The sequence below is a fragment of the Ambystoma mexicanum genome, chromosome 9, assembly GCF_040938575.1.
Source record: "Ambystoma mexicanum isolate Mex_15411 chromosome 9, UKY_AmexF1_1, whole genome shotgun sequence".
Classification (NCBI taxonomy): Eukaryota; Metazoa; Chordata; class Amphibia; order Caudata; family Ambystomatidae; genus Ambystoma; species Ambystoma mexicanum.
In genome coordinates, this window is record NC_090931.1 from 705,992,277 (window position 1) to 706,136,455 (window position 144,179).

The 144,179-nt window shown below is 44.9% G+C and overlaps 3 protein-coding genes across 4 annotated transcripts; all 3 read right to left on the reverse strand.

Annotated features, from left to right (window-relative positions):
• Positions 1–38,555: 38,555 nt before the first annotated feature.
• LOC138487371 (gamma-crystallin-3-like) lies at positions 38,556–57,249 on the reverse strand. The gene is made up of 3 exons (XM_069613946.1): positions 57,110–57,249; positions 51,940–52,174; positions 38,556–38,828 (listed from the first exon to the last, which is right to left on the reverse strand). Exons 1-3 carry the CDS (start codon positions 57,247–57,249, stop codon positions 38,556–38,558), a joined length of 648 nt encoding a protein of 215 aa, XP_069470047.1.
• A 4,430-nt stretch (positions 57,250–61,679) lies between these two features.
• On the reverse strand, positions 61,680–66,758 carry LOC138489692 (gamma-crystallin M2-like). Its single transcript, XM_069617338.1, has 3 exons — positions 66,750–66,758; positions 65,838–66,080; positions 61,680–61,952 (listed from the first exon to the last, which is right to left on the reverse strand). Exons 1-3 carry the CDS (start codon positions 66,756–66,758, stop codon positions 61,680–61,682), a joined length of 525 nt encoding a protein of 174 aa, XP_069473439.1.
• A 19,270-nt stretch (positions 66,759–86,028) lies between these two features.
• Positions 86,029–104,132, reverse strand: LOC138489693 (gamma-crystallin M2-like). 2 transcript variants are annotated; one of them, XM_069617340.1, is made up of 4 exons: positions 104,117–104,132; positions 101,823–101,836; positions 100,948–101,190; positions 86,029–86,301 (listed from the first exon to the last, which is right to left on the reverse strand). In XM_069617340.1, exons 2-4 carry the CDS (start codon positions 101,829–101,831, stop codon positions 86,029–86,031), a joined length of 525 nt encoding a protein of 174 aa, XP_069473441.1. In that variant the 5' UTR covers positions 101,832–101,836; positions 104,117–104,132. The 2 variants fall into 2 exon arrangements, with proteins under 2 accessions (XP_069473441.1, XP_069473440.1); XM_069617339.1 differs by lacking the exon at positions 104,117–104,132 and having other exon boundaries at positions 101,823–101,831.
• Between the last annotated feature and the right edge of the window lie 40,047 nt (positions 104,133–144,179).

Below are 144,179 nucleotides of genomic sequence, written 5' to 3' on the forward strand. Positions count from 1 at the left end.
TCCCACACAGCACGTGATGACAGAGCACACGTGGAAAGACTGCACGTCAGAGTGTCATTGCGTGTAATTGGACAGCACGTCAGAGTCTCATTGCGTGTAATTGGACAAAAGTGCGCGTACACGCGATTGGCCTATGTACGTGTATATCAGGTGTGCGCGGACACTTACACACGCAAGTACGTCGGCGCACCTGTATCCCGGTGTGCGCGGCAATTTCCACACGCTATTGGACTGGGTACTGGATTTCAGGGGTGCGCGGGTCACACGCTCGCCTACAACACGCGCAACGCATTAATTTGCGCGCTAACAAAATAACAAGCTCAGACCCAGGATGAACATACTGTTCCTAGCAGCAGTGGGCGTGGCCTACCAAAGGAGGAGGAGGAGGATAGTCAGGGCTAGAATATTCACACCCAGAACCAGCCTTTTCGGGATGCCTGATGACCAGGTGCATGGGAGGTACAGGTTTCCACCACACATCATACTGGACCTGGTGAGTGAGTGGGAGGATGACCTCACATCACCCACCCTGTGCTCCCAAGCACTCAGCCCCCTGGAGAAGGTCCTCAATGTACTGCACTTCTTAGCCACTGGATCATTTCAGCGGACAAGTGCCATTGTGGGTGGTGTATCACAGGCCACCCAGTCACGCTGCCTACACCAGGTCTTGACCATCATCACTGCACGCCCATCAGTCCGCAGGCACATATACCTGCCCAGAACCCCTGCAGAAAGGCATGCTGCCGGCCTGGATTTTTACGCTGTGGCACGATTCCCCAAAGTGCTAGGTGCCATCGACTGCACCCATGTGGCTCTACGTCCCCACAGGGCATCTGAGCACATCTATAGGAACCGCAAGCACTGGCATTCCAACAACGTGCAGGTAGTATGTAATGCCAAGGGAATCATCACCTCAGTATATGCCAACTATCCCGGGTCAACCCACGACAGCTTCATTTACCGAATGTCCACCCTAAGCCGGGACCTAGAAGCTGGCCGGCATGGCGATACATGGCTGCTTGGTGAGTATGAATGCCACTGCACATGCATGCATGTCAGATACTGAGCAAGGTCACAACCCCACCAATGATACCAATCACCACCTCCACAGGGGACAGTGCTTACCCTCTCAGCCCCCACATGATGACGCCAATTCGGAACCCCACCACGCCACCCCAGGTAAGATATAACGCAGCCCACATTACAACCCGGGGCATAGTGGAGCACACATTCGGAGTGCTGAAGTCACGCTTTCGCTCCCTTGACCGTTCTGGCGGGCAGCTGTTGTACGCTCCCCCAGTAGTGTGCAGGATCATAGTGGCAGCATGTGTCCTGCACAACGTTGCAACACGCCGGGGCCTGGCCGTGGACATGGTGGTGCCCCCCCATCCCCAACCACATGCACAGCCGCTGCGCATGGGAGGGGAAAGGGCACGGGGGGAGGCAGCCCATACACAGCTAGTGGCTAATTACTTCACATAGAAATCACACCCCTGTGGAGTGCACACTGCCCTGGCACATTCCATCTGACAATCAATGATGACTCAACCTGACACTGATCCTGAATGTCTGGAGAAAGAACCGTGAAAACCATATCAGCCTGAGATTGTTCACCTGGAAGTGTCACAATGTGTGCATCCCTACCCACACTGACACCACCAATGCAGTTTTGTGAAGTTACACATTCAAGCAGCTAAAATGAATACCCACTTGCAAAATGCAACAAGAGGACAGTGCCATGTCAGCCAACCCAACCCCAGCACCGCCACACGACACACCGTGCCATGTCATGCTATTTGCAGGTAAACAAAGTAATCCCCACAACATGACACTAGTGTCACAATGTACAGTGTCCCTATTAGAAACTTGCAACACCTGAAATGCTCACAGTAATGCCGGACCAACAACAAACTTGAGCACGTACTACCATTAACATGACATCACTAATGTTTAATATTAGTAGTCTCACCACCTGGAAATGCCTGCACTCCCACCACTACCAACTGTGCAGTGTTGGCGCCATGTAGAGTTGTAGGTGCACTGCTGCCAACATGGACCACATCTCCAGACTAGAGGTCCTTGTGTAGACATGAGGAAGGGACCTGCAAATTGGGAGGTAGACACAGAAGATGAGTTACACATCAATGCAACATGCAGTGTACAACACAACAGCAATATGCACTAGGAATGTATACACAGTATTGACTACAGACTGCCCACACAGCTCATGGGAGTCCAACGTCACTGTGTAATTCACTGTCACTTGGGCACACCCTTTGCAAGCCCATGGAAACGGGAAGCAGGAGGGGTGTGTGTGACTCAAACCCAAGCATCTGAACCAAATACATTGCAAGCCTGCATGTGCCCAGCCACAATGCAGCGTATGCCCACAGGAACCACGGAAGCCAACAAATCGTCCCAAAAAAATTGGGAATAAAAGAAATAAAAATGAAAATAAAAAAAAAAAAAAAAAAAAATGGCCATTGAAGGGCCCGGGGGGGTTGGGGAGGCCACCCAGGAGGTCCGAGGACAGGATGCACACCAGAACCCACCTGCGTGGATCCTGGGATAAAAAAACACCTCCATGGGCTCATGGCCCACACGGCTACCCTATTGTGGGAGTATCACTGCTGTCGCTATTATCACCCTGTGCAGCTGCATCCGGAGGTGGTTGCACTATGGGAGGCAGCCCACGCAAGGCCCTAGTCTGCTCCTCCATGGCTGCAAGCATGCGGGTGTGGTAGGTCTGGTTCTGGAGGATGTGTGTGCTGAGGTCCCCATGCAACAACTCACGGGATGCCCGGACCTCCGCCCTCGTTGCCTGCATCTCAGCTGAGAGCGTACGGGTGAGACGCTCCAGCTGCTGTTCTGTCCTTTGGTGTGTTGAAGCCTCAAGCTCAACAAGAGTCATCCTGAGGTGAAGGAGCTCCTGCCTCAGGGCTTTCCTGTGGCCCTGGGACCCAATGGAGATGGCCTCCTGCAGAGTCACCAGTGCCGCCCGCCTGTCCCTGTTGGACCCCAACATGTCCTCCCTGTGTGACTGGCAGATGGAGTCGGTTGCCTGCTCTAGTCGCTCCATCAGCCTTTCAGGGGGGACAATGGAAGTGGCCACCCTATCCATGGCCTGAGACATCATCTCGGATGATGCTGCCTGTTGGGTTGCCATACCGTAAATGGATTGCTCCCATGCAGTATTGCCAGGTGGCGTACGGCCACCACGTCGGCGGGCACCACACCTGTCTGGGGCAAGGCGAACTGCGCCTTGCTGTGCCGGCACTGCCTGAGGCTGCAGGACTGCATTCCCCCTCTGATCTGCTGGCCCAGGAACAGGATCAGATGTCGCGGAGTGTGACCCTGCATCCGTAACCACCAAAGGCGTAGCTGCCAACACTGACATCCCCATTGAGGGTTCTGACCCTGGTGCAGGTGGGTGAGACAGAACAGAATCCCTCCCTGGAACACTCACCTGCGACGGCACGTAGGTCTCATCCGAATCAACACCCGAGTACAGCTCGGGGGAGGTGCAGCCAGAGACACCCCTTGAGAGCAGGACCTGCAGCACTTGTGGGTTCTCACCCACCACCACACCACGTCCCTCACTGGTGGTTGGTCGGCCCTCTGACCCCTCCTCGGTCTGCACCATCTCCACAACCCCAGCAGTATCAGGTGCGTCTTCCCCTGCAAAGACATAAAAACAAAGAAATGGAAACAGGCATTAGCACCATGGCACACAATGAGGGCTGAGAAGCAAGAGAACCAGTACTTGTTTGACACATGTCCCACATGACTAAAACCCTCCCATGCATGCACCCTCACTGCGTATGAAGGGCAGGCAAATGGCACACACTTATGACACCAAGATGGAAGATGAACATATTTTCTGCATGCTGCCTGGCAGTGGCATCACACATTGGCCTGTGATTGGCAGGTGAAACACACATGCCATCACACAGATGGCATGTACCATTGCTATTGAGTGAAGATGGAGAGGAGGACAGCACCTATTCATTCAGTCCAGTTCCCGCATGTAATAGCTTTTCTAAATCAAACAGGTCAGATTCTTCACCTGGAGCTGGCAGTCCGAAATGGTGCAATTGCACAGGGACATGTTTGAACAAATGATATCCAGGTAACAAAGTCACTCCACTTTACCATAGCCATGTCAGACATGTGACTAGAGGACTGCGACATGCCTAGTAAAAGTGGTGGAATGCAAACAATCTGACTAAATGAACAGTGGAAAATTAAGCAACAATGTTGTGGCAAGGTGACACTTCAAGGGCAACTGGCGTGCAGTTGGGCTAGATGTCTACTGTTGGCAGAAGGGATACTGCTATGTCCAAATGCAGCTGCGCAGGATGTATTGCATGAAGCACATGGCTGACCCATACGACTCAGGCGCACACACTCTCACCTGTCACACAAACAGAAGCCCTCACACACACCATGCACATGGATGACACACACATGCATGTGCCCTCACCGGACAATGCCTCGTAATCAGCCAAATCTCCCACGCCTTGGATCTGTTCCTCCGTGACGTAGGTCCCAGCGACTGACTCATGTGGAGTGAGTTCCATGTCTACTACTGGAGACCCACCTCCAGTCACTAGAGTTGCGGCATGACTTGAGGCCAGCTTACTCTTTGCCCTGCGCTTTAGGTCATTCCAGCGCTTATAGCAATCATTGGCTGTGCGCCTCACAATTCCAAGGGCACTTACGATGTCCGCAACAGTCTGCCAGTGTGCCTGGCGTTGTGCAGGTGTGGTCTTGGATCCTGCAACAATGACCATCTCGTTGTCATGTGCGGACACATACTCGACAAGTGCATTCAGTTCGTCATCCGTGAAGCGGGGCTTCCTGGACGGGCCGGACTGTGTAGCCGTGTCTGGGGCATCAGCCTGTGCCAGACGAGCACTCTTCCTCTTCCGCTTGGAAGGTGGTGGTGATCCTGAGTGTCCTGCGCCGCTCTGGACACTAGGGGCAGGAGCCCTGGTGGACTCTGTATCAGGAGTGTGGGATTGCACACTCAGCATGGGAGTTGGTGCAGGCATTGGCTCTAATGTTATGGTGTCAGGGGGAATGTCAGCAGCATGGACTAGGACCGACACTGTCCGGGCTGGGTGTGTGAGGGCTAGGGTGGATGGAGCCGCAGCTGCCCCTGCAGCCTCTCCGCCCTGCCTACTTGGTGCAGCAGATGACCTTGCTGCCCCAGATGCAAGTGGCATGGTGACATCAACGTGCACCAGCGCACGTGTCATAGGCCTGCTGACCTGGAAGTCAGCCATGGAGTCAGCCAGGTCTGGTGCCACAATGGGCTGGTCCAACAAGGGCTGAGCATGGATGGTGTCAGCGACATCAGCCTCAACGGGAGGGGAGGGTGGGGGGATTATGGGTGCCCTTGACTGGTCCTCCACACATGGGGGGACAGGCTCACCCTGCAAGTAACGACCACGTCCCCTACCGGATCCACCACGGCCACCACTTGTGGCTCTTCCACCTTTGCCACCCTTACGGAATCCTCGCCTCCCAGCCATGGCACTGATGTTAATGTGCGTATGGGAGTGGCTGTAAAATATTGTCCTGGGCAATTGGGGGTCAAGGGGGTTGGGTACCAGATGGTAATTGTACCCTAGTGCTCTTGCAAGGCTGATTGTAACCCCTGGGGAAAGATGACGGGTCACGCTACGCACAGGAGCCCCAAAAAAGGGAGATGACGTGCACGCAACCCCTCCTAGACCACGTGTGCAGAAAGAAAAACCTGCACTACGCTGTGGCACCCAGTAACACAAGAATGAACGTATGCGTGTCACACGCAGCCTAGAATGACCTCTGAAGGGGTAGGCTACACACGGGGCAAGCACAGATGTTAGATACGTGCGTGACTCACCGTCTGCCAGGTAAAAGAGCGTGAAAAAGGAGCGCGTTTGGTTGGCAACACCCCCGCCAAAAGAAGATTTGTACGCTGTCTGAGGAGACAGGACAACAGTAGAAGGGAACACTGTTTGAGGGAACAGGCCCAGGTAAACCAGTAAAAGAGGAAAAAGAGAAAAATCTGTCAGAGGTAACAGGGAATACGAACTTGAAACGCTGTGAAGTAAATCGCGTGTGAACCGACAAGAATTACAGAATTCACCCACTCGCTCTCCACGAAAAGCACGTACAAGGAAATGGTGTTCTACGTGTACCTTTTATACAGGCCCACACGTCCAGCGTCACTTACGCGGCGTGTACGCGCTAGGGCCATTTCCACCAATTACACGCTTTGTCACTTATGCGTGTAGGGCCATTTCCACCAATTACACGCTTTGTGACTTATGCGTGTAGGGCCATTTCCACCAATTACACGCTTTGTCACTTCTGCGTGTAGGGCCATTTCCACCAATCACACGCGATGACACTCTGACGTGCAGTCTTTCCACGTGTGCTCTGTCATCACGTGCTGTGTGGGAAACACCCGTGCGGGTCACGTCACAGACGCGCTTACGCGCTGAGGGCCTTTGGTCCAATAGAATCGCGTATGCGTGCTGACGCGCTTACGCGCTAAGGGCCTTTCCTCGGTTTTCACGCTGACGTGCAGGATTTTCACGTGCCAAATCACTCCGTACCAAGCTGGCCACGCGTAAGCACACGGAAGACCACGCTCCTGCCCAGAAGGCCGAACTACTGCCCCCCAGAGCCCCGAGCACGCTCCCACCTGCCATCTGCTGCTGCCTGACTGCCTGCTGCCCACGTGCACTGCCATTTGCTGCCTGCACATCAGCCAGGGGTGCTGTTGCTGTGACCACCCCTGCTGGAACCGAAGACTCCCGACTGGAATTCCATCGCTCCACAGCCCAGCCCCAGGACCCAGTTGCCCACCCACTCCTGCCTCTGGGGTTGTCATGTCGGGGCAAACACCATCTGTGACCACTGACAACCCCCGGCCAGAGAGGCAGAGGGGCACCAGCTTCAGTGCCACCGAAGTTGGTGTCCTGGTGGAGCAAGTCCTGGGGCAGTATGATGCCCTCTTCGGAAGTTCCCGCGCCGACAAGGAAGGACGGACTCGGATCTGGACTGACATCGTGACTGCCATCAACGCGGAGGGGGTGGCAGTCCGGGACTTACAACATGTCAGGAAGCGCTGTGAGGACTTCAGGTCCAGGACCCTGAACAAGGCCCGGCGCCTCTTGAAGGCAGCGGATGCCAAGGGGCGCCGGGGCCACTTGTCGGAAGAACAGATGGGGGTCCTGGAACGCATATCCCCAACGCTCCACGTCCAGGTCCTAGAGAAGCAGACCCGTCTGGAGTCGAGCGGTGAGTGTACATGCATCCTGATTGTGAGCAGTGCGTGTGGTGATTATTCGGCATTGTGCCGATTGCACATCTGTTTGTATGGGGTCGAGTATGGGTGGGGGTGTACAGGGCCGTGGGGCTGACACATGCGAGGGCTGTAATGTGTGAGACATGGATGGTGCTTGTGTGTGTGGGCTTGCATGGCAAATGCAGTTGTGCGTGCACACATGTTTGGATGAATGTGTATGTAAGTAGACATGTCCGTGATGTCAGGCATGTATGTTGTTTTTGGCTGCATGTATGAGCACTGTGTACATGTGCATGTGTGTGTATTTGACAAGGGTGCAACAGTGATGCAACATGGATGCATGTGACAGCGGTATGTGGAAGCGTGATTGGCAGATGTGACATGGATGCCCGTCTGAACAGTGCGACACTTGGCAGAGGTGTAGACATGCATGCAAGTGTGGTGGTGTGTGTACATGTCTGGTGCACTTCCTGTGTTGCATGTGATGTCTGGCTCCCCTTTGGCTGCTGATGCTGTTGTATGTGTATGGATGGTGGTGGCAGTTGCGATATGGCTGTGGTATGGCTCATGTGTGCGAGTTGCAATGACATGTGTGTTGGGGATTGTGATGACATGTCTGAGGTTTGCCAATGCCACTCATGTGCAACTGTCATGCGTGTATGTGTCCATTGTACAGTGCCCTGATGCCTGTGTTTTGTTTCTCCCTGTCTGCAGCGTCAACTGATGAAGAGGGCGGAGAAGGTGCTGTGGAGCACAGCGGCGGGGATCCGACCGCCAGCCGGAGACGCAAGGCCCGGCTCCCCTCCCGTGTTGTCATCTCGTCAGGGAGTGAGGAGTCCGGTGCCGCGTTCCAGGCCGCAGCTGCCGGGGGGAGGTCCAAGAGGCGGAGGTTGCAGTTGGACTCCTCGGCAGCAGAAGGGGCAGCTGGGACCCCACAGGGCCCAACAGGGGAAGATGGCACGGAGTCATCCAGGTTGGTGGGGGGTTTGGTGGAGGAGGGGGCCGCGCAAGCACCAGAGACGAGGTCTGGAGGTGGGGATCCCACTGGTGCTAGTGGTGCAGTGCAGGACCAGGGACAGGAGGCAGCACAGGCGGCCGCGGAGGTGCCTGTGTGCAATCCTGTCCCCGATCCTGTCCCTGCATCATCTTGCACCAGCAGGGATGCCTACGTCCAGACCCGTTTTCAGGCAGGGGATGAGCTGACGTCAACTGGCCTTCCTCTGCCTGCGGACGTGGCCATCCAGGTCCGGGTTGAGCCTGTCCTTGCTGGTGTGGTGTTGCGTCAACGGGCCATGCGAGGTGACCTGCAGTCTTTTCATGGAGAGACTGCACGTCATCTCGAATGGCTCGTTGACCACGTCAGCCTGCTGGGACAGGTCACCCAGGCCGGATTCCGCTGTCTGATGGGGCTTGCTTTGACCCCCTCCTCAACTGGACCCCCTACGCGCCAGTCGTCCTCTGTGCCATCTTCCCACCCATCAGTCACCTGGGTGCCCTGTGGAGCTGCCTCTGACGGTGCGGCCAGGCTGGTGGAGGAGGCATCCCTGCCACAGTCGGGAGTCGGAGGTCCAGCAGGGGTGGCCACATCAACAAGTGCACCCCAGCCGGCGGAGGATGTGCAGGCAGCAGGAGGCAGTGCACGGGCAGAGGCAGAGCAGCAGCAGCAGCAACATGGTGGGAGACATGAAGGCTCGGGGCCTTCGACATCGGAGGGGCAGGCATCGGCCGGAGGGCAGGGGGACCCAGGACAGAGAGTGTCTTCCGTGTGGCAGCGGTTGGGCCACGCCATAGGTGCGGAGCGGCGGCGGGCGGAAGAGGTGCTGCTCACAATGGTCAGGGCGGAGAACTCCATGCGGAGGGCCCTGAGGCGGGCCGAGTGCCTCGAGGCAATCCGCAGGGGGTTGGAGGAGGACACGGCGTCGTCCCTGCGGACCCTCGGGCCATGGAACTGGACCGCCTCCGGGACATCGAACAGGAGTTCGATGATGCCCTGGCCCGGGTCCCCACAGAGTGAGCCGCTGGACTTGCCCGCCGCATTTGTATATAGTTCTTTAGTTTTAGGTTTCCTTTCTTTCTTATTATGATTTGGAGTCGACGGACACTGCTCCACTTTTTGTATATAGTTGATTTTTAGGTAGGTTTTTTAGTAGGTTTCCTTTGTTCAGTTGGGCTCATGGACCCTTGGTATTTTTGTACATAGTTCTTTATTGCATGGAGATTTTTTTACATTTGACTTTGGACTAAATTTTTTTTGGATTCGGATTTCCAGTTTTGTGTTTTTATACGGACATGCAGGTTTTTTTTCTCATTCACATTGTAGTTTGTTTTCTTTCTTTAGCATTCTTTATTTTTTTCAATACAATTTTGTTTCCATACTTCACTGTGTGGTATCATCTCATTGGTTTCATGCTTGTCATGTTGTGTGTTTTCCCATTCAATTGCAACCATTGTGTGTGACGGACATGGGTTCATTAGCTTAATGAACATTGGGGGTGTAACATGTGATTTCCATTTCCATGTGGGTGAATGGGTTACTTGGTAGGGCTTTTTGGCTGTGGAGGCTGACCATTACGCACATGATTGGGGATTGTGAGGACCTGGTGGGGGCTGCCCATGGTGGCAGGGGGGTGGGGGTGGTGGGAAACATGAGTGGGGGCCTGGTGGAGGCTGCCCCTGCACTGCTGGGGGGTGGGGGTGGTGGGAGACATGAGTGGGGGCCTGGTGGAGGCTGCCCCTGCACTGCCGGGGGGTGGGGGTGGTGGGAGACATGAGTGGGGGCCTGGTGGAGGCTGCCCCTGCACTGCCGGGGGGTGGGGGTGGTGGGAGACATGAGTGGGGGCCTGGTGGAGGCTGCCCCTGCACTGCCGGGGGGTGGGGGTGCAGGGGGACATGAGTGGGGGCCTGGTGGAGGGTGACCCTGGATGCTAGGGGGTGGGGGTGGTGGGAGACATGAGTGGTTGCCTGGTGGAGGGTGACCCTGGATGCTGGGGGGTGGGGGTGCAGGGGGACATGAGTGGGGGCCTGGTGGAGGGTGGCCAAGGTGGCAGGGGGGTGGGGGTGGTGGGAGACATGAGTGGGGGCCTGGTGGAGGCTGCCCCTGCAATGCTGGGGGTGGGGGTGGTGGGAGACATTAGTGGGGGCCTGGTGGAGGCTGCCCCTGCACTGCTGGGGGGTGGGGGTGGTGGGAGACATGAGTGGGGGCCTGGTGGAGGGTGACCCTGCACTGCTGGGGGGTGGGGGTAGTGGGAGACATGAGTGGGGGCCTGGTGGAGGCTGCCCCTGCACTGCTGGGGGGTGGGGGTGGTGGGAGACATGAGTGGGGGCCTGGTGGAGGCTGCCCCTGCACTGCCGGGGGGTGGGGGTGCAGGGGGACATGAGTGGGGGCCTGGTGGAGGGTGACCCTGGATGCTGGGGGGTGGGGGTGGTGGGAGACATGAGTGGGGGCCTGGTGGAGGCTGCCCCTGCACTGCTGGGGGGTGGGGGTGGTGGGAGACATGAGTGGGGCCTGGTGGAGGCTGCCCCTGCACTGCTGGGGGGTGGGGGTGGTGGGAGACATGAGTGGGGGCCTGGTGGAGGCTGCCCCTGCACTGCCGGGGGGTGGGGGTGGTGGGAGACATGAGTGGGGATCTGGTGGAGGCTGCCCCTGCACTGCCGGGGGGTGGGGGTGCAGGGGGACATGAGTGGGGGCCTGGTGGAGGGTGACCCTGGATGCTGGGGGGTGGGGGTGGTGGGAGACATGAGTGGGGGCCTGGTGGAGGCTGCCCCTGCACTGCTGGGGGGTGGGGGTGGTGGGAGACATGAGTGGGGGCCTGGTGGAGGCTGCCCCTGCACTGCTGGGGGGAGGGGGGGGTGGGAGACATGAGTGGGGGCCTGGTGGAGGCTGCCCCTGCACTGCTGGGGGGTGGGGGTGGTGGGAGACATGAGTGGGGGCCTGGTGGAGGATGCCCATGGTGGCAGGGGGGTGGGGGTGGTGGGAGACATGAGTGGGGGCCTGGTGGAGGGTGACCCTGTATGCTGGGGGGTGGGGGTGGTGGGAGACATGAGTGGGTGCCTGGTGGAGGGTGACCCTGGATGCTGGGGGGTGGGGGTGGTGGGAGACATGAGTGGGGGCCTGGTGGAGGATGCCCATGGTGGCAGGGGGGTGGGGGTGGTGGTAGACATGCATTGTTGATCAGTAGTGCAAGGTGACATGTGGGCTGCCTGCAGGGTCCATGGAGGTTGTGGAGCGTACACCTGGGAGGGCCCACACGGCCAATTCACGTGTGGTACTCCCCAGAACCCCTGAAATACACCTACCCTGCTGAAATCATGTGTGGAACTTCCCGCGCACCCCTGAAATACACATACCTTGCTGAAATCGCGTGTGGAAATTCCCGCGCACCCCTGAAATACACGTACCCTGCTCGCACTGGCCCAATTGCGTGTGGAACTTCCCGCGCACCCCTGAAATACACATACCTTGCTCGCACTGGGCCAATCGGGTGTGGAACTTCCCGCGCACCCCTGAAATACACGTACCCTGCTGAAATCGCGTGTGGAACTTCCCGTGCACCCCTGAAATACACATACCTTGCTGAAATCGCGTGTGGAACTTCCCGCGCACCCCTGAAATACACGTACCCTGCTCGCACTGGGCCAATCGCGTGTGGAACTTCCCGCGCACCCCTGAAATACACATACCTTGCTCGCACGGGGCCAATCGCGTGTGGAACTTCCCGCGCACCCCTGAAATACACGTACCCTGCTGAAATCGCGTGTGGAACTTCCCGCGCACCCCTGAAATACACATACCTTGCTGAAATCGCGTGTGGAACTTCCCGCGCACCCCTGAAATACACGTACCCTGCTGGAATCGCGTGTGGAAATTCCCGCGCACCCCTGAAATACACGTACCCTGATGAAATCGCGTGTGGATTTTCCCGCGCACCCCTGAAATACACGTACCTTGCTGAAATCGCGTGTGGAACTTCCCGCGCACCCCTGAAATACACGTACCCTGCTCGCACTGGGCCAATCGCGTGTGCAACTTCCCGCGCACCCCTGAAATACACATACCTTGCTCGCACTGGGCCAATCGCGTGTGGAACTTCCCGCGCACCCCTGAAATACACGTACCCTGCTGAAATCGCGTGTGGAACTTCCCGTGCACCCCTGAAATACACATACCTTGCTGAAATCGCGTGTGGAACTTCCCGCGCACCCCTGAAATACACGTACCCTGCTCGCACTGGGCCAATCGTGTGTGGAACTTCCCGCGCACCCCTGAAATACACATACCTTGCTCGCACTGGGCCAATCGCGTGTGGAACTTCCCGCGCACCCCTGAAATACACGTACCCTGCTGAAATCGCGTGTGGAACTTCCCGCGCACCCCTGAAATACACATACCTTGCTGAAATCGCGTGTGGAACTTCCCGCGCACCCCTGAAATACACGTACCCTGCTCGCACTGGGCCAATCGTGTGTGGAACTTCCCGCACACCCCTGAAATACACGTACCCTGATGAAATCGCGTGTGGAACTTCCCGCGCACCCCTGAAATACACGTACCCTGCTGAAATCGCGTGTGGAAATTCCCGCGCACCCCTGAAATACACGTACCCTGATGAAATCGCGTGTGGAACTTCCCGCGCACCCCTGAAATATACGTACCCTGCTGAAATCGCGTGTGGAACTTCCCGCACACCCCTGAAATCCACGTACCCGGCCAAATCGCGTGTGAGACTTCCCGCGCACCCCGGTATACACGCACACGTATTTTTTGTCAGCGGGTGTCCGTGTTTGTGGGTACCCCTTTGCACGTCATTTGTCCTGGAGGGCCACAGTATAGGACATTCATCATGGCAGTATATAGGTGCTATTTGTTGGCGCACCTTTTGGCGCACATTTCTTACAGCCGCAGAGACGCTATCGCCTGCTTTCTTGTGGCGGTCGTGTTTGTGCCTGTGCGCTGGTTTGAGCGTGCGCTTTTTTGCCCTATTCTATTCCATGAATACGTGTTGTAGGCGAGCGTGTGGGCGTTCCGCGCACTTGTGCCCTGTACTTCCCCCGTGACGCCCACGTTTTGGCAAGTTGTTCCCCATTCCGAGTGTTACATCCGTGTTCCGCCTACTTTTGTTGCGTGCGCCGCGCTATGTGCGAATTTCGCTGTGGCCTGTGCGATTTTCGCTGTGACCTGGCGCACGCTGTTAGATGGCCTGTGCGCCAACGTGCGCCGCGCACTTTTTTATCGCACATCCGCTGGTTTTCTCGCGCACGGACTTCCATGAATCGATGTGCGCTGCTTTTCGTGCGATTTTCGCACTTGCACTGCGATTTTCGCTATTCCACTGCGATTCGCACGTTTTTGCCCACTTGCGCCGCGCTAATTATTCCATGAATCGGCCTCTTAGTGTTTGTGGGATTTGCAATGCTTTGGCCTTCTATGCCTAGAGAGGTGGTGATCTCAGTGTTGGCGATGGGGACTTTGGAAACCTTCCCATGGCGCAGAACTAAGCAGTGCTGAAAAAGGTAGGTGCCAACAAAGCTATCCTATGAATCACCATGGCAATTTGGTGAACACGTCACATGCTAAATGATTAATTCATCAGAAACGAATACACTTGTCTGCAACAGCCAAACAGCAGACTCAGAGCTCATAGACACAGGTGCACACTATACAATATGATTACATGTATTATGTTTATTAAAAAATTAACACTGACTTCTTCGCATCAGGGTGGTATGTTGCTCCCCCACCCCCAAGGTGGGGGCCTTTGGGTGTGTGTCCTTTTTGGCCACCCATAAAGTTGTCTCTGGTGCAGGCAATTGCACACGTTACTTACTTTGCTTTGCAATGTGTCTCACTTTATCTGCTAGAATCCCTCAAGTTCCCTCGCCCAGGATATCAGCTTTGCACCTCAACTTCCTGCTCACCGCTCACACCACAGTCTCACCCATCCCGCCAAACAAATGGCGAGCACCTCTAGTCAGCTATTATTCGCCAGCTTGCAAACAGTGAAATCAGTTATTGTTAAATTGAATTACTAAACTCCTTAGGTATCAAACCCCCAAAAATATTTGTCATGATTAATTAGGACCCCCTTGATTTCTGATCCTACTTAAAGCACTGTACAGTATCATTGAGCTACAGTCGCTTCAGTGCTGCATGTTTGTTGATGCAATATAATTTGGAAAATAAAGTAACAGTGTCTATTTCTTGATTACATTACACACTAACTTTTTGGAGGGGTAGCAGCAGATCATGAAATTAGTCAACAGTTCAATTACATGTACAGTACTCAGGACAGTACAAGTAGAAGAAAAAGGTGGGCTACAAAATGAGTGCAGGGGTGGCGAGTGTGTCAATCATTTAAAAAGCGTGGTTTTCAGCTGCTTTCTGAATGATTGGATGTTGCTTTCAAGCCTAAGATTACGAGGTAACTCGTTGCAAAGGGAGATAGCCTTGGTGGGAAACGCTCTACCTAGGCCTGTGGCTTTTACTCTGAGGTGGCAGGACTCAAGTAGTCCCTGCTTTTCAGATCTTAGGCTTCGGCTTGGCTCATACCATTTGAATTCCTTCTTCAGATATGCTGGGGCTGCTCCATTTAGGCAACGGTGAACCAGTGTCAGGGATTTAAAGATGATACGCTCCTCTATTGCTAGCCAGTGGAGGTCGTGGCTGTCTTTTGTTATATGGTCATGTTTGGACTTTCCTGCAATGGATCTGACTGCGTTATTTTGAATTATTTGACATTGCTTTATGCAGTTGCTGCTGGCACCTAACACTATGGCATTTCCGTAGTCCAGTCGTGACAAGATGGTAGCTCTGGCTATTGTGGCGCTGTTTTTAGTATTAAGGAATGGCCTAATACGGCATAGGAGCCTCTGAAAGTATTGACAATTCTGTTTTAGGTATGATGTTTGTGCCTCAGCACCTAGTGAGGATTGCAAGTAAATGCCTAGCGTTTTAACTTTATTAGACACTATGATGGTGAAAACCTTTATGAGGAAGGAGGAGTAAGCTGGGCCTAGAATTCTTAGAGCTTTAGTTGTGCCAAATGTCATGAGCTCAGTACTATTTAGACACATACAATGTGATTTGATCCTATTTTTGATAGTATTATAAATGTCTGAAAGTCTGTTGTTGTCGATAATATGGTCCCTACACAGTTCTAATATTAGCTGCGTGTCATATGCAAAGTTGGTGAAAAAGATCCCAAGCTGTGAGAGAAGAGTACAGAGACAGCGAATGTATAGGTTAAAGGATAGTTCCGGGACTTTTTTTTTATTGTCCCTACGGGTCGGCCATGTGTTTGTAAGCATAAATCGGTAGATCGTAGGAAACTTTCCTATGGACCTTACCCGACTTTTCGCCCATTATCGCACTCGAAATCAGCCTCCATTTTGTGATAATCCTATCATTTCGCCGCATCGACCTGGCTCACCTGCCTTTGCGGCACTAAATCAAATCCCCCGCCCCTGAGCCTGACATCAGCAGACGCGTACTGCCCATTTCAAGCACGTCTCGTGTCAACAATCGCTGCGCCTCAGCTATTGACGTGTTGCCATGGAAATGGCAGGACGCCTCTTTCCCCAATAAGTATAAACAGACCGTTTCACAACATACAGCAGCAGATTTTCGATTCCATTACTCTCTCTGTGTTACTTTGAGTATTCTGTGACTCGTTTCAGTGCTCTGGTCAGCTACCTTCGCCGCTTGTAGCCCGTGTGAACACCTGTACCATCTCTGTAAATTATTTTACTATCTTTACCGCACAATGGCCACAATAATGCCGTATATGTACGAGCCCGAGTACACCGAGGAGGAACTACTGGAAAGGCAAGCACGCGAAAACGATGGGGATTCGGACGGCAGTTGGGAGGACCAGTCAACGGATGAAGAGCCTGGACCATGTCGCATGGATGGCGTCTCCACCTGGTGCACGTGCAATCGGTGCGAGCTAATGCCAACTGAGGAGGAGAACTGCTGCTGCCGTGAAAATTCCGGGTGCTTGGCCTACATTTCGGAAAGCGAGCAAAGTCTGCAGGAAGGCGAGCAAAGTCCGCAATGCATCACCGAGCTGCCAGAGTTCAGGGAAGCCTGCCTCTCACGGACAGTGTTGAGGATGATGATGGTGCTTATGCACGAACTTCGTGGCACTGTTCGTCCGCGTAATCCGAGTAACGAGTAAGTATACTCTGTTTGTGATGTCAGTGATGCCACCACTATTTCATGGTCGTCTCCCACATATAAAATTACATTTACATATCATTCGAACGCATGTAAATTGGTTCCATATAGTGCATTTTCTAGATATAATTTTTTTCTAAGAAAAATGACATGTGTTACCTGAATCGACATTGATAAGAAAGTTTGGTCAGTTTAATACAGTTTGCATCTTTTTTTTTCACAGGTGGTACAGGCTGGTGGCCTATCGTTGCTTCACTTGGTGGCTTCACGGGAGGCTCGGACACCGCGTTCGGAGAGTAATACCTGCCTGTGCGGTACTTGCCATTAGACAACATTTCCCCAGTGACAGTGGACAATACCGCGGATTTTCCCTCGATGTGCTGCAACCTCAACTTTACAATGTGTAATGTTTATTATTTATGTTTAATTAAAATCTAAAATAAAGCCCAACATATATTTTAACAATGGTTGTTTTGATTTTTTAAATGAATCTAGTGTGTCTCCGTTGAATAGCCTTCCAGTGCCTTGTCTTGTCACACCACATGTCTCCGGCCAGCATCCTCCCTCACGCTGGCCGCACACCTTCAATCCACATAACCGTTGAACCCATATATGCAGCAGTCATACATATATTATTTTGTGGGTTGGCATCAAGCGTTGGCAATAAAAAGCTGTTGGATTTTATTGATACAAAACATGGTTATAGGTAAATAATAAATATGGTTGATCATAATAAATCCTCTTTTTGGGCACCGGGTACAGAGATGACCGCCATATATTCTCCTGGGAGGGTGAGGTATTTATAAACTCACCCCCCTGCCTTCCATGTAGTAGATCCTGCAGCCATCCTCTTACATTCAGTTAGATGGCCTCTCCTTGGTGAGGCCCTGCGGCAAACGGGTCTTGTCTGCACGACCACCGCCCCGATCCACCCCCCGCCCTATCAAAGGCAGTTCGCACCAGGGTACTTGCGCTGCTGGCAAGTGGAGCTGTCAGGGAGCGATAAAGGCCAAGAGGTGCCAAAGACCATGTACACTTCAAAGTGGTCTATAGAGCATGGGTTGTTGTTCCCATGTCTACCTCCAGACCCCGTGTCTCCTGCCAAGCATCCCCCTCACGATGGACGCCCCCCTGCAATCCACATAAGTGTGTCTCCATTCACAAGTCTTCCTGTGTCTTGTCTGCACGACCACCGCCCCGATCCACCCCCCGCCCTATCAAAGGCAGTTCGCACCGGGGTACTTGCGCTGCTGGCAAGTGGAGCTGTCAGGGAGCGATAAAGGCCAAGAGGTGCCAAAGACCATGTACACTTCAAAGTGGTCTATAGAGCATGGGTTGTTGTTCCCATGTCTACCTCCAGACCCCGTGTCTCCTGCCAAGCATCCCCCTCACGATGGACGCCCCCCTGCAATCCACATAAGTGTGTCTCCATTCACAAGTCTTCCTGTGTCTTGTCTGCACGACCACCGCCCCGATCCACCCCCCGCCCTATCAAAGGCAGTTCGCACCGGGGTACTTGCGCTGCTGGCAAGTGGAGCTGTCAGGGAGCGATAAAGGCCAAGAGGTGCCAAAGACCATGTACACTTCAAAGTGGTCTATAGAGCATGGGTTGTTGTTCCCATGTCTACCTCCAGACCCCGTGTCTCCTGCCAAGCATCCCCCTCACGATGGACGCCCCCCTGCAATCCACATAAGTGTGTCTCCATTCACAAGTCTTCCTGTGTCTTAACCCACGGTTTCACATTCCGAATTGTGGCGCTGTATTGTGAGATGCTCTAAGACCCTGTGTACAGCAAAGGACCATCGCGTTCCTCAATACGAACTTTTTGGAACGTGAGCAAATAAAAATGTAAATCGCTGAATATTCTCTAAACATTTGATGTCAAATAAATGTACTTTACCACATTTACAATCTTGCGGTTTGATTTCAAAGTACAGTTTCATATTCCGAATTGTGGCGCGCTGTATTGTGAGCTGATCTGTGTTGATTTCCGGGGTCTGTGTGGAGTCGCGTAGAAGACGCCTGGGCGCGTTTGCCTACGCAACTCAGTCACGTCACGGATAGAGGCGGGGAATATGAATGTTTTGATAAAGTCTGTTTCAGGGGCGGGGGATTTGATTTAGTGCCGCAAAGGCAGGTGAGCCAGGTCGATGCGGCGAAATGAATGGATTATCACAAAATGGAGGCTGATTTCGAGTGCGATAATGGGCGAAAAGTCGGGTAAGGTCCATAGGAAAGTTTCCTACGATCTACCGATTTATGCTTACAAACACATGGCCGACCCGTAGGGACAATAAAAAAAAAGTCCCGGAACTATCCTTTAAGGAGCAATGGAAAAAAACTAGCTCCCTAAGGCACTACGCAGTCCACAGGTTTTGAAGTGGTGGAATGTCCTCTCCAGGTGATTTTTTGGAGTTTCTATCCTCCAGGAAAGATGATACCCAATATCCAATGCTTCCTCGGGGCAATTGCCAACTGTGGTTAGGGCCTCTCGGAGCTTCCCATGATCTAGTAAATCGAAAGCTGACGAGAGGTCCAAAAGGATTAGCAAGCCTGCTTTTTCTTTGTCCAAGATTCCTAGCATTTTGGTTTGTAGATCTAATAATGCGGATTCTGTGCTGTGAGCACTTCTGAACCCTGACTGTTGTGAGTGAAGGAGATTATGCTTGTCGACGTATTTTTGTAGTAGATGTGTAGCTATTTTATCAAGGAATGTTAATAAAAAGTTGCAGTTTGTGATTGGTCTGAGATTGGCCGGATCCTGTTGGTCGAGACCTGGTTTTTTCACCAGCGGGGTAACTGTGACTGTCTTTATTCCAACAGGGACTTTCCGATCTCTGAATGAGGCATTTGCCATACGGCATAGAGGAGCGAAGATCTCTGCGTTGTCTAGTATGAGTTTAGGGGGCAAAATATTTTCAGAGCAAGAGGTGCAATGTATGGATGAGAGAGTATCTAACATGTCTTCTATAGAGACCGGCGAGAAGAACAACTTAAGTGCATTAGGTTCTGAGTTTCCTTTGTTAGTGTGGCTCAGGGATGGTGTTTTTGTTACTTTGCAGTTTATTATGGTGTCTCTAGCTTTTTTAATCTTGTTTGAGAAGGCAGTTTGGACTTTTTCGCAATCAACCATGGTTGGCTGGAATGGCGGGGAGAGAGTGGGTGTTTTTTCGATGGATTTTAAGATTTGGAACAATTTACCGGTTGAATTTGTGGCGCTGGTAATTTGTTCATTATAGTAGTTCTTTTTTACTTCTGTTAGTTTGGCTCTGTACAAAAGGTCACATTTTTCCAATTTTCTTTATTTGATTCTGAAGGGGTTTTGTGCCACTGTCTCTCAAGTTTCCGTTTAGCTGATTTGAGTGTGCCTAATTCAACTATATACCAACTTTGGTGGTTTGGGCAAGCCTGTTTGTTTTTGAGTGGTGCCTGCTTATCTAATGGCTCCTGAAAATGGTTGCTATAGATAGAGGTGATTAAATCACAGGGGTCGTCATCTGTGGTATTGGCCATGATATGTGTAATCCCTTCCAATAGGATAGCTGGTGTAATTTTCGTTAGATTCCTACTTTGGACGGTTTTGGGCGAGTTGTCAAAGTAATTGGTCTTAAATGTTAGGGAAAGTGTGGCTTCAATTTTGTAGTGGTCTGTCCAAATACAAAAATGTTAGTCACTGTTAGTTCTACATTGTTAGTAATGATCCAGTCTAGTTGGTTACCAGTTTTGATGGTAGGGCCTTTGTTTCCTATAGAATAGCTGATGTTTTGTAGGTTCTTTTCAAGGCTTATGGCTTCTTTATCGATGGGATTTCCTCGCCATCTATTTAGATCACCCAAAAGTACTGTTCCAGTGTTGGTTCCTTTTAAACTATTTAGAATGTGACAGAGTTCGTCATTGATATCTGATATTAGCGAAGGGGGTCTGTAAATGACAATAAAGTTCATACAATGGTTTTGAGAAGGAGTTAGTTTTAGGTGGAGAACCTCACAACCCCAGCATTGGATTGTGGAAGTGAAGAGTTTAAGGTTCTGTTTTGCAATTATGGCTTCCCCCCCTCCCTTTCCTGTTTCTCTATTTTTGAAGTAGATGATATAATCAGGAGGGATTGCGATGTCAATGGTTGGGCCTGTTGGTTCATATAACCAGGTCTCGGTGAGGAAGAGGATGTCTAATTTGTCCTTAAGAATGTAATCATGTATATCTTGGGTGTGTTTGTTCAGTGACATTGTATTTAGTAATGCTATTTTATTGTTGTCTGCCACTGGAGAAGGGGGCACCTTTAGGTTTGTGACTGACTCTGTTCCGCCTAAATTAGGATGGTGGGTGTAGTTTTCAATGTTGAAAGACCATCTTTTGTTTAAGCTGTGATGTCGTCGCACCTTGTGCTTTATCTAAAGTAGACAGCCTAGATGGAGTGTCCTTGGTTGTTAGAAATTGTTTGACTAGTTGCTCATTTTCTAATTGGCTAGCTTTAGAGAGCAACTGGATTAAGTTAGAGTATCCCATTTCATACCCGTTTAGTCTTCCCGATATGGTGTAGAAAATGGGCAGAGTGGGGGGCCGACAGCCGATGTCCGCCATGGACAGGCGTAGCCCGGCTTTATCCCAGAAGCAGCTCAGGTACCAATGGTACATGTTTGTTGCTCCACTATTTTGCTCAAGGATGGTAGGGAGGACCTTCTTGATGCTGTCTATAGTCTCGGGGAGGATAGCTCAGGGACAACCTGCAAGACAATACGGAGCAACACAAGTTTGATTCCCGTGTCTGCGCTTAGAAACCGCTGGCTATTAGGTGCGTTAAAAATAACCTATGATATCGTTTCATGGACTGGTGCTAGTATCTTGACTCAAAACATCTTTTTTCTCATCAATCATTTCTGCCATATTTGTGGATTTATGGCCATGTTTCAGGTACCTCTTGAGTTGGGCCCAGACCTTTTCAACAGGGATTATCTCCAAAGATTTAGGCAGGATTTTCACCCAGTCGATTAACAGTTCAGCAAAAAATGCATCTGCTGCAGGACTCATACACTCATTATCCTGTATCACACGTAAGTGCGGGAATTGACAGGGCAATGGTATCGGTCACACGGCAAGAGGCATTGCTATGTATTAATGTCTTTTATAAAGGCAATGTCCATTATCCCCTCAAAAACATCACTGGCCCTGCTCCCTTGAGGGAGATTTCAACCCAAACATGTATCTTCACAGGGTGCGTTTGCATAAAGATTACCGGAGTAATGGCATTTCATCCTGAATGCAATTCAGTTACACCTCTCAAGGGCAAATGTAGTCTCTTCTGCAAAAATGGACATTCTTGAAGCTTTCCCTGATCTCCATCATGGTCTTAACGTGGGCAACACAATTTTGTTTCTTGGCATCGCGGATAATTCGGGCAACATCCTATAGATGGCGAATAAATCATGTCAAGTTTTGATTAATGTAATAGTACAAATAGAATTGGCCGTGACTAGCACAACAATGAATAGCAAAGTAACTATACATCCCAACATGCAAGGCATTCAGAGCACAAACCTCACTTTGGGTACATGTCTGGCAGAGACTACATGTCCCAGCATTTTCTGTTATGGCATGTTAACTGTCTTTCCTAAAGCACTAAGGGCACGTATTAGTGAGAAGATGCAAAAACATAGCATCAAGCCTTATTAAAGTGTATGCCATGAGAGTGTAGATATACATATATATATATATATATATATATATATATATATATATATATATATATATATATATATATATATATATATATATAACAGAATAGCAATGCCTTTAAATTATTTCTGAAAATGTATTACTCTGAATTACAATGAAGAGCATAGGGAAGCATGCACAGCATTAAGAACACCCAACTGACAGTGGTCTCATATATTGGCAAACATGCATGACCCAATATGTTATGTTATATCATGTTAGCTGGCTTTTCTAAAGCTCCAAAGATCTGTAATTATTAGAGAGCTGGAGAGTGAGCAGATGGTAAAACAACACCAGAGTGTATTACAGAAAGAGCAGAATAGCATGGTCCTTCAATGTTTTGTAAAAATGTATACATCGAACTTACAATGAAGAGTGTAAAGAAGTGACAGGACATCCCAGCACACACGTGTTAAGAGCCCAGACCTGGCAGTGGGCGCATATCATATCTGGAAGATACTACACGACCCAGCATGTTATGTTATGTTATGTTATGCTAAGTGTCTTAAGAACCTATGGGTACTAACTAGGTCGTTAGAGAGTGAGCAGGTCCTAACACATAACATGAAGGTTTATTACACTATGAGCCGTGAGAAACCAACACCTAACAATATAGCCAGGCCTTTAAATGCTTTACACTGCTGTATAAATCAGAAATAGAACGAGAGTGTAGGAGGGTGAATTCCAGAACTGAGCACTGAGCACTGCGCAAAATACCGACCACCACCAGGCGACCCATTGAAAAAGGGAACAGTGAGTAGATGGGTATTAGACAATCTAAGATTGCTCCTTTGTGAAAAGTACAGTAAGCAAAAAGCAATCGCTGCAGACTCTCTAAGTGGCAAAAAAACACAGAACTGTTCACCATGCCATGTTCTTTCTCGAGAGGGGTGCCTGCTACCTTTTTTGTATTTTTGCAGGGAACTTGTGGTTGGTCACCCTAGGTTACCTGGGGGAACCCAGACGTGGACCCCTTGGTCACTGTGCTCAGACAGGCACAGCTCCACCTCACTGGCGAGGCCCAACAAGGCTGAAACACGTGTCTGGGGTTGCTGTTGGTACTCTTAGTCAAAGGAGGTTTGCCTGGCCTTTTGGTGCTGGACTGTACTTGTGGGCGGGACAAAGACTGATATGCAAATGATATTCCTCCTTTGTGAAAAGTACAGAGAGCAAAAAGTGATAGCTGCAGAATCTAAAAGTGGGGAAAAAAACACAGAACAGGTTATCAAAAGAGGCAGATGGGCAGTATGTAGAAATCGCTATGAACTTTTGCGTGCTGTCACCGCACCCTACTCCCAGTACAGACCCTGGGCTCTCCCCACCCTACTCCCACCACTATCCCAGTGCTGCCGCCCATCCTGCTCCCACTACAGTCCCATAACACAAGCATATACACATCCATACACATTTAAATAAAAATGAAATCGCCATAAACGTACCTTCTGAAGGGGCCTGCGCGTGGTTGCTAAAATGCCCCGCTCCAGGTTGCTCTGCCTGTATGTGCGAGGAGGCGCACGAGCACCCCCTCGCACATACATACATGCAGTGCCCCAGCCAGCATTTGCAATGAGCTATGAAAGGCTGGCGAAGCAAAACACCCCCAGCATGGCATGGCTCAGTGATCATGTGCAGCTGGGGAAATGAGCTGTCAAAGGCAAACAGTGTTTCCCTTTGACAGATCAGCCAGCCCAGGAGCACTCCCTCAGCTGGAAAAAGCAGCTGAGGGGGTGCTCAGTGTTTCACTGGGCTGGCTCCTCCATAATGGGTGAGGTGGCCAGTGGGTGGACGCCCCCTCACCCATTATGGATGAGCCGGCAGGCTTGGACTGGCCTTTGGAGCAATAGGGCGATGACGTACCAAAAATGCAAAATGCTAGTGTAGGCCAGTCAAAATGGGCCACTTTTTTGGCCAATGTGGGCCAGTTCGAGCAGTTACTTCACTATGCAGCTAGTAGTTTTGACCATTGTTGCTGAATAAATATTCTTTAAAGATCACAATTTGCTTACATTTGAACAAAAAACAACCCCTTGGGTACTATTCAAACAGTCTGTGACTAAAGGAGTGAATATCCATTTGCAACTGCTGGCCATTTTTTCATTGGTGCCTAAGACCGTTTTATGGTCCAGTCTGACCATGTGAGCTGCCCCTTCCCAATTCCCCTAATCTAAAAAAGATATATATATATTTTTTTTACACATTTCATGCTGGGCTCTGGCGCCCCCCTGGGATGCGGCCTTGCCCCCATGGGGGGGCACGCCCCACAGTTTGAAGACCTCTGCTCTAAACATACACATTGCCGCAATTCCCTACATCTCTTTTTCCATTTATGTGCCCACATGTGCCATAAACTGAGGGACCAGGAAGCGGCATTGTGTCACGCGCCTTGCTCGTTTGCCATGCTGGCGCTTGTGGCAGCGATGGCGTATGGTCAGACATTGATTCTTTCCTTCCTGTTTCCCTGTTACCGGTCTAGTCTTTCTGCTCTGCCGGGTTACTGTTTCTTAAACCCGCCCCTTCCTCTTTCCCGGCACGTTGCAACCCCTTGCTTTGCTTCTGGTGCTGACACTGCCGGCTGTTTTCATTCCTTTGCCTTCCAGTAAATTTTGCCCGTTTTCTCTCTTTTCTTCAGGTCTCGTCCCGGTTCGCTTGCATTGTGTTTTGCCTTTTTCAGGCTCGCCCGCTTGCTCCTTCTACCGGTACCTTCCGGCTCTCTTTCCCTTCACGGGCTCACCCGCTTTTTCCTTCTCCCAGTCCTTCCCGGCTCCCTTTCCCTTCACGGGCTAGCCCGCTCTCTCTCTCCATTTCCATTCCGGCTTGTTCCCCCATCTCAGGCTCCCCTTCTTTCTCTTTCTCCGGGTCCCTTCTGGTTCCTTCCTTTCACAGGTCTCATTCCACTCTTTCTTCCACGGGTCTCTTCCCGTTACTTTGTTACGTCTGCTCCGGTGTCCCATTGCTCCTCCCTCCTTACGGAGGTCTCATACTGAAGAGACCAGTACTCTCACACTTACCTACATTTCTTCGTGGGATACCTACCAGATTACCCACTACCAGCAACTCTTTCTATCACCAACCACTGATCCACATGCTAGTGTAGGCCAGTCAAAATGGGCCACTTTTTTGGCCAATGTGGGCCAGTTCGAGGAGTTACTTCACTATGCAGCTAGTAGTTTTGACCATTGTTGCTGAATAAATATTCTTTAAAGATCACAATTTGTTTACATTTGAACAAAAAACAACCCCTTGGGTACTATTCAAACAGTCTGTGACTAAAGGAGTGAATATCCATTTGCAACTGCTGGCCATTTTTTCATTGGTGCCTAAGACCGTTTTATGGTCCAGTCTGACCATGTGAGCTGCCCCTTCCCAATTCCTCTAATCTAAAAAAAGATATATATATATTTTTTTTACACATTTCATGCTGGGCTCTGGCGCCCCCCTGGGATGCGGCCTTGCCCCCATGGGGGGGCGCGCCCCACAGTTTGAAGACCTCTGCTCTAAACATACACATTGCCACAATTCCCTACATCTCTTTTTCCATTTATGTGCCCACATGTGCCATAAACTGAGGGACCAGGAAGCAGCATTGAGTCACGCGCCTTGCTCATTTGCCATGCTGGCGCTTGTGGCAGCGATGGCGTATGGTCAGACATTGATTCTTTCCTTCCTGTTTCCCTGATACCGGTCTAGTCTTTCTGCTCTGCTGGGTTACTGTTTCTTAAACCCGCCCCTTCCTCTTTCCCGGCACGTTGCAACCCCTTGCTTTGCTTCTGGTGCTGACACTGCCGGCTGTTTTCATTCCTTTGCCTTCCAGTAAATTTTGCCCGTTTTCTCTCTTTTCTTCGGGTCTCGTCCCGGTTCGCTTGCATTGTTTTTTGCCTTTTTCGGGCTCTCCCGCTTGCTCCTTCTACCGGTACCTTCCGGCTCTCTTTCCCTTCACAGGCTCACCCGCTTTTTCCTTCTCCCAGTCCTTCCCGGCTCCCTTTCCCTTCACGGGCTAGCCCGCTCTCTCTCTCCATTTCCATTCCGGCTTGTACCCCCATCTCAGGCTCCCCTTCTTTCTCTTTCTACGGGTCCCTTCTGGTTCCCTCCTTTCACGGGTCTCATTCCACTCTTTCTTCCACGGGTCTCTTCCCGTTACTTTGTTACGTCTGCTCCGGTGTCCCATTGCTCCTCCCTCCTTACGGAGGTCTCATACTGAAGAGACGAGTACTCTCACACTTACCTACATTTCTTCGTGGGATACCTACCAGATTACCCACTACCAGCAACTCTTTCTATCACCAACCACTGATCCACATCAGCCTGGACTTTCACTACGAGAGGTTTTTTTAAGCTTACGCTTTTTTCCTCTCTCCGGTCCTTCTGGAAGGGGGTCACCTGAGTCCCTGTTCCACTAGGGAGACAGAGTGGCTTCCATACGGGACAGGCCATATCTCTTCACAAAAAAAAGAAGACACAGAAGAAGAAAGGACACAAAAGAAAGACATCCTCTGAAGAATCAGGTGAGGAGGATCGGGGTTTGGATAGGGTTGGTACGACAAGACCTGACAGATTGCAACGCCAAGACACTTCTAACATGGCAGCACCTGAGCAAGTTCAAGAACTCTTAATGGCTGTGCAAGGCCTTTCGCAGGAAGTTCAGAATCTTAAGGCAGAGAATGCAGCCCTTAGACAAAGGGTGGACAACCAAGAGAGAATCCAGACTTAATTACCTCCTCTGCCTTTAACTTCAGGAAAATATGATGGTTCACCACATAAAGTCAAGGAATTTATGAAAGCCTTCATAATTCATTTCACATTTAGACCACAGACCTTTTGCACTGACAAAGCCTGCATAGGGTTCCTGATATCGAATCTTACAGGCAATGCCTTGGCCTGGGCCACTCCCTTGGTCACCAGTGCGAGTCCATTACTGCAGGACTACAATGGATTCACTGCCCAGTTCAAGGAGACCTTTGAGAGGAAGGAGACCGTTCAAGTGGCCAGTGAACAGTTACTTGATATCCGGCAAGGAAGTAACGACCTATTGTCATACATCTCTTCATTTAAAAGAATAGCAGCAGAAACTGGTTGGCCAGGGTCCGCACAGTACACTCTCTTCCGGCGTGGACTGAGAGAAGAACTTAAGGTTGAACTAGCCCGCCTACCCCGACCAGCTACTCTCACTGATCTCTGGTCTACCGTTTTGCAGCTAGATTTCCGCATTGCTGAAAGACGTTCAGAAAGGTGGAAGGGTCGCAACTTTCCTATCCTTCAGGACCTCCCTACCCCGTCATCTTCCTCACCTTCACATCCCAAGGAAGAACCCATGCAGATCAGCACGACTAGGGGTCCCCTTACGAGCAAAGAGAGAAAAAGGAGAAAAGACAACAACCTTTGTTTGTACTGCAGATTAAATCAACACTTATTAAGAGACTGCCCCGAAGTCCCGCCTAGGCGGTCGGGAAATGCTCGCCCTCGGAACTACTAGGAACTAGTTGCCGAGAAGAAAGACCTAGTCCCTATGTCTCGATGTCGATAGCATCTGTTACCCCATCAGAGGACAATCGCCTTATGGTTGTTGCCGTACAGCTTACCCTCCCTCAAGAGACTGTGGATGTTCTTGCTTTAATTGACTGTGGGGCTGCTGGGTGTTTTATGGACACCATTTGGGTGAACAAATTTGGAATTGAGCGCCAAGAGAAAGAGGTCGACCAGAAGGTGGAAGGAGTCGATGGCAAACCACTCAGTTCTGGTCTCATTACTCACACCTCCCCTCCTCTTCAGATGAAGATCCTCCAACACACTGAGACCATTCAATTCGACCTCATTAGAGCAGCGCATTTCCCTCTCATCTTGGGTATCTCTGGCTTCGCAGACATAACCCTGCGATAAACTGGGAAAAGAATCAGGTAGCCTTTTCCTCTCTGTTTTGTCTCAGAACTTGCATGTCTGAATCCCATTTCTCTAAGGTTCAGGCCTCTAAGGACATATCTACACATTCCGTAGGCAGACATTTTTTACCCACTGAACTTCAGCAATACAAGGAAGTTTTTGTTGACAAGGTCCCGCAGGAACTCCCACCACATTGTCCAGAAGACTGCGCAATTGAGATCCTTCCTGATTCCATTGTTCCATTTGGGCGCATGTTTTCCTTGTCTCAAAAGGAGAAAGAAGTGCTAAAAGAGTACCTTGATGCCAACCTTCAGAATGGACTCATCCAACCTTCTCGCTCGCCTGCTGGGGCTTCATTATTTTTTGTCCCAAAGAAAGACACCAGCGAGTTATGGCCGTGTATTGATTATAGGGGCCTGAATCAAAAAACCATTAGGGACCGGCATCCCATGACCCTTATCAAGGATGTTCTGGAGGCGGTCCATGGAGCCGTGGTCTTTTCTAAGCTTGATCTGCGATGAGCTTATCATCTCTTGCGCATACGCACGGGAGATGAATGGAAGACCGCCTTTAGGACTCCTTACAGACATTTTGAATACCAGGTGATGCCATTTGGGCTGGTTAATGCCCCTTCCGTATTCCAGCGATTTATGGATCGCATTTTTTCTGATCTCCAATTCCATTGTACCATTGTCTACTTGGATGATATTCTGGTTTACTCGTCCTCTGCTCAACAACACGTTATAGATCTCCATAAAGTTTTGCAAAGACTGAAAGAAAACCATCTGTTGGTGAACCCTGACAAGTGCATATTCCATGTTTCTAGTGTACCCTATTTGGGATTTATTTTATCTAAGGAGGGCATTCAGATGGATCCCCGCAAGGTTGACGGGGAGTTGTCCTACACTGGCCCATTCCAACATCTATCAAGGACATCCAGAGGTTTCTGGGTCTAGCTAACTTTTACCGAAGATTAATTTCTGGCTTCTCTGAGTTGGTCTTACCGATCACTAGACTTTTGAAGAAGTCCTCTGCACGTTTCTTTTGGTCCGACGAGGCCAACCACGCTTTTCAACATCTGAAAACTGCCTTCTGGAAAGGGCGATGTCGTCCGGGTTCCATCCACAAACAAACGGGCAGACTGAAAGGACCAACGCTTCCATAGAACAATATCTACGTTGTTTTGTTAACACTCAGCAAGACAATTGGGTAGCCCTTCTACCTACGGCTGAATTTGCCTATAATAATGCCAAGCACAGTGCCACCAAACTCAGTCCATTCTACTGCAACTATGGCTTTCATCCCAGCTTTATTCCTGACCTCCACTTACCAGCATCCAACATACCTTCGGTAGATGACTGCCTGTCCTCCATATCGGAGGCCCATAAGATTGCCTGTGATTGTTTGCAAACCAGCCAGACACGGCACTGCCAGCAGAAGAACCCCCATCGCCTACCATCACCAAAGTGGACCAGAGGAACCAAGGTGTGGTTGTCCACTAGATATTTACCTCGGTGGCTGCATCCTTCAAAATAGACTCCAAGATATCTTGGTCCTTATGTGATTCTTGAGCGCCTCAACCCAGTTTCCTATCGCTTCAACTGCCAAAGTACATGCAGCGCATTCACCCGGTGTTTCATTCCTCTCAGTTGAAGGAATACCAAGAGGATCCCTATTGGCGTGGCTTGCCTAGAGTATCCAGGCTAACTAATGAGACACCGGAAGAATTTGAAGTGGCTAAGATCAGGGACTCCAGATACAAAAAAGGAAGGTTGGAGTACTTGATACACTGGAGGGGTTATCCTTCCACGGACGATTCTTGGGAACCAGTTTCACATGTCCATGCTCCCAAGTTAGTCCAAAGATTTCATCGGTTGAATCCCGGCAAACCCAGAGGTTGCTCGCTTAGGAGAGGGCATACTGTCACGCGCCTTGCTCGTTTGCCGTGCTGGTGCTTGTGGCAATGATGGCGTATGGTCAGACATTGATTCTTTCCTTCCTGTTTCCCTGTTACCGGTCTAGTCTTTCTGCTCTGCCGGGTTACGGTTTCTTAAACCTGCCCCTTCCTCTTTCCCGGCACTTTGCAACCCCTTGCTTTGCTCTGGTGCTGACGCTGCCGGCTGTTTTCATTCCTTTGCCTTCCAGTAAATTTTGCCTGTTATCTCTCTTTTCTTCGGGTCTCGTCCCGGTTCGCTTGCATTGTTTTTTTCCTTTTTCGGGCTCGCCCGCTTGCTCCTTCTACCGGTACCTTCCGGCTCTCTTTCCCTTCACGGGCTCACCTGCTTTCTCCTTCTCCCGGTCCTTCCCGGCTCCCTTTTCCTTCACGGGCTCGCCCGCTCTCTCTCTCTCCATTTCCATTCCGGCTTGTTCCCCCCTATCAGGCTCCCCCTTCTTTCTCTTTCTATGGGTCCCTTCTGGTTCCCTCCTTTCACGGGTCTCGCTCCGCTCTTTCTTCTTCCACGGGTCTCTTCCCGTTACTTTGTTACATCTGCTCTGGTTTATCATTGCTCCTCCCTCCTTACCGAGGTCTCATACTGAAGAGACCAGTACTCTCACACTTACATTTCTTCATGGGATACCTACCAGATTACCCACTACCAGCAACTCTTTCTATCACCAACCACGGATCCACATCAGCCTGGACTTTCACTACGAGAGATTTTTTTAAGCTTACGCTTTTTTCCTCTCTCCGGTCCTTCCGGAAGGGGGTCACCTGAATCCCTGTTCCACTAGGGAGACAGAGTGGCTTCCATACGGGACAGGCCATATCTCTTCACAAAAAAAAGAAGACACAGAAGAAGAAAGGACACAAAAGAAAGTCATCCTCTGAAGAATCAGGTGTGGAGGATCAGGGTTTGGAAAGGGTTGGTACGACAAGACTTGACACATTGGGACAAAAGAGGTGGAGACAGGGTTGAGGTCAGGGGTTGGGGAAAATGTTGGCATTAATGAGGGAGTATTGGGTGGCAGGTGTTATTGGACAGAGTTGTGGGATGGAACAGAGCAGTGCTGGCAGGGTCCGGCGACTGCAAGGGTGTGTTCTTTTAAGATGAGGGAAATTGGGGGCAGGCATGTGGGTGAGAGAATTGTTGCTGTGGAGTCCACCACATTAGAGGTGGGAGTGGAAGGGGAGTGGGCACAACAATGGTGTCTTGCCTCTACTTGAAAGCTGGGACCAGAAAGCTGAGCTTCGGCAAACCCAGCCTGAGAAAGAACACCATGGGTCCTTTGCCATAGGTTGTCGGACAGATTTACTAGCACCTAAGTGGCCCTTCTGTGGAATGCAGAAAATCTACCCAATCTTTCTCCATATCTACTTTTTACTAGGTTGGCTTTCCCATAGGAAGAGCAGTTTTTGGTTGGCTTAGAACTTTGGCAGCTGAGCCTGTAACACTGTTTTCACTGCCTGACATCCCAGTGCCACTGGGATATAAGCGGTGGCGGAAAAGTAATTCTCCCTTCTTGTGAAGTCCGGGACACTGAAGCACCGGCACTGTTGCTAACAGTGACGGTGCTTCAGTGAAAACACTGCTAGTACGGGCCTGAACTCCCAGCAGGTTTGGTCTGCTGGGAGTACTGTGCCCCTGGTGGTTGACTCATAGTTTGGCGGCCCGGAAAGGGTGCTGGTACATTGCTACTGGCACCCTTATTTCCGGACCGCCAAACCTATTATGAAGCCCATTGCTATCTTGAAAGCAGGTTACTCAGGTAAGTTATTTGTTTGTGCAGCTGTTAATGGTGCCATTATTAAAGCTTATTTTCTTCCCTCAAGTAGTTCAGCGCATCAAAGATATACAAGATATATTTATGCCTAACAGAAACATGGCTGCAAGAGCCAGTTGGACCAACTATTGATATTGCAATACCTACAAACTACAACATATATCTAAAAAATAGAGAAACTGGAAAGGGCGGAGGAGTGGCGATTATGGCAAAAAACTCACTCGAACTCTTTGCTACCCCTATTCAGTGCTCAGGATGTGAGGTCATTCACTTCAAACTGACTCCTACGCAAAACAATTGCATTAACATTATCACTATATATAGACCCCCATCCCTAACATCGGAGTTCAATGACGAGATTGTGTCCATATTAAACAACCTCAAATCAACCAACACAGAGACTATACTTCTGGGCGACATAAACAGATGGAGGGGAAACCAACATGACCAACAATCCATAAGCCTAGAAGAGGACCTTGAGAATAGCGACTTCACCATTATTAACAAAGGCCCTACGGCAACCACAGGGAACCAGCTGGACTGGATTGTCACAAATAGCCATAAAGTAACCATGCTTGGAACTTATCCATGCATCTGGTCGGACCACTTTAAAATTGAAATCTCACTATTACTGAACTTTAAAAAGGAAAAACCAGCTAATGTACCGAAATCAGTCCTTGGCAGGATCTGAAAAAAATCACGAGCATTATGCTTTCAGAGGAAATGCAGAAAATCATGGCCACCACTAATGATGAAGACCCGAGTGAACATATAATATCAACAAACAATCAAGGCATGACAAAACTGTTAGATCTCCATGCCCCCCTAAAAGAAAAGAAAGTCAGACCAAATCCCAATCACCAAAAATGGTTCACTGCTGAAGCAATTGAGCTCAGAAAAGACAAAAGGAACCTTGACAGGAAATGGCTAAAAGAACCCACTGAAATAAACAAAACAAATTGGAAGATTGCAGACCACATATACAAATCTAAACTCATAGATTTGAAGAAAAACTACTATAATGACATCATTAGCACTGCAGTCAACTCCACCAGAAAGCTTTTCCAGATCCTCAAATCCATAGACAAACCCACAACACTTACTCCACCCTTCCAACCCACTGAAACAGATTGCGAGAAAGTCCAAATTGCATTCCAAAATAAAATTTCCAAAGCTAGAGAAACCATCATTAACTGCCTGACCACAAACACCTCACTTAAAACCCACTCCACAGAAAATAAAAACGAGATAGAAACCTCAAAATTCCAATTCAGACCCATCACACTCGATGTAATGAAGAAAACACTTACCACCATGAGGTGTACCTCATGCTCGGAAAATGTTTTACCGCCTAAACTCATTCTAGAAAACCCTGACATCTTTGCCCCTTTCTTCACAAGAATGGTAAACGCTTCTTTTAGGGACCAAACTGTACCCAACATTATCAAAACGGTCAGGGTCACTCCTCTACCAAAAAAACCTGACCTCAACCAACAGGACCCGGCCAATCTCAGACCCATTACTAACTGCAATTTTCTGCTGAAAATTTTGGATAAAATAGCCACAGAACAACTTCAAAGCTATGTAGATGAAAACAACTTATTGCATCCACATCAGTCCGGATTTAGATCCAGCCACAGTACCGAGTCTGCGCTGTTAGACCTTCAGACAGAAATGCTGTCTATTTTGGACAAAGGCAAATCAGGCCTGCTAATATTATTGGACCTCTCGGCAGCATTTGATTTGCTTGATCATGCTAAACTCCGAGAGGCCCTTGAATACTCAGGCAACTGCTTGCCAGGAGCAATTGAATGGATAGCCTCATTCTTGCAAAACAGGCAATCCAGGATTGTCTGGGGAGACAAAACATCTAACACCAAACCAGTCGATTGTGGTGTCCCCCAAGGGGCCAGCTTTTCTCCTTTGCTTTTCAATCTCTACATGTGCTGCCTTTGCACCATGCTAACCCAGTTGGGTATTTTTTTTACCAACTTTGCCGACGATACCCAACTAGTGTTTGAACTCAGTGGGGATTACAAAATGGATAGCGACAAACTCTCATCCCTATACAACACCATAGAATGCTGGATGAAAGAAAATTGGATGTGCTTGAACGGCTCCAAGACCGAGCTTATGATATTCGGCTCCACACAGGCCAGAAAGAATTTGAGCCCATCCTATTCATCATTCCTCATCAAAAATACCCAAATTCCAACATCAGAAAAAGTGAAGACCTTAGGAGTGTATCTTCAAGCATCATTAGGCGCTGAAGCACACATCGCCTACCTAAAGAAAAACTGTCAGTACCACCAAATACTTTTGAGAAAAATCAGACCATTGCTAGATCAAAAAAACAGCACGATCATCGCTAGAGCCATTATACTGTCCAGATTGGATTATGGAAATTCCCTACTACTAGGAGCCAACAGCAAATGTGTGCAAAGATGCCAAGTAATCCAAAATAATGCCATCAGAACGATCACAGGAAAAACTCGGAGAGAACATATCACCGGAGAAAGGAAGGCTCTCCATTGCTTGGCTATGAACGAGAGAATTTCCTTCAAGTCTCTCACCATGGTTCATCGCTGCCTATATGGCAAAGCCCCGGTCTACCTCAAGAAACAATTCAAGTGGTACGAGCCACCTAAGCGACTTAGATCCTCCAACACAGGTAAATTGCAAATCACTAAAACAAAAAAGCAGCACGGCCTTGGCAAGGCCTTCCCGACCTTAAGTATCGAAAAATGGAAAGAACTCCCCACCTCATTGAAGCTTGAACCCAATTACATTCTCTTCAGGAAAAAATTGAAAACATTACTCTTTAATTGAATTCTGGAAGTAGCTCTCACCAAGTATGAAGCAACACTGGTCACTCCACACCTTGTCCCGTCTTAACCTGCTGTCGTCCTGTCTCTTCGTAAGTGCTCTGATGCCCGCAGGCTTCAGCGCTATACAAATAAATAAATATATAAATAAATAAATACTCATCTACAGGATGCAAGTATTCTTGATGCCGAATGTGTCCACTATATCAATTACACTTTAGTGTCGAGGGGATAGCAAGATCAATGTTAGTACTTGTGCTGTCCTTAACACACTCATTCATAACAGTAAGGACATAATATGTGCTTCTTGATTTTTAATCGACAATTCATTGCCTATCTGGCTCTAAACTGGAGGTGTACATCCAGCAGTGATAACTTCAGAGAGGTATTATACATGTCTTGCTATTGAGAGAAGGGAGTTTATAAGTAACCGTCTCACGTCCAAAATTGAGTTTCTTCATCTGCTTGGCCAGTGTATTATGTTCACTCACATCAGTAGTCTGATTTTTCCCCACCCCCTTCTTCGGAACGATGCTTCAATCATGATTGTGAGATCACATATTCCTAGACATCTGCCCTGGCTATTGTTCGTTTTACAACTGTTCGAATTAAAATTGACCTTTTCACAATTGACCGAATTGTGAAGGTCAATTGTAACATATATGCGGGGGGAAACACCCCGCAACCCCCCACCCAACGCCAAACCCCCCAAAACCCCTTTATATATACATATATATATATTCACTGAAAAAACGTTGTTAAAGGGAAGTTATGATTAAGTTGCACTAATAAAAACCTTAGAAATCCAATGAAAAAACTTTGTTAAAGGGACGTTATGGTTAAGTTGCACTAATAAAAACCTATGAAATTCAATGAAAAAACTTTGTTAAAGGGACGTTATGGTAAAGTTGCACTAATAAAAACCTATGAAATTCAGTAAAAAACGTTGTTAAAAGAACGTTATGGTTACAAGTAAAATCGAAAAACCCCTGAAATTCCCCAGTTATGGTAAGCTAAGCTAACCATAACTCGCGCCACCACCGTACACTGCCTAGACTAACACCCAGGACATCAAAGATGACATCAGCAAGTAGTAATCTGTCTTCCTCCACCTCATCTTCCTCAACAAATACTGTAACCACATGGTCTGAGGTCTGTGGGCATTGGTGCGTTATAAATAAATAAATAAATAAATAAATAAATAAATAAATAAGGAGGGCTACAGACCATTATTGTCCATTGCAGCCCCTGAAATGGGGGATAAAGGCCATTAGCACCCCCAAAGTGGGAACCCAGGGTGCTAAAACATAGATTTTTCTTCCTAAAGCGGGATGCCTGCAGCGTCCCATTGTAAGAAGGAAGGATTATCCTTTTCCAAGACAGCCAACATGGAAAGAGAAGGCGGGGCTCCATACCCAGTCCCTCTTCCCTTGCCATGGCAGCCCGCAAAACCCTATGAACATATTACCACAAGCACTTTTTTTCCCTTTCAAACCTATCCTATCCTACCTTCGAATATCTTTACCACATAGCCAGTCCCAGGTAGACATAGCCACTTTAAGACCATTTTTTGTTCCTAGCAGTCATGGCCAGTAGCCAGATTGTCCGTGCAATAACCTTATGCCATGACCCAGACAATCTGGCTACTGCCCATGGCCACAGGCTATACCTCAGTCACCAAAGATATATGACTATTTTTTGTACCTACATTATTACACTTGTCAAAAAATAAGACACAGGCACATTTGCAAAGCCATGCTTTAATGTCCTTGCCAATGCTCCTCACGAATTTGCTCGAAATCTGCCCATGTTTTATTTTTTCAAAAGTGTCAAAATGTATATACATACAATATTCAAATAACTTAGCCCACACTCGACAAAATCCATTCAGTCTTTACACAAACATTGAAGGTATGGTCTATAATCTTTCTCAAAACTTTTGTCCACATTCGTCAAATAGCAACAAAGTTATAAGCCATGAAAAAATGTTGAGACCCCGCTCTAATTTCACCCCCTCTTGAGAAAATACCACCAAACTTTAGAAAACCATTTATATCTATATCCAAAATCGTTTTGCCAAATGTTGTGCAGATTCGTCAAATGACACCAAATTTCTATGCCTTTACAATATTTTGGGACCCACCTCTAATTTTGCCCCCTCTTGACAGAATCCCAAAGAAATTTGGCAAAACCATTCAAGATTAGTTCTAGAATAAAATTGCAAAATTACATGCAGTTTCATTGAGTGGCGCAAAAGTTATAAGCCATCCAAAAACTGCTTTTCCCCAACCATGTAATGCAGAAATAGGTACAGATGTCCTAGGACATCTGAAGTGTCTGCGAACACCACAGGACTGTCCCAGGACATCCAGAATGTTTGCGGACCTTGGGGGGGTGAAACAACCCGTTTGTTGGCTTCTTATGGCCATATCCAATCGAATCCTCATCCCCCCACCTCCCCAGAGATTGTTTGTCGAGTTTGACAAGTGAAATGCTGCTTTTTTAAAAAATGTTTTCACCGCGCTGTTCGCGGACCCCAAAAAGGTCAGCGAATCCAAGATGGCGGGCGTTTCAAGAAAACAGACGCATTTCACGTTTTCTCACCATCCAATCAGCGGACGCGTCCCGGTGTTCGTGGACTACGCAAAAGTCTGCAAATTTTTCTGGCCAATCGGAGGCCAGTCCACAGACACCACAGCCAATCAGAGGCCAGTCCGCGGACCGAACAGGGAAGTGAGTCCACGGAGTGGACATAGATATCACAAATTTCTTTAATTTACATTTTGGTCATTTAAAAAGAAACTACTGGATGGATTTACACCAAATAAAAAAAGCACGCTTTCGGTACCAAGCCGCTGCTCCTGCCGCAAATTTGGTGTAAATCCATCCTGCGGGTTGGGCTGTAGGCGTGAGCAAAGTTTTTTCCCATTATGTCTATGGGAAAAAAAATCAATTTTGGGACCCCCCCTATAACTTTGCCCCCCCTGGACCAAACCTCACCAAACTTTGCAAATAAAATCAGAGTGGGCCATATACTTTTTTTGCAAAGTGTGGTGAGGATTCGTTCAGGGAGAGCGAAGTTATAAGCCGCCCAAAAAGTGCTCTTCCTATGGAATTATCAACTTAACCATTACTACATGGCCACTACCATGGTCATGTAATATATATATATAAATATATATATATATGTATATATATATATATATATACACGGTCAATTGTGAAAAGGTCAATTGTGACCCTTTAAATTCGGTCAATTGTTCTTCGAAACAATTGTAAACAAACAATTTGGGTACTACCGTATTGAATGCTGTTTCTTGTAATGACGGATCACTCACTGAATCATCCTGTTCCATGAATCTGATACTCCCTCTTCACATCCCATATCCCTGGTCCCATATTTCCAGTGTGCAATGCACTGTCAATATTTTGCTTTCCTGGGAGATTTCCTTGTGTTTGTTTTAAGTCACAGTAAGAGTGACAAAGGGACATTCTCTTATAAGATTGTCCCTTAAACTAAAAGAACAAGAATCTAAATATACAGAGGCATAAAAATGTAGTAATAGAGTAATTCAGCTATTAGATTACACATTATTGGTACGTGGCTTCATTTTAGCTTTCCGATGTTGGAATTTAAAAGGGTCTTAAAAATGTTACTGTTTCAGTTTCAGACTCATTTTATATTTAACGGTGTTAAAACAAAAGGGCATTGGAAAGTGCCCACTCATATCATACAATCCCCCTAATTCAAACAATACCCATACTTTCTTAACGTACGCTGATATAACTCTCTAAATTTACAGCATTACATTATCAGTTAATTTCTGCAATCAAATATTCATACATGGTGGCATCTTGACATTGAAGAATTTGAAAAAAGCATGTTTGTGATAAATACTTTATTGAGAAGTTCTTCATAAGTTACATTGGCATCATTTTAGGACTTTAGATATCATCTACACGTCTAATGGAGCCAATCCTTGGGCTGGAGGCTCCCCAGTCACTGTATCCCTTGTACTTTCCAGGTCTCAGGTAGTACTGGCGCCCCTTGTAATTGGGCTCTTCATAGAAGATCCAGTTCCCATCCTGGACATTGCTGGAGTGGATGCCATTGAAGGGAAACCGGTCATAAACATTGGGACAGTCATCAGTGAAGTCCATCGTCTGGCCTCCAAAGTCACCTCTCTCGTAGAGCCTGATTCTGAAGCAACCTCGAAGCTGCAATAGAAAATGGAATATGTAACTATCATTTAAAAACGTTTGACAGCAGAAATAAAATAGAGTGACCACATGTGTTCAAGTGCATCATTTATTTGTGTTCACCCAGAACCTTTTCCAGTTATGCAATTTAACTAAAGGCCAAATGTTCTGACATCCATGGGCCTTATTACTTAAACTGTTTCCTGCTCAAAAAATATGTTTCTATCTGTTATTGAGGGCTTTTATTGACGATATTCTGGAAGAGGCAATAACCCCTTTATGTCACATTGGATGTTCTGATGCACTTAATATGTTGACACTTTGCTGCCAGCTCATTTGTATAGTGCATAGTTCCTCCATTCAAGTGGTTTCCTAAACCCAACTGGAAGCCCTTTGGCTTTTAAAGGGAGAGCATGAATTAGGACTGGGCTGGGATCAGCCTAAAATGCCAACATCCAATTTACAATACCAAAGGAAAATTCCTGGATTTTAGGTCACTGCCTTAGGAGTGGTACCAACAGTGCTATCTCGATGGAGGGGCCTATAATAAGCAGGAGTGAGGAGACCGGATAATTCCTGCATCTGCTCATACATGTCCCACTCTAAGACTAGGTACTGGGGCATTCTGGAGCCTGGGCATGCCATCATGGACATGTAGCACATAGAACCCCTTTTGGCGTGGTAGTCCATCTGCTACAGCATGGGTGCACAACATACGGCCCGCGGGCCAGTTGCGGCCCGCCATGCCCTTTTGACCGGCCCGCGAGGCACAAAGACTTTCCTAATGGAGGGCGGCCCGCGGCCGCCCTCCATTAGGAAAGTCTTTGTTGTCTTCCGGGCCGGTGAAAACACTGGCCCTCATTGGCTCAGCACACACACGAATCACGTCGCTCCTACGAGCCACGTAGTGCGTGTGTGCTGCACCAATGGAGGGCCAGCACTACGGCTGGCGTGGCCCATAAGGCTTGATGCCGGAAGGCATTTCAGCCTTGGACCACGCCAGCCGTAGTGCGATTCCAGCGACTTCCAGCTTACCTGCCTGCCTTCCAGCACGTCTCCGGTAAGTGGTCTGTTTGTGTTTGTGTGTCGGGTTTGTTTTGCTTTATGTTTGTGTGTATGAATGTTTGTGTTTGTATTTTGTGTATATGTTGAGATGCGGGGGTGGGGGAGTGTGTCGGATGTGTATGAATGTTTGTGTTTGAATGTATTTTGAGTGTATGTTGAGATGCGGGGGTGTGGGGTGTGTCGGATGTGTATGAATGTTTGTGTTTGAATGTATTTTGAGTTTATGTTGAGATGCGGGGGTGGGGGGGGTGTCGGATGTGTATGAATGTTTGTGTTTGAATGTATTTTGTGTATATGTTGAGATGCGGGGGTGAGGGGGTGTGTCGGATGTGTATGAATGTTTGTATTTGAATGTATTTTGTGTATATGTTGAGATGCGGGGGTGAGGGGGTGTGTCGGATGTGTATGAATGTTTGTGTTTGAATGTATTTTGAGTGTATGTTGAGATGCGGGGGTGGGGGGGGGTGTCGGATGTGTATGAATGTTTGTGTTTGAATGTATTTTGAGTATGGTGAGATGCGGGGGTGGGGGGTGTGTCGGATGTGTATGAATGTTTGTATTTGAATGTATTTTGAGTGTATGTTGAGAGGCGGGGGTGGGGGAGTGTGTCGGATGTGTATGAATGTTTGTGTTTGAATGTATTTTGTGTGTATGTTGAGATGCAGGGGTGGGGGGGTGTGTCGGATGTGTATGAATGTTTGTATTTGAATGTATTTTGTGTGTATGTTGAGATGTGGGGGGTGTGAATGTTTGTATTTGAATGTATTTTGTGTGTATGTTGAGATGCGGGGCTGTGGGGGTGTCGGATGTGTATGAATGTTTTGATTTGAATGTTTTTTGTGTGCTGAGTTGGGGGTGGGGGTTCGGGTCGGTATGGGTGCTTGTTTGAGAGTTTGCTGATTTGGGGGAGTGGGGGTTCGGGTCTGTATGGGTGCATGTTTGTGTGTGTGTGCTGAGTTGGGGGGGTGGGGGTTCGGGTCTGTATGGGTGCATGCTTGAGTGTGTGTGTGCTGAGTTGGGGGTGGGGGTTTGGAGTTGGGGGGGTGAGGGGTTCGGGTCTGTATGGGTGCATGTTTGTGTGTGTGCTGAGTTGGGGGGTGGGGGTTCGGGTCTGTATGGGTGCATGTTTGTGTGTGTGCTGAGTTGGGGGGGTGGGGGGTTCGGGTCTGTATGGGTGCATGCTTGAGTGTGTGTGTGCTGAGTTGGGGGTGGGGGTTTGGAGTTGGGGGGGTGGGGGGTTCGGGTCTGTATGGGTGCATGTTTGTGTGTGTGCTGAGTTGGGGGGTGGGGGTTCGGGTCTGTATGGGTGCATGTTTGTGTGTGTGCTGAGTTGGGGGGTGGGGGGTTCGGGTCTGTATGGGTGCATGCTTGAGTGTGTGTGTGTGCTGAGTTGGGGGTGGGGGGTTGGGGTCTGTATGGGTGCATGCTTGAGTGTGTGTGTGCTGAGTTGGGGGTGGGGGTTTGGAGTTGGGGGGATGTGGGGGGTTCGGGTCTGTATGGGTGCATGTTTGTGTGTGCTGAGTTGGGGGGTGGGGGTTCGGGTCTGTATGGGTGCATGTTTGTGTGTGTGCTAAGTTGGGGGGGTGGGGGGTTCCGGTCTGTATGGGTGCATGCTTGAGTGTGTGTGTGTGCTGAGTTGGGGGTGGGGGGTTGGGGTCTGTATGGGTGCATGTTTGTGTGTGTGCTGAGTTGGGGGGTGGGGGTTCGGGTCGGTATGGGTGCATGTTTGTGTGTGTGTTGATTTGGGGGGTGGGGGGTTCGGGTCTGTATGGATGCATGCTTGAGTGTGTGTGTGTGCTGAGTTGGGGGTGGGTGGTTCGGGTCTGTATGGGTGCATGTTTGTGTGTGTGCTGAGTTGGGGGGGTGGGGGGTTCGGGTCTGTATGGGTGCATGTTTGTGTGTGTGCTGAGTTGGGGGTGGGGGTTTTCGGGTCTGTATGGGTGCATGTTTGTGTGTGTGTTGATTTGGGGGGTGGGGGGTTCGGGTCTGTATGGGTGCATGTTTGTGTGTGTGTTGATTTGGGGGGTGGGGGGGTTCGGGTCTGTATGGGTGCATGTTTGTGTGTGTGTTGATTTGGGGGGTGGGGGGTTCAGGTCTGTATGGGTGCATGCTTGAGTGTGTTTGGGGCATAGTGTTTGGTTGGGGGTGAGGGGGCCATGGGGCATAGTGTTTGGTTGGGGGTTAGGGGGGTGAGGGGGCCATGGGGCATAGTGTTTGGTTGGGGGTGAGGGGGCCATGGGGCATAGTGTTTGGTTGGCGGTGAGGGACAGGGGGCATAGTGTTTGGTTGGGGGTGAGGGGGCCATGGGGCATAGTGTTTGGTTGGGGGTGAGGGACAGGGGGCATAGTGTTTGCTTGGGGGTGAGGGACAGGGGGCATAGCGTTTGCTTGGGGGGTGAGGGACAGGGGGCATAGTGTTTGGTTGGGGGTGGGGGCCATGGGGCATAGTGTTTGGTTGGGGGTGAGGGACAGGGGGCATAGTGTTTGGTTGGGGGTGAGGGGGCCATGGGGCATAGTGTTTGGTTGGGGGTGAGGGACAGGGGGCATAGTGTTTGCTTGGGGGGTGAGGGACAGGGGGCATAGTGTTTGCTTGAGGGGTGAGGGACAGGGGGCATAATGTTTGGTTGGGGGTGGGGGCCATGGGGCATAGTGTTTGGTTGGGGGTGAGGGACAGGGGGCATAGTGTTTGCTTGCGGGTTGAGGGACAGGGGGCATAATGTTTGCTTGGGGGGTGAGGGACAGGGGGCATAGTGTTTGGTTGGGGGTGGGGGCCATGGGGCATAGTGTTTGGTTGGGGGTGAGGGGGCCATGGGGCATAGTGTTTGGTTGGGGGTGAGGGACATGGGGCATAGTGTTTGCTTGGGGGGTGAGGGACAGGGGCATAGTGTTTGCTTGGGGGGTGGGGGCCATGGGGCATAGTGTTTGGTTGGGGGTGGGGGCCATGGGGCATAGTGTTTGGTTGGGGGTGGGGGCCATGGGGCATAGTGTTTGGTTGGGGGTGAGGGAGCCATGGGGCATAGTGTTTGGTTGGGGATGAGGGGGCCATGGGGCATAGTGTTTGCTTGGGGGTGAGGGACAGGGGGCATAGTGTTTGCTTGGGGGGTGAGGGGGCCATGGGGCATAGTGTTTGGTTGGGGGTGAGGGGGCCACGGGGCATAGTGTTTGTTTGGGGTTGGGAGCCATGGGGCATAGTGTTTGGGGGTGAGGGGGCCATGGGGCATAGTGTTTGGTTGGCGGTGAGGGACAGGGGGCATAGTGTTTGGTTGGGGGTGAGGGGGCCATGGGGCATAGTGTTTGGTTGGGGGTGAGGGGGCCACGGGGCATAGTGTTTGTTTGGGGTTGGGAGCCACGGGGCATAGTGTTTGGGTGGGGTGGGAGCCATGGGGCATAGTGTTTGGTTGGGGGTGAGGGGGCCATGGGGCATAGTGTTTGTTTGGGGTTGGGAGCCATGGGGCATAGTGTTTGGTTGCCGGTGAGGGACAGGGGGCATAGTGTTTGGTTGGGGGTGAGGGGGCCATGGGGCATAGTGTTTGGTTGGGGGTGAGGGGGCCATGGGGCATAGTGTTTGGTTGGGGGTGAGGGACAGGGGGCATAGTGTTTGGTTGGGGGTGAGGGACAGGGGGCATAGTGTTTGCTTGGGGGGTGAGGGACAGGGGGCATAGTGTTTGGTTGGGGGTGGGGGCCATGGGGCATAGTGTTTGGGTGGGGTGGGAGCCATGGGGCATAGTCTTTGGTTGGGGGTGAGGGGGCCACGGGGCATAGTGTTTGTTTGGGGTTGGGAGCCATGGGGCATAGTGTTTGGGGGTGAGGGGGCCATGGGGCATAGTGTTTGGTTGGCGGTGAGGGACAGGGGGCATAGTGTTTGGTTGGGGGTGAGGGGGCCATGGGGCATAGTGTTTGGTTGGGGGTGAGGGGGCCACGGGGCATAGTGTTTGTTTGGGGTTGGGAGCCACGGGGCATAGTGTTTGGGTGGGGTGGGAGCCATGGGGCATAGTGTTTGGTTGGGGGTGAGGGGGCCATGGGGCATAGTGTTTGTTTGGGGTTGGGAGCCATGGGGCATAGTGTTTGGTTGCCGGTGAAGGACAGGGGGCATAGTGTTTGGTTGGGGGTGGGGGCCATGGGGCATAGTGTTTGGTTGGCGGTGAGAGACAGGGGGCATAGTGTTTGCTTGGGGGATGAGGGACAGGGGGCATAGTGTTTGGTTGGAGGTGGGAGCCATGGGGCATAGTGTTTGGTTGGGGGTTAAGGGGGTGAGGGGGCCATGGGGCATAGTGTTTGGTTGGGGGTGAGGGGGCCATGGGGCATAGTGTTTGGTTGGCGGTGAGGGACAGGGGTATAGTGTTTGGTTGGGGGTGAGGGGGCCATGGGGCATAGTGTTTGGTTGGGGGTGAGGGGGCCATGGGGCATAGTGTTTGGTTGGGGGTAAGGGGGCCATGGGGCATAGTGTTTGGTTGGGGGTGAGGGACAGGGGGCATAGTGTTTGCTTGGGGGGTGAGGGACAGGGGGCATAGTGTTTGGTTGGGGGTGAGGGGACCATGGGGCATAGTGTTTGGTTGGGGATGGGAGCCATGGGGCATAGTGTTGCACTCCAAGAGTGAACTCAATAATAAAGCTAAAACAGGCACAGTTAGGAGATGTACATCCTTTGCTTTTTTGAGGAAACCTGACTCAACGAAGGCCATACTCCTCTTGGGTAACCCAAACAGCAAACTATAGCAGTCCAAAATAACAGAATGTCCAATCAAGGGTCAATAAAATATATATAATTTAATTAAACAGACGATATACAATAACTAAATCGAAATAAATGAAAGCAATGGAAAATGTGTAGTACAAAATGTAAGTTTGAAATGCAATAAAAATCGTTACCCCTCAAAAACATATCTTTTTCCATGTGTTTAATACAAATTGGGGGTTGAAAAAGCCTCCTGACATGTCCCGCCTACCGCCCCGCCCACTTTTACTTTTCGGCCCACTATAGCCCTCATGTAAGGTACTTTCGGCCCTCTGTCAAAATCAGTTGTGCACCCCTGTGCTACAGCTATGCTTGGGTTGCACTGAATTCATATTTGTAACAGGTACAGCTTTGGGATTAATGCCTGTAGGCCCTGATTGTTGTCCTCGAAACTTGAAAGCATGCTCTAGCCACCCGCATTGTGAAGAAATCCCCACAGATCCAAGGTATTAAATGACTGCACTGGAGCATATTTATAACCTACCTGAAACATGCTGGAACATGAAATGTCTCGACAATTTAAAAATATGTGAAGCTCTACGCATTACTTCAAACTGTCTATCAGGTCTAAAGCTAACCAAAAAGAGACCACACTCGCCAAAACCAAGAAGAAATGCAACAACACCTTGGATGAAGAACATCAACCAGTCCTAATATGCTGTCAATGTTTCTGCAGGCTACAATACTGTACAATGTATTTGTGATAAAGCCTTTGGGAGAGTCAGCAGAACTATAAAGTAATATGGTGGGTTTAATCTACTCATTCCAACAACATGGCTGCCCTCAAATAATCATTGGAACAACCAAACAATACCTACCAGAACACTTCTAAATATGTCCCCTTACTCAGGTGAGTGATTGAATCACATCAAGAGCAATCTCACAGGTTTGCAGATCCATATAGAAAAGGAATCCATGTCCAAGAGGACAGTGAGTCAAAGAGCCAGAGGAACATCAGCGGATAAAGTACTGTGCCAAACTGTTATTAGTTGAAGGAGAAGTACATATACCTTTGTGATCCAAAACTGAGGTGCTGAAACTGGGTGGTGATTAAGAAAAAGAGAACCCTTCACTAGACCTCATATTCTGAGCTCAACCCCAGCCCTTTTACAATAGTTTAAGAATGCTGGCATCTTCTTTAGTTCATATTTGGGCTCTACCCCATAAATAAAATGATGATGGCAAAAGCACATATTCGCAGCTGTACATGCTGTGAAAACTCCTGACACTGCTAAAAGCATACCACCAGTTAAAATGGAGTCATGGATGCCTAGACTACTGCTACCTCAAATAGAAAAGAGCAAGCCCGTGCTAAACTGGCGTTAAAGATACAACTCTCTTTCCAAGGAGTCCAGGATTAGTAGTGATCAAAAGTAACCTGCAATGTGCATAAGCTTTTCGGGATCAAATGCCCAAGATGTCTTCAGAAGCCCACACCTCACTGTTTATCAATCAGAAATCTCAAATAAAGCAACAGGTCATCAAAGCAAATTTAAGTGGCAAAACATAGGCCCTGTACCTTCAAGTACATGACTTTGGGATCCTGAATACCCATAATTATGATAAATCCTTGAGAGTTTTTTAAAAGTTTAAATATACAAGCTTGGCTGAAAGTGGTCATCCAGTAATTTTTACGCAGTGATAGAGGAGTTCCAGAACGGGGGAACTCATCCCTTGTCTGATCCAGACATCTTCCAAAGCTAAAAGACAGTAGCTGTTCAACCCAGTATTTTCACAAAACCTATATATCATTCATGCTGAACAAATCCCGCAAACCTCTGTCCCCATCCCATTGATCTAATGCCTTGATTGTTTTGCTTTCAGTGTAATGGCATGGTAATGGACCAGGGCTCAGGTTATGGGTCCAAGTGCAGCAAGAGCCTGAGTGATGGGCCTGGTGCCGTTACCACCCAATCCGGGCTATCGGATTGGGTGGTAACGGCGCCGGCCCTCCAATTTGGTTATTATGCAATTAGCCCCCCAGGATTTGAATGCAGAAACCCGGCTTGCTGACAGAAATGTATTTTGTTTGAATGAATGGGATGTCTTGCAGTGCCCTGTTCATTCAAAAAAAATACTTACCGAAGATGGCCACCATGGGTCTGGAAGGCAGGGCTCCATATGCAGCCCCTCTTCCATTTTCTTGGTGGCCAGCAGGGACACAGAGCAGTAGCAGACGTGGCCGGGTTGCAGCCACAGCTGATTCAAACAGGTAAGTGCAGATGTGGATGCAAAGGGGACGGAGACACAACAGGAATGGTGGGGAGGGTGTGGGAGGGATGGCGGGATGAAGGAAGCAGCCATTAGGCTGCTCGGAACTCAGGCTGAGATTGTGGGATTTAGCCCACGATCCGAGGAACCTGATTGTTTGAGTCTCCCACCGCAGGTGCTAATATGGACATAAAGTCAGAAACTGAAATCGTCTTGTGAGAGAAAGTACCGCTAATTGAATTTTACAATTGTTACCCATGGACAAGCAACAACATGGTGCAGCACCATGATATACTAACACTTACTAATGCTAAGGTTTATGGAATTAGGTATCAATCCTATAGGAAGTAGTAACTACCTTTCAATTATATCTGGACTGATTGTTTGGCAAGAATGTATGTAGTAACCTTGTGGGAGACTTCACAACACTTGTCCTTTTGGTATTAGGTAACCCACCTTTTGGTATATGCTTGTACTACACAAGTTGGATGGGTGGCTGAGCTTATCTCAAGAGGGGTAAATGTGAGCTGTAGAGCTGTAGCATCGCAATCCACAAATACAAGTATCCAAGTAACAATTACACTCAATGTTTTTCAGTAAAATAATAATTTATTTATTTAACAGTCAGTTTTAAATTTAAAAAGGGCAATGCGGTAAAATGTCTTGCACAAAGTTAGAGAGTTTGTTGTAGAAAATCACTGTAGAGCCGCACGCTGTTACACTTGTGAAAGTTAGAGCTGGATCCACTCTAGAAACGCAGCTACTGCAAGTCCCAACTGAAAAAAGCAAGCTACAGACAAAGAGGTAAGTACCCGTTAGTCAGAAGAGTACCTTAAGTTAGAAGAAGAGGATCCAGCTGGCTTCTGTCCTGGTTGCAGTGTTGCAGATCCTGTGTTCCTGAGCCTCAGTCATGGGGACAAGAGGGAGAACGTCTGGAGGACTCCTGCATAGCAATTTTAAAGTCAGCAGCAGCTATGTGCTCTTTTCAGATCTGCAACACTTCACGGTTCCAGTGCTCGGCAAACAGCACCACCGCAGATCTTGGTCAACGGTTGGGCTTCCTTCCCTCCTTGAGTCTAGCACTCTGGTGAAGTGACTTGAGCTTGGGTTGTCCTGCTTCGGGAGTGTCCTCAAGAGACTGCTGGCGCTTTTGGCCGGCTTACAGACGTTGCACTCGACTACGGATTTCTCGACCGCTGGCACTCAGTTCCAGCAGCAGCACAGAAGTACAGCCAGTTGGGGAAGGACTTCCAGCAAAGTTTGTCTCTGGGTTAGTTGGTCCCACTAACCCAAGTGAAAAAGTCGTCCTTTCCGGAGCTTCTCTTGTTGAGTAGGAAACGGAGTTTCAGCACAGCAGCAGGGCTTCACACGGCAATTCAAAGATCCAGGAGGATGCAGCAAACTTCTGTCACGGTTTCTTCATCAGGTTGTTCTTCCCAGTTGTCGACTCTGTCTTCAGTCTAAGAAGCCTCGCCTTTTATGCAGGTTTCTCCCATTCATGCACAGCCTAGCTTTCACTCACATAGCAGGTGGGCTGTCCTGCAAGGACAGTCAGCCAGCCAATCAGGACTGGGTGCATTCAGGTTGCCCTGGAGACTAAGGACAGGGAAGTTTCAGACACCTTCCTCACTTCCTGCCCTGCCAGACACACTGGAGCCAGAGGCGGGTTTCAGTACTGAACCCGCCAAAGGCAAAGCGAACAAAGGGGTTAAACCTGATTTGGCATGCAGAGTAAAACCGAAGAAGACCTCACAAAGAAGAAATGGAGTAAAAAAGAAGACCTGGGCCATTTTGACACAATGGTCACCCATGGGTGCTATACTGCAGCTGAGGATTCAGCCTGCTGTAGAAAAGCACAATGGTAGGAAACTTAAACCACTGCCACCAGCCATTTACAGTAGTCAGGGTAACATAAAATATGTTACATGAGAAAGTAGAAAAAGGGCTACTAAGTAACCCCCAGCACTCCACATAAGATGGGGTGTGCTGGACCTGCAGAGAGAAAAAGGTAAGTAAAGTAAATTTCACTTTGCTATTCTTGAAACAGTAGTTCAAACAAGAAAGGGTATTTAAACCTTATGAGTAATCTAAAGGATTTCTCTGTGACAATGCACTGGAGGTGCTGTGTGTCACAATACAAAGGTAGATGTCTATGGAGTTTGTCAGACTCCAAAAGAATCCAAATCAGATCAAAATACATGAGAGAGTGAGAAAAAGGTCTAACTCTTTCCAGGATAACATTAAAAAGTTTTAAAGTCCAGCAAAAGAGCTGGGAGGTCTCTAAGGTTGAATGGAATTAGCACAGACATGAACATTCTCTCTAACACTGATATGGAGGACAAAATAAATAATTCTAACAGGAAGCAAAACCTGTTTCAAACCATTTTGCATGTGGTAATTGACCCCTTTATTAAATTGTACTATTCGTTGGTTAAATAAAAGTTAATGCAATCCACTTTTCATTTAATAAATTACTGAAGCTCAACTTTTGGCTCTTGCCAAAACACTGAACTTAGTCCCGAAAAGGTTTGGGGTCTCAATGGTTTTGAAAGGAAGCTCACCTTTTAATGAAAGGAGTACAGTTAACTCTGTGGGGCATTTGTTATATGTACATGAGACTGGCAAGTGTTTCTAAGGTAAACATTTCAGAGTTCAGTTCAACAGCTTTAGTGAGCAACAGTGTTTTCATTGATCACATACAGGAGTCTTTTGTTCAGTGTGGGATTCAAAAGGGCCTCTGCGGTCATCTGGGATACATAGGGGCCTCTTGTGCAGTCTGGGTTTGCCAGCTGCTTTGAGCAGATGATGCCTGTCCGAGCTGTTCAAGCCAGACTGCTGTTTTGAGGTTGGATTGCTTTGCATTAAGGTATGTCTTTTTCTGTAATGGCACAGACCAGCAATTAAATGATGCCTAATGCTCCCTGATGAAAACCTTAAGAAGCATTAGCTTAACATCTCCACCCGAAGACTTGTTTTGGCATGATCTTTTGGGATTGTGCTCTATATCCCATCGGCCTGCTGACGCAATCATAATTATAAGATACAAACATATATTTTGTATAGATCATTTATTATGCACCTAAACATATGTGTGGCTCAAGGCGCAACAAGGCAAGGGGGGGTGAGGGTGGAACGATCCTACTAGGCCTCGTACATTCAGATCATGCGAGTGCAGGTTATTTATAGCACGCTTCGTTTCAAGCGTGGATCCAGGATTTGAACTTGTGTGCTCATGCATCCAAGACCTACGCGTTACCACAGAGCTATCATCCGTATATCCTCCCAGGGACTCATTGTGAATGGCAATCTCTGAGAAGAGTGACACAACAAAAGAAAAGAGGTGATGCCTGGGAGGTTCTGAATTGATCTTGACCTCTGGCATTGCTCTGGGCCTTGACCGTCATTCCTCATTCTGCCAAGCCTTTAAAGAAAGGGGAAAGACCAGGAGTGGGACAGGAATGCCCAGATGTGGGTCCTGTGCCTGCTGGGCCCAGAGATCCATGCTACACCTCATTGATGACATGATTTGAGGCCGAAACATGTCTGGGGATGCTTGTGGTCTTGTGCAGAAGGGATGTGTACAAGCAGTTCAGCTTGGATTTCCCCTTTTAGGATGGAACCAACCCTGGTTTGCATATGGCCTTTCCCCTTTCTGTAGTGGTTTGGCAGGCAAAGAACGATGGTTGTCCAGAGCGATGCCAGAGATTTAGATTAATTGTAAACCTTCCAGCCATCACCTCTTTTGTTATGCTTTAATGTCCGAGGAGAGTGACACACTTGTTTCTTGCGCTGTTCCTTCATTAGCTCTAAAACCAGCCATTTTAGCTAGAGAGGGCTGTACAATGACAATTGTTTGCTACGCTAAGAACGATTCTCTACCAGGTCCCCATGGCCTAAAACTTTGGTGGAGAATCTATAACAACAAATAGATTTATCTTTCAAATACTTGTTTTTTGTCTAATAGATATGCTGGAAAATGTGAAGCCGGGAATAAGATTTCAATGTAATACCTTTGTTTGAATGCACTTTCTGGTTATAGCATATATTCAATTATTTCTTAAATTTTGCTAATTCGATTATTCATTTCCATGCTTATTTCCTTTATCGTTAATTGTGATTGGTTGTTTTGTTTTTTCTTTTTCTTCTTTCTCAAGTGAACATGTTTTATGATGAATTTATGTACTTATCTGTTGAAAGGTTGATTGTTCAACTAATACAATAAAAAAGAATTTAAAAAAACAATATATACTTTTGGAGTAGATGAATCCTGGGACCTCTAAATACATGCTTCATATTACTGTCAGTGTGGGTGGTGTAGATCATTCTATTCTGTATATAGCTTTTTCTGAAGATTACCCGGGCACCCATTAGATGTGTGAGAGTCACACTCCCTTTAAAGGGAGAACAATGCAATCCCTCCTTCCACTTGTCCTAATCCATCTGTTATCTGCCGGTAAGATAGCTCAGTGGGTTGAGCGATCGCTGCTGCGATCTGAGCGTGATCTGCAGGTCGCAGGTTTGAATCCCGGCAAGGCCAACTCAGCCTTTCACTTTTCCGAGGCCGATAAATGAGTACCAATTTCGGTTGGGTGATATTGTATGTACATATGTGCTCTGCAAAGTGCTTTGGATTAAGGTTCTATATAAATAACACATCATTATCTGTTTGTTAAGAATACTGGGTAATAGAAGTGCCATTTTAAGGCACCACACTACAAACACTGCCCCCTACTTGCCATGTTTCTTAGGCATTGGGAGCTTCTCCCACTTTGTCTGAAGCCAACCAAACTAATGTACATCTCTGGGTAAAGAGTCAAAGCCGCAGACCTAGCGGAGCACTCCACTAAATGTTGCTGATAAAAATGATTTCAGCCAATTATATGCTATAAAAAATGTTAAAAATAAGATAAACTACCTCAGCATGTTTATTTATTTGTTTTAACTATTAAAAGTGCCCTTCTTGCCCCTGCATGGTTTATCAGGTTGCTATTTCTACGAAGAATAGGAGCGATCAGTGAGATATGTACAACGATAAATACACTCGACTGTCTTGTGAAAAGTAAGTGCAAAACACAGTCCTCTGTCAGGAAGCCCGGGCAGCTATTAAGTGAATACTTACTTCTGGGATCATGCGGGGGGAACCGATGGAATCATTGTAGCCCATCCACGTCTGGTAATCGGGGTACTCTCCCTTCCTCAGGTAATACTGGTGCCCCTTGTAGTTGGGGTGCTCATAGAGGATCCAGCAGCCATTGTGAACCCGTAGAGAGTTGCAGCGACTGAAGTAGGGGTTCAGGTCCGCACAGTCAGAGCTGCAGTCATAAGAGCGACCGCCAATCTTCGTAGAAGGTGATCTACACAAATAATTAGAATGGAGGAACTATTTAGTTAAGTTACTCTGCATTTAGCTCTCTTTCTGTTTTACTTGTGATAGGCACAGCTACATGCAACCAATAGAAAAGTCTTAAAACTTTTTTTTATTTGCATACATCCTGTTAGTATCTTATTCGTTACTGATCTGAGTTTTCATGTTTTTTATACTTTAAGGATCCATTGAAATGTTGTAATTGCAATACAGCTGGGTTAGTTCAAAGTTTTGTTAAGTTGAAGAGAGTACATCTTTGCTGTTGAGAGACCACCCTGTTTGCAATTCTTTTCTACGGGCCTCATCACGAGTTTGGCGGTAACCCTTAAATGCGGCAGTAGCACTATTACCGCCGCATTTAAGGGTCCGCCAGATCATGGCTTTGATAAAATCCGCAGCAAATTTGCTGATTTTCGGCGCGATTACCGCCAGCGGGAAATCCGCCGGCGGTAATAGCGCGAATGAGGAATACCTGAATGGGCCCAATGGGGAATGGGCAATAACCCTTCCGCCAAACCCGTGATCCGGTGCTATTAGCGCCAGGGGATTTGGCGGTAGGGCTATTACCGCCCAACTCGTGATGAGGCCCATGTGTGCATTCATGTTAAGTGCATACAATCATAAAAAGCTTCATTCGCCATCATGTCTAAGCTGTTCTTCACCAGCTCAACATGTTAGAGCATTATGAACATTTGGGAGTCCTATCACTTTTCTACACAACAAGCGAAAATACAGTGAACAGCCTTGGCATTAGCCAGTAGCTTCCTATAGTAGATTGCCTTGTCCTGAATAATGTTTCAGACTTGATATATAATAAAATGCGACTGTTAGGCAGATACTCTGGATAACAGAGCAATTCTGAAAGTGTGCTCTTACCTTTTCCATGCTGGCTGGTGGAAGTGGTGCCTCACTGCTCGCAGGCGGTGTCCTTAAGTGCCCCCGCTCACACTCAACTGCACAACCAGCAGGCTCAGCTGTTCTGCCCATTTAGGAAAATGTGCAACTCGATCCGTTCTTCATTGCAGCAGTCTTTGTGCACAGGTCGGTGCCCAGGAAAAATGGAAGGGTCACTACATCATTGGTAAAAATCTACACCACAGCACTGGACTTGAATGGATACTAACTTTACGTCAACAGACAAATAGAATGCTACTGGCTGCTGACAAACATTAGAACAAGGACAAAATGGAGCACGGCCAGAGATGGGATCGAATGACCATTTTGTTTTAATTCGTAATGAAGCCTTGCCGATTGTTCTTAATGTACCTGGCATTCCGATCATCACTTTATCCAGTATCTGATTTCATATTTGCAGGAATGCAGGTTGGATTCTTTTTGGTACAAATGAAAATATCAATAAAAAGTATGCAAGTCCTAATTTTATTTGAATGTATTAATATTACATCAGTATTTCAAATATGATTTACCTGTACACTGATCCATACCTACGTATGAACAACTGCTCACACCAGCGGGGCTCGCACTTCCGAAAACTCTGCGGGAAAGTCTAAGGGAGAATTCTCATTTCCGTGCTAATTCCCATCAACCTTAGAGACCCCCTGCTCTTTTGCTGGACTTTATTACTTTTAAATTTTAACCCTGGAGGGAGTGAGCCCTTTTTCTCACTCATTCATATGTTTTGACCTGATTTGGATTATGTGTTTCCTTTGTTTTTGGAGTCTGACTAACTCCAAAGGGGTCTACTTAGTGTCACAGGGAAATTCTTTAGAGTTCTGCTAAGGATTAAATACCTTTTCTTGGGTGAACTACTGTTCCCAAGAATAGTAAAGTGAAATTGACTGTACTTACCTTTTTCTCTTTGTGGGTCCAGCACACACCATTTTATGTGGAGTGCTGGGTGGTTACTTAGTAGCCCCTTATCCTACCTACTCATGTAACATTTTGTATGTTACCCTCAATATTTGAAATGGCTGGTGGCAGCGGTTTAATTGTCCTACCATTGTGCTTTCCTACCGCAGGCTGAATCCTCGGCTGCAGTATATCACCCATGGGTGACCATTGTCTCATAATGGCCCTGGTCTTCCTTTTTGAGCATTTTATGTTTGTGAGGTCTTTCTTGGGACTTACTCTGCGCTGTAAAATCAGGTTTAGCCCCTTTGTTCATTTTGCTTTTGGCAGGCTTCAGTACTGGAACCCGTCTCTGGCTCCAGGGTTTTTGGCATGGCAGGAAGTGAGGGAGGTGCCAAAACTCCCCTGTCCTTAGTATCCAGGGTAACATAAATGCACCCAGTCCTGATTGGCTGGATAGACACCCTGCTGTGTGAGTGACATCTAGACTGTGCATGAATGGGAGAAACCTGCTTAAAAGGTGAGGTTTCTTGGACTGAAGACAGAGTCGATCACTGTGAAGAACAACCAGATGAAGAAACCGTGAACGAAGCTTGCTGCATTCTCCTGGACCTTTGAATTGCCGGTGGAGCCCTGCTGCTGTGCTGAAACTCCTTTTTCTAATCAATAAGAACAAGGGAAATAAATACACTGACAAGATTATCACTAAACCTAAAACCAAGAAAACAAAATACAGAGGCATCAACATGTATTAATAGCGGGGGCTCGAGAGCTCACAGAGTGAGAGAGCTCTGCACAGGGTGAGCAGGGCTGCTCGTTTCTTCTCCTTTACAGCCCGTTCCATGTATGACGTTATCGCTCAGGGGCTGTACTTTGACTGCGCACCACCTAATGAAATCTCGGCTCATTTTGGTGTGATCTGTGACTGGTCGGGTCCTGGCCTGTGATGTGATTTGCAGCGGGCTCCCTCAGCCGGCTCTACTGTCTGTGCCACCGTGGGTAGTCGCTGGAGGGACGACATGTAGCTTCCACGGAGTGAAGGATATGTGACCCACTGTGGACTCAGAAGTGGCAGTGGAAGGACTGCTGTGGTTGCCCCGGTTGCCCAGTGACGGTGGTGGTGGCCCCAGTGTGGCATGTTGAAACGGACTAGTGGAGCTGGCCCACCGCTGAACTAACTTCCCGACATTCATTTGTGACGCTGACGAGGCACAGCGAGTGGGGAAAGTTAACATATGCAGGCTTGTGCAGTCGGCGGGTATCATCTCTAGCCGTATGACATCAATACCCATGCCAATTCTCCCGATGGGCCCGCTCCAGACTCCAATGTGGGGAAATACTCAACCAGCACCCAGCGGTCTATTAAAATGGCACAGCTGACATGAATGGCCCTACTATAGTGGATTCCTGCACAGAATAAGCAGCATTTATCTACGCCAAGTGCTGGGGACTGTGGTCCAGTGACCAGGGCTGCCATGACCTGCTGGACATGGCAATGAATGTCCCTTTGGCCATAACACACCAAACACGGGTAGGCCTCCCGATAAGGATCCTTTGAAGCGGGGGAATGCAATGCTACAACCAAGCAAAATATTTGATTGAGGGCCCATGACAGCCAAAGGCTGGGCTGTGCCTAATTGTGGCTCTTTTCAGGCTGTACCTATAAGGACCAACGATATGCATGGTTGAGATGATTATGACACAGCGGATGGGTGACTGACAGTGTTGCTGCAGTGGGGGATGGCACAGATATTTTGCCTTCTACTGCGCGGGGGCTATGACCCAGATCCCATCTCTGATTGTGACATAGAATGTCCGGACCTGTCAACCTCTACATCGATTGGCCTATGCCGCTCTTTGAGGCACCTGATACAAATTGATATATCGGTGTTGCTAAGCCATTTTTGGCTGAAATGAAAACCATCAGCCAGCGGACACAGGAGACACATGACAGCATACATAACATCGAAAAAGAGCAAAGAGATAGCAATTTGCGTATGGATGTCCAGGCGGAATGTACTACGGACAATGAAAGACGCATTAGTGCAGTGGAGGACAAACAGGACACTATGCATACTGACATGGATGGTTCTATTAAGGAAGTGCAAAGGCTGGGGGACAATGTTGAGGGCCGAGAAAACAGACCATGACGCAGCAACATACACCTAATGGGGATTCCTAATAATGCCGAAGTGACAGACCTTGAGGGCTTGCTCTATCAGATCTTCCAAGATAAATTCCAGCTCACTGAGCCCAGAATCTTATACTATTGAGAGTGCACACAGGGCCCCCATTCTGAAACCTGCTCAGAGCCAGTGCCCACGCATCATCGAGCTCCACCTCTTTAATTTACAGAATAAATTGATGATCCTAAAAGCCTATCAAACTGCCAAATCCATCCTGATTAGTGGCATGATGATACAGATCTTCAATGATGTCTCTCTCGAGGTACCGAAGTACAGAAGAAGCTTTAACCCAATCTTCAAGACCATGAAAGACTCTGCCCATCATCACTGCCTGAAATGTCCTGCTATTTTTTCAATCCAAATGGACTGGCAGCGCCATTCATTCAAGTCTAGCAAAACGAAAGGAGTGATAGCTGGAAGGTTTAGAATAAATCTTAACATCTGGCATTGCTCTGGGCAACTCTCCAGACCACCGTTCTTCGCCTGCCAAGCCATTACAAAAGGGCAAAGACCATATGCAAATCGGGCTTGGTCCCACCCCAAAAGGGGCGGTCCAGCCCCAGATCTGCTTGGTCACATCCCTTCTGCACAAGACCACAAGCATCCCCAAACATGTTTCAGCCTCATGGTGCCTCATCATTGAGGAGCAGCTTGGGTCTCTAGGCTCAGCAAGTATGGGACCCACATTTGGGCACACCACCCCACTCGTGGAGATTATAGCAAAACAAAAGGGGTGATGGCTAGAAGGTTTATAATGAACCTTAACATCTGGCATTGCCATGGGCAACCCCCAGACCATTGTTCTTCATCTGCTAATCCATTGCAAAAGGGAAAGGACTCAACTGAGGACACTTGGAGCTTTCTAAAGGCTCAAGGGGTGGTGGAAACAGACATGCCAGCAATGCAGAATCCTGAATCTACAAACGCACCTATTGTACTGTCGCAACACAAAGGCACCACACGACAAGGATGGAAGAAAGCGGGGTGGCAGCCCAAGGGCCCTGGCGGCAAACTTGACAGACGGCCAAAGAGATGACAGGGTATGGTCGCTCTTTATCTTAAGCACCATGTACCCCTGGGTTTTACAATATATGTGAAAATATGACCAAATGAAATGCAAAAAGAAATGAGATTCTTTATAAAACCTTTGTAATGCACAATTTTATAATCAAAACTGTGATATGTATTTGTTTGTTTATGTGTGAATTTTTTTATGAAGAGACCTCTCATTACAATAAACATTTTACTGTTTGATATGTGATGAAAACACATGGATCTCTGAGTCTGGGTGATCCTTGGTGGTTGTAGAACGACACTACTATTTATGTGCCCATAAGTTGTTGACATAAATTGTGACAATTCACAGGACACAAGGGTAGCTTGTGTTTCTTTGTTTCTTAAATACTTGTGCTCCCTGTCTGCGGTCCATCAACCCCCACCTGAGTATTCAAATGATTTTGATGTATGCACATGTCAATTGACATGTGTTGAGGTTCATAACATTCAGTATGCTGTGGTATTTAAGGAGGAGCTCTACACCTCACTTTACATCTGCAGCATGGCCTTTTCTGATGTTGTATTGGAGCCATTCTCAAAAGCTAATGTTGCTATTGATGTTGCGGGTATGATTTTTTGGGAAACATTTGTCAATGTGTTGCAAATCTTCTTTGGTCATGGTTGTGTACAGATACCCTACTCAGACATTTTGTGTGTTTTAGATTCCCACACCAGTGGCAGGACTCCTGTCGGATGCTCCTTCACTCTGATTGGTGATGACGACACTTACATGCATTACAGTTAATATCCACGGGTTGGATCACCCTATTAAATGGTGCTACTTAATGAATCTCCTGTGGAATTTACAGGGGGATATTATCTTTCTACAAGAAACGCATCTGGACGCAGGAGAGGTGGCAAAGTTATAAAGGGTGTGGGTCGGAACGGCCGTCCATTCTCTGTATCCTGGCAACGGGGGGTTTAAATATTGGTTCACAAACAGTTTCCCTTCACAGTTCTCGCCACCAAAAGTGAAAAAGAGGGGCGTTTTGTTCACTTGCAAGGGCTTCTTATTCAGCAATGCGTTACTCTTATCAATATATATATGGCCTCACGACAGACTGCCCAGGGTTCTATGCACATTTGTTTGTTATGTGTGCACCATATATGGGGCGTCTCACACTTTGGGGAGTGGCCTCAATGCCACCCTTTCAACTGAGCTAGACAGCTATAACTCCACAGGTATAGAGCAGCCCCCTCCCAAGGAAGGCTCACACTCTCTGTACACTGATGCCAGATCTTTGACTGGTAGATGTATTGAGACATTTACATGAATATCGCAGGGATTACACGTTATACTCTAATCATCAACAATGCTATTCCCATTCAGGGGCGTTGCTAGGGGGGGGCTAAGGGGGCTATAGCCCCTGATCTTTTGGTTGTAGCCCCGGATAGAATCTCAGGAGCTACAGCCAAAATACTAGCTAGCCCCCAGTCCCAACAGTTCCGACATCAGCTTAGCCCCGGGTCTTTTCCAGACCTAGCAACTCCCCTGTTCCCATTTTGACAATTCGCTGTTTCCATGTACTACGGTGTGTATGGTAGATAAAGGTACGATTCCTCCTATGACAATATACAATCATGCCCCGGTCCTAATGCGCAATGCGCATCACACTGTGTCGTCTCAACCTAATGGCACTACAATATCACACTATATTAGAAACTATTGTCCATGATTCTGACAGATTCTGGCAAGATACTTTATCAGGGAAATATAACGCGCTCAGATGCTGGAATTCGTATAAAGCATATCTTAGAGGGCAATTTATCTCTTGCTGGACATACAAGAAAACTCTCTGGTCCAAAAAGGTGACTACGAAACTACAGACACCTGAAAGCACCAACAAGACCTACCAGGATCCTCAGGTATACTCCCCCATTCTCAAGTTGTGGTCTGAAATGTCACATGTCACTACACTGCGAGCCCAAAAAGCCTGCTCCGAATGGGCATGTGCCCTTTTTGCTGAGGGGGATAGGCCCCTTTGCATGATGACTCTTGGCATTAAGGGTAGACAACAGTCACAACTCATCTAATTGATTCAGGCGAGATTGACAGGCAATGATGCCATTAATCAAAGATTCATGGCATACTACCGAGATCCGTATGCAGCCCCACCCGACAGAGATATGGGTCTGGTACATCCCTTCCTCAGAGAGATACCTCTTCCTACGATCGCCCAAGAAGATCTTATCTTGTTAAATGGTCCTCACACTGATGAAGAGGTCACCAGAGCTATTCAGGGGTTGGCTTCGGGTAAAGCTGCCAGGCCTAATGGTTTCCCAATCAATATATATATATAACTTAATGTTAGATACAATGACCCTGGGACTAGGGCAAATGTTCCGAGAGGCTATAGTCTCAAACTATCTTCCACCATCTCTAATGACAGCCAATATTGTTATTTTCCATAGGCGGGATTCCACACTCTTCAGCTCTTACCTCCCAATTTCGCTTATCAATACAGTTGCAAAGGGGTTGTTGAAATGTCTGGTGGGTAGACTGCAACGATTGCTTCCAGGTCTTCTTCATCAAGATCAGACAGGTTTTATTCTGAACCGACACTCATCTGATAACCTACGGTGCCTGCTGTATATTGTGGAAGGCGAATCACACTGTGAATATGTGGTCCTTTCACTTCATGCTGAAAAAAGGCTTTTAATAAAGTGCACTGGGACTGCATGTTCACGGTTCTCCAGGAATTTGGTTTCTGTGCGTACTTTCTGGAAATGGTGCGGCTCCATTACAGTGAACCATGTGCTTCAGTGGTAACCAATGGCCTTACATCAGACCCCTTCCCTATGTACACCGGGACTCACCAAGGCGGCTCCTTGTCGCCTCTTCTCTATGTTTTGGTGATAGAACCCCTGGCTTCTAAATTGTGGATTGATAAAGATTGGTCCAATATCTACAAGGACACTGAAGAGCATAAGGTTTTCCTCTATGCCGATGACATATTACTGCACATTCGTCAGCATTCCAGGTCCTCACCCCACATTTGTACCATTCTGCAAGAATATGGCACCATAGCTGGATACAGTGTCAATTGGGACAAGTCAGAGGTAATGCTCCTATGTCTAGACATTCCCTAGGACCCGGGCTGGGTGGCCCCATTTGGACGCCAGTCTCAACATATAGGATATTTAGGGGTATTGGTCAGCCCCGCAAAGCCATTCTTCTTGACTGGAAGTTGACGGTCCCGCCATCCCAGCGGAAATGGTGGACATTGTTGTCCAAACCTTGTGCTGCAGAACGTGCATGCTTCCGTGAAACCGCTGGTACAGCACAAGCAAATATATTCCGGGATCCAGCCAACACATTTGTTTAAGTGGGGTTGTACCATATAGCACTATTCTGGAGCAAGGGCAACTTATGTGCGATGAATGGCATGGGATATGCTGGACATATGTGGTGATGCATGCTCACCACACAGCAAGGGGTTTTTGTGAGATGGGTGAAGGCTTCACCAGTAAAAGGTAGGGGTATTATTTATTTATTTATTGTTTGCTTGTTAGGCGCTTGTCCAGCAGGTAAAATACTGTTTCAAAGCGCCCATAGGGCGAAGGGAGGGAACAAGGGAGTGAAACACATTACAAAACACAATGTTTACAAGCATTTGGAGGAAAAAGGGAAAAAGGATCAACCTACTATGCCTTGTGAGTATTCAAAACGTACAAGTGCAGCAAGGAAGAGGGCAGAGGGGGTAAATGCTGGTGAGTCTGAGCTCTGGGGTGAGCCACAGATGAAGTGCTAGGATTAATGTTTCAGTGGCTCTGGGGGATACTCACTCTGTGGATGGTTGGGCAGACCGCATGTACACCACTGCTCCAAGGTTGGGATTCCTGGATGTGGTGAATCTGCTATCTTTATTTTTTATGAAATGCTCCTAAACACGCCAAATGTATTATTTTAGGGTGGTGCAGAGGGGATTTCTTTTTGGATGTTTTTGATGTTATTTGTATCTGGCATGCATATGATCGCTTCTGCTTCTGCTTCTGCTTATTGCGTGCATAGCCACGTTCTGTTCTGTACTTTTGCTTTTATGCCAATACAAAATATTGAACAAAAAAATGAATTGTATCAACAGAATTTTCTGAAGTAATTGAGCTTCTAGAGTACACATTTAGCTTTGGGACGTGGTTTCCTAAATTGGAAATTAAAACGATCTTGAAGACGATTCTGTTTCAGTTCTAGACTGATTTTATATTTAGAAGTGTGAAAACCAAAGGGCATTGAAAAGTGCCCACCCTTACCATAGAACTCTCTTAATACACACAGTGCACAGACCTCTTTACTTAACACCCAACATATATACCATTGCATTATCAGTTAACTGCTTCCTGCAATCTCTTATTTATACACTTTAGAAGTCAAAAACACATCTTAGTGAGAAATGCTTTATTGATAAGCTCTTAATAAGTTACATTGGAATCATTTTGGGGACTTTAGATATAATCTACACGTCTGAAGGAGCCAATCCTGGGGCTCATGGCTCCCCAGTCACTGTATCCCTTGTACTTTCCAGGTCTCAGGTAGTACTGGCGTCCTCTGTAGTTGGGCTCCTCATAGAAGATCCAGTGCCCGTCCTGCACATTGCAGGAGTGGATGTCATTGAAGTGGAACCTGTCGTAAACATTGGGGCAGTCATCAGTGAAGTCCATCATCTGGCCCCCAAAATCACCTCTCTCGTACAGCCTGATTCTGAAGAAGCCTCGATGCTATAATAGGAAACAAAATAAGTAAATATAATTTAAAAGCTTTTGACAGATTGAATAAATAAAATAGGATGAACACATGCTTTTAAATGCATCATTCAGTTGCATTAACCACCCAGCCTCTTTTCCTTACATATCAGCACTTTAGGTGAAGTCCACAAGTTCTGACATCTAAGGGCCTTATTATTTATGCTTCAGGGTCCATTATTTTCTTTTTGCCAGGTATTGAGCCCTACTTATTGATGATATTCTGCAAGAGGCAATAACCATTTTATGTCACACTAGATGTGCTGATGAATTAAATATGTTGTCACTTTGCCGGCTGCAGGTAGTGCTCATTTGTGTAGTGCAGAGTTCCATCAAAATGGACTCTCAAACTCAATCAGCAACTCATTTCCTGATAGAGGGGGTGCACGATTGACCCCTGGTCGGACCAAGGACACATGTGCTTGTGACCATGTTGGGTGTGGCCTATAATGCCAATATCTAATTCCCCATGCCAGAGCAAAATGACAGCATTCAGAGGTGTTGCTAGGGCTGGGGGAGGGGATGAGGGGGCTATAGCCCCTGGTCTTTTGGTTGTAGCCTCGGATAGAATCTCAGGAGCTACAACCAAAATGCTAGCTAGCCCCGAATCCCGACAGTTCTGACATTAGCGTAGCCCCGGGTCTTTTCCAGACCTAGCAACACCCCTGACAGCATTGGATGGCACTACCTTTGGGGTGGCATCAAAACTGCTATCTCCATGGTGTTGCCTTTGATGGGGGTGAGAGAAAGGTGAGAGGAGTTTGATAGATGGGCCCACTACTTGAAATAGGTGGCTTCAGGATGTGTACCCCCACACAAGGACCCATCATTCACTGCAATAATAGGTAAATCAGATTAGTCTTGCTTCTACTCACATATGACCCACTCTAACTCTATGTGCTGCCGCACTCTGCGTGGTGTGCATACCATTGTGGGCATTTAACAGATAGAACTCCTCTCAGTGTGGTACTGCGTCATCTACAGTTTTGCTTTTGTTGCACTGAATTCATATGTGTAACAGGCACCGCTTTGAAACTAATGCCTATAGACCCTAAACATTTTCCTTGAAACCTGAAAGTATTCAATTGTCACAAACAGTGTGAATAAATTCCCAGAGTCCCATGGTATTATTTATTGCACTACAGCCAATTTATAACATACATTTAAAATGTTAGAACTGAAGTGACTCAACAACTTCAAAAATATGCAAAGCTCTACACAAGACTTAACAACCGTCAATCAGGCCTCAGGCCAACCAAAGGAACAGGGACCACACTCGCCAACGCCAAGAGGAAATGTGTCCACGCCTTGGATGAAGAACACCAACTAGCTCTAATGCTTTGTTGGTTTTTCTACAGACTAAATAATGTCACAACATTCTGAGCATGGTGATTTGAATACCATCAACATGACAGCCATCAACTAATCATTGGGGCATCTAAACTCTACCAGGAAATTGCTATATGTGCCCCATTTCTCAGGTGATTGGGTCACAGCAAGTGCCACCCCACACTTGTGCACACGTTTAGGAATGTTGGCTGCGTCTTAAATTCATGTTTGTGCTCCATCAACAAATGAAATGAAGATAGAAAAAGAATCTATAACCGGCTGTCCATGATTGAAAACTCTACCCAGTCCCACAAACATACCACCTGTTCAAACGGAGTCATACCTGCCTAGACTATTGATACCTCATACAGAAGAGTGAAGAGCATGCTAAATTGGCATTAAATGTACTACCCTAGCTCCTGAATCACAGGATTAATAATAATCCAAAGTAACCTCCAGTATGCATAACCATTTTCTGGCTTCACATTTTTGTAGCCCCTCTCTACTTCAAGTTTTACGTGAGCTACAATAATCCTCTTTTTAGGGGCTGAGTGGGTGAGGATAATGAAACACAAATTAAATAAAATCAGCTTCCTTCCCTTACCGCTCAGAGTGAGCCGACCTAGATGTATGTACACTTAATCATTTGCATTCTTTAACCCATACAAAGGGCACTTCACCATGTGGTTATCGAAAAAATACACATATTTTAATATTTATCACAACATGTTATCAATTCAAATATACAATGTTAAAACTACACATCAATTTGTTCCAAACACATACTCAACCACATATCTTTGTGGATATGCAATAGGGATTATTTGCCTCGCCTATTCTTAAAGATACAATTCTATGTTGGTTCTAGAAACACATTCTTGTGAAAGTGTTCGCACAGTCCTTTTTGCCCGGAGAAATTGGGAAGGGCATAAATAAGAGTGGTGGTTCTAAGAGGAGAATACACCATAGAAAGGCATAGAAAAGGTTTTCTAAGCATATATTTCTATGCTTTTAGTAGAAATGAAGAAATATGTACACACAAAGATATGTGGTTGAGTATGTGTTTGGAAAAAAATGATGTGTAGTTTTAACATTGTATATTTGAATTGATAACATGTTGTGATAAATATTAAAATATGTGTATTTTTTCAATAACCACATGGTGAAGTGCCCTTTGTTTGGGTTAAAGAATGCAAAGGTTTAAGTGTACATACATCTAGGTCGGCTCACTCTGAGCGGTAAGGGAAGGAAGCTGATTTGTGGGATTTTCTTTCATTTGTGACCCCTCTCTACTTTACACGCATAAGGTAGTGAATCTAAATCAACTTTTGTCTCTTGCCAAAGATATGGAAGAGGCGGAGAAGGTTAGTCCATGGTGTAGTGTATGTCGGGCCCTGTGATGAGTCTTGTGTAAGTCACTCCCCTTCCTGAAGAGCCGACAGTCATATGTTGGTGTTCTTGGCTCTTGCATAGCTGTATGATCGATGTTCCTCTCCCTTTGTGTAGCTGTCGAAACATCCTCCTACATACTACCAGCAACCAAATAAATACACTTAGACATACTGTAGTATTCTCTGTCAGAAAAGGCTTATTATATGGAGTACTCAGTGGTTCGGAATGGTTACTGATCTTATATTGAAAGGTGCACAGTTGGCCACATGGGGCATTTCTTGCACTCCATAAAATGACTACATGAAGCTGGCCAGTGTTTCTAAGGTAAGCGCTTCTAAGTAAAGTTCAAAAGCTTTAGTTCTGTGTGGATTGCCAGGGGCCTCACATGCAGTCTGGGATTGTTTGCTGTTTGCTTGCGAGAAGGCCTGTAGTATTAACCCCTTAAGTGCCAAGGACGAATATGCTCGTCCTTTTTGCACAGACTTGCATCAGATTGCAACATTTGAATAGCTGTTTCAAATTACTGTTCAGTGCAGGTGTTTTAGAATGTTCCAGTCTATATGCATCTTCTTGTGTGGACTGTTAGGGCATCCAGTAGATGGGTGAGGTCGCATTTACCTTAAAGGGGAACACACAAGGGCGGACATTTGCAAGTCCTCCTTCCACCTGTTATCTCATTGTCTGCAGGTCCGGTTAGCAGCAATAGCATTTTAAGGTTCCACCCCTGCAAGCACTGCCCGCTCCTGCCATATCTGTTAGACATTGGGCGCTTCTCTGACCCTGTCTGATGCCAACCAAACTAGTGTGCATCTCGGCATCTCGTGCCAGATGCAGGCAGGCCCAGATGAGCCCTCCTCTAAATGTTACCAATAAACATGAATGATGCACACTGTATGCCAGGAAAATGGAATGTGCAAAGAAAATATGCCAAAATACTTTAACGTTTTGAAGTGCTTATTTGCCAATTAAAAGTACTCTTTTTGCCTTGTGGAAGGTTTATCAGCGGGCTATTTCTACAATGAATAGTAGTAATCAGTGAGATGTGTACAGTGATACATACATGCAGCTGGCTTGCTGGAAGTGAGTGCAAAACACAATCCTCTGTCAGGAAGCCCTGGAAGCTATTAAATTAACACTTACCTCTGGGATCATGCGGCAGGAGCGGATGGAGTCATTGGAGCCCATCCACCGCTGGTAATCAGGGTACTCCCCCCTTCTCAGGTAATCCTGGTGGCCCATGTAGTTGGGGTGCTCATAGAGCATCCAGCAGCCATTGTGCACTCGAAGGGAGTTGCAGCGGCTGAAGTAGGAGTTCAGGTCGACGCAGTCAGAACTGCACTCGTAGCAGCGGCCGCCGAAATTCCGGTCCTCGTAGAAGGTGATCTACAAGAGAGGGAAGAAACATTTAGATTAGTTGCTTTGCATTTAGCCCTGTTTTCATGGTCGTGGTTGACACAATTACTTGCAACAGATTGAAAAGTCTTAAAATACAGAACAATTGCTATTTTCTAGATCTGATTTTCTTTTTTTCTTTTTTCAGCTTTTATTGAAATTGTATACATGCAAAAGATTTGGTTTAGCATTTTATATATCACTGATCTAAGTTTTCTTTTTTGAGTTTTTAAGGTTATATTGAAATATAGTAAATAAAATACAGCAGGTTGAGTTCAATTTTTTTAAAGTTCATGTAAGTACATCGTTTTTGCTTAGAGAGAAACATGTTTGAATTCGTGTTCCATTTTGTGCATTCATGTTAAGCGCTCCATGCACACAATCAGAAAAAGCTGTCTTCACCACCGTGTTCAAGTTTTCCTTAACAGGCTCGACATTTAAGAGCAGTATGAATATTTAAGGGTTCTGCAACCACATATGTGCATGACAAGCCAAAATGCAATAAAATAAACCTTGCCATTAGCCAGCAAGTATATATTAAAATTCGCCTCTTGCTGAATTATGTATCATAAACAAACCAACTTATCATATCTAATAAAATGATGCTCTTGTAGGGCACTTGCTCTGGATGACGGAGAAACTCTAAAAGTGTGCTCTTACCTTTCCCATGTTGGCTGGTGGTAGTGGTTCCTCACTGCTCGCAGGCCCTGCCCTTATATACCCCCGCTCACACCAGAACTGCACACTCAGCAGGCTCAGCTGCTCTGTCCATGAAAGAATATGTGCGACTCCATCCATTCTTCATTGTGATGGGTCCCGCCCTTTCTTTGTGCCCAGGTTGGTCCTGATTTTCTTTACACATGGAAAGGTGAAGGGTCACTACATTGTTAGTAAAAAGCCTATACTACAGCACTGAATCTGCATGGTTACTAACAGTATGCAGTCAGACAGGAACGCATTATTTTGGGTGCTGACAAACAGAAGGGCACCAAGAAACAGGGTCACACATGGGGCCAACCAGAGGCGTAGACAGGGAAGGACCTTAGCAGGCAAGGCCCACCCAAAATCTGTAAATGCCACCTCAACAGCACGGTGTGGGAATTTACAGATGTTAATGTCCCTGCGGTGGGCCCAACTACGTTAGCTTCAGGGCCCACTTGTTAGACAATCCAAGCTACACCTCTGGGATCAACTGAGGATGTTTTAAGATACGTAATGACGCCTTGCCATTGCTGCCATTATACCTGGTATTCTGATCATCACTTTATTTCATATCTTAATTCACATTTACAGGTTGGATTCTTTTTGAAAAAAACAAAAGAAAAAAGACTATTCAACTTAGAAATCTGAATAAAACATATTCAAGCCCTGATTACATTTGAGCATTGGTTCAAAAATCGGTATTTCCAATATGTTCTGTTCTGGTATGCAATATGTATACTGCACCCATCACTACGTAGTGGTCTCACAGCACCTGGCCTTGTCTGAAAGGTGGCATATTGTCGACAGTGCCAGGGTGTCTCCAGATCTTAGTCTATGCTAAGGAAGGGCAGGTTTGGGGAGGAGGTGATAGGAAACAGTAACTAGACAATATAATGACTAAAAAACAAAGGGGGAAAACAATTTGGATGAGCGGGAGAGGATATGGTTGTTGAAGTAAGGATTCGTTTTTCTCAAATGTGATAAGTTATTTGTAAGCATGAGTGTAGGACTCAAGAGAGCTCCGATTAGAGCAGAATTTTATTGTGACGGCAATATCCTGAACAGACGAAGCATGTACTTAGATGGTGCGCGGTTCTGGGATGGATTTGAGAGGTGCTCACGTGGGTGCTATTAGGGTGGAGGCTTTCACCAGATAAGTTTGTAAGAAACAATTCTTGCCTTAAAGGAGAGTATTGAGTTTGCCAACACAGCTGACAGGAGTGGACGATTGGACGTTTATAGAGGTACTTTTGAGGAGAACATAGGGTAAATGGTACGGGAGGGGAAGAAGAGGCATGATGGACTTGTGTCCAGTAATATTAGGTACTGTAAGCTACGAGCCAGGTATAATTCACTGTAACATAATAAAATGACAGTCATAACAAAATAGCTATTCAATATGGGAAGACAAATAATCTTAAAATGAACATTTATAGACTCTTGCAGAATAAACTCCAACACTCACTGGATTCCCAACAGCACCATCCTCCAGATCACGTAGAAAGCAACAAAGCAACCTCAGGGCGAATTGCCTTCTCAATAATGCTCATTCCATGAGCAAATGGCAACAACATCTATTATCTACTCCTTTACGGTAGCACAAGATTACTCTTTGTTCTAGCCAATACATTTAGTCAACCTCACTAGCAAGATGAGTGGAACAATCACCCTAGACAAGATTACTTTAACATTACCCTCGAACAGCATCCTGATTATGATTCCCCCTGCATTTTAAGTCATGGTTACCAAAATATTGATATACTTGACCAGGCCAGCGGCTTGTGTTCCTGTGCAAGTGTTTAAGGACTGTAATCCCGCCTTTAACTCCGCAGTAGTCAGATTTTGTGAGCTGTCCACAATGTCATGGTGAGCCATGCACAAGAATGCACAGGTGACAAAGCACTTCTTCCTACTCCCATAGGTCTACAACAACATTTGAGAGGCGTTATATGTCAGAAATCCGAATTTGCTAAGTTTGCAAACGCTCTCTAAAAAGTAAGCAACACAACCTCATTACCTCATTCTTGTTTGGTTTCCTCATTTAGGTTCCTGCCCCTCACTGCCCAAAACACCTCCTCATGGGAACTCTTTGAGCTCACATTAATCAAGCCTTACCATCAAACTTCGTATTTGACATGCCTGGCAGTGTTATTTCAAAGCAATCTTCTGTTAGATAATAACTTACTTGGAGTTCTAAACTCACTACTGGTGTAATAGAAATGTTGTAGCCAGGTCTGCCTTCTGCCACTCGATATAAAAACACTTTGTGTGTCCTTCACTGATATGGTGTTAAGAACAAGCCTGGCAAAGCCAATAGTCGTGGATTATGTATAGGTATTAGGTATTTGCCAGGAACTGCTATCATATGCCCAGGTATTCACACCTTTTTACAGCTGCTACCATCAATGGCTAGTTAATACCACTACAATAGTGCCTGGCAATTGCCTTTCCCATGTCTCCAAAGCCCAAACTGTTGGGATTGCCAGTGATTGTTGATATTATAACTAGAGCCTGTAACCTTCATGCTAAATGCAAACCTATGCAGCACAGGTACAATAACTCCAACCAATCTCTATGTTTCCCTATGATATATCCCCTCTTTCTATCACTTTGGGCCATTCGTATTTTCATTTACACACCTCACCTACGCCTCACCTACTCCCTCCCTCACTTCTTGCTGGCCTCCTCTGCCTCGCTCCACCCAAACCTTCTTTTCAATGCTTAATCAAATGTCAAAACTATTGGATTTCAAATGTTTGTTCAAGTAAAATATAATTTGCTTCAGTTATTAATCCATAGAATCACATAGCACACAGTTACAAGAAGATTGAACAGTGGGGGGCAAACCTGTTTAAACACATCAAAGATACATACCAACAACTTGCAGAAAACGACATATTTTTCCCACAACACGAATATGTGGGAATCTGCAGGAAACAATTGCTTTGCATTAAAATTTCCATATTTTCTGAACAACTCCATACTGAAGATATGACCATTGTAAATTAGCGTCAACAAATTGAGATTATTGCGGCTTTTATGTGATAAAAAAATAATATTACTGATAATACAACAAATCCATTGGTAACTAGCAATTCACTCCTTATATCTAATGAAATGTCTAATGAAGTGTCCCAAACATATGTTAAAAAAACATGATAGGTACATTATATGTGTGTTACTGAGCAAAGCACATTATCAAAACCTAGAATTACCATTTACATTAGTTTCTGAAAGAAGTTTACAATTAAAATATCGACAGTCGGTAACCTCCTATTGAACTCTTTTGAAGTACCCCTATGATAAAGGTTAAGGAGACACATGGCATCAGTGTTGGGAACCATGCGATTGGCATGAAAATCAAAGTGCATTTTGAGAAAATAAGAATGTCCAGAGATTTTTATCTTCGACAAATAAGTCTGTGATACTAGAGTTGTGTGCTTGAATCATAATTTACACTGGGCCTGATGCTCATTGCATTTTTCACAACACACACCCTAATAGTAAAATGTGTGTGACATTGAACAATATGTACGGATTCAGATAGCTTCCAGTTTGGGATGTGAGGATAGACTGGCTTCAACATCAGGCACTGCATCGGGGTTCAAAAGCTGTCCGGAATAATGTTCCCTTTTCAAGAAGATACATTTAGCAGGGTTTTAAGTTAAAGGGTGGCTGTGCACATGCACAGTTTCCAATGCACAAACATCCTAATAGAATGATAATTTCAGAATAAGATGAGGATTGGGTTAAATAATACACTAGTAATGTTCTTTGCACTACACATATTTATATTCCCATAGATAAGGATTAGAAAGGGGAGATTCACTGTTGAAGAGTGGAGATGGGCTGCAGGTTCACAGGAGAATGTTACATTAGCTTAGTAGGATGGACATATTCTAAAAAGGTATTTGTGTTTTAAGACAAGTACTTTAAATAGGCATCTATCTTCAACAGAGAGAAAGTGTAGCACTTTGAGAACTGGATGGATGAGTCGTCTGTGGTCCATTTTGAAAATTGTTTTGAAAAAATCAAACATTGGAATGCAAAGAGACATGATCACTTACTGAGAGACTTTTGCGTTAATCCAAAATTGATCCATTCTTGGATGTTCAGTGCTTACCTGAAGCTTAACCGCACCAAGACCAAATTCATACTGCTGACCAACAGCATTAAACAACCTTATGTGCATGCCTATCTCTTTACTGGGAACCTCAAGGGCTTCACACCCCGGCTGACCACCTGCACCAGGTACCATTGGTTCTACATTGACAGATACCTCTGCTTCAGGAGCACATAGCAAGGAAGACAACATGGCTAAGTGCCTACAATCCCTCCTGTGGAAAGCAAAGCCCTTCAGCCCACCAAACACATTTAGATCTGCTGTGCAAGCTTTGATCAACTCCTTCTTAGATCGTCGCAATTCCCTGCTGGAAGGCCTTCTGGCGACTACCCTGACACATTCTGCTACATCATCTACAGGGCCATTGTCCCCAAACTACTTTGCTGAGAAGATCATCATCTCTAAAGGCCTATGGTCCACCAGAAGTAACGATATGTGCAGACTTCAACTCTGCTGGCCCATAAAGGAAAGAACTAGAAGTCAGTCTTTCCCTTTTTATGCCCCCTGCCACTGGAATATCATCCCTCTCAACACAAGACTCTTCCCTTCATGCCTACTTTTCAGGAAGGTTTTCAAGCACCTTCTCTTCAAGGAGTAGCTCCTCCCTAACACCTAGGCCCACACACTCTCCACTCCACACCTAACCTGTGACTGGGTGATCTCATGCCCTCTCTTTCCTCCCCCGGTTGCTTGTAGATCAATTGCTGCTAGATTACTGCCTGTTGTAAGCCCGTGCTTCCTTGTATCTATGCTACTGCTGCTGTGTACGTCCCCTTATGGCTTGTAAAGTACTCCATTGCTTCCTTAAGCAAGCGCTGTACACAACAAACACCATAATAATAACGATAGCAAAAACTGGTACTTGGGTGGTAGTTGGAGGTCAGATTTAGAGAGATAGAATTTGGCAGATCACTCTGCCTAAAACACATATTGTATTCTTCTGAAGAAAGAGATGTTACCTAATTCTAGCTGGTTGTGAAACAGACTTCCTCCTGCTCAGAGGAGGCTTGAATGCTCTGATTTAATTCTGCTGGTCCCACAACATATGAGAATCCACCAAACTATTGCCTTTATTTCTCACTCAGCAAATAAATGCGTTAGAAAAAGGATGACATCAGCAGATGACCCTACTCCATAAGATCATCCCTGTACTACAGTTAACTCACCAAGAAAACCGTGTCAGGGTAATGATACTTCTTCAACTCTACTGCAGAAACACAAGTGGTGGCAGACTTTCCAAGAAGAAAACATTCAAACTCCATAGAGTATAAATTAAGACAGCCAATCTGTTCCTCTACTCAAGAGCTAAGTCCTGGAAAACACCTCATTGTATACCGCCATAGGCTCCGAGTAGAGCACAGCATCGATTTCAATCTTCTTAATTCAATGAAAAGATCCCAGTTACTCACTGAAAATGACACGCTATTGTACCCAAGCAAACACAAATAGCTAGAGCAACTGGTCCACAAAATAAAGAATATGTGACACACAATTCTCTAACATGTTGGTGCTGCCTTTCAAGATCAAATAAAGCTGCCTAAGACACAGAAAAGAATTGAACATGGCCTTATGGACCAAGGGGTTCAATCAATAAAACTGCTAAGGAGCAGCTTGCTTTGTAAAAACAATGAGTCATGCTACTAGAGCGCAAAACACATCTATATATTAACCCGCTATTTTACTATTTGCACATATTCTCTGTACACACACATTCAGACAGCTGTATCCTGAAATACACACTGAACTACAATTCACTCTAATGGGATTGAAAGACAAAATGTATATTTTTCAAGAAATATCCTTAATGTATACATTTCCTGCACTCTTTTTAAGGCCATAGATGAAAATCAGTGATTCGCGCTGCCGCCCAAGGAAGAATAGCAATGATTCACTCACACAACTAGTCTTTCCTTAGCAAGGACATATCGACTATGACACTAACGCAAAACACCACACACACAAACACCCACACACATGATGCACATACAGCATCTTTGGCACACAATTCATTTTAACATTACAGTAGGAGATATATTTGTAATCAGCCAAACACTAAACACTAAAAATATGTGCTTGTCTGTTCCCTTTATCTCCATTTTGATACTCATTTTGATACTCATCACAAGTGTGATCTTTGCTTTTGAGAGAACCATTGTATGTATATTTTAGTATACAACCATAACATGTGAAGGCCTTGTGCAGGCAGGCTTGCTTCAGGCTGCTCATGCAGTCTTTTTAATTTCATGGAACATACCCCTAGACTGCACGCAACCGCCAGAATATGTGAAGCATTTTCCATACATGTGCACATTAGAACTCTCACTACATATTATTGCCAACTTGCCCAATCAAATTATTATGCTGTTGGTGACTAGAATCTGTATAAAGTTAAGAACACAGCTAGAAATTATTTTTTTTAATGTAAGAGCTAGCTTGCAATTCTACAAACATTTAACTTGATTTTTGTCAGCCAACCGCTTCTTGTCTGATAAGCTTTCTAGAAAGTGTTGTTTGGAAGGAACTCCCACCCATTTGAAATTCCAAGGAAGGGCCCCCTATATCTGGGTCACATCTGTGTAAAGTGGGCATTTGAGTATGGAGTAGAAATGGGCATGGAAACTCAATAGCCCCTATAAACACTGATGCCTATTCCTAATAAAAGCCAGTCTTTGCCAGATGTGTTTGCTGTCCCTTTTTCTGCTGACACAAACGGTGGTGAGATTTTTGCCAAGACTGCCTTTCCACAATAAGGAAGTTGCTTTGTTTTTGCAAAGGGAGCCTGCAGGACTAAAGCGTACTTGCACTCCCAAGTATCATTGATATACCTACATGTATATATTCAAAGAAAACACTTTAGTTGCAGGGAGGTTAAAGTGAGAAATACATTGATAACAAAAAAAGAACCTTGAAATTCAAGGAACCAACTTAAATTGCAGGCATTTTAGGGAAATCCATTTTTAAAAAAAATTGAAATTCAAGGAAAAAAGTTTAGTTGCAGGGACGTCACAACCCTGGAAATTCAGCTAAAGTGACCTTAACTTTGTGCCCCCTATTGCACAGCCCATGACCACAATGATGACATCATAGATCACATCACTGATGACATCACTAATTATATGGTGTAGGAGAACACTGATGAGATTACAAATTCTATCACCGGTGACAACTCTAATTACATCATGTATAACTGATTACATCACTAATGGCATTAGATATAACATCATTTATAAGTTAGCTCATGAACATTTTAATTAATTTAATAATAATTTAGGCCGTGGACTTGGCCATGAATAAGGCCAGTGATCAGTTAGTGTTCCAAAATACCAATGTGCATGGTTAAAAGTCATGCCTAGTAGCCCATCACTGTTTTAAAATATACAGTGAGCAACGCTGAAAGCTGTAGTCAGGGACCATAGCCAAAGGCCTGAAGAGGGAAAATCGAGATTAAACTCCTGCCCCCCTCACCCCAGGCTCATCAACAGAAAGAACAGCAGGAAGAATAATGAGCACACTCATCATTTTGCACCAGGCCCAGTGCACCCATGGGTGACAAATGCTGAAAGACACCCACTTCACCAACACTGCAACCTACATGCTACATTAGCCTCAAATGCAGCAGTACTGTCATGCAGAATTTACAAAACACAAGAATTTCGGTTTAAAGGCTTGCAGATGCTCACATGAATTAACCTAACAGCACTATAACTCATCAAATCATGCATTATCAAATGGCACAGTGTAAAGCCTTGCTTCAAGAAAATTACAGCCAAGTACACTTGCCTCACTAACACCAGCCGCAGTGGGGATTCGTGCTGGCTTCAGGAATGAGCCTCACAAACCCAGGAACAGCTCAAGGCCTTGCAGTAAGATATGTTTCTTTTCTTTGAACGACAGTGAACTCTGGCAGATAAGCATTTTTAATTATTCATAAATACAAGTAATTCAGAGCAGAACACCCAGGGCCCAGTGTTTTTTCTCTGGGAACGAAAGACATTTTTGCAAGATCCAAACATCATTTGAAACATAATTGTAACAAGAATGGCTCAGCTCTGGCCAATGAACGTTGAGGGCCCAGGGGTGAAAAGCCTGCTCAGCTAAAACTAATGGGAACAAATTCACAATGCAACAATTTTAGAATTAGGTAATGGGGAGGAGCCAAGCCAGCCCTCTGACACGAAGGTCCATTGACAAGGGTTCCTATAAGGGAACTATATGTCACCAACCACTCGGCAGCCAATCTCAGGATGAGATAGGTTTCTGGGAGCTGGTCCAATTTTGTGATGTCAGCCTGCAGTGTGTTACAAAGCTGGCTTGCAAGCCAGGCACTCGGAGACGGTGCCTGGATTATCTTTGTGCACAAATCCTTGTGTGTTTGTTTGCTGCCCAGAAATAAAACGCAGTTTGGAACATGCTGCTGTTTGCTTGGAACTCTGCTGCATTTCTTTGGGCAAAATGGGAGGTGTTGGAACCTCCCATACCCCGGGACCCCCAAAAGCCCTGGTGGGGGTCCAACTTCTCCCCAACAAGTTGGTGCCCTCTGTGAGGCTCATTGCTCACTGTAAGGCCCTTGGTTGATGGGCACTGCCTGCACAAGCCCTGCATTGAATTGCCCTCCCTGCCGCCGACCCAAGGAAGCTGTGGGACCCTCGCCTGCACCTGAAGACCACCAGAAGATGCATTTACCGGGTAAAGGCATCGGGGGCCACTTGGAAATACCCCGCTTAATGGCAGGTGAGAGCCCTGCAGAAGAAGGGGTCCGGTGAAGCGCCTTGATGGGGGGGTTCGGTAGTAGAGCAAGTGTCAGTGCAACATAGGAAATGTAAGTACAAGTTCAAGCAACCAGCAACATGGGCTTTGAGGGGAGGGTTTGATTGTGTGAGGTAACAATGGGCAAATGTTTTAAGTATTAGGAAGTATTGTTGATCAGTATGTTGTAGAAATGTTAAATTGTATTGTCTGGATAGGGAGTGGAGCTTTTGTGTGTAGGGAGTGTTCAGTCTTCGAGGTAAAAGGTTCTGGTGAATAACCAGGACTGTAGACTTGACAGGCTTGGACTGCAGAAGTATGTAAATAGAGGTATACCTGTGAGTCGGGTGTTGTAGCCTGAGACATGGATGATGTATTCCCGTAGTGATAGGTTAGCTGGAGCTATCATAGATTGCAGATGGTGTTTGACTGGTTAAGTCTCCTAGAGAGAGGCGTATCATTCGTGAGGCGACGCAAAGGGTGCAGTTTAAAACAAACACAAGGGAATAAAGAGAATTCTCCACCCTGGTGGGTGGGAAGACAGCTGTGGAGGGAGGTATTGTAAATAGGGTGGTGGGTGATTGTACATTGTCACAAAATTTGGTGTATCGTTGGTGATCGGCACGTGAGTTGTAGTAGGGAACGCAGCGAGGTAGTCCCTTCTTGTGTTGATCACCCTATTGGGTGGGGTAACGAGTCCCCACATGTTGGACAGAGTGCAGCGTTGATTGGGTGGATGGCGAACACATGTACGGGGGTGTGGTATTCCTATGAGTCTGCGTTGTAGTTGGATGAGTAGATGAGGATTCCTATTAATTGAGTGTTTTAGCTCAGTGAATAGGTGACCGATTCCCGCGGGAGATAGCTAGAGTCTGCCTCACATTGCGGAAGATAGTTGGCTGGTTAAGTTCCCCTGGTGAGGGTGCGTATCACACGCGAGGTGACGCAGCGGGCCATGGCCAGTGACATGATTGCCATCCAGGTCTCCTATCCATGCAGTAAACATAATACTTTAAAACATATAATGGAGACTAGAGGGCATTTTAATGATGGCAGCAAAGAACCCCTCTCAATAAATACCAAATGTACTCTTCAGTGTTTGGGTGGTCATATGTTGTTCTCAGTCTACACTCGACTGACTAACTTCTAGTTCCCCTTTTGAGGAAAAATGTACCTGTATCACTAATATGTATAAGATTGCTACATACAATCCATTCAATTTTTTATTAATACAAAAGGGTTTTTTATTCTTTCAAGAAATATTTTCACAGTACAATTCATACATTTACCACCCTTGAGGATTTAGTGGATTTACGATCTGTGGTGTACACCAGCTTCTATTACAGAAACCAAAGCTTTTCCAAAATCCCTATTATTCAATTTAAAAATTAGTTTGAATATTCCACAGTTCTCTCTAAGAAGTTCATTTTCTTAAACAGATTTGCATTCATCAAGTATTCTTTGCTTCTATTTTTCAGTTATTCCACTTCTTTGATGTAATTTTGTCAACCAGTGTTCCCTATAACGACATATTTGTAAGGTTTCGGTTAACCGTTCTTATGGTATCTATTATTAGTACCACTCACAACATTAGTTTATTAACCAGAGATTCATTCCTGTTTTTCTTTTGAAGGCTTTAAAAAAGGATTTGTACTCACATTAACCAACTCTCAGTGACTGTATATAGTGCAGATTCTTTGGTGATTTTTTTGCTCTATTACGCTGTTATTTGTTATAAACAAACTGCCTAACTCGTACGTTCAATAGGTTCTATCAGGAGAAAGGGATTTTTCTCTTCACGTGCTCTTATTCAAAACAGTCTGCGGGGGAGAAGAAAAAAGAAAGAATAAAGAGTTCTCATCAGTTTGTGTATTAGATGACAATAAGTTGCGGTCCAATTTTATCTAAAGATTCATGGTTGTTGTGGTGGTCATTCATCTCATGGCTTGACTGCTTTAAGGTTTGTAATCTAAGGTTTTAGCACTGCGTTTACAATTCGTATATGGCATTGATCAATGCCGAGCTCTGTCGGTGAAGGCGGGGGATACAGACGGACGATACAGATGTACATTAGTTCTAGCATTTTCACTCTCCAATCCCTATTTACTCTAGTAAATTAATCTAAGCATATTTGCCCTACATCTTGGTTGTGCTCCCTGTTGCTTGCCATCTATTTACAGCTCCTAGGTCCCTCTGCTCGATTTTGGCAGTATGGGTCCTCGCTTATTTAAGTTGTATCTATAGTTACCACATTAGGTTTGAACGTATTTGGGTGCTTTTCTCTAATCATTTCCGAGTTTGTACGCGTTGCCATGGGTGAGGGGTATTATGATGCCGGTGTTCAGCTCATCCCTCTTGCCCAAGTGTCTCGCATGTTCTGTGTTTGCCTATATACTTTGATGCAGTTGTATATTTATGCTCTAAACAGCTGATATCAACCTGTCTCTGCTTCAATAGGTTGGATATTGTTTTTTTTTTCTTCAGAATTTTTACTCCATTCATTCAGGCCATTTTCCATGCTTTTTGTTAGGATTGTGTTAGTTTCATTTTGTCTATGTTAATATCTCCTCCTGTTCTTACCTGGTAGATTATAGTCCATTTTAATTCCTTCGCTCTGTGTATGAATTTGATAAGTGGCTCATCACCGGTGCAGTGTGTATTCTGTTTTTTATGCAGCTTTTATGTTCAGTAATCCCTGTTTTTATTTTCCAGTTGCAATTGTTTTCCAATTTCCTGTTATTCTTTTTTTCCAGTTGCAATTTGTAAGTGTTTTTTTTTCCAGGTCCTCTGAAGACCTATATCTATTTCTACACTTCTGCTTGTTTGACTACAGGTAGGCCAGTTCCCGCAGGGAGTATGCCCTTTTGGGCGCTCCAGGCCCCAACCTTCGGTACGGGTTTGCTGTCTCTTTGTTTCGTGTGATTTGGTCTTTAATGTTCTTACTTCTTTTAAAAGCCATTAGGGGTCTTTTCAATGGATGTCTTCCTGTCTGTCCTATTTTCCAGTTTTTGTGAATGATTTTCTGGATCTGATTAGAAAGGTTGCTATATGTATTCACAAACACAATGTTGTCTTCATTTCCACTCTCGGTTCTTGTAGTATGGTCTAGTAGTCCTTCACGGTTGTTATGATTAGCTCGTTTCATTGCTTTTGCTGTTCATTTTGATGGAGATCCTCTTTCGTGCAGTTTCCCCCTTAATGTCACTGCTTATTCTTTGTAGTCATTCCAATTCATGTTCTTCCTCTTGAGTCTCAGGAATTGGCCTACTGGTAGATTGTCCCATACATGTTGCCGGTGACAGCTGGTATAGTGTAGTAAAGTATTCTTATCTGTCGGTTTATGAAATGGTTTGACAAATAGTTCCTTTTTCTCTACGTCGACTTTGATGGTAAGGTCGAGATAATTTATTTCATTCCTGTCAAGGGTGTATGTAAACTCGAGATGTCTATCTTGTTTGTGTATCCACTCGAAAAAAGACAGCTGCCTCTCCTTCATTCCTTGTCCAAAGAATGAAAACATTGTCAATGTAGCGCCGCCAAAGACGAAGATGTTCTTTAAATGGGTTGGTTTTCGCATATATTAGAGTCTCAATAGGATATACCATGCTTAGCTTCAAAGCGAGGAAGGGACCAGTCTCCTCAGACCATGGTGCCCGTTAAATGAGCCAAAGTTTCAAGACGACTTAAAGAAACAGGCTGGCCCTTTCCTTGCTTTGAAGCTAAGCAGGGTCAGTCCTGCTTTGAAGCTAAGCAGGGTTAGTCTCAGTTACTGCATGGATGGGCGACCGCATTATTTTATTTTTTTAAACCGTGCTACTGTCAGTCCTTGACAGTTTTGCACTCAGTGATCATTTTTTAACTTTTGCTGAATTGCATTCTGGTATTTATAGTCTCCCAGTCAATAATACAAGAAAAATAGATATGTTTATAGCAACATTGGGTTTTCCATCCCGGCAGTAACTGAGATAAACCCTAATTAGCTTCAAAGTGAGTAAGGGGTCAGATTCCTAAGGCCATGTTGCCTAATTTATTAGCCCACTTTACAAGACCACTTAGAGAAACATGGCCTAAGGGTGTTGGATCCTTCCTCGCTTTGAAACTAAGCAGGATCAGTCCTGGTTACTGCCTGGATAGGAAACAGTCCACAATCCGGAATGTCATGTGCTTTCTTAGTTTTAAATATCTAATAAAACACAGCATCCACATTCATTTTTTTTAAAACCCTGCTACTGTCGTATATTGAAAGTGCTGCACTCAGAGACCAATTTTCTGCCTTTTGCTGAATTGCATTCTGGTAGTTGTAGTCTCACAGTCAAGATGGGGGGATAATGCTACAATTGTTCACTTTTTGCCTAACATATTTCTATAAGGATTTATGTATTCGAGTGACACTATGGTATGTGTACTTTTCAAGTTAGCTTTATAAAGTAGAGTATTGTTGAAAGCCAGACATGGGGGTGAGGAGCTAAAATGAGGAGACAGGAAGTGAGTCATGAGTGTTTGCCCAAAATGTGGCAAGAGAGTTTGCAATCCTGGACAATGGTGCAGTCATTTTCCCCTTATTGTGGCTGCTTTTCAGGGTACCAGTAAAGGACACATTTGGGTGGACAGCGTAACCTTTTTCAGAGGGTGGACACAACCCCTGGGGTTTTTTTGAGTTTGGCAAGCTTGCTCAAGTATTTGGCTACCAGGATTTTACTCCGGTTGCCATGTTCCCAGTGCAGACACTTACTCACAAGACCACAAGCACTTGTTTTGTATTGGGATTTTGTTTTCCCTGGAATATTTCACTACAGGTGTCTAGGTTTAAAAGGTGAGCACCTTTTATACTTTGCCTGCATATTTATTGAACATTTCCTCTCTCAGGTTACTTTTCTGGTGTGCATTACAGTTTTTAAAAGTTAAATGCTATTTTGTCTTGCGCACTTTCGTCTAAGGGGTAGGTCAATTGACCTACATTTGTATATCTCACTTTAAGATAAATGTTCACTTACTGTGCATGTATTCATGGGTGCCAGCTTTTAATGTTTGCAATGGGGAAAAAAGTACCAGGGCATATGTTATTTTTGCAGCTGTTCATTTTTTCCCTTTTTACGTGCTGATTAAATAAGGTTAGCTGAGGATGTGTGATGTATGACAACAGTCACCAAGAGACCCGCCATACAAGGGGGCTTGTAGCACGCTACTTAACTTCAGTGTGTGATCCTCAGCAAATAATTTGATCGCACAGGGCATTAACTAAAAACATTGGGAGTTCTCAAAGCCTACAATCTTTTATACATAATTAAATAAATAAATATGTTTACAGCTACAGTGATATTGGGGGTGAAAAATCACTGGAGACCTGGGTCCCCCATCCATGCAATAACCAGGACCGGTCCTTCTCAGCTTCAAAGTGATGAAAGGGCAGTCCCCACAGGCCATGGTGCCTAAGTAATAAAGCAACCTTACAAGACTGCTTAGAGCAACATGGACTGTGGGGGCTGGCCCTTTCCTCACTTTCAAGCTAAGCAGTACTGTGCGTATATTCATCGGTGCCAGATTTAGATTTTCGCTGTGGGTGCAGAAAGTACCTGGGCAAATGTTATTCTTGCAGCCAATCATTTTTTCCCAATTTCCATGCTGCTTAAATTTGGTTAGTTGGGGTTGTGCGGTGTATCACAACAGTCACAAAGAGAGCAATCATAAAACTAGGTGCTTGGAGCACGGGACAGGACATTTTGACGTGGCCAGTTAGGCACACGCTGTTATGGTGTGACAGTTTTGCCGCAGGTCCTATTTGGGCATGCCCAGTTAGACGCAGCCAGTTGGGTGCAGGGACTTCTGTGTGCAAGGATGTTTTGGCAGGAGAGGTTGCAATTAGTGCAGCATGAATCTGCATGCACTTCGCATTTTGTACCTCTTGGCGCAAGGATGATTTGACGTGAGAGGTTGCAATTGGCATGAACCTGCAGGCACTTTGCATTTTGTAATATGGATTAAATGTGAAGAACATTTATTTACTGCAACGATATAAAACAGGATGGGACATGTATTACACCGTCGTTGCAGGATTTAACACATATTAAACATGAAACACATTTATTTACTGCAACATTATCAAACAGAGTGGAACATGTATTGAACTGTCTCTGGGAAACATTAGAAAACTGAAAAAACGAAATAAAAACACATTTGTGCTGAACGCTACCTTCAAGAACCCTGGCCTTCAGGAGTTTAGACACAGCACTTGACCATTATGCTACAATGATGTTATTGTTTGGATTCTCACCAATTTCATACTTAGCCTTTAACAATTGGACATATTAAATTGTAGGCTAAGTCACAAATATGCTGCCTGATGCACTAAGCCATTGTGGCATAGTGTTTGAATGCTGGTTCTTGAACTATGGGAGACCAGGGATCAAGAATCTTTTAAAAATTTAAAACAGTATATTTTGGTAGACACTGTATTCTGAACTATGTAGTCTTAACAGGCATGCCTTTGCTCCAGGTGGCCTCCTTCATGGACATCTTCACCCAATCACTGCATGATTTTAGAAGGTCTTTTGATCTGTACTACCAATGTTAACCTATTGGTAGTGCAGCTCAAAAGACCTTCTAATAGTTGAAAGTCTTCCACTGCACGTGAGCCAACGCAAACAAGATCTTCTTTGCAGATCAAGGGAGGAGCTTGCCACACAGTCTCATTACTCCTTTAATATATTACGCTACTTTTAGAGTTTGACAATGGCGGGGCAAGTAGACACCAGTCCTCTACAGCCTCTTATTCTCACATTCCACAGTTGAAAAAAACATATTTTACTTTTTTCCCCCTCCTCTGATTCTACACTACATACCTCCTCCTTCAACAACTTACAGATCCCATACTGCCATTCAACCCAAACAAATAGAGGTGCAGGAGAAATCATGAATATTGCCAAGTTACATGTCTTGTATACATTGTTATATGCCACTCGTCCCTTTTTATTTAGAGATGATCATTCAGATTTCCTATTTACTTTGCATTTTGGGACTTGTAGTACAGGACACTTGATGGACAAAACAAAACTACAAGTCACAAAATGCACACAAAAAACAAGAACTGGATGGGCATCTTCCGTATTGCATGGAGACATGCACACACGCACACATACACACACACACTGACAATGAAAACTCACACTCGACATGTCACAATGCTCACATAAACACATGGATGCACACACGTGTGCACACACTAGCATCCACCTTCACGGAGCAAATGTACACTGAACGCACAATCCCTCACACACACCTTCACACCATGTACACAAATAAACACTCATATCAAACACACACTGTATATTCCTACTGTATATTCTAACATATTAATGGGCACTAGCTATGGCTTTTAGCTATGGCCCTTGACTACAGCTTTCAACGTTGCCCACTCTATATTTTAAAACCACTAGCTATGGTGTTTGGTCAAGTCCATGGCCTAAAGTGTTATTAAGAAAATCAAAGTTTGTATGAGCAAATTTATTAATCATGTTATGTCTAATGTCATTATTGATGTAATCGGTTATATATAATGTAATTAGTGTTGTCACCAGTGATGTCATTAGTGATGCAATTTGTGATGTTTTCAGTGTTCTACTACAACATGTATTTAGTGATGTCATCAGTGATGTGATCTGTGATGTCATCATTGTGGTCATAGGCTATGCAACATGGGGTGCAAAGTTAAGGTGGCTTTAGCTGAATTTCAGGAAATCTGTTGTGTTAAGTTCTCACCTTAGCGTCCATGCAACTAACGTTTTTTCCTTGAATTTCACGTTTTGTTTACAATGTATTGCTCACCTTAAAATCTCTGCAACTAAAGTTTTTTCCTTGAATTTCAATGGTTTTGTTATTCCATAGACATTTTCCTCACATGGCCAGTGGCCACGGCCTTAGACCTACTCACCAGCCTTTATTCCAACTCTCCATCTGATCTGATCCTCCTCGAACTCTCTTCTGCCTTTGACACCAGCCTTCCAACCATTCCATCCTTATAAACAGTCTCCAGGACACCCTAGGCATTACAGGCAGGGAACTGGTGTGGATTACCTCCTTCCTTTCAAACAGACCTTCCCAAGTGCAAATGGGTCTATTTCTCTCTTCCACCATACTCTCTACCTGTGGCATCCCTCAGGGCTCCATCTCCACTCTCACCCCTCATTTCCAGTGTTATGCAGACGACACACAGCTCTTGTTCAAGCTAACATCCTCTACCTCCTCCCTCATACCTGACTGCCTGACTGCAATTCAGGCATGGTTCTCTGCCAATTATCTCTGCCTTAACACCAGTAAGACAGAGATACTATTCATGGGACCCATGCTCCTTCTCCCCCTCCCCCCTCTCTCTTGCCAGTCTCCCTGGGTCCCATTCCCTTAACCACCTGTGAGACAAAAATCCTTGGGATCATCTTTAAATTCTCTATCTCTTTCTCTCCACACATCACAACCTTGCCAAGAAGTCCAACTTTCAGCTCTGCTTTCTCAAGGGCATTCTACCTTTCCCCACCTTCCCCAGAAGCTCAACGTTTCTAGAGCCCTGGTTCTCTCTAGGCTAGACTACTTCACCAGCCTCTTCCTCAATCTGCCTCTTTCCTCCCTTCGCCCCTCGCTCCTCCAACTAATCCAGAAAAGGACTGCAAGACGTATCCTTTGCCTTAAGCCTAGGCATCACATCTCTCCAGCCCTAAAATCTCTCCACTGGCTCCCGGTGACCTCAAGCATCATTCACAAGGCTCTCTGGGGTCGAATCGTCTAAAGTTCTGGAAACTTCTCAAGACTTTCCTTTTCTCCTCTTCTTTCACTCTCCCCTCCCATGCTAACTCTCCCTCTGCCACTGAGACTGGGGACTTGTCCATTCAGAGCCATAAAGGGGCCAGACCAACCCTCACCAGTCCCCCCTGCATTATTTGCCAGCACTTGCCCTCGGCATCCCTTTCCAGGACTAGCCCAACCTGGTCTCCCTGCCCACCGCACTCTTCCTTACTTTCCCTCCCTTTCCCCTGGCACTTGCAACCTTGGCCCACCCAGAATGTCCCTGCCCCCTTCCCTAGGGGCTCTACACTCCTGCACTTCTCCCTCTACCCGTACCCCCCTGCACTTACCACCTTCTCAAGCACTTGCACGGTAGGATTGTCACAAGGCCAATATAACCGTTTTTTGTTCTACGTTCATGATTCCCTTGTTCCACCCTCCATCTTGACTTGTGATGCCTGGAAATACTTGTGTATAGGCGCCATGCAAATGTACAATAAATAAATAAATCCATACTGTGAGAATTCTTCATGCAGAAATTCCTTTACATTTCAATTACACTTTAGTGTAGAGGAGAGTGCAAACACTCTGTTAGTACCTGGTATGTACTTAACACACTCTAATTATATATAATACTACAGAAATCATATTTTATTCTCATATCTGAAGTATTCAATACTGCTACTCAATGTTCTAGTATACTTCAAGGAGCTGTTATAAAATGCCTTTCTTATAAGGGGTGGGGGATTTATGAGCAACCATCTCATCTCAACCATCAGATCTCCTTATACACTTGGTTTGTGTAGTATGTTCACTAGCATCAGTAGTCTGCTGTTGCCCACCACCTTCTTCAGGGCATTACGCCAATCATGGTGGTCATATAACATTTTGTAAGACATCTGGCCTGGCTCATGGAGTGGCATTTGTGGTGAAGTCTGTGCTCTTGCTCCTGTAATCATTGATCACTCACTGAATTATATTGTGCCATTTGCCATAAATATAATACACTCTCTTCACTTCCTAAATCTCTGCATCCATATTTGGATCCAGCAATGTATTGTGAAGATTTGTGTTTCTGGGATATTTACTTACTTTTGACTTGTTTTAAGTTACACTTAAATATTGAAAGGGAAATTAACTGCCACCATTGTCACTGAACCTAAAACCAAGAGACAAACAATACAGAGGTGACAAAATGAAGTAATAGAATATTCTGAAGTAATTCAGCTGCTAGAATATACATTTTTGGTATGTGGCTCCAGTTTAACTTTCCTGTGTTGGAATGTGAATGCATCATAAAATTGATTCTGTTGCAGTTGTATAAAGATTTTACATTTAATGTTGTGAAAACAAAAGGACACTGGAAAGTGTCCACCGACTCCATAAAACCATCTTGTTTCAAACAATAACCATACTTACTTGCCTAACCCTCACTTAACGACCTACATAATCATTATTATATTATCAGTTAGTTGCTGCAATCTCTTATTTATACAAAGAGGCATATTGACAATTAAGAAGTCAAAAACACATCTTAGTGAGAAATGCTTTATTGATAAGCTCTTAATAAGTTACATTGGAATCATTTTGGGGACTTTAGATATAATCTACACGTCTGAAGGAGCCAATCCTGGGGCTCATGGCTCCCCAGTCGCTGTATCTCCTGTACTCGCTGGGTCTCAGGTAGTACTGACGTCCTCTGTAGTTGGGCTCCTCATAGAAGATCCAGTGCCCGTCCTGAACATTGCAGGAGTGGATGTCATTGAAGTGGAACCTGTCGTAAACATTGGGGCAGTCATCAGTGAAGTCCATCATCTGGCCCCCAAAGTCACCTCTCTCGTACAGCCTGATTCTGAAGGAGCCTCGATGCTATGATAGGAAACATAATAAGTAAATATAATTTAAAAGCTTTTTTTTCAGAAAAAACCAAGGACACCACTTGTGTTCAAATACATCATTTAGTTGTGTTCACCCAGTCCATTCATACAAGCAATTTAGGTAAAGACCAGAAGATCTGATATTTAAGGACCTTATTACTTAAAATGTTTCTTGGTCCAAATGTCTTTCTTGTGCCAGACACTGAGGGCTTTTTATTGATGATATTCTGGAAGAGGATTATATCACACTACATGTGCTGATACACTTAGCATGTTGTCACATTGCCAGCTGCAGGTAGTTCTCATTTGTGTATTGCCGAATTCTGTTTAAATGGTCTGCCAAACCCAACCGGCAGCTCATTTCCTATTAGAGGGAGTGCATCAACAGACCCTGTTCACACCAAGGACCCAAGAATGTTTGACCATCTTGGAGGTTGCCTAAAATGCCATTGTCCAATTTACCACACAAGAGCAAAATTGCAGAATCTGATGTCACTACCTTAGGGGTAGTCCCAAAACAGCTATCTCCATGCAGTGGACTTTGGTGATGGTCTGAGGAGTTTGAGAGGTGGGCCAATAACTTGATATAGCCGGCTTCAGGATGTGGACCCCTTAACAATAAATAACAACATAATCGTGAGCAGATCAGATTAGTCTTGTTTCTGTTCATATGTGCCCGGCTCTATGTTTATGTGCTGCGCCACACAGCTTCCTATGCATACCATCATGGGTATGCAACACATAAACCTCTTTTCTGCATGGTACTGCATCAGCTACAGCTATGATTTGATTGCACTGAATACATATTTTTAACAGGCACAGCTTTGACACTAATTTGTATAGTCCCTGATCATTTTCCTAGAAACCTTAAAGTATGCAATAGTTACCCGGAGAAGCCCGGCGCGGTGACAAGGGCGGTGAGCAGGACTGTTTTAGAGACTGTTTAGAGCTCTGGGAGAGCATGGAGTGATACCATCCATGAGAGAAGTACACCAGGGGACCGACGGCAGAACTCATAAGGTATCCTTCTAAGCGACAGCATGCTCTGATTATTAAGCAAAGACTGGGATTGCACTGTATTGGCGCCGTAGTGCCGTTCAAAGATCGAAGTGAGTCTTGATACATACTGCGCGTGCGAGCAAACTGGTTCTAGACTGTGGCTGGTATAGGACATAAACAAAGTTATCATTCAAAAACAATCTCAAGAGAACATGAAGCTGCGTAGTAAGGCCCTTCAAGATGACTGTAGTTGCCCAGAATGGGACGGGTCATATTTAGAGGAGATAGTACCACAAGATACACAATCTACACCATGTACAGCTGGCATCTCAGTAATGGCATCAAATATAACAGCAATAGCGCAGGTGCACACAGGGCGTCTGGACGCAAATAATGCAGTATCTGATACTGTACACCTCTGGAAGCATGGATTGGAATATACCACTACTACTAAAAAAATCCAAAACAAAATAGAAGAGCACTTTTGTGGGGAGAAGCAAACGAAAAGGGTGATTGATCTCCAACATGAGATCTGGGATATACCGAATCATGGAAAACATGAGTCCCTACCTAACTATGACTTTCTACAAAAAGTGGCTACACAAAAAGACACTACTGTTGCGAGTGTCACAGAGGACATTATTCTGGTGGAAGCCTGATGGATTATTGTCGGAAATTCTATCCCTCCTTAAGGCCCAAAAAATAGAACGAGATGGAGCCAAAGAAATTTATAAAGGAGAAGAGGTTGACAACAACTGTTTCGACGATACACCTCTTTCTGAATCTGTTTTAGAAGAATTCAGAAGATTGGCATACGTTGTGGAAGAAATAGAGGACGGATTAAGTGAGCCTCATGTAATTGAGCACGGCAATCCGCAACAAAATCAGAACATGCTTTCTCCAGAATGGACAGAAGCTGGAAACCAACTCTCAAAGGGAAGGAGGACAGCAAGGAAAAAAGAAGCCAGAAGGAAATGCACAACTGCATTTCCAATAGTTCTTAGAAAAAACCAAAAGAACAGCCAAATAAATAAACAAAAGGGGAAAATCTTGATTATCAATGAACAATTGCAAAACAAAGATAATGTAACTTTAATACAGAAAGACACACAAGATAAGGAACAGAGGGACTCAATTGACAAGAGAGGAAAAGGATAATAATGGAAGATAATGGTACAAGGAGAGAGGAGAAAAGCTGGCAAAAAGGTAACAAATCTAACCCAAAATCCGGCAGCATCGGATTACACAAAGAAAAACAGTGTTAGTGTGGGGCTTCAAACTGAATTGTTAAAGAACCAAATAGAAGATCATCCCATAAGCCATCCTGATTCAGTAGAAGAAGAAAGAGGGAAATCCTCTACAAAGAATTGTCCCCCAAGAAAGGGTCCTCCATGGGCACCAATATTCGTAAAGACCAGGGATTAAGTGCCTACTGAAAAAAAAGGTTGCCCCGGCAGTTGAACCAATTAGAAAAATTGCTCTGATCTTCTTGCAACGATCCTCACAAAGAAATGCAATCTCGCCTCTGCAGATTGTGAGCAAACACGAACAAGGCAAAACAAAGGTGCTAGGAGATGAATATAAAGAAGTAGCATAGACAAGTCCGCAAGGGCCTTGTCAAAGAGAAATTTCACAGCACCTGCTTCAGCCTATAGTGGACAATTCTGATGACCAGGATTATGCACTTTCAAAACTGTGGCTTAAGGCAACAAATAAAATCCCGCAATACACCTCACTTTGCAGGAGGGCAATTCTTGTTTACTTTAACAAGATTCCAAATCTTTTTCTCTTCGATACAGGAGACATGGAGTATGTTAATTTTCCGAGTAGAAGTAATCCAAAATTGGTAGAGATGGGATTTACATCATCAAAGGCATGGAAGGCAATAAAAAATAACAAAAAGGAGTTAGAAAAAATCCATCTGCAGGTCCTAGATAACTTACTGGAGGGAGAGGAAAATGAAAAAGAAATGGGGACTTGGAATGACAATGTACCAAATACAAGAATAATGGGAGCACCAAAACAGCACGCTTCCTCGAGCCCCAATGTGAACAATGGGGACACGAAAGTAAGTACGCTGGCCACACTTCCCGAAATCCTTACACAGGTACTCCAGAAGCTAGGCTTGGGTTCTCAGAACCTTTAGGCAAGATGAAATAAAAGTCACAAGCTGGAACACCTGTGGTCCAAATACATTTACAACAAATAAATTGAAAAGAACACTCTTCGGTAATACTGATATAATATTACTCCAGGAGACCTGGCATACACATCCAATACAAATAGAAGGATTTACAGTTTTCTCAATACCAGCATCACAGAAAGCCATGGGTCGGCCATCAGGTGGGCTACTGCTGGGAGTTAATAACTCACTAAGTAGAGATATTACACTATTACATATTGAAAAAGGTGGTATTCTCACATGTAAAGTGGGGATAGATACAAAAGGGGTACAGACACATCTCATTATAGTGAATGTGTACTGGAACCCATCCTGAATGCATCTCCAAAACTTCTAGCTGTTGCTATCTGTAGCAATGGAAAAGATAGCCCTACTTCATGGCGACGCCAATGTAATCTTAGGAGGCGACTTGAATGCCCAATGTATATGAGCACAGAATAGTGAAAACAAACCAAAATGGGCAAGTAAAAAAACAAAGACTGGAAGGCAATGGGTGGACTATCTTAACTCATGGGGACTCAGTATGTTAAATGGTTCGACCTTAGGTGAAAGGCCAGCAAAACCAACTTGGTCACGAGGTAACTCCTTCTCCACAATGGACTATTTTTTTGCCTCTGAAGTTATTCAAACAAAGGACACACACATTGAAATTATATGGGGAGAAGGGAGTGACTATGCTCGTATAAAAATCAATATACCAGACTTTGACAAAATATAATCCGATAAATATGCCCACGATTTGTCCCTGAGAAAAGGGAAAGCAACATTGGTAAAATACAAGAGAGAGGGGAAGAAACTCAATGATAAACTCACTAGCATTCCTTTAAGTGAACCAAAGGAAAACTGTAAACCTGAATGTTCTAAGAAATGTATTTGGACTGTACACCCACCAAGTGCAAGCAGAGCTTGGGAAATCAACATACATTTGATGAAAAAAAATGGATGTATAAAAGAGGTCTAAGAAGAGAAATCAGCAGATTGAAAAACGCAATGGGCTAACCTACCACGTCCTAAAAACAACGTTAAAACTGGGAGAACCTTCAATTCAACCTTTATAATGAAATATTGGAGAATCAAATGTTTCCTTCCTCCTGGAAACAAGATTTCATTATACCATTCTTTAAGGGGGAGATCAGTCGCAACCAGAGAACTATAGGCCAATCGCTCTCCTCGACATCGAAAGTTAAATCTTTATGAGAATAATTCTGACAGAGCTAGAGAGCTGGGCAAAGAAAACAAAGATAGTCTCCAAATTCCAAACAGGATTCAGAAAAGGTATGGCTACCACACTAAATGGCCTAACGCTGTCTCTCCTGGCAGAACAAGCACCATATTTTTATATTTCTACCTGTCAGACTTGGGGCCTTTTCTGCAATCATGGACAATGGCGAGCCCTAAACTAAATACAACCAAGGTTTATTGGCTTGTCTATGCAGAACGGCGGTAGGGTTGCAACACTTGTTGAATGGCCTAAGTGAATATACTAAAGTAAATGGTCTTCTAGTAAACCCTAAGAAATCAAAAATCCTAGTGCTGAAGCACCCAAAAAAGCGAGTAAACTACACAAGTAGGTTCCTGGAAGGTCAAGTGATTCTGAGAATAGAAGAGCTAGTGTATTTGGGGTATGTGGTACATGCTTCTCCATCATTTAATAAAATTGAAGAAGAAATAAGGCTAAAAGTCGAGAAAGCTGTACCACAGATGAAAAAGATTCTTTTGGAATTTTGCAAATTTTCCATTATACCGCTGGTAAAGTTCTATGTGGCTAAAATAATTCCTGTTATTCTATACGGCCTGGAGGCCAAACCAACACTATGGAAAATAGATTGGTAAAAGGTGGAAGGCCAGATATGGAAAAGGTTGTTAGGCTTGCCAAATTGTCTTTCCATGTCGGCCCTAAGATTGGAACTTGGGCTAAAATTGCTGGAGCAACAAGTAGTTTGGAGACTCCTCTCACTCTTTAGGCTGATAGTAGAACCACAAGAAAACTCATTATATGAGGACATAAAACGTCAGATGCTAACAGGCAAGTCAAAAATACTCGAACATCTGTAAGTAAAAGTGTGTAGAATCCTGACAGAGGCCGATTCATCGGCGGAAGTTCTGAAGGTTAATCCGTTGAAAGTAAAAAAGGAAACTGAAACGATGGATTGGATCAGAACAGGGTTAAAAATGAGGCACGTAAAACCTAAAAACAGCTTTCTAATAGTGGACAAAAAGCTAGAATAGCTTCCAAAATACCTACAAAAGCATCCAAATTGGGAATCACAAACTATATTTCTTAGGACACGATAAAATCTAATCCATACAGGAGAAATTTTAAAAATCATAGGACAAGAGCACAATGCCATTATCCTGTGTGATATTTGTGCAGAACCAACTAAGCAAAATATAAGTCATTTGCTCCTAGACTGCGAAGGGACTTGGGATACAAGATCACGCCATTTCTCTAAATTTGTGGATAGAGTTGAATGGCTGTCATCAGCCAATTTTGGAATTTGCTGATCTCAGGGCCCAACACAGCCCTAACCATAGCAGTAGGCCAGGTCTTAGCAAAAGTGTGACTACTATCAGTGGGAGATTGAGAAAATGTAGACACTAATCTGTAGCCGAATCAAAAGAACTGTGGGAGATCTGAGGACTGCCTGTCACCTATGATCACATTACCTTTGAATGATCAATTGGTCTAAAGCAGGGGTCTCCAACCTTTACGTTAGCTAGAGCTCCTTGTAGTGGAGGCCAACAATGGAGAGCTACTAGCGAGCGATATCGGGGTGGGGATATTTATAAACATCTGAATTTGTACCCATTATTTTTAGCCCCAATTATTTCCCCTCTATAAACAGATGGAATAACATATGCCTTCACAATTATATTAAGAACTTCAAAAACCTCTTTGTTGAATTAATATTTATTAGTAGCTGTCTCATAAAAAGATAGATATTTGTTGGACTACCACACAAATACCTTGTAATTTATGTGCCCCTTCCTTTGCGTTTTATGCAGGCTCTGTAAATGCTGGGCACACTGTTGTTTGCCAAATGTGCATTTCACACTTCCATAAAAAACAGAAGTAATTTCCAAATTGAAAAATGCTGCTTGCGTTCACTAGTTTTCTTTGAAATGTTTTTTTTGTCAGACACCACATATACTCTGTTATTTGTGTGCCCCTCTGTGTTTTAGCACAGGTTATATTTATAAAGAATTTATATGCTTGTCAAACTGGTCAATCACAAATACATGCTTCTGTTGTGCTGACAGCAGTTTTTAGGAAATTAAACTGTGTTTTCACGGGTGTCAACTTTTGATTTTCACTACAGGGGCAGAAATACCCCCACCTCTGCCCTGAATATAAGCAAGCAACCAGCCCAACCCATGCCCTGGCCAAATACATTTTATAGCACTTTTTTTTATAAGGTATTGCAAAAAGTCATACAATTAACAACCTGCAGATTTGAATATATAACATCTCAGCATCGGTGTGTCAACCTGCTGAGCTCCCTGGTAGGCTTCTACTGTACAGCATGTCTATGGATCGCTTAATGTACTAAAAGTGGGTGTACCTGTGTCATGGAAATGATTTAAAGTGGAAAAGTACAGTGTGGAGTTTGGAAAGAAGCCACATGAAAGAAATTGCACCATTTTATAAGTATTATTTTGAACATTTCCAGGCGAGCGGCAGTGCTACTGTGATATTTTCATTGCGTGGTCACAATGAACCTGATCCTGCCCCAGCCCCTCTGACATCTCTGGCAAAAGAGCATCTTGCTTAAGCAAGACAGTGTCATGGGGGCGCACAAGGCCATCAATGGTACCACAGGCGGCCTGCACAAGCAGAGCAATACTGACATCTGTCAGTGAATTTATAAGCAGCTGCAAGTGGCACAGCAGCCAAGCCCCCCCCCCTGTAAATGGGACGACCAGGGTTTGGATCCTGAACACGGAATATAGCTGCAAAACACAACATTAAATAATATAATTTAAGAAAGTGTTTATTTTTCGGTATCTCCAGCACGGGCGACTGAAGAGGCTCAGGCGAGCTACTTGTCGCCCGCGATCGACCATTTGGTGACCTCCGGTCTAAAGAGAGAATAGACAAGAGACAGCTGACTCAGTTACTACAGCTTGGCCTCTCTGCCTAGTTGTCTTTTTATTCTTTTGTATTTTTTCTTTTCTTTTTTAGGTTGTTTCTTTTTTTATTCCTGTCTGGTTATCCTTCGTTTATATCGATTTTGAGCTTTTCTTAAACAAAATCGAGTTTTCTTTAGCTCTTATGTAATACAAATGTAATTATTCTTTTATTTTGTATTTTAAATGTTGGAGAACTGATTTGTAAAGGTCAGATTTGACTAAAATATAAATAAATAAATAAATAGTCACCCGCATTGTGAAGCAATCCCCACAGACCCATTGTATATATATACTACAGTCCATTTATAACATGCATGTAAAATGTTGGAACTGGAATGACCCAACAACTATGTGAAGCTCAACACAATACTTCACAACTGTCAATCAGGCCTCAGGCCAGCCAAAGGAGCAGAGACCACACTCACCAACACCAAGAAACTGGGTGATGATGATGAAAAGAGACCCCGTCACAATGCCTTATATACTAGGCTCCACTTCAGCCCTGGTGCAAAAGTTCAGCAATGTTGGCATCATCTTTAATTCATATTTGAACTCCACCAGAAGAAAGAAAGCAGAAGCACCTATTCCCAGCTATCCATGATCTGAAAATTCTTCCCAATCCTACAAACATATCACCAGTTCGAACTGAGTCATGCTTCAATATACTACTGCTACGTCACAACAAACAATATGTTAAGCTTTACCGAGTACTTCATAGCTGTCTAACAGACAGGCCATCCAAAGGAGCAGAGACCACACTCGCCAACACCATGAAGACACATATCAGCTCCTTTGATGAAGAACATCAACCAGTTCAATTGCATAACAATGTTTCTTCAGGCAGCAGTATTGTACAATGTAATATTGAGATTAAACCTTTGGGTGAATACATAGAAATATCAGGTATTGTGGTGGATTGACAGCTATCAAGTAATCAAGGGAGCAACCAAGCCCTATCAGAAACATGTGTCTCCTTGCTCAGGTGACTGAATCACATTAAGGGAAATTCAGAACCAAAAGAGAAAATGTTGTCAAAGAGACAGAGGAACAGCCACAGATAAAGTGCTATGATAAAATTATTATTAGATGAAGGGAAATTGTCTGTACCGCTACTGATCCAAAACAGGGTTGTTGAAATTGTGCAGCGATGAAGAAAAGAGCTCCCTTCATAAGGCCATATATACTGATTCCAACCCCAGCTCTGTTGCAAATGTTTAAGAACATTGGCATATTCTTTGATTTATATCTGACCTACACCCCATAAAGAAAATAAAGAAGGCAAAACCACCTATTGCCAGCTATCAATGCTCTAAAAACTCCCCCACTCCTAAAAACATACCAACAGTTGAAACTGAGTCATGCCTGCCTAGACTACTGCTACCTCATATAGAAGAGGGTATGAGCATGCTAAATTTGCGTTAAAGATACTAATCTTGCTCCTGGAGCTCAGGATTAATATTAATCCAAAGTAACCTGCACTATGCATAAAATGCTCTGGAACAAGTGGCGGGGATATCCTCAGAACCTCACTCCTCACTACCCAAGCAAATTTAAGTGACAAAGCATAGGCCCAGTCTCTTCAAGATCATGGCCTCAGGATCTTGAATTCCCCTGAGCATCTTAAATCCTTGACAGTTTTCTTAAAAGTTGAAATATTCAAGCTTGACTGCAAGTGCTAATACTGGATTTCTATGCACTGACATAGGAATTCCAGAATGGGGCCGCTCATCCATTGTTTGATCCAGACATGATTCGAAATTACATCTCTCCATCGTAGTAATTTCACAACACCTGTAATACATCTATGCTGAACAAACACTGCAACCATCTGGCCCCCTAGCCTATGCACGGTGTTCCTTGATTGTTTGCTTGTCAGGGTAAAAGCGTCCTAAAGAGTTTAAAAAGTGATATTAGTATGAAGATATTGTCAGAAATGGAAATGGCCTTGCAAGAGATTGTGCCGCTAATTGAATTTTAAAACATGTTAACTATGGACAAACAAAAACCTTTGTGGGTCAGCACCACACTATAAGAACACTTACGAATGCTGAGGTTTATTGAATTAGATATCAATGTAAAGTTGACAAAAGTCCCATAGGAAGTAGTGACTACATTTAAATTATCTTTGGCCAGATATGATGGACAAAACAAGTAATTCTAGTAGCAAGCAATATAGGTTTCAAAACCGATGTATTTGTGGTGATTGACAGTTTTTTTAATTGCATTTTTCCTGGCTTAAATCAATGTTAACACCAATCACTTTTATTTCATACTTTCCTGAATCTCATCTTTTACCTCCTGCTAATGCAATTGAATGTGTCAAGAAAGTTGATCCACAAGGGGAATTATTATTATTTTTTTATTTTTTTATTGTGTTTGGTTGAAACAACCTTTTACAAAACGATTCACGACTGAATGATTCCTTTAAACAGACAAACGAGAAACAATTCACAAAGGGAAATAAAAGACAAGCAACATATTACCATCTACAAACACATTACAAAATACACATAATTAACACATAGAAAACCCACTCATTGTAAACCACTATATAAAAATTAAACAGCAATGAAACTAAAAATGGAAAAGATCTTTCTTATAAAAATTTCCGATTCAACCCAAACACTATTATGATCACTGTAGCATTCCTATGGCTTTACAAGCAGCATTCTACAATAATTTCAAACTTTTTGAAGAACCAGCGGAAAGAGGTGAGATCAATGTAGAATTTGGACATAATGAGAGAATGGTTAGTAAACAATATTGAAGCAAGCTAGCACCTGCACAACTGCGACTGTGAAAGGATTGTAAACACCAGCAATTGAACGGTCCCAAAACATTTCTGGTACTAAATTGGCACTCTTAAAGCCAAATCTGACAAAAAGACGAGATCTGGCTTCTCCAGTTCCTTGACAATCCATTAGGAGATGTTTCAAGGTTTGAGCTGTTGGATTCGAGCATCCATCACAAAGCTTTGCAGCCTGATCCCCTTGGCCTATTTGTGCTAAGATTTCGCCAGTTCTTGCTGTGTTTAATCGAATTCTGAGAAAATTGTTCCTTATTTTCCAGTCCAGAAATTTGCCCAGATAACTCGGTCAGAACCCCAGAATCATTTCTTCTACTATGAATTGGTTGGATCTTGCTTTCACCTTCATCAAGTCTGTTGTTATGATCCAATCCAATTCTACCAACTTTTTGTTCGCCTTACAGGGATTATGTAGCAAAGTGTCCAAATCTGTATTTGCCTTTAATAATTCAGCCTGAACCCAAGTTTCCAATTTTCTCAGACTCTCTGAACCTCCCCTCTCACAATGCTCTCTGATATCCCCAGATAAAGAGTTTTCCTGTGCGACAGAGATGAGCCTGAAAAGAGACATTGATTTCCATTCTGCGATAGTTTTCAAGAAGCTTAACCCAAGTTCGAATCTGAGGAGACCCATGGAGACACTCATTGGAAGATTGAGCACTTTCTTCTACACCATACCCTCCCCTTTCTGCCAATCTGTACACCACAGAAGGGGTTTGGTTTCGAGCCCATAAAGTATGACTGGTATAACCTTTGCTTTGTAGAAGCAAAGCAGTGGAATAATAGAGAATTTACAATATTTTACAAAAAATTGTTTTCATCTGGACCACTAGTGGCAACATTTTATTTTGCAAATCCTTTTCCACCTTACAATTAGCAGGAGAGGCATACATTTTTAAGCCCATGTATACCAATTCTTCTACTCTCTCAATGTTATGTCCTCCTATCTCCCATTGACTGTAAGGTAGTTTTCTAGATCTTTGTCTGAACACCAAAATCTTTGATTTATTTGTATTAAGGGAGAGACCATTCTCTCTAGCGTAACTATCCAGTCCATTCAAAAATCTCTGGAGTCCCACAGGCAAACAATCCAGAAGGACCACGTCATCTGCGTAGGCCAGCCAGTGAACCCTTGATCTTCCAATCACTGGACTGGCCAACGCACTTGGCTTCAAACAGTCCCCCGCGTCTGCCAAATATAAATTGAAAAACAGCAGGGTACCCAGGCAGCCCTGCCTAACCCCCTTTTCCACTTTGATGGGCTCAGATAAATTACCTTCCTCATCGAGTTGTATTCTTATAGTATTTTCTTTATGGAATTCGATCAGCATGGCAAGAAGCCCTTCAGGGATGCCCCAAGCTCTTAGCTTTGTCCACAATTTGCCCCTGTCCACCTTATCAAAAGCTCTGGAAAAATCCACCCAGGCCCCATACAACGAGTTTCCTCTACACTTGCCCATTTTCTCTGATATTACATTGAGTGCAACCCTATGTAGAGCTGTTGAGAGGCCCTTACGAAAGCCAGTCTGGAACTTAGAGAGGATTTTGTTATCTTTTACCCATTTCTCAAACTCACCCAAGAGGATCTTCATAAAAAGTTTCCCCTCAATATCTAAAAGGGCGATTGGACGATAAATGAGTGGTGACAAGCGGCCCCCCCCTTTAAAGAGTGGTATTATTATAGCTGATTTCCAGGTGGAAGGAAACACTTTCTTGAGCAGAATTTCCCCAAATAACCAGACTAACAGTTTGGCCCATGTGGTTGGATTCTCTTTTAACAGTGAATAAGTGACCCATTGGGGCTGGCTGCCTTGGAGGACGAGCTCTTCTTAATCATTTCCTCCATACTCGTTGTGTCTAACAGTAGATCCCATTTAACACTCTGCAAATCTGCAGAGATCAAATTTTTACAAGAGCCAAAGGTGAGAGATAGTCCACCCAGATCTTTTCCCGGGACCAAATTACAAAGAGAGCTTTTCGAACACCCTTCCAATGCATTTACCACCTTCCAGAAATGACCCGACTCCCTGTTTGTCACCAACTTTAACATATGTTCACTGTCATACTGGAGACGCAATGCCTTCCTTCCTTCCGACCAGTGTTTGTATGACTGGCGTAGTGCTTCAGATTTTTTTTCCTTTTCATTCGAACCCAGATTCAACTTTTTTAAACTCCTTAATTCTTGTTTCAAGCGTTTTTTCTTCAGCATTGTGGCTTCGTCAAACGCGTGGCGATGCACTTGCCTTTTCCCGCCTCCTCCCACACTCGGTGGGCAGGTGGACCAGATGAATTTAGTAAAGCTAACCGGGGTACAATTATGCCTTAGTATAAAGTCAGGAGTTTCACTAAGGCACTTATTCAACCTCTCCCCGTCTTATATTTTTGGAGGCTAATTCTCCCTTTCCTACTCTCAACCTGCTGACCATGCCTATATTTCTCTTCAAAGTCAATCTCTGCAAACGTCAGGGTCAGCCTACAATGGTCACTGCCCCCCTTTTATCTACAATCATTAAAACATTCTGGGCGAAAAGGTCAAAGGACAAAAATAAATAATCTATAATTGAACTGATTTTCCCCTGTGATCTTGTCGAATTGGCAGGGATGTCCCCCGAAATAGAGCCATTCCCTGTTTTCAGACCCCAGCCTTCTAAGAACTCAACTCAAGATCTATCGCTCCCTGAGGGTTTCTTTCCTTGTTGGACCTCCCCCTCCTTTGATGGGAATTTGGATTGTAAGTAGAGCTCTAAATGAGTGTTTGGTGAGTCACTCCTCGTGCTGTATATCTCACAGTCATATTTTGCTTTTCTTGTCTCTTACATAGGTGTATTTTTGATTTCCATTCTTGTTACCAGCAGCTAAAATGAAACCGCACTAAGAAAAACTGTTCTATTCTCTGTCAGAAAGAGCTTATTATTTGGAGTACTTAGTGGTTCGGGAAGGAAACTCCTCTTTCATTGAAAGGAGCTCAGTTCACTCTGTGGGGCATTTATTGCCCCCATGAAAATGTGTAAATAGAGCTGGAAGCTTTTTCTAATGTAGGCATTTGGGAGTTCAGTTCAAAAGATTTAGTGAACAACAATGTTTTCAATGATCATACATAGAATTCTGGCATTTACAGCGTCCTCTTGGCAGTCTGGGATTTCTAGTTCTTTTGTGTAGAGGAGGACAGCCCTATCAGTTGACTTATTTTTAGGATAGTGTTTTAGAGTCTACGGGGCTGCTGAGAGAATCATAATGATCGGAAATAAACAAAGATTTGGATTAACCCATTGCTAGAACCAAAACGTGGGTGGGACCAGAATGATATGCACATGTTTATTTCTCCTCTGTGAAAGGTACAGTGATCTAAAACGTGGTTGTAGAGCCTCCTGTGTGGGCACCTTCCCAGAGAACAGGTTATTTGCCCGTGTTGGTTCTCGGAGGGTCTCCCACACCCTTTTTTTTAGAAAAAGCTGTAATATTTTGTATTGATACAAAAGGTGGATTGAGAACTTCAAACTATGTCTTGATCGTTTCATTGATTAATAGATAAATTGGTGGGTGTGACTGGCAAGCTCTGAGATTAGTGGTACACTTGTTTCTTGCACTGTACCTATCATTAGCACTAAAACCAGCCATTTCAGCCAGACAGAGTCTTAAAATGGCAAATGCCAGATCCCCTAAGAAGGGCTCAATAGCAGGTTAGTAGGCCACAAGAATTCGGTGGAGAATGCATATGAACAAATAGATTTAGCTTTCAAATGCATATCTTTAGGATGGTGGTGCTGCTATGGAGCAAAGCATTATTACCAAATACTGGATTTTAAAGAGATATCTATCAGCTTTTTATCCAGATGAAACTATATTTTAACAATAAAAACATACTTTAGGGAACTTTTAGAGCGGGTGAATCCTATTGGGACATCTAAATAACTTCTTCATATTAGAGTTCAGTGCGGGCATTGTAGAGCATTGTAGTCTGCCTACTACTTTTTCTGTGCACTATCAGGGTGCCCAGTAGATGTATGAGGTCACACTTACCAAGGGGAATACACAGGGGAGAAGAATACAATCCCTTCTTCCACTTCACCTAAATCCCCCTGTTATCTAATTCTCTAGATGCATGGTTTAGAAAAATTGCATTTTAAGGTCCCACCCATGCGAGTCATGTCTTTTAGGCATTGGGATCCTGTCTGATTCTAACTTAACTAATGTACATCTATGGGCGGAGCGTCAGAGGCAGGCGGGGCTGGATCTAGGTAGCATTCCTCTACATGCTGATAAAAATCATGAATTCAGCAAATTATATGTTATAAAAATGAAATATGGCAAACTACCTCCGCATGTTTAAGTTCTTTTTTGCCAATTACAAGTTCCCTTCTGGCTCTCTGCAAAGCTTATCAGCTTGCTATTTCTACACAGAAAACGATCAATAAAATGTGTGCAATGACAAATACTCGCAGCTATCTTATGGGGGTGGATTAAGTGCAAAATGCAAGCATCTGTTAGGAATCACTGGCAGCTATTTTTTGCTTACTTACCTCTGGGATCATGCGGCAGGACCGGATGGAGTCGTTGTAACCCATCCACCGCTGGTAATCGGGGTACTCCCCCCTCCTCAGGTAATACTGGTGGCCCATGTAGTTGGGGTGCTCATAGAGCATCCAGCAGCCATTGTGCACTCGGAGGGAGTTGCAGCGACTGAAGTAGGGGTTCAGGTCGGCACAGTCAGAGCTGCAGTCATAAGAGCGGCCGCCGAAATTCCGGTCCTCGTAGAAGGTGATCTATAAAGAATATTTAGGATAGAAAAAATATTTAGATTTCTTGCTTTACATTTAGTCCTGTTTTCTTAATCATGGTAGAAACAGTTACATGCAACAGATAGCGAAGTCTTAATCATATAGAAAGATTGTTGTTTTCTGAATCTGATTTTCTTTTATGTGTTTTAAAGTTTTAATTGAAATTATACATAACACATCCAGTTTAGCATTTTAAATATTACTGATCTGAGTTTTCTTTATTGAAATATTGTAAATACAATTGAGCAGCTTTAGTACAACACATTATAAGTTCATGTGAGCACATCTTTGCTGAGAGAACAGCATGTTTGCTGCATGCAATGTATTCAATTGTGTGCATTCAAGTTAAGCGCTCCATGCATAAAATCAGGAAAAGCGCTCTTTACCATCATGCTCAAGCTGCGCTCATTTAGCCCAACATTTAAGGGAGTTATGAACACTTAGTGGGGTAATTACCTGGCCGGTTCACATTCTGACGGCCTCCCCATGAATTTCACCAACGAATCAACCTGTAGCTATTCAAATTTACTTATGATATCTAATCAAATCAGTTTATTAAATATAATAAAATTCGGCTGTTATTATGCAGATAAATAGGATAACAGTAGTGCTCTTACCTTTCCCATGTTGGCTGGTGGTAGTGGTTCCTCACTGCTCGCAGACCCTGCCCTTATATACCCCCGCTCACACCAGAACTGCACACTCAGCAGGCTCAGCTGCTCTGTCCATGAAAGAATATGTGCGACTCCATCCATTCTTCATTGTGATGGGTCCCGCCCTTTCTTTGTGCCCAGGTTGCTTTTGCTTTTGCTTATATGGGAAAAGGTGAAGGGTCACTACATTGTTAGTAAAAATCAACAAAACAGCACTGGGCCTGTTTTCTTTAAAACTTTATGAAACATCAGTCGAAAAGCATTATTTTGGCTGCTGACTGAAGCGTTAGCACAAGGCACCAGGGAACAAGGTCAGACATGGGCCCAAATGAACATTTGTTTACAGATTTGTAATGGAGCCTTGGCAATTGTATTTAATCTATCTGGCATTCCAGTCATCACTTTCTTCAATTATGCTGTAACAGCATAAGAAAATATCATAGCTCACATTTACCTGTTGGATTATTTAGGAAAATACTAGAAGACTGTTTAAATTAGAAATATGAATAAAACATATGCGAGCACTAATGACATTTGAACTTTGGTATATTACATCAGTATTTCGAACATGGCTTGCCTGCATAATGACGCATACCTATATGTACAATCATACACACTAGTGGCGCTGGAACTTCTCAAAATGTAACCAAAGAGAAAATGAAACTTTTCTGAGTATTCCCATGGGGTTTCTTGAAGGTTGAACCCCACTGCGTGGATGGAAGCCCTCCATCCAATTGCAAAGCCTGAAACTTGAGAGGGGATTTCAACCAGGCAATCAGAGGTCTTCAGCCATTCCAAAAACATTCCAAAAACATTCTCCCATTACTTTCTCCAATGCACTTACTCTATCAGAATTGTCCCTGGACCTAGAATGATAGCAACCTTGTCTGTCTCCTCCTCCCTTCCTTCCCCCTCTTACTTGTCCCCCCTCCAGCACTATCTGAAATCTCATCAGGCCTAGTATGATAGTCGCTTATTTTGTTCCTCCCCTCCCTTTCTGCACCCCTCTCACTCACCTTTTGTTTTCTCCGGCTCTACCAGAAATGCCATCAGGGCTATTATGGTAGTCGCCTGTGTGTTTCCATTTCCTTCCCACTCTCCCACTCCCTTTCTTATCGATGTCTTTGCTCTTGCACTATCGGAAATGTCATCAGTCCGAGTACGATAGTTCATTTCACATCCTTACTGTTCATGGCCTGTAAGAATGTAATTGTATTTTCCTTTGTTCCCCCCCTTGCCTTGAACGCGCTTTGAAACACATTGTGTATAGGTGCTATATAAATAAACTATCATATCATATCATATCAAAATTGGGGACTAACACTGCCCTACCAACACTTGTAATCCTGTGTGTAAGCCCACACATTTTTCCTGTGCTCAGTCACCTTCCCTACTGTTTTTGTGTTTAGAGTACACGTTCCCATTTTGTGAGTCTCGTGAGAATCCCTTTGTCTTTTTCACTACGTTTGCGAGTTGGAACCTTAGGTAAGCTGCCCTTTTATTTGGAGGGAGTGCTGGGGAGAGAATATGAGGATCTGGACACCTCTCCCATGTCAGACGTTGAGGGAATCAGCCGACAGGGAGTGATAAAGCCCCATGAGGAGGGGCAGTAGGCGGCTGAATTGAAGTATGAGGTCATGGAGACAGTGGTTGAGATGGAGAGATACTGTTTTAGGAGACAGAGGTAGTTTTGAGTAGAGGGACATGGAGCATGAGGCGGGGATAAAAGAGCCCAAGGAGGGGAGATACAGAATGAGGACAATGAAATGTAGCAGAAAGAGAAGGATGTGGCTACCAAACTAGAGGAGGAAGTAGTATAGGCAAAGCCATTCAAGTAGTACCAGCAGAAGGTAGACTAATACCATGAACTTGGATTTGGCGGCAGTGGGTAATACTGTAAGCTCAGCGGGGAGAGGTAGCCACATAGGTGTAGGGGGTGAGCGGCAGAGGAGAGAGGAGGTGGTGTTGTGACAGGAGTCCAAAGAGAACCAAGTGGAGGAGTGAGGAATGGTCCCGCAGAAAATGTCCCAGAAGGGGGAGACTGGGGCCACTCACCATTGCCTGTACATGTGGAAGGATATGCTAGCCTCAGCCTTTCCTCAAGAGGGTCAGGTCATGTCAAAAGGAATGCTCACGCAAGACAACACTGCCCATCTGGTAATGGGTCACAGACTTCTTCAGCTTGTTAGAAGGTGTTACTGTCAGAGGGAGGCAGGTAGTGTAGATGCATCCTCTGCCAGAAGACATTTCATTGAGGCAAGTCAAGTTAGAGTGCCTTTGGCAACTCCTCAAAGTGCAAGCACTGTAGGCTGGGTCAGAATAATGTGTTCAAGGAGAGCATCTCACGTGCAACAGATGTTGCATAGTGCAACACCCACCGGCGGCAGTGTTGGTGCAGATGACACGACAGCTCACCTCTGGTCATGCTCTTGCAAGCAAAACAAAAGCCCCCCAACTCTGGGTCAGCCACATTTCTCCCCCACCAAACAATTATGGCCCACTGCTGCCTGGCACAGTTGCCCCATCACCTAGCAGTATACTTTATCGCCACTAGCTTTGCAGCCTCCTGTTGGTGGTGGTAGAAATCAGGGTGTGACGCAATTTGGACAGAATTGGCGAGACAGAATGAGGAATGCAGGCACATATTGCATGCATTGCATGTCATCTGTCTGAGGTAGTTGATGAGATAGTGGAGGTTGCCATGGAAAAGCTCATGCTCCTGCTGATCCCTACATTTTTCTAGATGACTGGGCAAGAGAGGAACTAAAAGCGGGGACATGTGAAATAGGAGAGTGGCAAAAAAGGCCATAGTGGCTCTGATGGCTGTTAGAGCCAAATAAATGCATAACCTCCAGTCTTTGAGCATGGTTGTAGTACTCGAAGAGTGGCTGCTTTGGCGAAGCCAAATACATTTAAAAAAGGGGAAACTTAATTCTGAAGCCGTCATGCACCCAAATGTTCTACATCTAGAAATCTGTTGTGTGGTCTTCCAAACAATGGGCCTGGTGATGCTACCCGCCACAATCTTCAGTGATAAAATTGTCCTTCTAGTTAATAAATGAAATCTCTCTGATGTGTGAGGTGTCTCCTGTGGTCTGGGACAATAGCCCCAGAAGTGCTACAACATTTTCACACTGCAAACTAGCTGGCGGGAAGCTCAGGCTTTCCATAGCTAATGAAACATGTACAGTTGGCCACACTGGCTGCTTGCCAAGCCACTACTGCTGTGGATTTTTATCACTACCAGATTGGAATGTGTTGAGAACCCAGGCATCAATCTTCTGGTCTGCAGTAGGCCCACTTAATTCTCCTGGAAACCCAGATGCACATTGCCAGCCAGACGGTGGGAGACATCAGTCCCACGCCCTTACATGTTTTTACTTTCTGAAAACGTATCAAGAGTTGTGAAGGACAACTATGCACTGTCAAATTAGGCTATTTGCAGTGGTGGCATTCCACACTAGGGTGTTGATCTGACCTTTGGCTTTCATATTTTGTTCAAACATGTTTTGTGACCATCTCTTTGCATCCTTACAAATGTCTAGTAGGGCAGTCATCCAAATGTGCCCATATCCTGCAGGTGAGGAGGGGTTGGCTGTCTTGTCCCCCTTTCCTTTTGACAAGTAAGGGAATGATGCCACCTAGTTTAGCCGACAGGGAAGAGTTGCCCAAATTGTTTCCCAGTTTCACTGGCAACTCCCCTTTCTTGCATATAAGGAAGGTGAAAATATAAGCTTGATTTATTTTTAGAGATAAACCAACTCCACACTCTTAGAGAAGGCTTAGATGGGCCATTACCGCTTCTCCTTCTTGGGGTCCCCTTTGTGTAGTTTGCGGTGGATGTTGGGTGGGTGCTGTTCACTGTGATGTTGTTTTGAATAATTGCAAAGTTGCTCTACAACTAGCATGAGTTTTCTAGAACATCCTTTGAAAATATTGTACACTGGCACACCGAGAGTGTCTTAGGTTTGCTTCCTGTGTACAGTGCTTGAATTTGAAAATTATATATCTCTTGTCTGCACTCTCCTCTTCTCTCTCTTGTTCTTGTTAGCTATCGCTGGAATCATCAAAAAAGAGGTGTATTAGTCTTGATCTTGTATTAGAGGATGGATCATAATCTTTGTCATGTTCTTCATTATCACATGTTTCCATGGAAATCATACGTGGAGAATTTTCAGGAATCACCTGTTCCTCCTCATCAATGAATTTTCCATGTTGTTGTTGAGGTGTTGTCATATCTTCTTCCGCCTGCACCTTGTTTTGTGGTAGCTCAACTTCCTTCTCCTCTTCTTGCACTACACCCTCTGGCACGTGATGCATGTGCAAGGGTGATGCATGCACAGCTACATTTCTTCCCATTGCAGCAGATTATTTTAATACAGATTCCCTTGATCTTTGAACTTTGGCAACTGATTGAACGGTGTGGCAGGCTTTAGATACAGATACATTCTGGGTTTCCCAGCATAAAAAGCTTCTGCTGAAGCAGGTGAACCTTTCCCAACAGACACATTCCTTGATGACACTTACCCCGAGACTTATCCATCCGCTACACGTTTGGGCACTGCAATATATTTAGACACATTAATTTAATTTACCACTTCACATCAATAAATTCATTTGGGGTTCTCAATATTTGCCCTTCTCCACCACCTATCGAATGCAAGTGGGGTTTCAGTGCTTTGACCTTCTCCTCCACCTACTAAACGTGCATGTGTTTCCCAGTGCTTTACCCTTCTTGTAGCCTAATGCATGTACAAGCTGTTCTCAGGATGCTGATCTTCTTTGCTACCTACTAAATGCAGATGTGTTCTTGTAACGCTCACCTTGTATCCACAGGGATGCCTCTGGACTGGTCCGGGACACCTCTGGGCTCTCTGCAACTCCCCCAGACGTTCTACCTGGGATCAGTTTTAGAAAAAGGGAGGGGGGTTTAGCAACTTCTCCTTGTCTCCCGCGGCCCACCTCCCGGTATTCACTTCCGATTTCCCCTTGGGACTCCGCTCACCTTGATTTTCGTTATGCTGCACTCTTCATCCTGCCGTGCCTGGCAGGGGCGCATCGTTGTTGGCGTGGTCCGCCAAGTTACTTCACTGGCGTTCACCTGGATACCAGACCGGCTGCGACTCCTCCTTTCAGGTAAGTCTTTTAATGTTTCTTTTGAAAAAAGTCTATGTTGATGAATGTCCAGTAACCTTCTTCTTTTGTCTTGTAGAGGCTGATGGAGAATGCCGAGGCTGACTGCAGAGTTCGGGAAGGTAAGGATGCGCTAGATGCGGCGCTGAAAGCGTCCTTGCAAATGAGCTGACCTGTGCCTTGTTACTTTTCAGGTCGCAGAGGATTCCTGGAAGCGATGATGGATTGGGGACTGAGTGCCAAACGTGAGATTCGTAATGGCGGAGACCTTCCAGGTGAGATGGTAAGTAGCTTCTAGTTATTGCCTCTCGTAATCCTGAATATGTAGCCGAGGACCGATGGAGATAGCCTCAAAGGCTCCTACTGGATGAAGAGTTGGAGCTGAGCAGGTAAGAATAGCGATGTTCTTCCAGGCTGTTCGCCTGAGCAGGCCAGGATACAGAGCAGGACCCGGTGAACATCACGCTGCAAAGCAGAATAACGCACAGACCCTAGCAATTGTCGCACTTTCTCAGGCCGTTCATGAGTACCCCGGCTGGTTGGTGGAGGCACCGGAATCTTCCCTTATGCAGACTTAATCTGCACTGTTGACGCAAAGTGACTGAATTGCGCTTAAGGGGGTGAAGACTTTCCTCCCAACTGTTCCATAATAGGGTAGGAAAGGAACTCCCTACAAGTGAGATTGGGAAAAAGGTGGGAGGAATGCCACCAGGCTCTGTCCCAGCTGGAAGGAAAGATGACAAGTATAGTGAGTATTTCATTATCAAAGATAAATTCCCCACATACCCCTTTTCCTACCTTCAGGTGCGGATCAACAGAGGTACCTGGAATAAGAAGAATGCAGGTGGGAGAACATTCCGGATGAAGGAAGAGGACAAGAAGGAACAATGGCCCCAATCCAGACAAGGTTAATCCAGGAGACAATCCAGCAACACTCCAAATACAGAGGAAAAGAAGTAACCAAAAAGGCAGTCCAATAGGGTGATCCAGTAGGAAATACAAGAAGAGGTCCAAGTCCTACACAGGAGAAAATCCATCCAAAAGCAGAAAATCTGACGCGGATGATCCAGGAGGGAGTCCAGCAAGAGGTCTGAGTCCACACAGGATAAAGAAACACCAAAGTAACAAATCGATCAGGGGAACCAAAGAGGCAAGTAGGCAGGACAATCCAAGTCAAACTAGAAAACAGACAGGATAAAGGAAGGATCCGGGCAGCACCTCTTTGTGTATGACATACAGAGTGGAACAGCAGCTGAGAAGTACTGAGCTGCGATGTTCTGCAGCTTTACTTCTGCGGTTTGGCTCCAGCATCCCTGCATTGGCTGCTGTGATGCTGTGCACGCTGCTGAGGCTGCTACACAGGAACCTGAGTGCTGTGGTTCCTTCCGCATGTGGCAGTGGGTAGTCTCCAAGGGAGCCTCTAATCCCGTAGCTGCACCCTCTGCCGCAGCAGTAACCCTGGGTGGCGGTTCCCGACCCTGACAGCTCTATAGACACCCTTATTCGTTTGTCTGCCTCGTTGTAGGCCATCCCCTGTGGGGTTCAAGGTTCCTGATGGGTGTCATCAGTATGGCAGCTGAGAATGGCCAGAGTCATCTATTTAGACAAAACAAGTATTTTATGATTGGAGTGTTTATTGTAGAAGTGGTCATCATTGTATGTTGTTGCCAGGCTTTTTTGAATGTCAGGTATACATAATTCCATGAAATTGGTTGTGGGTGTGTCCTACAATGGGAAATGTCCGAAGAGTACTGCCAACTGAGCTCCATGGTGAATGTATTGCAGGCCATTATCCCAATTGCAACATCACCCATACACAATGTCCAATTTTTGGACTGTTGCAGGTAATCTATTCTACTAATGCTGTGCATTTCTGGGTGCTCTTGTAATTGTTATGCCTTCCTGGACGCTACGAAGATATAGGTAAGGCCGAGAATTGGGAGCTACACATTACTGCATGTCTGGTTCCCAGACTATTTTGCCCACTCATGTGCCTGGGGTGATTGTTGGTCATGGCCTTTTTCAGGCATCCCCATGGTCATTGTAACCACATCCAAGGGCCTACAAAGCACTTCAGCATGACAATACTCAGGAGTTCTGGGAGGCCAGGGCCATGTAATATTGCTATCATAAGGGCATGTGCAACATATATGACAAGGAATTAGGCATGCATGCTTGACATGTGTATAGAAGTTGTCCTGTGGCCACACCTCTCATTGCCTTCACATGCACATTTTATTGTCAGTCGTGCTACTGTGATGAATCGAGGGAATTCGTCCCTTCTCCCCAAGGGGAAGCTTTTCCCTCTGAGGCTAGGGAGATGGGTCTGCAAGACCCTGCCTAGGGTTCTGGGCAAGTGAGACCTCTCTGGGAGAGACTTCTCCATAAGAGACAAGAACTCCAGTTCCTGTCAGGAACTCCCTAAGCCATTCCCCATGATGGCATACATGGGACTATATGAGAGGGAAAACAGCAACAATTTCAGAGACTGGTCTGAAGGCAAAGTTAACATATGCCATGATCATCAAGGAACAAAATCTGTCTCTTTAAGAATACATTTTCAATCGACTATGACGAGAAGCTTGAATATAGAGGACAAGTTGAATCAGAGGAAGAACGCGAAATGTATATGCGATCAGCGTAACACAGGCGAGAGGTGGAGCTGCGAGGAGCCACAGAGCCCATAAAGCTCAGAGCTGCTCTCAATGAGAAGAGCAGATGCTGGAGGCCGAGCGTGTACAGTCAGTGCGGAACTGAGGAAACTGGAGTACACATCCCGGTTGTGGCATCATCAGTGAAGATCCCTGGTGGGCAGTCTGCCAGATTGACTACGCCGACACCACCCCACTGAAACATCAGCCACCCGGCGAGTTAACAGACGGGTCACTGGAATGCAAGACGAGAGAGGACAGAAACTCAGAAGCTGGTGATCAAAATGCTTCTGATTGTCGCGTTCACTCTGTATCCTGTGTCCTGCATCGGAGAGTTGCTAAGCAACCGTGCTAAACTAGTCTGTCTCTTATATTGCCTGTTACAATTCAAAATACGTATTTGTGGCCGCCATATTGGGTGTGTGTATTAACCTTGAGTTGATGATGTTTACAATTCGAAATGGATAAGTAGTTTTCTATTACAGACCCGTCACCAGACATTTATCGTGTTACTTTAGGAGACAATTTAGATCAGATACGATTTGCACATTCAACATTCTTTGAATCCATTAGATGATATTTCAAATGCGTTCTCTACGCGGGCACATATTTATAGTATATATCTTTACAGCCTATTCATGTTGATTCAACATTCACATATGATATTATTAGGTTTGCTCCACATCTTTCAACGAAAACAGAGTTTATAGTATTTTTCCACTTGTCATGTTATATTGATCACTCATTCAGCATCAATGGGCCTCATTCCGAGGTTGGAGGTAAGGGTTAACGGTCACCGTTAATGGCAACGGTGACCGTTAACACTTACCACCATATTCCGAGTTCCCCTTTGCGGGTTGGCATTTAACGCCTGCTTTTAGCAGGCGTTAAAAATCCAACCCGCAAAGGGACCTTGGAGTAAATTACGGCACCGTAATTTACGGTGCCGTAATTTACTCCTTCCCCATTCCCATTGAGCCCTATGGGGGCAGGAATGGGGATGGGGAACCGGTATGGTGAATGGGGAATTACCGGTCCCTCCAACCTTGGAATGGACCGGTAATTACTCCATTCACCATGCCGGATTTCCATGGAGTAAATAGCTCCATGGTTGCTTACCATGGTGCTATTTACTCCATGGATAGCGCCAGCCTTGGAATGAGGCCCAATACCTTTTAAATATGTTGAAGTATTGTCTATATTGGGCATTTCGGCCATAATCCATATTTACTCAATATTTCTGCACTCCACATTATACATTGATGTTAATTCAATATTTCACATAAAGGGTTTCTTAAGCAGAGTTCCTCATGCATCTCAATTTTATCTATTTAGGTACAGTTTTGTTTCTCACCCAAGGTGTTGTGTACTATATCAAGAGGCTTCCAAGTACCTAGAACTGCCTACTCTTAATTTACAGAAAATAGTTTAGATCCCATTCCATATTCATGCCCTTAGCATACATGCTGTCTAGTTTTTCTATCCAGAAAATAAATCTCCCTTTGTTGTAACATTTTGTTCAAATTGCCTCCTCATCGTGGTAATGTCACGTGTTCCAGTATCACAAACTTGATTTGTGCTATCGTATGCTTCTCTTTCGCAAAGTGTTGGGCCACTGGAGACTTCTCTGATTGCTGTCTTACATTGGATTTATGTTCACACCATCGTGTTTTTGCTTTGCGTCCTGTCAGTCCCACGTAATAAAGTCCACAGGGGCATTTGATTCCATATATTACATTGCTGGTGTCAAAGGTTGAGGTGTGCAGCAGTTGAATTCTGTTTCCATTATGTGGGTGATTTATTACATTTCCTTTGATTAAGTTGTTGCAACAATTGCCATTGTTACATGGAATGGTGCCTTTGTATGTTGTTTCCCTTTTCTTTTTGTATCCAATATCAGATTTCATTAGGTGGTCTTGAATCGATGGACTTTTAGCATATGCAAATAATGGTGGCTTGGGAAATAAGATTATAAACAAATACAGGTAAATTACTGAGACTCATTAAAGGAAATATACGAGTAGAGTGTGCACCTCCACAACCAAACTCTTTGCAGTATGAGAGCTGAAAAGTCATGTGATTTCATTATACTATTATATAAGGCAGATTGCACACCTTGAAATGTTCTGATCCAGTTATGCTTTCTGGGTACAAGAACATGTTCTGATTTGTGATTGCTCATAAGCAGCTTTAAATTAGTGGTGCTCATTGCACACCATCTTTAAATTATATTTAGTTAATGCATTCTTTACATCTAACTCATTATTATGTGGCCATCATATTGACAACAAAATGTTGTATTCACGCATGACCTTTGCTGCATGATTATTTTTGGTAATTATGCGTTCAAACTTATTGGGGACGATGGGTAAGAAAAGCCACGTTATGGATTTTCGAAAAAGGAATTATACATTTTTAACTAGGGTTGATACTGTGCAAAGTGGAACATTTGCATAGTGGCAACTTTCAAAAGTTAAATACTTTCACATCCTTTATTATTGTATAGTTAAATGCAAATGTTGTGTGCTCCATTCCTAGTTTGTCTAATCCTACAGACACCATTCTCAGTGACTCCATTTTGAATGGCCACATGCCATATCTTTACATTTCCCCTAACCTTTCCTGAATAATTTACAGCAACACCTTTTGTTTTCAGTTTGCCCTGCTTTTGGGACTGGAGTGGGGGCTGTAAGGTTATGTAGCGTGTTACAACACAGAGTGCAGCACTACTGCACAGGATCAATGTGTAGCATGTTTTTTTTTATGCAGTACCACTGCATGGGTTTGGTGCATTGCTATGATGCAATTGTTTCAAGCTATGTGTTGCCAGTGTAACATGGACATATAAGTGAGGGCAGTTTATTCAGTCAAAAACGATTTTTACATATAAAATGCAAATCATTTTTTTTCACAGTTAAAAGCACACATTTGTACATTCAAAATGCGCACTATTTTTCACCTGAAATGCCTATGTTGCAAGAGACACATTTGAAAATTAATAAACTAACCTCATTAACAACTAACCTGATCATAACCCACTAATAATAATGTGTTCTCCAGTGCAACATGAATGGAAAATGACAGGCTCTGAAAGTCATTATTTAAATGCACATTCCGTTTTTTTTTTCTTTTTGCTCTGCTGTTCTGTCCACAGTAACTGCAGGAAGCAAAGACCTCGAATAAGCAGGAAATCAGTTTGGTTACAGTTGCAACTGTATAAGCCAAGCCATTGTGTGCAGAGGGTGATTAGGGCATGATAGAATTTTATTGGTTAGGATCCTTTGGTAGGAGGTAACCAGAGTTTTCTTGTATAATCTCGAGGAAGAAGCTAGGGAGAGACATCTTGACACAGCTCGGAGAAGGACTGAGTTGATAGCTGGGGATGCTTGATTCCTAACGCAAATTCAACTTGGTTGCAGAGACTGGGATTCCCAGTCAACAAGTCCCAGTTTGAGTGACAGCAAATGCTTGTCCTTGCTGGGTGAACCCCTCCAGAAGGCGAACAGCCAAAGAAGTTACATGCTGAATAAGCCTGGTAATTATCTCGCTGAAGTGTGGGGGCTGAGTGTGTGCGAAAATATTCAGTCAGTGTAGGAAAGGAGATTCCTGTGCTTTACCCACATGTTTAATGTTGTAAATTGAATTCTTGTTCCCCGCCACTCTCTTCTTAGTGTATCACAAATAATGCTGTTACTGTGCTATTTCATTTATTTCTGTAAAAGAGTGAGATCGTGTTTAAATGCAACTTTTATAATACACAAAAATATCTGAAAGCAGAAGGGTGGTGTATTTTATTTTCTCTTTCCTTTGTGCATTTACCAATATAGTGCTGATGATGTGGGGAGATGTTTAGACAGTGCAATTGTCATTTTTAAGGTAGCTAAAAATAAGATTTGGCTGCAGCTGTGTGCACAATGTCATTCAGTATGAGCAATTATAACTAACTGTGTGTGTTGTAGTCTGCCGGAGGTCTATGAGTCGGCAGAAAGGGAGGCCCTTGACATAGCTCACCAGACGTAAATAAGTTGGTGGTAAATACCGCATGATAGCTCGCTGCCGTAGATAAGACAGCGAGAAATTGCCCATGGTGGCACACTAAAAATGAAAATGTGGTGTTCCTGAAATGCAAGTCTGAGGTCTCTCTAGTGATTACACGAAAAATCTAAACAAGAATAAGGGATTCTGGATATTGGCACCACAAATAAAACAAAGGAATTATGCTCACCAAAAATACCACCAACCACGCATACCAACCACGCATACCAACCACGCATGTCTGTGTACTGAAATAATGCATATCCATTGTATTATTATTATACATAACCCAATCTGAATACAAGGAGTGATTGTTGCTAAATTATTTTTTGGCGGTAAGAAAATACCGCCAGGCCCCAAATCTACACAAAATGACCAACAGGGCATAAGGGGAAAATCACAATGTATCTCCCTAACCTTTGGTTTGCTGACTGAGGCCAATCAAAATGCTTTCTTCAAGTACATTTGAGCTCACTGATAACATTGCAGTCTGGACTCAAATATTTAAGGGCCTCATCAGAAGTTGGAAGTTGCAGTGAATATGCAGCGGTAATAGCACTACTGCCGCATTACTGCATCACCCAATCACAAGTTTTGAGAAAAGTTGGATGATTCACCTCCAGGTTTGAGCTGGAGGTGAATGAGCCGACTTCCTGCACATTTTTGGCACAATTACCACTGCGGTAACTGCGCCGAAAATGCCCCATTGAGTCCTATGGCCTAAACAAATGTGGACTTACCTAGTAACGCTAATTGCATTGGGTGGTATTCCCGCAGATTTACTGCCGGGATACCGCCCAACTCCTGATGAGGCCCTAACTCTCCTTACAGCAGCGAGGCAGGAATCACAGAGCTCTCAGGTTTCCGTGGCAATGCATGAGAAGGCCCTCCAGTCCTGTTTTGCTTGGAATTCTGGGACTTGTAGCTTCCAAAATTTCAATTGGGAAAGAAAAAAATATCCAAAAGGGATAAAACAGGACTGGATGGCCTTCTCACTTATGACCCAGGGCTCAATTCAGATGTGTTAACTAGGAGCTCAAACCAGCTCCCGGGTGTCAGGCATCACCCAGTAGGCAGGAGCTACCGCTAGGGAACCACGAAGCAAGCACTCCTTACATGGCAAGTCCAACTTTCACATGAGATGCACACTTTTAACTTTTTGGCCATTATGTATGATCCATTAAATTTAAATGTGTCTTAGATCTGTCTCAATTCGTGTTCATTTATTTTCTAAAACACTCATGGTTAATGTCACATATGCATGTTTGTAAGGCACCAGTTGACTGGGGAAGCCAAAAGTAGCTCCTGGTAACTGTCAGTTTTAAGCAAAACAGGCTCTCCTAGGCTAGAAGCAGGAGCCAAATACTTCCCAACAATTCCGAACTCTAATAGCCACTTGAAACTTGAGTAGCACAATAATGCTATAAAGGACTTAAGGTAATATTAAGGTAATATTTGCCAACCTTTTTACATTTTGGCAACTAGGTGGTGCTTTAAGCGCTGCCAGTAAGCCAGAACTATTGGCCTGAGAAGTGAAGCAAGGAGAGAGAGATGTGACATAAGAGGGAACACACATTTGGGCCTCATTAGGAGGTTGGCGGTAACCCGCTGGTGCTACCGGCGAGTTGCTGCCAACCCCGTAACACTGTTACCGCCAACTGACATGCCGGTGCTAATTGTCTTAACCAAGTGCAGCTTCAGGCACTTCATTTACAATCAATATGCGTGTCCTTTCACTGAATTCCTGTTAATAACAAGCACTGGCAAAGCCAATAGTTTTGGCATTTGTATAACCATCATATAGGCATTTGCCAGACACTGTCATGATATACCGAAGTGCTTACATCATTTACCAGTTGATGCTAATTTATGACCAGATAGTACCTTTATGACAGTGAAAAGGCCTTCCCCATGCCTACATAAAAGCTAAAACTGTTGGCTTTGCATATGCTTGTTCATCCTCATCCTGCTGCTCCACTAAAGACGGAGAAAAAACATTTGCAGGTCAGGCATGGTCCCACCCCAAATAAGGTAGCACAGCCTTACTGCTCCAGAGATATTTCAGCCTCCTCATCAGTGACATGTTGCGTGGCTCTTGGATTATGATAATTGTATTTGTATTTTATTGAAGTTATATAGCCCTTTAATCCAAAGTGCTTTAAGAACAGGCAAAAATACAACAAGCATAAAATGGTAATTGAATCATAACACGAAAACAGTTTAAAGAACAATTTACAACATTGCAGAGGGGAGGAGGGAGTAGGGATGGGCAGGGTGAGCGAGGGAGAGGTAGGAGTTAGTGGGGGTAAGAGCAAGAGAAGAGGGAAAGTAAGAGTGAATGAGGAAGAGTAGAGGAAAGAATAGGACTATATGAGAGTAGGGGGTGGGGAGGAGGAGGTAAAGAGGGAAGGGAAGAGCAGTGATAGGAGGTGAGGAATGAAGGTGAGGGAGAAGAACGAGAAGAAACGAAGGGTGCTAGGGAGGTGAGTGAAAAAGGTAAGATTTGAGAGAACAGCGAAAGGAAGCGAAGGAGGGGAAGAGCTGATGTGAATGGGGAGGCAGTTCCAGTGGGAGGGAGCAAGGAGTTGGAAAGATCAGAAGTGGGAGGGGGCACAGGGAGGTGGAGGAGGAGAGAGTAGGAAAAGATTAGCAGAACGGAGGGAACGAGAAGGGGTATAGAAAGTTAGAAGGGAGGAGAGATAGGGGGGGCAAGACCATAGAGGGATTTGAAGACAAGACAGAGGAACTTGAATTTGAGATGGGAGTGAAGCGGGAGCCAACCTAAAGAGGTGAGAGAAGAGGAGATGGAATCAAGTGGTGAGAGAAGGCAGAGGGAGCGGATGGCAGAGTGGTAGATGGATTTGAGTGGGGCGAGATGAGAGGAGGGGAGTCCAAAGAAAAGGGAGGAACAGTAGAAGAGTCTGGAGAAGATGAGGGAGGTAATTAAAAGTTTAGTAGCATGAAAGGTAAGGAGGGGTCTCATTTTACGTATGTTATAGAGGTGAAAGCGACAAGATTTGGCAGTAAGAGAAATGTGGTGAGATAGAGAGAGGTGAGAGTCAATATGGAGACGAAGGTTACGGGCATGGGGAGAGAAGGAGAGGTGGGATGGGGAAAGAGAATGGAAGGTGGAGGGGAGGGTGGAGGAAGAGAATTGTCAGTGAAGAAGAGGAGTTCAGTTTTTTCAGTATTAAGAGTAAGGAAGTGAGAGGACATCCAGGATTTGATAGCAGAAAGGCAAGAAGATAGTTTATCATGAATGTCGGGAGAGAAAGAGGAGAAGGAGAGGAAAAGCTGGGTGTCATCCACGTAGAAATGGTGCGAGATGCCAAAGGAGGAGATGATAGGAGCTAGGAAGGAAGTGTAGAGAGAGAAGAGAAAGGGGCCCAGGACAGAACCTTGGGGAACTCCATGGTTAAGAGGATAGGAGGGGGAGGAAGAGCCAGCCCACAAGACTGAAAAAGAGCAGTTGGAGAGATAAGAGGAGAGCCAGTTAAGAACAGAGTCCTTGATGCCAAATGAGGAGAGGGAGTTGAGAAGAAGAGGATGGTCAACAGTATCAAAAGCGGCGGAAAGATCAAGGAGAATAAGATGGAAATCACTGGACGAATCACCCAAACAGCACAGAATACAGGAGAAACATTTCCAAATTCCTAGGTAAAAAAACGACTTTATACCACACAAAATAGCCTGATGAGTGGAGGGGCAGTCATACCAGACTCTGACCAGGGGATCCCTGCCACTCAGTGTGCCCAGACAGAACATCTGATCTTTCCTGCCACTCAGAGAGAAGCTAGTAAGTCCAATCCTAGGTAAGGGCGAACTCCCATGACAGCAGCGAACGTGAGCTTTGGAATGCAAAGTTGGCGAGTTGTAATATTGCAGAGCTGGAGAACTGTTGGAAAAAGAGGCAATAACTATTGAGTGCATGATGGGACCATCAGAAGAATAAGGAGGCAGCAGCTACTAAGGAGAGTGAAGGAAGGTGGGGTGAAAGGGAAAACCTGGAGAGTTGAGGAAAGTGGTGTGTAAGAGAATGCCTGGAGAGTGAAGGATGTTGACGTGAGAGTGCCTGGGGAGTGGTGGAAGATGGAGTTGAATATGAAACCCGGAGACTGGTAGAAGGTGAAAAGAGCGAAAACCCTGAGAGTTTATGACGGTGTAGAAAAAGAGCAAACCCAGAGAGCATAGGAAGGTGGCAAGGAGGGGAAAACCGGGTAGAGCAGAGTAGTGACAAATCTCGAGAGTGCAGAAAGGAGGAAGGGGAGAGCACCAAAGCGGGGCAATAGGCTAGCTTACCCCAAGACAAGGAAAAGAAGAGTCAGGCACTTTATCTCAGGCAAAAAAGACTGAGGCTGTGCCCTGTAAAAAGGAAGCAAAAGTTAACACAGAAATTGTGAATAGAGAGAAAGTGGAGAGAGAAAGGGGTGAAGGCATTGCCCAAAAGAGTTTTGAGTGAATAGGGAGAAGCTCCGGCCAAAAATAATGTGGCAAGAGAGATGGCTGAAGCTCCGGCAAATGAAAATGCAAAGGAAGACGAGGTTGGGGACCTGTAAAAACAAAAAGGCAGAGAAGAAAAAGCAGAGGCCCTGGACAAGGAAAAGATATTGAGTTTGCAAGTGACTAATAAACAATGATGAGCAAGGGAGAAGACAAGCCAGAATAGTGACCTGAGACACTAAGCCTGAAGAGACTATTTCATGGGAACACTTTAAACCTCCAGAAAAACTGACAACCATCCAGAGGAAGCAAACAAATCAACTTAAATGATAATTCTTTGTATGTATAATTTCTAACGACTTGCCACAGATTGATTCGCACAGACATGGGTCCAGTGCCTGCTGAGCCTAGAGAACCAATATATACCTCACTGGTGACGCCCAATCGGCTCAAAATGTGTAGGGTTGCTAGTGGTCTTGTGCAGAAGGGATGTGACCTAGCAGTTCAGGTAGGACTGCCCCTTTTTAGAGGAGACCAAGCTTGTTTTGGATACAGTCTTTCCCCTTTTGTAATAGCATGACAGTCTGTAAACTGAGGGTAAGTAGGGTTGCACAGACAGTGACTATAATTTGTTCAAAAACTCCCAGCCCTCACTGAGATCTGCTCACAGATAGGGCTCAATCACCTAGGCATGCATTCACCTTAGGCAAACAGCAGCTGTCAAAAATCATAAGTTGAACAAGTGGCAGCGCTGGTCTCTGGGTCCAGTGATGACTACAAAAAGCTTCAGATTAGCAGGACCTCGGCAGGCCCACCTCAAAAAGGTTCTGAACTAGAGGAATGACAAGCTCTTGCCCTGGGACATTGGCTCTCAGGTGGCATGGTTCCAGTATCCAGCAGATGTAGAGGTTTGCCAGCTGTTAACATTCAGATAACAAATAGTAGTTCTGAAGTTTTGTAACACTAGGTCTTGGTGCTATACAATGCCAGAGCCTGGGGATTTCCAGTCATCTTTGTAGCTAATCTGTGCGGTAATTATCTCCAAACCTTCTGAAGGAGGAAGGGTCCTTTGTAGCTTTCAACCCATCTGTTCCTGATGGACTAGGGTGAGGGGTCACGTATCTGCCGGTCCCCGATGGTCTCTTGAGAAGTCTGTTTTCCTCAGACACTGGCAGAACTTTGCTGTAAGATGAGTCTTGGTAAACTGCAATAGGTAGTCTTCCTTAAGATCTTATTCAGTTTTCACTCTTCCCACACTTTTGGACTTAAACAGAGTAAAGGTGCAATCTCCCACATTAAATAGAAACATTGAAAGCTGGCAGCAAACCCAGCCTGAAATCAAGAAAGTGCACCCGTTCAAACATCTGGCAGTCACCCAGTTAATGGTGGTCACCACATTCCAACTTTCCTGGACAAATACTTAAATATGGGCTGCTCTCAGGAATCCCACACGAATGGAAGCATATGCCAGATCTGGTCTTGGCTCCTCCTGTCCTCACTTATTCGAGGCAGGCGAAAGTGATGACCATTTATAAGACTCCATCTGTTTCTTTTCATTCAAAGGGGACATGGCATAGCCGTAATACAGTGGATTTGTAACACAGGAACAGCCCATGGATAGTCCTCAATGTAATTATTTCACCTACGTTAAGTTGCATCTAACATTGGTAGAAAACTTGAACAGGCACATTGTATTTTGGAGACAGCCTAACCCTGAAATACCAAGGTTCTGTCTCTCAGGGGCCCATCATGAAGTCACATGACTCATCCAAGAAAAAGAGTTGGTAAATCAGTTAAGAAAAATCATTGGGGCTATTGCAAAAGGTACAGTCTGCAACTTTCTCTCTCACAAGAGTGACAAGAAGAGAGGGTCAGGAGCAGCGATTAACCAAAATACTGGGTCCATCTGGTACGGGAAAACATAGGGTACAGGCACAAGCACATGGCCGACAAAACAGCTCATCTGCAAAGCACTGGTCAAATGAACAAATGCACCCTATGTAGGGTATAATCCCTCTCACCATCTGAGATGGCCTATGGCAAGGGACCAGCATGGCATGTGCGGAAGAGATCATGATTATAGGATAGGATGTGCAGCGAGACCTACCCACATCTATATTGGAGGGAACATGGTGCAGGGAATACTAACGCTTGTGATCTTGTTTCAGTAGGATAAAGGTCCTATATTTTATGAAGCTGTTGTTTCAGCCTGAGTGTCAGGACCAGCAAGACACCCTGGTCATAGAGTTCTGTATGAGCCATGGGGTATCATGAAACACTGAAGTGTAATGCCTAGCTTGGATCCCTGCATTATAGCATCCAGCAGGACAGGGGCGGAAAACCACTACTCAATGGGCTTGAGGGGCTGCTGTGGGAAAAAACATACTTGAGATTCCAGATTCTTCTTCAAGCCACCTAAGGTAATGAGTGGATCCAGCCGCCGAGCAGTAGCACACACTTTGGGATCATCATCTTCATAGCATGGGAAGAGGCCAGAGAGGGTACCCCGCTACAAGATAAGTAGCTCATGCAACCTGCTTTCAACTAAGCCGCAGCATAATGTTATGAGCTCTTGGTTGCGCTCATAGACAGAGGGGAACAGTAATAGCGAGTTTGCAGGACTTTTAGAGACTTACAAGGGGAATTGAGAGTTAGTACAATTTGACCTTACTAACTCTAGATAGATGCTCTAACTGTGGATCATCTTACCATGCATAAGTGATTTCCTGGTATAGATGAGCATGCCTTTCACTTTTCAGCCAGGTAAATACTCTGCAAAACTATTTCACGCATAATCAGAATCAGATACTAGAACAATTTCTTTGAGTTTATTTTCTACTGCTGTAGATATTGCCTTATACATAGCAGCCAATTCTGCCACTTGACTATTTCTGGATCCTCATGCTTACTCTTGGAATGTTTTCACATTTAAACCACATGTTTCTTATTCCTGCTGTATCATTTTCTACATGGTATACGCACCCATCTGCATACACAGTTGGTAAATCCTTACATGTTTCTTTGCTGAATGCTTTGTACGGTGACTGCTCAAATTAATTCAAACTTGTTTCAAGCTCTGTGTCATCAGGTGCACATACAGATGCACAATCATGCATTCTGCTAGCCCTTGAGCAACTGGGCTCTTTTTATTTTGTCCATATTTCAATTCTACAGGAAATCCACGAAGTGCCAATGTCCAGGAAGAAATTATTGACTGGGCCAAATTCCCTGATCTGAATCTCTTACTTTGCAGAAATTGCAGAGGCTAATGATTTGTTTCAACAATCACCTGCTGCCCTTGAATTATGGGGCAGAAATGTTGTAATGCCCAGACAGTGGTCAGAAGTGCTTTTTTCGCATTCACTAAATGTGGTTTCTACCTGTGATAATGCTTTGCTAGCATATGTTAGTTTTGCTAATTCATATCATGTTTTTGATATAAAACTGCTGACATGATCTGTAAATCCTGTTTCTACAAAGAAATCCTGGTTTTTCTTTGGATATTCCAAACATGGTGCTTTCATTAGACACTCTTTTAGATGGACTACTGCCTCATTTTGTTCTTTTTTTCCCATTTCCAGGGTACACCCTGCTTTAGTAATTTTGTTAAAGGTTGTGTAATCTCTGCATAATTATCAATACATTTCCTGTTGTAACTTGTCATTCCTAACAAACTCTTTAGACTTTTCAAATTAGTGGGATCTTTAGTTATGAATCGCCTCCACCTTTTTCTTTTGTGGGTTTAATCCATATTCTGTCACTTCATGACCTAGGAAGTTTACCTTTTTATTACACCACTGTGCTTTCTGTAAAGATACTTTTGCCCCGGCGTTCTGTAGCTGACTAAGCACATGTCTAATCTCATTGAAGTGGCTTTTCAGATTTTCATTTTTGATTAGCACATCATCAACATAAACTATTGCCCCCCTTTCAGCTGCATCTGGGAGTGCCTTGCTCAGGAATATCCTAAATTCACTCCGACTATTGACATACCCAAGAGGTGTCCATTTGTCAAAAGAAAATCCAAACAAATGTGGAATATCCTCAGCTAGTGGCACACACCAGTATCCAGCTGTAAGGTCCAATGTGGTAAACACCTTTGACCCGTGAACCTGTGCAAGTCCCTGAGCATTAAATGGAAGGGGCCACCTTGAAACAGGTTCCTTTTTATTTAATTCTCATAGATCTGCACACAACCGCCATTGGCCATTAGGTTTTAGCACACCTAATATAGGGGTGTTTGATGTACTATGAATATGCCTAATGATTCCTCTAGATTCTAAATGTTTTATTATTTCAGCTAGTGATTCAAAAAATGCCAGGGGTAACCTAGATTGTCAAACAAATACTGGCTCGCTACCATGTCCTTCTGGTGGTGTGGCAACATACAAATCTGTTAATACACAATCATATGCATTTTTGGCAAAAACCTGTTTGAATTCAATACATAATCTTCTCATTTGGTCTTTTTCTTCTTCACTTGTGCAAGCATCTGCAGCTTCAATTTGCTCTTCTACCATTTTAGAAAACTCTGGGAAGTCCTCCAAAATAGGAACCTCTGTACTTTCCTGTAATCGTGTGGCAGTATCTCTTTGGAGGGTCGCTACACTCAAAGATTTTGAGACTTTGACATCCATTTAAATATGCTGCTTTTCTCCTTTAGATTCACTTAATTTGAATACAATACAATCATCTTGATGACAGCACACTATTTCACTTGGCTCATAAGGGTACACAGACTGAATTTTAAAGATTCCTTTAGGCTTAGAATCCAAGGATTCTGATAACTCGCCCTGTGCAACATAGCTTTCAGGAAGGTTCCCAATCACTACGTTACTAAAATGGGCAGTGTAATAAGACTTCTGCATTGCCATTCCTATTGCTGAATTCTCTTCCAAATGAATGTCTCAGCACCCTTTTATGTCCACCAGGATCCACATGGGGCCATCCCCAATCTCTATCAGCGGTGTATATTCACATTGTAACCCTTGTTGCCTCATGCATTCCTTTAGGCATACAAATGCATCAGAACCTTTTATCTGTTGTCCCTTTCTGTATTTCAACGCTACTGTAACGTGTCTGGTGAATGCAGGAATGGTAACACCTGCAGTTCAACTGCATAGGGTGTCATTTGGGCGCAATGGTAAGCTTCTCTTTTGTCTTCAAATTCAGCTGTGGCACCACCCAACCTGGATACAACCTTTTGATTTAGAAAGTCTAATACTATACACATCCTGTGCATGATGTAATTTCCCAAATAGAATTTGTTTTGTGTCCCGCTCACGATCCGCACATTGTGATGAATACTCTTAGGACCATTTTTATAATCTTTAACATGCATCTTCCTGCAATTCTTTGTCCTGGCTCGGGGTCATGTAGGCCAACAATGTGTTGATTTTTAAATCTGAACTTTGGGGTCTCCTCCCAGTCAATTATTTGCTGGAGTACCTTTTCATTAATAAAACTCCTTTCATGTTCAAGTGCTAAAGTGGGTTCAATCATTTCAGGATGCCCATTCACATGGATAGGAATCCATGGCTGCCCATCTCCCATGTGTATTTCTGAGATGGTTGAAATGTGCTTTTCTTTATTTATATCTAGAATGACATTTGGTTTGTATTTTTCTTCATTTAGATAAAAACGCAACGTGTTTCATCTATTTCTGTTTGCCATTTTTTCTTGGGGTCCAAATAAATCTCCAAAGACTTCTTCTCTTTTTCCCATTGCATTTCATCCTTACATATGAGAATGACAGTGACGCTGGGAGCCATTCTGAAGTTATACTTCCACTGAACTTTCTGAGTTAGCAACAGCATGGCATTCTTTTACACTGTTGCTTTGTGTCCTTATTTTCTTAGGTTGCAATGGTTTTTTAGCTAAGGACCACAATACTCCATGTACCCCATTAATGAGGGGCGACAACCTCTTCAGGCAATTCGTCCCTATGAGAAAAGGAATTTCATTAATGGAATTGATCAACACTTCCTGTCTCATCCGATGCTTCCTTATCTTTATGTCAACCTCAGTGACACAATAGGTATTTCCTCCTCATTGAAATTGTGGCCTTAGTTTTGCCTCACCTTTATATAATTTTATGGGGATCTCCCTTCAATGATACTTTTCACTAGTTCTTTTGACATTATCGTTGCTTGGGCACCTGTATCAATCATTGCAAACCCATTGCATTTTTCTTCAATAGTAATAAGAGCATAGTACCTATCTTCAACCTCTTCTTGCTCGTTTAAAAAGTGTGACTTTTTGCTGATTTCCGGACCTACTTTCCTTAGCTCTTTTTTACTCTTTGCTAGGCAAATGGGCATATGAAATGACAGATTTCCATTGTTTTTGCCCATTTCATTTTGAATTTCTTTGTCTATTCTCCTGGGCTCAGAACCCATTTGGAGTGTATCCACTGACTGCCACTCTGATTTGTGACCACTAGTGTTCACACCCCAATTTCTTATTTTACTTTTCTCATTGTCTGGATTCTCTACACTTCAACCTTTTGAATGGATATTTTCACAAGTGTCACGTGACAGCCTGTCAACTTCTGGCGCAGGACACTTATCTGTGTTTTGCATGGAGCCTGTCATTTCTATCCGTTGGAATATCTGTGGTTCAAAATACTCAGGTGACTGACTTGCACCCTCCTTTTGGGCTACTGTTTCCTCTGTATGTATAATGACAGTATTTTGACTATCAAATGAGGATAATCTATCTGTTGATCCTAACTCTTCACCTTGTGTTTCATTTTCACATTGGATGCTCTTTTTTAAATCTGTTTCTCTGTTCTTTGGGTTTTTCTTGTTCATTTTCCCCTTTTTGTTCTTCATTTTAACCCACCTCAATAGTCTGGTTCACCTCTAAATTGAACCACACTCCCTTTTTCGTGTGTGTTGAAATTCTCTGTCTCACTTTCATGTGTTTGCTTTCTTATTTTTAAATCAGAAAGCAATTCAGAACCATTATTCAAAGGTGAGTCACAGGCATCTGTGTTTTCATCATTGCAGAGATTATTAACTAGTCACTTATTGTCAAAACGCACAAGATCACTCCTATGACATTCTGCACCTTCACTTGGCTGTTGCTTTTGAACTGCACATAACTTTCCTATCTGTTCAGACAACATTCTAACTTGGGCCTCCAAGCATTGAAATCTATCCATGTCTCTGAATTCTTCTCTTTGTGGCCTCGGCCGGCAGTGATTAAACTCACCCTGATTAGGCTTATTCTGGTACCTCTCAGGAGATTGATTTCTATTTGTGTTACCGGTGAATTCATGTGACACAGGAGGTGTAACACGCAGAGTGGTGGTGGCGATTGGTTATATTGGAAAGGGACATAATACATATTTTGTCTTTCATTTGGTGGGAATTTTCCCCTTTGCTGGTTTCCATTTTCAATTAATGTATCCACATATCTTGGTCTTTCTTGGTGGCCATATACCATTCTATTAGGGTCAAATCTACGCTGAGCCCCTAGTGTCTGATATGGGCCATTGTACATTTGATTTTGATTGTTATTTAGACCTGACATATCGTGGCGATCTCCCACTCTGGGAGAATTATCAAAATATCTAGGGCTAATGTAAGAATCCCTATTGCTGGGATCCTATTTTTTTTTTAAATGTTTTTATTGACATGGTTAAAATGAATTGAACCTTTAAATGTTGCTCTTGTCACAACATAGCCAGCATGTTTGACATTTTGTTCATCAGTGTAGGTCAAAATCAGCAAATCACTTTTAAAACAATTTAAAACAATTAAGATGAGAAAATTGAATGAACGAAAAAGAACAAGAAATAATAAACAGACAGATGATTATGTAAAGAAATAATATACCAATTTAAAGTTGTTAATCAATCAATAGGAAGCAGGTATTTGCGAGAAATGTACAGTCATCAGACAATCAAACGCAGCCAGAAGAAGATAACATCAACTGAAAGACAATCAGTAATAAAGCAAGTGGTTGGTACAAAATAGAATAAAATCATATTAAAACTACTCCGTGAGGGGCGGGATATTGATTTTTCGTCTTTCAGCACATTAACCATCTATATTCAGTGCTTCCAAAAATCGAATGGTGGCCATTCTAACAGTTATTCAAGTAGAGGTTAATATAAATCTCCACAGTGAAGTGGAGTCCATTATTCTTAAATCTTTAAAACAAGGTTTAAGATATGTGTACCTTTTGTCTCTAAGCATGCAGCATTCAGTAATCAGATGTTGTAATGTCTCAACACAATCATCAATTTTGCAAAACCTACATATGCACGCATTTTTGTCAATGAGGCCTACCCAAGCTAGTATTTCGTTAGTTGGCCATAGATTGAATCTAAATCTGATGTATGAATTTCTAAATTTAGCAGAGGGGCTTTTAATGAGGTAGTCAGCCGCAGTGCACAATCTTTTGGCGCCAAACGGATCAAGTTTAAAATCAAGATATGAATTGCATTTTTGCTGGGTCTCTATCCAGTCATGTTGATGTAGCTTGAGTTTGGCTTTCATTGGATTGTTTAATAAAAGATCTATAGTGATATCTGCGTTGACTAGGATAGACAAGGCTGTTGATGGCCGTGAAGTGGAAAATGTGCAAGTGGAGTTTGACATGAAAGTTGCTAGGGTCCCAAGTAGCGCTTTGTTACTTAATGCCATCATGCATTTCCTAAAAAGAGCACAGATTTCCCATGCATCTTTGGCTTTCAGGGATATTAGGCCCAGCTCAAAATGGATAATTGCTACTGGGACATAATTTGGTAGGTGCAGTGCTCTCCTCCAGAATTTCCCCTCTACTTTGTCCCAGAAGCTTGCCCAAAATACCTCTTTTGACTCTGATCCATAAAGTAGTATTGGAACAGCCTTCTGGGCATAACAGGTGAGGGCATATAGATTGGAACATAGGAGTTTGAGGTGATGCCCTCTGTGGAGGCATGCCCCTTTGGCTAAGTGTGATGTTGTTTCTTGCCTGAGTTTGGGCTGATTCAAGCATCTTTATTTATTGATATTGATATTGATATTGATATTTTATTTGTATCATGCTCGTACCCAAGTGTTTCAGAGTGTGACAAGGCTAGGGAGGGGAACAAAGGAGAACAAAAACAATGATCTTACTAGGCCTGGTGACATTGAGAACGTGTAATTGCATGGGAGAGGGAAAGGGCAAAAGTGCATGGAAGGGGGGAGAAGTGGAAAAAGCAGAGCAAAGGAAAACAGATAAATAAGAAAATAAATAAATAATAAAAGGCAACAAACAGTGGTAGTGCATCCCGCAAGTGGCAAGTGCTGGGTTAAGGCAGCAGACAGGGCATGTCTGATAAGTGCAGGAAAAAAAGGGGGGACTCTATGGTCACAGATACAGACCCCAGTGCAAGGTATTGCACGGAGGCAGTGCGGGTGATAGGCAGGGTGAGCAGGTACCTGGGCACGGAAGACAGAGGGTAGGCCAGGTGTACGGTGCCCAGAGAGAGCGAAGATCAGCAGGGGAAAGGACGGGCGAAGGCAGGAGCAAAGAGGAAGGTCTTGAGGTGCTTTCAGAATCAGAGATGTTCTCCTCAAGTTTCAGAGTTGCAGGGAGGCTGTTCAAGAGGGAGGCCCCGGCCGAAGACAGAGATCTACCCCCATTTTGTTTCTTTGAAAAATGACTGACCCTGAGGGAGTTAGAGGTAGAGGAGCGAAGAGCTCGAGAGGGGAGGTATTTAAAGAGGGATAGCTGAAGGCATTTTGGACCCGGGCCCCAGAAAGCCTTTTGTACAATGCAGAGAGTTTTGAATTTAATCCTTGCATCCACTGGGAGCCAGTGGAGAGATTTCAGGGCTGGAGAGATGCAATCCCAGGGCTTGAGGCCAAGGACAAGTCTTGCAGTCCTGTTCTGGATGAGTTGCAAAAGGCGGAGAGTAGAGGTGGGTAGATTTAGAAAGAGGCTGTTACAATAGTCCAACCTAGAGAGGACCAGGGCTCGGGAGACCCCTATACAGATTTTACCTCCAGGATCGCTGGCATTGGTTCTGTAGACTTTGTTTTTTTCTCTTTATTATTAAGTCCTTCCTCTCTCTGACCAAATATCACTTCACGTCTCCTGTTGTATTATCCATTCTAGTGGTTTTTCCCTGTCAAATTCACAAATTAACTGGGATACAATATATTTTTGGAGTCCATACAAATATGCAGTCTTAAATTCTACATAGTTAGGGTTAAGGGCCAGATCAAAGTGTGAAAATACTCTTTTCAAATATGGAAATTATTTACGAGGGGACATATCTGGCTTCGCCGTCATAGTATAAGCTGCTTTTTTGGCCTCCTGTATAGACTGATAAGGTGAGAATTGATGTCTAACTTCTTTCTTAAAGCCCGCCCATAACAAACTTTCCTGTTCATTGAGATCACAAGGGTTAGATGAAAGTACTGCCTATATTGTTCCCTAAGTATTTTGAGGGCATTACATAAATCGTGAACGGTTTCTAAATGGTCTTCCATGCAACAACCGACTCCCTTTTTAAATGGTTTAATCAAAGTCTTGATAGAAGTCATAATTTTAATAGGACTACATGGTGCATTCTGGTGTGTGTCATTCTGTCGCTCATTTCTGTTCTCTTGTGGGCAGGAATGATTGTGAATATTTGCTGGTGATTCAGACCCCACCATTGGGTCATAACAAGGTCTGGCCATAGGAATAGCTGTTGGTACATTGTTTCCTTGGCCATCGCTGTGATTGAGTTCTGTTGCATTAAATGTAGTGCCTTGCCGGCTTTAATTCTTTTAGATATCTCTTACCACATTTCTGTCTCTTTATGCATGTCAAATAAAAGGGACTAATTGTAGAATAATGCAATAAGACTACAAGTTACTTTGAAATCTGTTTTTTATCGTTAAATAGAAAATATGCAAGTTACACAGAGTAACAGTTCTGCCCACTTTATATTTCATAGTGCGACTACATTGCGAAACTTGGCAAGAGAAATACACTTTGAAAAGAAAATCACATTAGGAATTTCCAAACATAAGCGCAGGATTACATGCACGTTAAAAAAAAGACAGCACCTAATATGAAATGACCTACTTAATCTTGGCTAGCTGACCTCATTCAAAACAGCAGCCCCTCACTTAAACTCATTTGTACCCAGATATGTTGGCAATGTTTCTAATTCAGTTCAGCATGGAAATCTTCATCACTCTTTCTGCCTGCCTGAACCAGGGTCACTCAGATAAGGACTGCTTCAGAATCAGACAGCCTGCCAACAGTGAATTCTGTCTCCAGCCAGCCCTTGGTTACTTCCTCTGCACGAAGATGTCTGAAAGCTACTCCGTCTCAAAGCCCTTTTTATTAAATCCCTCTGCCACTAAAGGGAAATACCTCCCCTTGAGCAGATCATTTCACTGAAACAGCACATGATTTCATTGCTGGAGAGAAAAGATACATCTCTCCATGAGTTTCCTGCTCAAGACAATGCCCTGTTTCAGTGGAATGGATCTTCAAATTTTTTATCACCCAGCGCAAATTCACCCAGCCGTTTTATTTCCAATTTAAAGAGCATTATGCATTTTCAAAATCTACCTCCAGCCTATTTCAACAAAGACTAATTTGCACACTACATGTTATTAAGGGATTCAGTTACATGTTAACTGGGATTGGGTTAGTATGTTAATTTATATTATTATGTTTAGTGCAGCTTAGTCCATTGAAATATCATCCTGAAACAACATGCAATTTCAATCATGTGCTCTGTGCAATTTCAATCATGTGCTCCATGCATTCTCATCCATATAATTCTGTCTAAGACTCACACTCTTGAGTCCAGAAATGAGTTTCGCCCTCTGAGCCCATATTGCAGTTCAAACCATGCTAACATATGCATGCTAAAATGATTAACCATTGAAATGTAGAGTCCCACCGCTACAATTCAGAGCCCCTACTTCTACAATGCTCTGGGCGTCGGGGCTGTGGCATCTAGCTATTCTGTCCATGGTGTTTTTGATGTGAAGCGAGGTTTGTGACCTGGTGCCAGCCACCTTTTGTTCCATGCTAACCGTAAAAGCATGCAACAGGAGTGAGACACCTGCCAGTGACATGAAGTGCCCTTTTAAAATTGCACCATCTTGGAAGAAAGTTCCTTGCTTTGCCTGGCAGCCTGACTCTCAAGACAGCTTGGTTGATGACTCTGGAAGATAAGGGAGAACTCTCACCAGAGCTCCAGGCTTATCATTGACTACAAGTCTTTTAAATAGAGGTCATGGAGCTGCTTTCTTATATCTGGGACCCAATGCCTTATTTATTGTAAATATAATTGTGTTTACATGTTTGCAACCTAGACTTTAATTATTGCTAGTTCAAATAACTCCATTCAGGTGTTGTATTAGGCTGCAAGCCCAGAGATAGGGAGGATGGAATGATAGACATATTCCACAGAGACATACACTTGGGGATGTCTATTCTTGGCAGATGGGGAGCAGGTGCAAGTGGATCTAGGTCACCTGGCCTAAGCCCCGCCCACCTTGTACATTCCTGGCTTCCGCTATTTTTCCCCACTTAGCAAGTCCTGCCCACCTGGTGCCTTCCTGGCAGCCGCCCTTTTTCCCCACTTAGCAAGCCCTGTCCACCCGGTGCCTTCCTGGGACGTCTATTCTTTGCAGATGAGAAGCAGGTGCAAGTGGATCTAGGTCACCTGGCCTAAGCCCCGCCCACCGGGTGCCTTCCTGGCGGCCACTCCTTTTCCCCACTTAGCAAGCCCCGTCCACTTGGTGCCTTCTTGGTTGCCACTCTTTTTTCCCACTTAAGGAGCCCTCCAGCCTCTTTTCCTTTGCAGATGTGGAACAGGTGCAAGTGGATCTAGGTCACCTGGCCTAAGCCCCGCCCACCTGGTGCCTTCCTGGCTGCCGCTCTTTTTTCCCACTTAGCAAGCCCCGCCCACCTGGTGCCTTCCTGGCTGCTGCTCGTTTTCCCCACTTCCTGTTTCTCACTCTTTTTCCATACTTAAGGAGCCCTCCACCCTCTTTTCCTTTGCAGATGGGGAGCAGGTGCAAGTAGATCTAGGTCCACTGGCCTAAGCACCACCCACCTTCTTAGCCCTGCCTCTTCCTTCCTGTTCTTAACTCCTAGATCAAGGGCGTCTCTTGCCTGGGCATCCGAAGCGAAGATCAGAGGAAGAAAAGGGCAATTCCTGTTTCGGCCTGTTCAGACTAGGAGGACCCAGGGCCCAACCCCCTGCTCAGATAGCAGGTAAGCATGCACCAACATGTGTTTACTCCCTCTGTCACCACAGGCGATCCCCACCCCCTCTGGTCCCCCGTGATGTTCTGGTGTGCCCCCACGGCCTTCCCGCACACAGGTGTTGCCTGTTTTGCTTGATTCTTCTACCTTGCCCCCCGCCCTCTCCAGCCTACTTCTACAGGAGTCTGTCCTGATACATTCTGGTTTCACCATACCCATCTTGCGGCCAATGCTGGATTTGACTTTTATGGACTTCATTGATTCACGGTGCGTCACCCTTTCTCAACTCTCATGCTGGACTTCTGTTGCATCTTGTACTCATGGTGTCCCTCATTCATGCTGTTCCCATCTTCATCTTGTATCCTGGCTTGCAACATTATGGGCCTCATTACACGGATGGCGGTAAGGATTTACCGGTACCGGTAAATCCTTACCGACTTACTACGAGGTCCCTTTGCGGGTTGGGGGATTTAACGCCTGCTTTTTGCAGGCGTTAAAAACCAACCTGCAAAGGGACCCAGGGAGCTAATTACAGTACCGCAATTTGCGGTACCGTAATTAGCGCCTTCCCCATTCCCATTGTGCCCTATGGGGCAAAAATGGGAATGGGGAAGGGCAATGGTGGAAGGGGGAATTACTGCCCCACCAACCTTGGAATGGGGCGGTAATTCCCCTTTCCGCCAAGGCGGTGCCGGTATTTTACCGGCATGAACCATATTGCTAATAGCGCCATGGTTCTCCGCCATCCGTGTAATGAGGCCCTATGTGTTACTACTGACTTCTGCAATTGTATTTGCTCTCCCCTCTTGCTTTGCCACTCTTTTTGACTGCTTACTCTCTGTTCTCTTCTCCTCTCTCTTTCTCCTTTTCCTATCTCCTCCCCTTACTTTCTTCTATGCACTTACTCTATCAGAATTGCCCCTGGACCTAGTATGATAGCAACCTCGTCTGTCTCCTCCCCACTCCCCTTACTTGTTCCTCCCCCCACACCCTTCCAGCACTATCTGAAATGTCGTCAGGCCTAATACGATAGTCGCTTGTTTTGTTCCTCCCCTCCTGTTCTGCACCCCTCTCTCTCACCTTTTGTTTTCTCCGGCTCTACCATAAATGTTGTCAGGCCTAGTACGGTAGTCGCCTGCCTGTTCCATTTCCTCCCACTCTACCCTCCCTTATCTATGTCTTAGCTCTTGCACTATCTGAAATGTCGTCAGGCCGAGTACAATAGTTAATGTCACATCCTTACTGTTCATGGCCTATAATAATGTCATTGTATTTCCCTTGTTCCCTCCCTTGCCTTGAAGCGCTTTGAAACACATTGTGTATAGGCGCTATAAAAATAAACTATCATATCATATAATTTCTGTTTTATAACTTTGACCACCACAGTTCAAAGAGACCACAATGAAAGTAGTATTTAAAATAAAAGCTTATTCATGTTGAATTGTACCCTTGAGGTATAGCTCTCCATGTTTGAAAAACTTTGTTTTAAGATATTCTAGAAACATCGACTGAAGGGACTCCTATTGAATATGCTTTGCAAGTTTAGTTTAGTTTAGTTTATTATTTGTATAGCGCCGCCTGGCCCTAGGGCATCCAGGCGCTTGCGATGAATACAACAAGAATAATGAATACAACAAGAATAATGCAGCAGAAATGTACAAATCGATTACATATTTACAAATTTACAGTCTTGGTGCATGCTAGTGCGGTAGGGCTAGGCAGTTTCTTTGGATAGAAGCCAAGTTTTGGTGTTGTGTCTAAGTCTGTGAAAGGACGGTTCTGATCTCAGCTCGAGTGGAAGTGAATTCCAAAGTTTGGAGGCAAGCACGGGGAAGCTGGAGCCACCTGCTTTTTGGAGCTTAAATCTTGGGATATTTAAGCAGTGTGTTTGAGCTGATCTGGTAGGGCGCGCTGGGGTGTGGTGCTTGAGGTTGTCGGATAGGTATCTGGGTGCTTGGTTAGCTAGGCATTTGTGTGTGAGTGAGATGGTTTTATATTCAATTCTTTGTGGTATGGATAGCCAATGGCAGGTGCGTCTGGCGTCCGAGATGTGTTCTTGTTTGGGTATGTTCAGGGCTGCTCGCAAGGCGTTGTTTTGTATGACTTGTAGTTTGTTGATGTTTTTCTGACTGGTTCCCAAGTATAGCGCATTGCAGTAGTCAACTTTGGAAAGGACTAGCGCTCTGGCTAAGGTGATGCAGTTGGATGGTGAGAGGTAAGGTCTGCTGGCATTGATAAGTTTACAAGTGTAAGCAGTGGCTGAAGAGATGGAGTTGATCTGTCTTGTCAGTGTGAGGGAGGAGTCGAGGTAGATTCCTAGGGTTTTGACGCTGTTAGAGACGGTGATGTTATTGCCGTCTATGGTGAATGCTTGATAGAGTTTGTCGAGTTTATTAAGTCTGGGTTGGGAACCTAGGAGGAGAAGCTCGGTCTTGTCGTCATTAAGGCATAGGCCATGCTTGGCCATCCATTCTTGTATAATGGAATAAATGTTGTTGAGAGCAGTGAGGTCGGTGGAGTAGTCGCCTGTTAAAGGGATCAGTATTTGGGTGTCATCTGCGTAGTTGGTGTAGATGACACCCAAGCGGTCCAGTATGTCAAAGAGGGGTTTCGTGAATACATTGTATAGAGTGGGGGAGACGCAGGAGCCCTGGGGGACACCGCAAGTGACTGGGGCTGGGATGGCAGAGGCTGTGGGTGCGAAGACTCTCATGGATCTGTTGTTAAGGAAGGAATGGATCCATGCGTTGGCGTTATCTGAGAATTTGGCTGCTGAGGATAGATGTTTGCAGAGGATGTCGTGGTTGACCAGGTCGAAGGCGGCCGATAAGTCAAGGAGGAGAAGGAGGGCTAGTTTACCATTGTCTTTAATGTTGTCCATCTGTGTCTTAAGGTCAATCAGGGCGGTCTCAGTGCCATGTTTGGGGCGGAATCCTGATTGTCTGAGTCCTAGTAAGTTATTTTTCTCGAGGTGGTTCTGTATCTGGAGATAGGCAGCTCTGTCGAGGATTTTTAGTAGGAAGGGTACAGTCGTTATGGGTCTGTAGTTGGTGGGGACATTAGGGTCAAGGGTGGGCTTCTTGAGTAAAGGAAGAACCCAGGAGTCCTTGAGGTTGTTGGGCACTATGTTGGAGGTGAAAGATGCGTTGATGAGGGTGGTGATGAAGGGAGCAAGTTGTTTGGCAGCATCTTTAATGATAGGGGCTGGGCAAGTGTCGCCTTGGCATTTGGACGGTTTAAGGGAGTAGATTATTTCTTCAACCTCTTTAATGGTTATGGTGGAAAACTCAAAGAGGTTATTGTCATCATTTTGGGGGGTGGTGTGGGTGTGTGTAGAGGGGGTGATGTTAACGGAGAGGGTGAGGCTTTCTTTCTTTGTCAAGATTTTGGCTTGTAGCGTGGCAATTTTGCCTAGGAGTGCTTCCTGGATGTTCGTGCACCAGTGGATGTCTTTGTTGCAGGTGTCTGGAATGGGGGAGGGTGATTCGAGTTCTCTCAGGATATTGAAGAGCTCTTTGGTATTAGATTTGGCGTTGCTGATTCTTTCATTGTACATGTTTTTTTTAGACTGGATGATGGCTGTTTTATAGATGTTCGATGCTAGTGCGTAGGATGTCTTGTTAATGGTGGATGGTGACTGTTTCCATGCTAATTCAGCTTGTCTTTTGGCTTTGCGGAGTGTTTTTAGTTTGGGGGTGAACCAGGAATTGAGGTGTGCTCTTGGTTTGGCTTTCCGAAGCTTGAGTGGTGCTATGGTATTTATGGCCTTAAGGATAGTTGTGTTGTATAGATCTACTAATTCAGTAGGGTTGGTCATGGTGGGTGAGAAGTCGATGATGGGTTGGAGTAACGGGAGGAGTTTCTCTAGTGTGATATTTTTGTTGTTTCTTGTGAGTGTGGGTGGGGCATTGGAGGAGGGCCCTGGTGTTTGAGTGCCTTTGTTGATGGTGAAGGTAATAAGGTGGTGATCGGTCCAGGCGCATGGAGTGTTGGAGAGGATGGTAGTGTTGCAATTGAGGTCAGCTATCCAGTCAAGGATGCGTCCTTTGTTATGTGTGGGTTGTGCGATATGGTGGGTGAGTCCTAATTCTGAAATAGTGTTGGCGATAGTGTGAGCTTTGTCATCTTTCTCATCATTGAGACCTAGATTAAAGTCTCCTAGGATGAGTAGTCGAGAGTTAGGTTTGATATTGTTAGAGAGTAGAAGGGCTATGTCGTCATTAAAGGATAGTATGGGGCCTGGCGGTCTGTAGACGAGGTGGATGGTGATAGTGCTTGTGTGCGTTGTGGATAGTTTGAGGGTGAGTAATTCCGCTGATGTCAGTGATTGGTTTTGTATGTGTCTAATGTTGATGGAACTTTTTGCAATAACGGCTACTCCACCACCTTTAGCTGTTTGTCTGTCTGCACGATAGATGGTATAGTCATTGGGTATAGCAAGTGATAGAGAGGGGCCAGATGCTGGGTGGAGCCAGGTCTCTGTAATAGCTATGAAGTCGAGATCATTAGCGGTGATAATGTCTGCAATGTCTAAGGCATGGGCGACTACAGATCTCGCATTGATGAGTGCACCTTTAATGATTTCGGTGGTGATGCATGATTTTTTGATGTGGGTGCGGGAGGAGGGTGCGATCAGGCCGTGTGATATCTGGTCTGTCGGGGGTGTAGGGCGTGTGCAGTGAGGGGCAGATTTGGTAAAGGTTATGTTTTGTTTGTTGCCTAGATTGGGGAAGGATGCGGGTGTGTGTGTTCTGGATCTGAGTCGGGTGAATCTCGATAATCCTGAGCAGGGATAGGATCTGCTGATAGTAAGGTTCGTGATAGTGGGTTGGCCGATGGGAGTAGTTTGTGATGCTTCTTGGGGGCTGGGGGTGTCTGCTATGCGATGAGAGTCAATGGAGGAGGTAGGCTGGAAGGGGTTGATGTTAGGTAGGAAGGGGGTGGGGCAGGGTATGGGATAATGTCTGGGGCAGGCTAGTCTGCTGAGGCCGTTGGGGTGTAAGCGAAAGTGTGACCCTGTACAAGGGGTGTCATGGGGGACCAGGCAGAATGGGAACATAATGAGGAAGGTCCAGGTTATCATTTCTGAGTTTAGAGGGAACTGACGCACAAAATCGTCAGAGAGAAGCTAGTGCGCAATGTTAGTACGCAATGGTGCTGCAGTGCGGGTACTAGCGCAGAGAATCGGAGAAATGCTAGTGCACAGTGCTGATACTCAATACTAATACGCAGTGTAGTCTAGGCGACCATAAGGCACTACACAGTGTCACAGTAGTCTCTAAGCGACCATAAGGCACTACACAATGTCATAGTGGTCTCTAAGCGACCATAAGGCACTACACAATGTCACAGTAGTCTCTAAGCGACCATAAGGCACTACACAATGTTGTCACAGTGGTCTCTGAGCGACCATAAGGCACTACACAATGTTACAGTAGTCTCTAAGCGATCATAAGGCACAACACAAGTGGTCACAGTGGTCTCTACGCGACCATAAGGCACTACACAATGTTACAGTGGTCTCTAAGCGACCATAAGGCACTACACAATGTTATAGTGGTCTCTAAGCGACCATAATGCACTACACAATGTCTCAGTAGTCTCTAAGCGACCAAAGGCACAACACAAGTGGTCACAGTGGTCTCTACGCGACCATAAGGCACTACCCAATGTTACAGTGGTCTCTAAGCGACCATAAGGCACTACACAATGTTACAGTGGTCTCTAAGCGACCATAATGCACTACACAATGTCGCAGTAGTCTCTAAGCGACCATAAGGCACTACCCGGTGTGAGCAGTAGTCTGTGTTATACCGTACTGCAAGAACAGGGTTCAGTGAAGGCTAGAAACAGTTCAGGTTGCTGGCTGGAACAGTTGAAAAAAGGTTGCAAATAACTACATTAGATGCCTTTCACCTTGCAAATGTCTTGAGTCACCATCTCTGGATCTCAGATCATCCTGATTGTTGCCAAGTGGTTCTGAATATCAGTAAGTTCCATGGAAGGTTGGATCCACACCCACAGAAGCACAATTCTCAAAGCTGCCTCACCCTTGATCCTAATCACTTAGGTCCACACGTCTTGCACTCCCCACCCTACCTGAGACTGTGTGATCTGCTCCCCACTGTCTCTTCCCCTGGTTACTTGTAGATCCCTTGCTGCCAATTGTCCACCCTCCCACTCCCTTTTTCACTGCTTCCCTCACTGTGTTCGTTCCCCTATGATTGTAAAGTGGTCCATTGCTTCTTGAAGCTAGGTCTGTGCTCAATAAATATCCTAATACTTATAAAATCCCCAGCTAAGCATGTGTAGGTATATATAATTGGATTCAAAAGACTTTTATTTGATGTGTTCAGAGTACTGAACTTGTCAAAGTCTACATAATTGATACTGGTCTAAAGCCAGCAGATTTCAAGACTTTCTTGAAATGAAGATAGTTTGGTTCTGCTCTCAGACATGGGCCACAATTATTTTAAAATTGTCAATTCTCTACCCTGAGTTCAGAGACATGACTTTGGGTAAATGAATGCCTTCCTCAGGGTATGCTAAGACTTCAAATTAAAAACTTGGGTGCTGTAATTCTGTTTTGTTTTAGTGTATACTAACTCAGGCTTCAAATTCACATCTCGGAATATGACATTCTGTATGCTCAGGACAGAGGTTGCTTCATCACTCGATAAACTAAATATGTATCCACTTGGTACTTGGGATTAGACTGACAGTCCAAACACTGGAGCGTAGCGGCTACGAAAACAAGGACGTAGACTGGAGACAGATGACAACATACATATAGTGACATAAATACCCATATTTTAAAATCACAAAGCACAAAACAGACAGGGAAAGAGTGAATAGGTAGTTTCCAGAATTGTGTCTCATGTTATCCTCATTAGTTTTCTTTCCTGAAATGAGAGGCACTACATTACATGTTAGTAGTAAAAGGGAAATTAATTTCACTATTCACATGCACTCCATGTGCTAAATAGTTCTGCAGCTAACGGTGCAGTTGCAAATGAGATCTCAAGGAGTAATCTGTTACTAGAACATACCTTATTTTTTAGGTAGTTTTGTCTTTTCAATGACAAACGAAGTACCTTTACCTAGGTAAGTGCTTAGAAGACTGAACATTTAAAAACATGGCTACAAACAGACCTGTGAACTCCATCTTCAAGGATGACCAGGAAGCTTTTAGGCTTTTTAGACTCCTATTTTGTAGAATAAGTGTATTACTACAGACTGAATCTATACTACTGTCTGAGCCTTGCCCACTACCTGGAGTTTACAGCATGCATCAGTGTTGTAAAGTGTCCAGACAAAAATGCAGTACTATTTAAAATGCAAAACAATACAAAACGTCATTGTCAAGTGTCCCCCAATGGTACCGTATACAGACTGACTAGTAATAGTACAGGTGACCAGATTAAACATGTATGATAGTGGGACACAGGCAGGCATTTCCTGTTCAAGCTTTTCTAAATGAAAACCTTCATAGCTGATATGTCATATAGAGATAAGAGGTCTGATGTCAGGAGAAAATAGATGCATTACAGGATTAGCACACAATGGCCAGCATCTAGCTGCTGCAGAGTCACAATGCCTGTACTACAATCAACGCAAACACTAGATTGGTCAGGAGCAAGAAGGAATGGTAACACGTTGGTTCAATTGAAGGTACCATCACACCGCCACACAGTATTCAGGTACTTCTGGCATTCACCGGCCAATACCTTACATTTCACACCTGCCTCTTCCTACCCCCACCACAATAAACTCTAGTTACCTCCCTTTATTACAGAACCATGCACTGAATCAGCCCCAAAAAACCACAAACTAGCTATGCAGGACTTTTTGTATTGCCAAGCAGGAATATTAAAATAAACAGCAAAGCGGGTAACTGGCAAGCCTGAAGACCACATTAATTCAGCCGTAGCACAGTTGCAATGAAACAATTTGCATCTCAATAAGATGATGCCTTCACCAACAAACATAAGTGTCTGAAAGGTGGAGAATCATCACTAAACTTGTCACGCATTCCACTCGTCCCTCTGGGGGTCCCATTCCTCATCCCTCTGCCCCGAACACCCCTCGCCCTCTTGCCCGGTTCCGGGGCTCACAGGTTCTCTCTTCGCCCCAGTTGCCACAGCACCAATTGCCACAAAGCTTTGGTCGGCATGCTGTTTGCCCGCGGAGACGTCTACCCCTTTGGCGTCTTCCGTGGCGGCTGCTAGACCGGCTTCTTCCGCGTCACATGACCGCCACCTTCCGCTCACGTGTTTCTGGACTACACTCACGTGATGCGCTCGCGGGTCATGTGACCGGGAGGAAATAGCAGCGCCAGTATTTAAACGGCTCTGTTGCGGTGCTTCGGTGCTTCACAGCTGTTTCTTCGGATTCCTGTACGGCGCTACATACCTGTTGTCTCACCCCTTTTGGATCTTGACCTCGGATTTGTTTCACGGACTGGCAACGGCTAACCCTTGGCTTTGGTACTTGCTTTTGGATCATTGTTACGACCACGGACTGCTTCACGGACTCCTACTACGTTCCGCCCTTCTTGTGCGGATTCTGGCATCAGGTGGGCCTGGCACTTGCAACGTTGCTGGGATAGTTACATACTGAAAGAACAGCCTTGCTGGGTCTCGGAACCTTCCCCATAGGTACAACCGCCACTCCACAGACACCTTTTGGTAAGACCGATCCACTTACTTGTTGATTGGTTGTTGATTCTGTTTTGGCTTGACACTTAACCAGTGTTTCCTTTACAGTGGTTCGGGGTTCCACGAGTAACGCAATTCCGGAAGAACATCTCCCACCTGTGGCCTCAAAGGCTGTACAGAGAGTGACTTTGATTCTCTCTGTGCGGCACTTCACTTTTGAAGCAGCAGGACTAAAGACTCCCTCTTAGCAAAAATCTGAAGATTTGCTGTGAAAATTAGCTGGTGATGGGAGGACTGAAGCTTTCCCTTGGAAACCTAATACCTTTCATTATGCTCTGTACTCTCCCTGCTGGCAGTGGATTCAGCTTGTTTAGTTGGCAAGATTTAAGGCAAGCATTTTTACAATTCATGCATTTCCCACATATAAAGCCGGGGCTGATAAAAAAAAGTTGAACACTTCACAAATCTTTTCCCTTCAAGAGCCTTAATGATTCTTAAAAAAAATGATGGTGACCCTTCAATGGGAAAAACCTATAAGCAAGCACCTGTCCTCAATCCTGGATCCTCCAACAGACTACTTACAAGGCACCTTTCGCCTGCAAGGACATTATTCCCCTTTTGGACACCGCTGGGTTTTCATTTAGCAGCTCCTTTCTGTACGCTGAGGATACGGCCAGTTCCTTTTCTAGAAGTATGCCCTTAGTGTTAAGCCACATATCCTACATCTGACTTTTCCTCAGTTGTTTCAGAAAGGAAGTCTCTGCTGGAAGGTCCTCCCCCATTTCACAGACAGCACCTCTTTCCTCATGCCAGCTCTGAGTCTGTTGCTAACAAAAGTTGCTTCCAGCTTTGAGCGTTTCCCACATGCCTTGTTTTCTCAATTAGTTATCTCAACGGTGTCTGACTACTGTGATGAATCCTGTGGAGTCATCACGGATTGCCCGGCCATTACATCCTCCCATGTGGCCAGGGGACAGCAACCACTACCTGATGCTGACCTTGGGGGTTATAATATAAGGGAGGACTGAATGGGAAAAGACAGCTACTGGTGAGATATCATAACTTCATTGGAGGAGTCAGAGTTCCACCTTTCCCCTTGAAGAAGACCCTTTGACACTCAGGTTCTTAATGGCCTATTGCCATGTTAGTCAGGCTTCCACCTTTCACCCAAACCACCACAACTCACAAATAACATCTTTTGATCATGATGTACACTTTTGTTAAGTCTGTGAGAGAAATCATCCAGGAGTTAAAAGCCCAAAGAAAGTAATGGGCTTCAACTCCCATAACCACTCAGGTACTGAGAGGAGGAAGAGGACAGAGGAGTTTGTGCAAGATGATAGGAACTCGAAATGCAACATGTGAACTAGTTGTTTTTCTGAACCTGTAATGATCGGGACATTTAAAAGTGGCAGCCGCATTGAGAAGTTAAGAGGTGCAGCAAGCCGTGCAGAAAGAGATGTTATCCACGTGACGGCATCTGAATGCGATACTCGCCGAAAGAGCTGGTGAAGCAGAGAGGACTACCGGGGAAAGGAGAGAGACACTGGGTGCGAGTGAGGAAGGCCATGGAGAAACTCGGAGTAGTGCAGAAGCTCTTGGAGGCTGGGCCACAAGACTAGGCAGCAGTCTTCACTCCGGGCTGCAAGGAAAAGCTGACAGGTGACCACAGAGCTGCAGTGGATACCGGAGAGGCATCCACACACCCCGAACTGAAAACCAGAGGAGGAGGCCATAATGAGAAGGCACGAGGAACGTAGGAGATGCTGGAAAAGATAGGTGAGTACACCAAAGCAACTGGAGACCCCGGGGCATTCAGACAACTGTGCCAAAGAGTAATTGAACGGTAGAAGAGCGCTAATGCAGAAAATACGTTTGTTTAAATACAGTTGAGGCAAAGTACAGATTCCGAACCTGGAACCATGCCTGGAATCTACTCTCAGGCATGGGTCACAATTATTTTTGAATTCTAGACTCTCCACCCTGGGTTGGGAGGCATGACTTTGGGTTAATGAATGCCTTCCTCCATGAATACTAAATCAGACTTCAAATTAAAAACTAAGGACCTGTAATTCTGTATTGCTTAAGTGTATACTAACTCGGACTTCAAATTCACAACTTGGGACCTGTAATTCTGTATTGCTCAGGCCGGAGTTTGCCACATCACTAGTAAAACTAAATATGTATCCACTTGCTACTTGATATTCAACTGACAGTCCAAACACTGGAACATGGCTGCTAGGATAACAATGATGCAGACTGGAGACGGATGATAAAGCTCTCCTTTGTCGGCAAGTGTAGAGATTCATGCACATGGCACAATGGTAGGGGGCAGTTCAACTTGTTTAATCCTAGAGAATGATGGGTTGGCATGTCAGGTTAAAGAACATATGACAACATGCACATAGTGACATAAATAACTATGTTTTAAAATCACAAAGCACGAAACAGACGGGCAAAGAGTGAGTAGGTTGTTTCCATAATTGTGTCTCATGTTATCCTCATTAGTTTTCTTCGCTGAAATGAGAGGCACTACATTACATGTTAGTAGTAAAAGGGAAATTAATTTCACTATTCACATGCACTCCATTTGAAAAATAGTTCTGCAGCTTGGTGCAGTTGCAAATGGTATCTCAAGGAGTAACCTCTTACTAGAACATACCTTATTTTTTAGGTGGTGTTGTCTTTTCAATGACAAACAAAGTACCTTTGCCTAGGTAGACACTTAGAAGACTGAAGATTTAAAAGCATGACTACAAACAGACCTGTGAACTCCTTCTTCAAGAATGAACAATCAGGAATATTTTAGGCGTTTTAGACCCCTACTGGGTAGAAAAAAGTGCATCAATACAAACTGAATCTATACTTCAGATTAACTTTCTGATGCTCCGACTCTGGAGAGACAGAGAAAATCCAATTTCATAAGAACCAAACCCAGATACTTACAACCATTAGGGGCTTAAGCAAAATGAGATGTAAGAGCCAATTAACTTGATTAAGAGAAAAAAGGTGTAAACCATGTCAAATACCCAGTTCCAGCCGCCACTTCCAAGCATGAGATAACCCCACTAGCCTGATGGATGGCAAACAATGACACTAGCAACATTCTTAGAGGCAAAATCCCAAAGCCCAAGTCAATACTTTCCTAAAACTTGTAGGATGTTCCAACTAACTGAGATAGCCCAGAAAGGTACCTCTTTGAATGCCAGCCCTGCAAGAATGCATACATTCTATTATTGAAGAGGAAGGAGTGAATGTTAAATGTTAACTGAAGACTGATTTAAAGCCAGTTTATTATACCTTGACCCAGAATAATCTATTTATATGGCACTATATTCCATATTGTAAAAAGTGCTGATTTTAGAGCAAAAGGGAGTAGGCACTGATCAGAATTGTTTGTGGGTGAATCAGACTGGCATTAAGCAATATCCAATGACATCATGTCCCAAAGAAGAGCACAGAATCTCAAACTCTTAAACTCAACCTGTTTCTGACCATAATAGCCTTAATGGCTTAAGTTCCTTAGACAACTAAAGACTTTAATTCACCTTTGCCTTTTTAACTTTTTCCTCAATGAAGATAATTTTTTCTCTGGTCCAACGTCCCTGTGTGTGTAAAGGACCCTCACTCCTCTTACTACATGTAGTTTATGTTTGTTCTTACAGTTGATTTGTTATTTAAATGTCCTACTTATTTTTAGCTTGTATTTTCTAATTGTATTTAATATTGCCAAACCCAATTCATTGGTAATGTTTGTTGTCTGAGACTTGTAGTTTTCCTCTACTTCCTATTTAATATGATCTCTTTTGTCTCTGTTGACTTGCAGCTTCTGCCATTCTAAGATGGTGGTCTAGTAATCACTGCTGCAGTTCCTGCCATGAGGTGTCTGGTTTGCCCTTTATGTGGCCAAATAATGAGCATCTGCAGTACAAAAGGAAATGTTGCAATTGGATTTTTTATTACAAGACATTGACTATTGGTTCTAATTTCTCATTTTCTCGTTCATCTTTTGTTTCTTTTTAGTTGGGATTTCCTCATTAATGTGTACTCTCAATTTGTTCCTTGTACTTGGAGATTGCCTGGACTCCACTTTCTTCTTATTAGTTTATTTTTCCACATCATTTTTATTATTTGACACTTTATTTACATTTTTCACCATTTATTTTAAAGTTGTTTTTATTTCCTTGTATTTGGGGTTGCTT

Coding starts and splice junctions, on each gene's coding strand:
- LOC138487371 (XM_069613946.1), bottom strand. CDS start 57,249: ATGGTGCTTAAGATAAAGAGCGACCATACCCTGTCATCTCTTTGGCCG. Junction 52,175..57,109: donor GTGTTGCGACAGTACAATAG/GTGCGTTTGTAG, acceptor TTATTTGTGTAG/ATCACCTTCTACGAAGATTG. Junction 38,829..51,939: donor CCCCCCGCATGATCCCAGAA/GTAAGTATTCAC, acceptor TTTCTATTGCAG/CTTCGAGGTTGCTTCAGAAT.
- LOC138489692 (XM_069617338.1), bottom strand. Junction 61,953..65,837: donor CCTGCCGCATGATCCCAGAG/GTAAGTGTTAAT, acceptor TTCCTATTATAG/CATCGAGGCTTCTTCAGAAT.
- LOC138489693 (XM_069617340.1), bottom strand. Junction 86,302..100,947: donor CCTGCCGCATGATCCCAGAG/GTAAGTAAGCAA, acceptor TTCCTATCATAG/CATCGAGGCTCCTTCAGAAT.